The 144,179-nt window shown below is 42.7% G+C and overlaps 1 long non-coding RNA gene and 2 pseudogenes across 4 annotated transcripts; 2 read left to right on the top strand and 1 right to left on the bottom strand.

Annotated features, from left to right (window-relative positions):
* Positions 1-21,892: 21,892 nt before the first annotated feature.
* LOC118670508 lies at positions 21,893-27,274 on the top strand (annotated as a pseudogene).
* Positions 27,275-35,780: 8,506 nt separating this feature from the next.
* On the top strand, positions 35,781-67,117 carry LOC118670468. 4 transcript variants are annotated; one of them, XR_004972343.1, is made up of 4 exons: positions 35,781-35,957; positions 43,481-43,586; positions 60,184-60,705; positions 66,984-67,117. It is a non-coding gene; the product is annotated as an uncharacterized LOC118670468 (long non-coding RNA). The 4 variants fall into 4 exon arrangements; XR_004972342.1 differs by lacking the exon at positions 60,184-60,705; XR_004972341.1 differs by lacking the exons at positions 60,184-60,705; positions 66,984-67,117 and adding an exon at positions 50,162-50,564.
* Positions 67,118-90,879: 23,762 nt separating this feature from the next.
* LOC118670507 lies at positions 90,880-136,097 on the bottom strand (annotated as a pseudogene).
* Positions 136,098-144,179: the final 8,082 nt, after the last annotated feature.

Below are 144,179 nucleotides of genomic sequence, written 5' to 3'. Positions count from 1 at the left end.
GAATATAAGTCACTTTCATTTCTTATCCTTAGTAGCAATGAAATGTGTATATTTTAAATTAATATTTCCTTACTTCTGATCTGCTGTTTCTTTTCAATCATAACGAATTTAGAAAATTAATTAAATTGATGACAAGATAGGAAAACAGGATTAGGCTAAAGGCCCATCTCTAAAACCACATAAGAAAGAAAATGTCATCTGTCATTTTAATTTATTGTCCCTTATCACTTAACTATCAAATGATATAGTTCTGACATTTAGAAGAAAGACGATGGGCATAAGAAATGTCACGGCTTTTTTCCCTCCAAATACCACTTTATTTTCAGAAAGCGTAACAACGGAAATGCAGGTGTTGTGTAATTTGTTTTTCTTTTCACACCATAAGCTTTGCCTGGAAACTTGCAGCAGCCAAACCTGATATCTGTTGCCTAGCAACCATCTGACAATGGTAAGACTTAGGTGACCTGGATATACATCAGACTGTTAACCCTTATACAGCTGAATTAATTAAACACTTACAGACTCTTAGGGTTCCTAGGTTAAAAAATATATTGAAGTGAAATTTAATTTTAACTGTCAACAATTTAATTAAGTTGATTTTCTTATGGTAGGGATTAAAGAATTGTAATAAACACAGTAAAGAGTTTCAAAAGAGCAATAAAATATTTTTTTAGAACATAGAAGAATGGCTTGCATGTTCGTATCTGGTAGGCTTCAGATTAAATGCCCTGAGTGACTCTTCAATGGAAGCCTCAGTTTCCACCTTTATCATCCCACTGATATGCACACACATTTTTCCACAATCTGAATGTCACAAAAAATTCGGAAAAATAAGATCATTGACATTAGCTCAGTTTGTCAATGGCAGACATCGCCAGTGCTTAGAACAAAACCATGAAGCTGAACAAAGAGATGTTAGTTAACCTGCTAAGCATTTGGGCAAACACATTAATCTCTAATGTTAATTTGGAGCAATAAAAATTAATAATTGCATCTGTTAAAAATAGTTACACTTCTAAAAAATACAATTACTGGATATATTATGTAAGTACTCGCAAGTGAAGATAAAGAGACAAAGAAGAGGGAGACTAAGTCCTTGCACAACAGTGACGTTTAAATAAGTACAATTCTTGAGGCTAAAAAAATAATAGAATGCTTTGCTGAACTCTGACAACGCTGTATCCTTAAAATGTTAATATTCACTTGTAGGGCCCAAGTGTTCAGAGTACTTCCAAAAATTTAAGTAATTATAAATAGAATAATTTTCATCATGTTAGTCAAACTATTAAATTGTATATGGGTTGAAAAAGGTAAAAACAAAATGTGTGTGTGCATATCTGTTTGTATAATAATTAAGAACAAAAATAACTGAGCACTCATATATTTAATTTTTTAAATTATGAACATTTATCATTAAGGATATCTTCTTATAATAACTGAATAAATTTATTATAAAAATCCATTTATACCCTACCTGGTGTATTCAGTGGTTACATCGTCGGTCTGAGAACCAAAGGGTTGCAAGTTCCCCGCCCTTGGTGGGGCGAGTGTGGGAGGCAACTGATTGATGTGGTTCTCTCACATCAATGTTTCTGTCTCTCCCTGTCCCTTCCTGCCTTCCACTCTCTCTAAAATAAATGGGAAAAAATATCCTCCAGTGAGGATTAAACAAAAAAAATCAATTTATTAAACCCTGAGTAAAAAAGGAGACTCATTTGTAAATGGGCTATTTGCAATATTGAAAGATGGTCCCTACTAATTTCAGAGAAAAATTTAGATTCTCCAGGGATAAAAGGTAGTACAGTTGATTGCAAATGCTTATTTGAATATATAAAGAATCTATTTTAAAAAAATGAAATCAATTTGTATCATTCAGTTAATTTATAATATTATAAATGTTATTCAATTGATGGTTTCGAATGCAATGAAATATTTTATTAGAGTTCTTTTAACAAAGTTTAAATGGCAGAATTTGAAAGGTAATGGGAGAAAATGCTACCATATGTTCTAAGAAATTTGCCTCAAATGCAAACAGAAAGGATGTAACTAAAAAAACAATCAGAATCCAGTCAGGATGTTTGTTGTTATTTTTATTACAGAGAGAAAAGAAAATATTCCCAAAGATGGAAAGGAAGAATAGGACAGTAATAATAGTGAGGAAAAGACAGAGTTAACAGAATGGGAGGGTGATTATCGTCCCTGCCATGCACCCCTAAACATCACACCCTCTGCGCCTGCACACACCCAGAAGCACAGAGAGGAGTAGAGCACCCATCCTGCAGGACAAGGAGGGGAAGAAAGAACTTTGAAAGGACATTGACCTTACTGCAGGAGTTTTAAACTGACAGGACCACTGAATCCAGTGTAGGCTTTGCAACCACAGAGCTGTGTGAACTTGGGCAAGTGACTGAATCTGTTCAAGACAGGATTTTCCTTGTCAATGGCAAGGAGTCGGACCTTGTTACAATGAAATGACATGATGCCCGTTGGGCTCTTCGCAGAGTGCCTGGCACACAGTAAGTGCACATAAAAGGGGGAGGGATGGAATGGGGAGCTGCAGGATGGAACAGATATTTCGCACTGATAAATACATTCACGGATATTCTGATGCTCTGTCAATAAGAAATGCAAGACACTCTCAGCACTGACTCTACTCAAGTTGAGACTATTAACTCATTTATAGTTTCAAAAACCTTTGTGAAGTAAATCCAATCACTGTTACCTACTCAGTGAGAAACCTGTGACTAAAATAATTTTGGGACTTATTAACGTTGACTCACCCGGCAGTTTTTAGATTGAATCTCGTGCCACGCGGTTTTCCAGGCCCTCAGTCTGCAGAAGTCAATAGCTAAGACAGAGTGAAGGCTGCAGCCCAGCGTGAGTCTTCTCACTGGGCCGCTTTATGCCAAAGCCTCAGAGCCTTCCCGATGCTGCTTTCTAACTGGAAAGAGCAAATTGATTGCCCTTTTCCCTGGTGGTGAGCTACACAGAATTCCAATAAGAGAGCCGGTTTTAATCAGCATAAAGAACCTAAACCACAGATTGAGTGCCTTTAGTGTATAAATCCCCAGGGAAAGTTAATGAAACCAGAATGTTGAGGATTCTTACATATATATTCAGCCATAATTGGCCAGGAGTAAATGTTGGTTTCGTGCAAGCAATCAAGCTAAAATAATTACACTGTTTCAATGCTAGTAAGCATTCAAGTAGAAGGTTAATAGAATAGTACATGCATTCAACGCATGTTCATTGAACACGTCCTAAGTACCAGAGTATAATCCAAACTCCTAAGTTAGGAGTGACAGAGGTGAGGGTGAGCAGGAAGAGGTACAGATGGTCCTGTGTGGGGCGTCAGCAAGCAGACAATGAGGAGGAAGCGGGTGCTGGGGAAGCAGATAAGAATGTAAGAATGCGATGTCATCGGGACGTGGGCGTGGACATTATACTTGAGTGCAGGGCATCCAGAGCGAGACCAGGTGTGATGGTTAACTTAGTCAAACGCACTGTGCTTTGGGCCCAGATATTGTGTTAAACATTATTCTGGTGTGTCTGTGAGGGTGTTTCTGCGGGAGGTTAACACATAAATCCAGACTGAGTTAGCAGACTGTCTCCCAGTGTGGGTGGGCCTCATCCAATCCTGGGAGGGCCTGGATGGAACAAAAAGGCAGAGTAGAAAAGAATTCACTCCCTCTGCCTGCCAGCCTTGCGCTGGGACATCTGTCTTCTGCCTTTGGACTCGGACCGGAATTTACACCATCAACTCTGCTGGGACTTCTCAGCCTCCATAATCATGTGAGCCAGTCCCTTATAATAAACTAGGGGCCCGGTGCACAAAATTTCTTGCACTGGGGCAGGGTCCCTCAGCCCGGCCTGCGCCCTCTCGCAGTCTGGGGACCCCTCCAGGGATGTCTGCCTGCTGGCTTAGGCCCAGGGGGAGTGGGCCTAAGCCGGCAGTCAGACATCCCTTTCACAGTCTGGGACCCCTCGCTCCTGTCACCACCCCTGCACTTGCCATCCATGAGCCCAGCTCTGGCTGAGCGGCACTCCCCTGTGGGAGGTCACTGACCACCAGGGGGCAGTTCCTGTGTTGAGTGTCTTCCCCCTGGTGGTCAGTGTGCATCATAACAACCAGTTGTTCTGCCATTTGGTCGATTTGCATATTAGGGTGTTATTACATAGGATTACATATATACTTTTCTCAATGACCGTACCAGGTGACACTGGGATTCACAGACAGGTGTGTTTGGCCACCAGACCCTCATGCTTTTCTGGACCCTGCTGCTGTTACATGTGTCCCGTAGCCTCATGGGAAGGGAGTGACTCTGGTCCTCAAGTAGCTCAAAATCGTACTGCTGAGAAACTATTGAGACAGGAAAGGCTTTGGAGTGAAAAAAATTGACTTTAAAAAGTGTGACAGACATGTCAGAACTGATGGCTCACTGCATAAAGGAAAACAAAATAAGTGCATGGTCAGTGATAGTCGGTGATGTCCAAAAGAGGAGCCCAGAGGAGTTTGGTCATGACAGTGGTGGGACGCTGCTGTGACTGAAGAAGACATGGAGGACGTGTGCTCACATAACCTGGGATGTGGAAGATCATCTTGTTTGACAAACAAGCGTCTACAGAAGGAAAGCCCCTCAGAGACACATTGCTGACTAGATTCTTTCTGAAAGAATAAAATATCATTAATATTATGAAATACTGGGCCTTTCAAGAAAATTTCCATATATTTTTAAATGATCTGATGGTAGTTTGAAATATGATATCAAAATATGGTTATTTTTAGTTGCATTTAAAGGGTAAATTATTGGAGAACTTGGCTTAAAATAATAAACCTCAGTGAAAGGCCAGGTCTTGTTTACACACAGGCAGAAGCAAGGTGCACAGCTGCACATCCAGGGCTCAGGGCTCAGGGCACAGGCCGAGCCAGAGGTTCCCAGAGCAGCTGAGATCCACTGTGTGGGAGAAGCTTCTAAGGCTCACCATGAGTCTAGTTCTGCTTATTGTCACTGGATTTTAAAGAGATGTCCCATGAAACAACAGTAGAGGCCAAGACCTCTCCCACAGCTGACTTGGACAGGAAAATGGACGGACCCTCGGGCGAGGAGAAGAACAAATCTGTGTCTCCCAGGCGAGTCAGATGCACAAGCCTGGAATCTCTGTCAGGGTGTATTATCCGAAGGCTACCTGGGGAAACACAGGTACTTTAATGCAGGGGTCCTCAAACTTTTTAAACAGGGGGCCAGTTCACTGTCCCTCAGACCGTTGGAGGGCCAAACTATAGTTTAAAAAAAAACTATGAACAAATTCCTATGCACACTGCACATACCTTATTTTGAAGTAAAAAAACAAAACGGGAACAAATACAATATTTGTATTTGCATGGGCCCGTGGGCCGTAGTTTGAGGACCCCTGCTTTAATGTGTCATTATTCCTTCATTTGGGGGAAAATAAAATTGTAACCCTAAATGGCTCATCTCTTATTCTAATTAAAATGGGACAGCTGTTGGGATTTCATTTTAGAGCAGAGGTTCTCAACCTGTGGGTCACAACCCCTTTGGGAGTTGAACGACCCTTTCACAGGGGTCGTCTAAGACCATCGGAAAACACATATATAATTACATATTGTTTTTGTGATTAATCACTATGCTTTAATTATGTTCAATTTGTAACAATGAAATTGGGGGTCACCACAACATGAGGAACTGTATTAAAGGGTCACGACATTAGGAAGGTTGAGAACCACTGTTTTAGAGGGACTAGACCTTCACAGATCATAGGTGAGATAAGATATCTGCTTTGCTCTGAACATGCAATGAGCTGCCCCACAATGTTAACAAAGCACCAACCACAGGACCCAGTAGACTTGCTTCCTCCAGCGACTCATTAGCAAATATAAACATCCCACCAGCTCTGCAATCACGACTTCAGGCCCATCCACTGGAAGATAAGGAGTCAGTAATGGTGACACCATTACATTGCAACATAAGCTTCCATTATTCCATTAATTTTCCTTAACTGTGCAGGAGTGTAATTTAGTTATTCTTAAATTTCTAATCTAAATTAATATTAAAGACTTTTAAATGCAAAAAGAAAATGTCAGTTTTGTCAAGGTTGCACAGGTGTTTGTTTGTTTTTCTTTAAAGAAACACAAAGAAGATTATTTTTAAAAAAGAGAACAGAATTTAAACAGCCATACCTAGAAATATCTAGACGTGCATATATTTTACTAGGGGCCCAGTGCACAAATTTGTGCACCTTGAAAGGAACTGTAGGCCCAGGGGTAGGTCTCGGCCCATCCTCTACACCCCTGCCTGGCCCCCAACCCCCCACTGTGGTCCCTGGTCCCCTCTCTGCCGGCAGCCCCGCTCTTGCTGCCGCTCCCACATGCTGACAGCACCAGCCCACTTGCACCTGCTGACAGCACAGAGCGACTGGGACCAGCACCAGCAGTGGGTGCGAACTGCAACTGCTGCCCCAATTGTCCCTCACGAGCAGGGGGAGGTGGAGAAGCCCTCAGGGGCAATCAGCGCTGGCAGCCATCGCTCACACCTGCTGACAGCGCCGAGTGATCGGGACCAGCACCAGGGGCTGACAGTGGGTGCAATCAGCGGCTCCAGCACCAGCTGTGGGTCAAGAGGGGCCGTCACTGGCAGCGGGTGCAAGAGGCAGCTGCAAGAGGCGGCTGCCAGCCCCGATTTCCCCTCAGGAGCAGGGGGAGGTAGAGAAGCCCTGAGGGGTGAACAGGGCCAGCAGCCACCACTTGCACGCACTGCCAGCACCGAGAGATCAGGGCAGGCGCCACATGCAGGCAGTGGGTATGAGTGGTGGCTCTAGCACTGGCAGCAGGTGAGAGCGCAGGGCAGGACAGTGGTGCACTAGAGCAAAGAAGTTTCAGTAACCACCAGAGGCTCACCCCGATGACAGCGACGGGTGCTCTGCCTTGATCTGGCACCCCAGTTCACCTGCTCCACCATCCCGCCACAGCCAACACCCACCATGTTCCATGCTCTGCCGCCTGCTGCTGATGCCCACCATGTTCTGCGCGCACCCCCTGGTGGTCAGCACATATCATAGTGACCAGTTGTTCGGTTGTTCCGCTGTTCGGTCTATTTGCATAGTAGGTTTTATATATATATAGAAGATAAGGTGAGTTGGTATTCATCCTTGTTTTGCCTCATTTTAATGCATTCAATGTTCCTTTCCCCATCAGTTCAGTCCAATGCCCAGAGTTGTAGTGTTTTTGTAGAAAATCTCTTGACATTGCTACTTTGCCTAAATAACAGGGAGAGCACAAGCCCACCAAAAAAAGAGGTGTGGGGGGGGGGATCAAAGAACATGACATAGTAAAAACAAACACAGTTTACTATCATTTTGATAATTTCACATTTTCAAACTCCATGGAACTTGCTTGCCTCTGACAGTTTGACCTGGTGAACTACAGCATGCTCTTGTTTCTCAGTGGTAGAAAATTTCAAACGTACACAAGTGTGAGAAACAGTACACTGAGCACACGTTTTATCTTCTACTTAACAATTATCAACATTTATCAATCTCAGCATGTCTCACATTCTTTGATACATTATAGTTTAGGTTTAAACTAGATCCCATAAACCCAAGGGTTTAAAATATTTCCCTTTCATTAAATACTTGGGTTTATGGGATCCAGTTTAAACAAAATGTTACATATATAAAACTTTTTTATGAATAAATATTTATGTTACATGCATGAATTATATAGAGATAAATAGCTCTATGCATATACAACTACATATAATGTAATGTATATACTTATATATTACTACTAGAGGCCCAGTGCACAAAAATATGTGCACTCAGGGAAGGGGGGGGTCCCTCTGCCCGGCCTGTGCCCTCTCACAGTCTGGGACCCCTCTGGGGATGTCCACCTGCTGGCTTAGGCCTGCTCCCTGGGAGATCAGGCCTAAGCTGGCAGTCAGACATCCCTCTGGCAACCCAGCAGCCCTTGGGGGATGTCCACTTGCCAGTAGGGAGCAGGCCTAAGCTGCAGTCGGACATCCTTAGCACTGCTGAGGAGGCAGGAGAGGCTCCCACCACCACCACTATGCTGGCAGCCGTCAGCCTGGCTTGTGGCTGAGCAGAGCTCCCCCTGTGGGAGTGCACTGACCACCAGGGAGCAGCTCCTTCATTGAGCGTCTGCCCCCTGGTGGTCAGTGTGTGTCATAGTGACCAGTCATTCCAAGTCATTCTGCTGTTAGGGTCAATTTGCATATTATCCTTTTATTATATAGGATAGTGACCTGAGCACAGGTGGGGGCTGGCTGGTTTGCCCTGAAGGGTGTCCCAGATCAGTGTGGGGGTCCCTGCCTGGCCAGCCTGGGTGAGGGGCTGAAGGCTGTTTTCAGGCTGGTCACAGCCCCTTCAGGGTGGGGGTCCCCACTGGGGTGCCTGGCCAGCCTGGGTGAGGGGCTGATGCCCATCTTCAGGCTGGCCATGCCCCCTGGTGACCCAAGTCCCAGCCTCTCCTTTTTTTCTTTTTATTTCTGGGATTTATTTATCTTCTATAATTGAAACTGTGTAGCCTTGAGCAGAGCCCAGTGCCAGCCAGGAAGCTTGGCTTCCTCCATCACCGGGGGCAACCCAAGTCTCCTGCTCACTGCAGCTCCATGGCCGTTGCCATCTTTGTGATGGAGTGATGGAGTGATGGTTAATTTGCATATTACTCTTTTATTAGATAGGATATATAACTATATGTTAATATATATCTATATACCCCTATATATAACTATATATACTGTACGTATGTATATATGTATAAATATATCTCTACGTATAAATATATAACCTCTACCCTCATGAATTTATATATATATAGCTCTATGTGTATATGTAACTATATATAATGTTAACATATACTTATGTATTACTATATATAAATACTCCTACATATAACTATATATAATGTGTGTGAAAATGTGTATAGAACTCTATGCATAAATATATAACCTCTTCTTCCTTAAAGATGAAATACTTAGTAGATGCCACCTTTAATGGGACAACAGAATATAAGAGTTCTAGTTCAGAGACCAACACAGCACACCACGTGAACCCGTTCACGTCACTTACATTTTACATTTTCTGCCATCACTGTCCTATATTCCAGGGTTAAGAGATTAAAAAGTACTTCCAGGTCAAAGATCTTGTGATTTCAAGAGAATACATTTTAGTTGTACGCATACCTAAATTACCATTATCATTTGAGATCTTGTTCTAATTGCAATGCCTCTGTCACAAAATTTTAATTTTCCTTTTATTAAAATACACAAAGTTAAATTGTTCAAATGTGCATAATATATGTTAAACTAACAGCAAAACTGGTAACCAGGAAGTATGTTGTGCACCCACCATATATAAAATCTATTTTTATTATTTCCCAATGTCATAAGAAGAATTCTTGAAGAATGGGGTATAAATTTCTTCAAACTCTTCCATTAGTAATATGAGACTGCAAAAAAAAAAAAAATGTGTAACAGAGGAAGACTGACAGTCATGGCAGGAAGCAAAACACTGAGTGAGTGTCCCCGAATCCAAGGCCACAGCACTCTCAGACCCAGACGAGCAGAAAAGACTTCAATGTGAAGAAGCCATAACAGCTCAGAACTGGAATTGGTGCTTGTTTTCTGATGGCAGTGACCACAGATTGAGTGGCTCAGAACAACACAAATTTTTACCTTACAGGTTGGAAGACTGACCCGGATCTTCGTTTGAAATCGAGGGGTCAGCGGGCTGCCTTCCTTTCTGCAGGCCCCAGGGCAGCAGCTACTTCCTGCTGCATCTCGTGTGGGCAAGGTTCAGTCCCAGTAGTTGTAGGACTAAAGACTAGGGTCCTATGGTGCTCAACATCCTGGGCCACTCCCAGCTCTAGTCATCTCTGAACCAACAATAAGATGTCCACGCCTCCTCGCATGGCCATCTCTCTCGCACACAGCCAGGAAAGGTTCTCTGAAAAGTACTCGACAAATAACTCATGATAAAGTTGGAAAATCTAGAATATTCTCCCAATCTCCAGGTCCACAGCCTTAATCACATCTGCCATGTAGGTAACACATTCCCAGGCAGTGAGGATTAGGGCACGGACATCTTTGGGGAGCCATTCATTGTTCCATGTACCAAAGAACTGCATCTTCAAAATCAGCAGCAATTGACCCATTCCCCAATTTCCAAACTCAGAAAGGGCACCTCCATTGCATACAAAATTAAATAACCTCCCATAATACTGGGCCTTCGGGGATTGGAAAGAACAAAGTGGGGGAAATTGTGATTTCATGAAGAGATTGCCATTCACTCATCTGTCTTTTATTTGTTCATTTATTCATCATCTAATAAATGTTTATTATGGCAGCACTATCCCAGGTGATAAGGAAACAGCTATCAATAAAGCAGACATCACACCAAACACTGTCGAACTTAGTCTAGAGGTTGGTACGGATATTAGCTAAACACTTGCACTTGGAACGTGTGTCCTGGGGTTTTCTCAGAGCTGTTGCAGAAGGAACTGACAACACTGGCATAGATGTTGTCAAGGAAAATATCCCTGAGCAAGTCACATTAAGTGGAGAAATAAGTAAGAGTTTCCCGCCAAAACCGGTTTGGCTCAGTGGATAGAGCGTCGGCCTGCGGACTGAAAGGTCCCGGGTTCAATTCCGGTCAAGGGCATGTGCCTGGGTTGCGGGCACTTCCCCAGTGGGGGATGTGCAGGAGGCAGCTGATCGATGTTTCTCTCTCATCGATGTTTCTAACTCTCTATCTCTCTCTCTCTTCCTCTCTGTAAAAAATCAATAAAATATATTAAAAAAAAAAAAAAAAAAAGAGTTTCCCTGAAAGGTTGGTGACAGGGGAACTAAGAAACTAAGACACTGAGGACAAAAAGAAGGAGTGAGAGACGAAGAGAACAATGTGTGGACAGGTGATGAGTGAGAAAGAACATGGCCTGTTGCAGGAGTAAGTAAAGGACCAGAGAGATACTACGAAGACCAGGCCGCCCTTCATATCTGCGGAGTCCAGGGAAGACTCCCACTGCTGACCCCTAGCCAACTTTCCTCCCCACCCCAGACCCATCATGCCCTCTGCAGGCTTCACACATGTGTGTACACACTGCAGTCTACATGACTGAGCTCCTGCACCCTCTCCATGTGGCCACCTCTGGACCACTGCTGGGCAAAGGGGGCACACACTGGTGACATGACTGTCAATGGACAGACAGGTTTGGGAAACAGGCCCCTGAAGGCCCTAAGGGTGAGCTGGGCCTGTTTGAACTCTGGGGTCCATGGGGTGCCTCCTCTTAACCTGCAGATTCCTTCCCCCAGGAGGAGGCGGAAGGCTGAAGCTCGGCCCTCACTCACAGTGCACGTGGAAGCTCCTGCACACACAGAGTTAAATTCTGAGCGCTATTAGCAGTTTTGTTTCCATAAAATGACTTCAACAAGCGGAACATCCACTGTCAATACTGAATGCAAAATGTTAATTTGCTAAGTCAGTTTTGGTTTTGCAAGTGAATGCTAGCTTTTCTTTTCTTTTTTGCCAGAGCAGATGCTGACTAAATGGCTATTAATTGATTAGTGAAAATAAAAGAGACATATGTGAGACTGCACACTATTAACTACTAAGGATAACCCGGTATGTGTATCATGACCCATTACCCTTGTTCTGCCACAGGACTGAGTGGGGTCCCCGGCACGTAGTACACAAGTGATTAATGTATGTCAAATGTAACCGGCTTACTATTCAACCAAAGGCAATATTTCCATCTTAGTGCAGTGTTAGTTATTCAAAGAAAACTGCCCCGATGCCAGCTCTGTGCCATCTAATCTGGGTTTGGAGCCAGCGTCTTCCTGCACAGGGGTCCCTCCTGCAGCAGCGCCGGCACTGACTCCCGCGTATCACCGCCTCGCTCTGTCCCGAAACCTCATCATCTGAAGCCGCTTTACCCTGACCCAGCTCCCATACCTTCTCTGTTTGCATGAACCCACACTAATTTCCTACCAATAATTCTAAAAATAACTTACAGAAAATATAAAGATATACAGGAACACTGATTTAATTATTCACATAATTCTTACAATCATTTATCATCCAAACTTTGAACATACATACCCCAGAGTCACTAGCCACTGTTCTAATAATATTTAGGAATTACTAAAAAATCCTAATGTACTGATAAGGATGTTACATTTTTGCAACCATTAAGTACAATTTTTCTCTTTTCAATCACTTTTCAAGGAAATCAACCTATGATACATATCTTTATACTTCTCATTATAAAGAATAACACATCTCTTTGAAAAGTATAGACTATATAAATGTAATAGTGAATATTTCCTATAATCACAGCATTAAAAAGTAAGAGTCAACCTTTGTTAAAATTTCTATTAACTATCCTTTCAGAACTTTGTCTATGCAATTATAAATAAAGGGGTTTATTTTGATAAAAAGCAAAACTACATTAAAGATATTTGCTTTTGATAAAAAGCAAAACTACATTAAAGATATTTGCTTTTGATAAAAAGCAAAACTACATTAAAGATATTCTCTGCTTTATTTCCTGCATTGCTTGTATTAACATATACAGCATGCATTTTTGCAGATACATATATATTTATGCATACATATTTCCATGTCAAATACACATAATTCTATCACACTCAACTTAACAGCTGTGATTCATTATTACAAACAGTACTGTTACAAATAATTTTATACAGTATAGGAAAAGGTTGAGAGCATGAACTCCAAGGCCAAACTCCAGGGATTTAAACCCTGGCTGGGTCAAGTACCAGCTGTGTGACCTTGGACATGTTACTCAACATCTCTCTTCTTCAATGTCATCATATGTAATGTGTAGATATTTATAGTACCAACATCAAAGGGCTGAAGGGAGGGTTACTAAAATAAAAAGTGATTAAATGATGCATGGCATATGCTAATACTTTGCTACAATAATTAAAGTAATAGGGAATAAAAAAATAGAAAATATCATGAAGCCAAAAGTTGGTTCTTTGAAAAGATAAACAAAAGTAAGAACACTTTAAGTAAATTGACCAAAAAAAAAGATAGAAGGCTCAAATTACAACCAATAATGAAAGAAGGGGCAACCTAAGGACCTTACATGAATAAAAGAGATGCTAAGTGGATACTATGCAGCTCTGTATGCCAACAAATCAGATAAAGGTCTCATGAGAAGAGCCTATTACTAGAAAACATACTACCAAACCTGACTCAAGAAAAAATAAAAAATCAGAATATACAATAACAACTAAAGAGATGGAATAAATAATCAAAATCTTCTGATAATTCTAAAACCCATGCCCAGATGGCTTTACCAGTGAATTGTACCAAATACTGAAATAAGAATTATTCTGATACCAAAAATAAAGATACCACAAAAAGTATGCCCCCATATTTCTCATGAATATACATAAAAACATCCTCAACAAGTTACTAGCAAACTGAATCCAGTTTATAAAAACTGTATATGAAAAAAATTACATATTATGACCAAGTGAGATTTATCCCAGAAATCCAAGGTTGATTCAACATCTGAAAATGTTAGTGTAATACACTTTATCAACAGAAAAAAGGACAAAACCACAAGATCATCTCAATAGTCACTGGAAAAGGATTTCACAAAATCTAGCTCTTTCATGATAAAAAAAAAAAAATTTCAACAAACTAAGAAGAGAAGAAAACTTCCTCAACCTGGTAAAGCATGTCTACAAAGGCCACAAGAACATCATACTTAATGGTCTGAGGTATCTACTATGGAGCTGTGTCCAGCAACTTTTCCATACCTTTTGTATATTGTTTGCAGGTTCTCTCTCCATTATTGCTTTTCATTATCTGACTGTTTAAGGGGACCCCGAGACCAAAGGTAAAGGGAAACACTCTTAATAGTCATACTAGTCTCAGTCCTCATTTTAAAGGAAAGTTCCTAACACAGAAGCAAAGCAATTTTAAGTCTTATGTTTGCCATAAATTTTGGGAGAGACCCAGGCCCTTCCTTCCATCTCCATAAAGAACTTTCAGAGGCTAGCCTGGACTACTGTCTTCCTCTGTGAGCACCCTTGGTAGGCATCGTCTGCCTCATGGTTGTAAAGATAAGAACCTTTTGTGTTCTCTAAGCGACCTTTAAAGGCTAAGTCAATGCCCATAGAACTCCCCAGACCATCCCAGCATACACTGGGCTACCTCACCTTGACCTACCCACACCAGTCACTTAGCATGTAGCCCTGAACAGATTTCAAACAGCTTTCGCAGAATTATCAATTATAATTTATGTATCTTTAAGAATTCCTTCTTTTTTACTGCAGCGTAGTATTCCATTGTGTAGATGTACCACAGTTTTTTAATCCACTCATCTGCTGCTGGGCACTTAGGCTGTTTCCAAATCTTAGCTATGGTGAATTGTGCTGCTATGAACATAGGGGTGCATATATCCTTTCTGATTGGTGTTTCTAGTTTCTTGGGATATATTCCTAGAAGTAGGATTACTGGGTCAAATGGGAGTTCCATTTTTAGTTTATGTATCTTTAATAACAGGACCTTGTTTCTCTAATAAGCTCGTGTGGGCATGGCCTGCATTTGTATTTCCACGAAGTTTTCACACAAGCCCTCACTAAATATTGGCCAATATTTAGTCTTTTAAAGGATGTACAATCATTCCATGCGGTGTTTATATCAGTGATGGTGAACCTATGACACGCGCGTCAGAGGTGACACACAAACTCATTTTTTTGGTTGATTTTTCTTTGTTAAATGGTATTTAAATATATAAAATAAATATCAAAAATATAAGTATTTGTTTTACTATGGTTGCAAAGATCAAAAAAATTCTATATGTGACACGGCACCAGAGTTAAGTTAGGGTTTTTCAAAATGTTGACACACCAAGCTCAAAAGGTTCGCCATCACTGGTTTATATGGTACCTATCATCCTTCCATGTCCCGTGTAGGACGTGTTATTTTCAAAGGTGAGGGAGCATGAATTGGGAGCACTGGGTTACCTGTTGAGTGAGCCTGGGAGGGGAGGTTCTGGGTTCTTGTCAGTTAGCACAACGTCAACATTAGCGACCAGATGGTCTTGGAAGTGAGGGCCTGCATGTGCCCGTCCACTGGAATGAGGAGCATCTTGTTTTTCTGATGCGTGCTTTTTGTTTAATTTGTTTATTCCGCTGGAATGGTCAGCTCCTTCACTCCAATGTTGCACAGCCACAGGTCGAAGCAATTCCAAGGCACTATTCTGGAGGTAATTCAGGCTTGTACTGTTCATTTGAACAACGAAAAGGCTGAATCATCCAACTAGTGCTAATAGTACTGATGTTAGTACCAACGTAGAACCTTCCCAATTGTGTGCTATTGATCAGACAACTAAGCCGCGCCCACCTGCTTGGCCATCCTTCTCCAGCTCAAGACTTTCCACGAATGACATGTGTGCAAGACCCAAGTCCCTCTCACTCCTGGGCACTGCTGACTTCAGAACAGCCTGGCGCTATCAGCATGCTTTGTGGGGCTAGAGTCTCAGACTTGTCAGGTCCGCCAGTCTCACCATAAAAATGTGAATGACATCGTTAGATGAAATAGTACATAAAGGAAACTTCAGCAATAAAAATTAATAGTGTATCCACTCTCTGCCCAGGGTCTGCTGCTTATTGAATTAGGCTGGTTGCTGAGGATAAAATCATAAAGCTTACTAAAGGAAAGTGACGTAAAAATATATTTGTTTATGACCGTTCAATACCAGGAGGGGAATCAAATCTGTGATTTGAAAACTATTTTTCAAAAATATACCAGAATTCGGAATAAAAAGCAATTTACCTTCACTCCATAGGGTATGTGCAGACGGCAGGAATGCGGCAAAGCAGCTCTCCACCACTCGCAGTGTTTCAAGGTGAAAGAAAATCCTTGTCGAGTCGCAGCAGTGAAAGGAGACGAGGGACGATGATGAATGCGCTGCTGGCAGGCCAGAATAAAGCTGACACCCAGGCCCTCCCCGTCATAGAAGGCGGGAGAACCTATTACCTCTGCATTCTCATTGCCGACTGCCTGTTTCTAAAGTACTGTGGGCTCATGTTTAAATGTGTGCCACTGTTTCCAGCACCAACGTAGAATTACGGAAATTGTTGGTGAGCCATATCACTCATGGTTCCTATTGCTCTTAAGCACATAAATTCTTTGGTTTCCCCAGTAGTTGCTTAGCAAGTCCTAACTCAATGCTGTTCACACCTGTGTCTCACACAGTTAAGGGGGCGAGGGGGATTGACGTTTCTAGGGACACGAAACATGGCCACATGGAATGCCAGGAGGGTTACTTGGATAACAGTGCCTGTCCTTGAACAAACAACCAAACACAAGCACAACGTCCTTCGCTGAAAGCTATCACCTGACCAACCGACTCTTCAAAGTGATTTCTTTTCTTACCTTTGATCCACAAGTTTGGGGATCACAAACCGTGTCCCCTCTGACACGGAATACTTCTGTGCCACCATGGGATTGCTCAAATGTGAACATTCATTATTTCTAAGAGAAAATTAGAGTAGTGCTAAGAGAGAACTCTCACCCTACTGAACTGTACAAATTAGGGGAACGGTAGCTATTGTGAGAAATGTATCCCCAAATGGCCCAAACGATGTAGACTATTTTGTTCTTCACACTACAGTACTGGACAGCTGAGCCTGTTGGCAGGGCAAGTCTCCCCCATGGACTCATTCAGGGACCCAAGTTCAAGGTCACTTACTGCCTCCATCCCCTCCAGACTTAAGGGGAAGGAAACAAGGAGGACCACACACAGGCCTTGGGGACAGACTGGGCGTGACATGCCATGCTGTCGCTCACAGGCACTGGCTAGAATTCAGCCACTGACACCTCTGGGGTCAGGGGGTGGGGGGTTACAAACTTAGAAAGCAAAGGGAATACTTATTTTGAGGAACAACTAGTTGCTTCTCTGACAGATATATAACTTAAACCTTTGATATGTTTTAACTTGATGAAAAATAATTGTTCATTTTTATTGAATTTATTGGGGTGACATTGGTTAATAAAATCATATAGGTTTCAGGTACACAGTTCTATATACATCATCTGTCTATTGCAGTGGTCAGCAAACTCATTAGTTAACAGAGCCAAATATCAACAGTACAATGATTGAAATTTCTTTTGAGAGCCAAATTTTTTTAAACTTAAACTATATAGGTAGGTACATTGTTATTAACTTAATTAGGGTACTCATAAGCTGGCCTTTGCTAAAAACGTCCTCAATCTGATTGAGGTACGTTCGCTGAGGTCAACCCCTTCCAACTCTCCCATCCACACTCGTCTTGTATACTTGTTTCGTCTATCTCCTTTCGTTCATCCTCTCTATATGTCCAAACCATCTCAACATACCTTTCTCAATCCTCGACACTACATCTTCTTTCACTCCGCAACGTTCCCTAAAATTAACTTAATGAACTTAAAGTTTTAAGTCTTAGTTAAATATAGGTACGTTGAATAAAACTTGATATCATACTTAATAATGATATTTATTGATAAAATTAAATTCCTTACAATATCCATAAAATTAAATCATGACAATGACTGACAAACACTAATGTGAACAATGGCTTTGCATCTCCTTGGAAAGTTTAGGTAAGTCAGGTTTGTATGTTGTTGTTTTTAATTTTAGGCACGATTCTAGGTTCTCATCAATAAGACGACTTCTCAATTTACTCTTGATAAGGTTCATGCTTGAAAATGATTGTTCGCATAAATATGTAGACCCGAATAAGGAAAGAACAGCAAATGCTAGTTTTTTCAGTTGATTATATGAGTCAGGAATACTATTCCAGGTGTTAAAAATCTACATATCTTCCTTCTCCAGGTCTTTCAAAGCAGACCACTTGTGCTGTGAACTAAGTTCACATTTGTTTTTCTCCAATATTCCTATAGCAGCACAAAGACGTTCAAATTCCGAGCTCTACAGTTCTTGGTTTTTTAAATCCAGCAATTGCATTTCAAAGTTGCCAATGTCAATATTAAAGGGAGAAAAATTTAATTCTGTTACAGTAGCATTGAGAGACATTTTTAACAAAGGTTAACGTCGCTTTGCTGTTTCTGAATTCCTGAAACTTACTGAGAAAAGCTTCCCTCATATTTAAAAGTGTTGTTTTGAAATAGCAAATGTCAATATCAGAATTATTTTCTTGGCAATGTTTCAACAGTCTTGGAAAGTGAATCAAAGTTTCTCTTTCAAAATCTTGAGCAAAAAGAGATAATTTGTTTTCGAATGAAATAACTTCTTCTAACATCGAAAAAGCTGTGTTTCCTTTCCCCTGTAGTTTACGATTAAGCTGATTTAGATGAGATGTAACGTCTACCATGAAATAAAATTTTTGGATCCACTGATCGTTGGTTCAGGATAGTGAACACCCTTCTCAGGGAGAAATGCTTTAATTTCTGTTAATAGGGAAGCGAAACGTTTCAAAACGTTTCCTCTTGAAAACCAGCGTACCTTGTTAGGCAGCAGCAGATCTGCATCCTCACTCTCCATTTCACCTAAAAATTCTTTAAATGGGCGATGATTAAGAGCTTTAGCTATAATGGAGTTGATAATCTTAATCACCAATTCCATAACTTTACAAATTTCTTCTGGAAATGTCTGCCCACAAAGCGCTTCTTGATGAATGATGCAATGGTAAGTAAGTATCTCGTGATTAATTTTTTCTTTCAAAATAGCAACAAACCCGTTTCTTATGCTGGTCATACTTTTCAACCCATCTGTTGAAATTGAGACAATTTTATCGAGTGGAATATGATGTTTTTCAATGCACTCAATTACAGCATTTGCTATATCCTCTCCACGTGTTTGACCTTTGAGTGGCAATAATCCTAAAAGTTCTTCTTTAGAACCTGTAGATGAAATAAATCGTACAAAAAGTGAAACTTGTGCTGTATCATTTATGTCATAAGACTCGTCAACTGCTATAGATAAAGCTGAAACCAATTTAAGATCTTCGGCTTGCTGGTTGGTTATATTTGAAGACATTTTGACTGTCCTACCTTCCACTGTTTTAGCAGACAATGGTAACTCTTTAATTTTTTTTAGAATATCTGCTTTGTTCTTAAAATCCTGAAATAGCTCTTCGGATGCATTTATAAAACAACTTGATTTTTCTTGACTCTTCTGAAGTTCCTCAACTGCTTTCTTCCTTGCATCACGGACAGGATATTTAGTACTATATGACACATGTGTAGTTGTAAAGTGACTCTCCAAATTTGATTTCTTGTTATGCGCCAATTTTTCCTGACAAATAAGAGGTCGGAAAGCCATTTAAGTTTTGAATAAACGCAAAAGTCTCGGTCCATTCAACTTTAAATTCACAGTTTTCGTCTTCCGTTTTTCTTTGCTTCTTCTTTGTAGCCATGTCAAACAGGGCATCTAAAAATATGTTTCATTTTATAATAATAAAGCCACCAACACAAAATGATTACAATTCTTAAATTGATGACAAAAATACCTGTAGGATTTGCAGCTGGTTGGAAAAACACAGGTAACTTTATGCTTGGAGTAGGTACTTTTGTCACCTGCGCGCGATTTGCGGACATGACTAGCACTAACCACTGCACATGAGACTGCTGACTGGCTCACTCAACTCGCGCATGAATCGCGCGCGCCTCCCCCGCGCTGCGTATCCCGCTGCCCGCCTGCGCCTCGTCTCCAGTCGCCTGACCAACCAACACCTCCCACTTCTTCTAATGCCACGTCTTCAAAATAGACTCGCCCAGGCCGAAAACCGACTTCTGCGCATGGGCCACGAAGTTTCAATCGCACTGTACATGCATGCCCACACGTGGTATTTTGTGGAAGAGCCACACTCAAGGGGCCAAAGAGCCCCGCATGTGGCTCACGAGCTGCGGTTTGCGGACCACTGATCTATTGTATTCTGTACGCATCACCCTGAAAACCTGACCAATTAGGTAATTTATAAATTAGGCATAAATTCAGAAGACTCTGATGTATTTAATTTTCATAATATAATTTTCAAAATTATATTATGTAGCTCATAATATAATTTTCAAAATTATATCTATTTTTCAGATAAGAAAACTTGGGCTCAAGGGTATCTGTGACTTAATCTAAGGTCCCAACTTCACCTTGTCTTTAACTACAAGTTTAGCTTTTCTACCAGACATTTTCAGAGTTCCCAGTAAAATTTCAAGAATACTGACAAAGCATTGTCTACTTTGCATCAAACCTGCCTATTGATCCTTCCTTCCATCAATACCCCATGCTAACCTAAGCCAAAAATTGCTTCAGAGGTAATAAATATGTTACAGAATATGAGAAAATACATGAGAACTTGACCAAATACTACAGATACATAATAGCTACTCAAGTACATTTTTCAAACATTGTTCTGACATTGTAACAAAGATGGCTTTGATGGCGAATTCTCCCAAATTTAAGAAGGAAAAAGTACCAAGTATAGACAACATCCTTGCCAAAACATAAGCGAAGAGCATACTTCCCTCTTACACTTTTGTTCAGCCAGTATTGCGTCAATGCCAAAGCAGACAGACACATAGATCGGAACACTGCAGACCAATATCCCTCGTGAGCAAAGAAAAATTATCAACAAGACATAACAAAGTAAACATAGCAAGATGTAGGAAGTCTAATATGCTGTAACCAAATGGGTGCATGGAGAGACCCTGGAAAGGCGAGGCTGACCCAACATTCAAAAATCAACCAATACAGTTTATCTATAGACAGACTAAAGAAAAAAGCCTAAGATTTTTCAAAATATGCATAAACAGCATTTTATGAACTTCCACATCTATTCATGTAAAACAAGTAAACATCCTCTTAGCAAACCAGAAATGGATGGGCACTTCAGGTGGTAAAAAATTTTAAAATTACAGCAAACATCTTATTTTATGGTAAGGACTGACTGTTTTCCCGAAACTGTAGGAAAGCAAAGATGTTCACTTGCCCTAATCCAACATCACACCCACAAGGCAAAGGAGAGACGCATATAGGTTAGATGCCAGGAAAAAATAAAACTGTCACTATACATAAATTGCATGAGTATCTACTCAGAAGATCCTATTGAATCAAAAAGCAGGGACAGTCAGTGAGTTTATAAAGCCACAGATTATAGGACCAATACACAAATGTCAATAGTTTTTATGTACTAGCAATAAGAATTGGAAGCTGAAGTTTAAACAGTAACAACACATTGGGAGTTTTGAAAAGATCCAAACTGGCTCCCAGCTTCCACATCCCTCCTCGTTCCCATATCAGAGCCGAAGCCTCTGCTGAGATAGTAATTACCCTGTTCTAGCTGCATTCTCTGGCCTCAGCGTCATCACTGTCCTTGAAATAACTTTCATGCAGCATCTTGGTCCTCATAACTGTGCCAAGCTCTTGCTCCTAAGCATCATGTTAGCTTGCATGTTCCCATGTCTTATGTCTGTCTTAGCATCTTGGTTGCTGTTCTGAAATTCCTCATCTGGGATTCTGCTCCATATACTAATCACCTACTATGATCAGGGCATGTTCCCTAAATGCCAGTTTAGAATTTAAAGAGGCTGCTGGGACAGATTTGGGGGTTCTGGTTGTAAGGACTCCTGGGTATTGTTCTTCCTAGATTTTCATTTCCAAATCTCATCCTCATTCCCAATGAATTATCCTTCTTCTTCGTTTTGCCCCCTTCTCCATTTTCTTTCCAACCCTTCACTCAAATTTAATCGCCACCTTTCTACCTTGTGAGAGGGGAAAACAGGGCAGTGTATCGGCATTGGCTGGGGACCATGGACTTGATGGGCCCAATAAGGTCACATCCAGAATGAGGAGAGGCTCCAGGTGCTGAGTCTGGATGAGATGGTGGCCAAGGTGAACACAGACATGAATGAGGCAGCTCTTTTGCCTCCAGGTAATTTCAGACCTGCAGCTCCCAGGTCCTTAGAAAACGACTCAAAGCATGAGGTCTCACTGCTATAATCTTGGGTAAGTTCCCCTCCCCACTTCTGGAGAAATTAATATAAAACTCCCACTCCTGTCTAAGTCCTCCCAATCTCTCTAAGAACTTTGTCTCTACTGAGACAAGCCCATTTGCTCCACTCTCAAGAAGAGTAACAGAAGCATTGTGGGGTTACAGTTTTCTTCTCTGGTAGATCTGATTTCAGTAGGCAAGCTAGAGGGACTCAGAAAGGGAAAGTGCTCAGTCTGAACCCTGGGATGGGCACAAACTTTGCCTCCTAGGTAGGATAAACTTCACCTCATACCTGCAATTATATCAAAGACAACATAGAAAACAGATGAGCCCTGGCTGGTGTGGCTCAGCTGGTTGGAGCATCATACTGTACACCAAAAGGTTGCAGGTTCAATTACTGGCCAGGGCACATACCTGGGCTGCAGGTTCGATCTGGGGTGCTTTCACTCAGCTGGCGTGGCTCAGTGGTTAAGCATCAACCTATGAACCAGGAGGTCTTGGTTTGATTCCTGGTCAAGGGCCCATACCCAGGTTGCAGGCTCATTCCCCAGTGAGTGGAGGAGGGGGGAGGGAGAGGCAGCTGATCAATGATTATCTCTCCTTATTGATGTTTATATATCTCTCTCCCTCTCCCTTCCTCTCTGAAATCAATAAAAATATTTTTTAGAAACATATTTTAAAGAAAACAGAGGAAAGGTTCTTCATTGATGCCAATCCATGTGATTACTTGGATATGCAAATTTGTGTGTAGGAGATAATAAACCTTGAACACCTCATTAAGCTCTTGGGTATTTTCCACAAAGTAATAATAGTTACAATAGAGTAGTTCTTTATTACAGGATGTTTTACTCAAAATTCACTTATTTAAACCAATCTCAACAACAAGAATTGGCAGATGAACTTCAATATTCCTGCCCTGTATCTTTCTGCATTTAACTGGATGATCCCATGCCATTACATTAATCTACCCTTTATCCTACAGAGCCCAGATGCCAACAAGCACCTTCCCTTGGAAGTCTCTTATTATCGCCCCCATAGTCATTAGAATCTAAGCCTTGGTCTTTCTCTACTGACCATCTGCCTCTCTGGATTTATTATTTCTAGTAGTCCCACCATTATTTAATTAATGACATAAAGAAAGTTATTTAATCCCCTTTCAATTATCTCTTTCTTTTACCTATCCCACCAACAAACACTCTGTCAGCTTGAAAAAATAAACTTTCCCAAACCTTTCCCTCATTTGTATTCCCATTGACACTACCTTGGTCAGGTCCCTTGTACTCATTCTTTGGCTATTGAATTCCCTCCAAACCAGTCTTCCTGGCTTCAGGTTTCACTCCCCATCAATCATCCAGTCTCCACAGCCCTCCCACACAAATGGAAGGGACTTTGTTTCCACCCTGGTAAAAGCTTCCGGTGACTCACAGCAGAAAGCACTCAATGCACATCTGTGGAATGAAAGATTAAATAGTACCCAGGTTGCCCACCATGACGCCCTGCAAAATGAGAGGCACGCAAAAACTGAAGCGCGCCTTCCCTTCAATGTTGGTGTTTAACAGGTCCTGAAAGAGGTCTGAGTGCAGAGAAATCTAACTATTTCCTCATAAAGAAGGAAGAGAATCAGTTCCTAACATATTTCTGAGCAATATTCCAGAGTGCAGTTGCTGTAGAGGATTGTGGGAGCCTCTGCATCCCCGATCACTAGGAGAGAGGTACCTCTCCTTTTCCCTCCCCCTTTCCTTAAGAGCTGTCTGCTGGTTCTCAGCCTGAAGAAGATTCTACAGTCCTTACTGGTCATGTTCTTGGTGTTACCATATTTTGAAGCACCATTAATCTAGTTTTCTGTGTGTGAGCTTTCTTTTTGTCCATCTTAAAAAATTTTTAAAAATTAAAATATGTTTAATCTGTAAACTAGACAAGAGTTAGTTTACAGTGTCCAAGTCATTCCAGCAGTCATCTCTTGTAGGGATGCGCAGGGTCATGGCCAAGACCTGTCTGCAGCAGGAATAGGCCTTCTTTAAGTATGCCAGCATCTCTTGGAAGGATGCGAGTTTAATGAATCTTGGAATGAGTTTTTCATTGAATCAACAAGGAGCTCGTTGTGCACTGTCTTCTGCTGGTACTTCTTCCCATAATTGTCAGACAATAACATTGGAAGTACAGGTTCACTCCCCCTGTCTTCTCAACACCGTGGAGATGCAGGCCAGGCCAGTGACATTTTGTACAGCTTTGGTCTGTTTGCTAGAGACTTAGATGAATTGAGTGATTACCCAGGCGACAAGATAACTCCTGAGAATTTTCCCCAAATCTTTCTACAACTTAAAAGGAGGAGCCTCCTAGCGATGACTAGGAAGAAAAAAAGGCACTTTAGAAAAGACAGTTTTGATGATCATGGTTCTAGTCTCAACCCAGTGCTTGATGATGACCATGGAAGCTGTTCTCAAGTATCTGGTTATTATGACAGAATGGATTATGATGATGACAGATTAAGAGATGGAGAAAGGTGTAGGGATGATTCTTTTTTTGGTGAGACCTTGCATAACTATCATAAAGTTGACAGTGGGTATTAGAGAATGAGACGTGGTTCTGGCCCCTTACAAGAATATTCTCTCTTTGAGAAAATGAGGGCACTCCTCCAAACAGCAATATTGAAGACTTCCATGGACTCTGACCGAAGGGTTATCCCTACCTGTGCTCTGTATGTGATTTGCCAGTTCATTCTAATAAGGCGTAGAGTCAACATATCAATGGAGCAAGTCACAGTCTCCCATGCTAGCTGCTTCCTGAAATGTATCCAGAATAGAACCCTGACAATGATACAGGACACACAGTGGGTTATCCCTTCATGTTGCAACTATCTAAAAACCCAGTACCAGGAATTTTGGGGCCTCTACCTCCCTCATTTCATCTTGGGGGCCCAGCAATTAGACCAAGAGAAAACCTGGGTGCTGGAAATGGGAACCTGCAAGGACCAAGACACATGCAAAAAGGTAGAGTAGAAACTAGCCAAGTTGTTCACATCATGGATTTCCAATGAGGGAAAAACGTGAGATATCAATTATTACAGCTGGTGGACCATTTGGAGTCATTTCAATTCATCTGATTTTAAATAAAATTGATGAGGCGTTTATTGAAATGGCAACCACAGAAGATGCTCAGGTTGCAGCGGATTATTATACAACCACACCAGCATGAGTATTTGGCAAGCCAGTGAAAGTTCATTATCACAAGAGTATAAAAGAATAAAAAAAACCTGAAGGTAAGCCAGGCCAGAAGTTTGATCAGAAGGAGGAGCTTGGATGTGTGATACATCTCAGCAACTTACCTCATTCTGGCTATTCTGACAGTGTTGTCCTTATGCTTGCTGAGTCTTATGGGAAAATACAGAATTATATACTGATGAGGATGAAAAGTCAGGCCTTTATTGAGATGGAGACAAGAGAAGATGCAATGGCAATGGTCAAACACTACTTGAAAAAGGCCCTTTGGTTTCAGAGGAGACGTGTGAAAGTTGGCCTATCTAAAAAATACAAAAAAAAAAAATGGTATAAGGATTCCTAACAGAGGCATTGACTTACTGAAAAAAGATAAATCCTGAAAAAAATCTTATTCTCAGATGACAAAAAAATCTCTGACTGATAAGAAATCCAAAACTGATGGTTCCCACAAGACTAAAAGTACAACTGAAGGTAAAGAACAAGAACAGGCCCGGTTTGGCTAAGTGAATAGAACGTTGATCTTCGTACTGAAGGGTCCCAGATTTGATTCCTGTCAAGGGCACATACCTCAGTTGCAGGCTCCTCCCCTGTCTGGGCCCTGGTCAGGGCGCATGAAGGAGGCAAACAATAGATTTGTTTCTCTCACATCGATGTTTTTCTCTCTGTCTTTCCATCTCTCTTCCAAAATCAATGGAAAAATATCCTCGTGTGAGGATTAAAAAATAATAATAGTAAAATAAAATGAAAGAACAAGAAGAGAAGTCAGGTGAAGATGGTGAAAAAGATACAGAAGATGACCAGGCAGAACAAGAACCTAGCATGTTTCTCCAACCCGAAGATGAGCTACTGGTAGGTGAAGCAGCAGCACTGCTAGAAAGTAGCAGTTCAGTGGGAGATGAGAAGATCTTGCTAACTTAGATGATGTGACTTCTGATGGGAAAAAGGAACCTCAGACAAAGCTATGAAAAAAGATGGAAATGTGAGTGCTTCAGCTGCAAAGAAAAAGCTTAAAAAGCATTGTTTCCTAGGGAACATGGAAGGTTTTGTCACTCTAAATGAGGCTGGTAACGAGGAAGATTCAAAACTTCAGAAACTTCATAAATCAGGCCTAGCATTTAAATCTGGTGACAACTGGTTGAAATTAAAGTGGACAAGATCAAGGAACCTGATCAACAAAATGAAGCAGTGCTAAAAAAAGAAATTAAAAATGAGGAAAAATGCAACCGGTTTGGCTCAGAGAATAGAGCGTTGGCCTGCGGACTGAAAGGTCCCAGGTTCAATTCCGGTCAAGGGCATGTACCTTGGTTGTGGGCACATCCCCAGGGTGGGTGTGCAGGAGGCAACTGATCAATGTTTCTCTCCCATCGATGTTTCTAACTCTCTATCCCTCTCCCTTCCTCTCTGTAAAAAAATCAATAAAATATATTTTTAAAAAATGAGGAAAATACAGAACCAGGCGCTGAATCTGCTGAGAACGCTGATGATCCTAACAAAGACACAAGTCGGGGGGGGCGGGGGGGGGGGGTGTTCAATTGGGGAAAAGAAGACATACGTAAAACTTTAGACAATAAAAAAAATTAAAAATATTTTTAAAAAATCTACTTACAAAAAAACAAAAAACAAAGACACAAGTGAAAATGCAGGCGGCCAAAGTGGTGAAAACCCGGCCGACTGCACAATCCCCGATGAGTAGAGAACTGGACCACATCTACCCAACGCTCCTGTTGGCATGAACTATGTGACTCCTAAAACAGGGCTTCACATGAGCTGCGTTCACTCTTTTACGCAAATGAAGAAGCTGCAAAGGATACTCATTGCAGCAGCCTTCCTCATTACCGGGAATTGAAGAAATTTCTGAACACAGGCAGAAGAAGGAAATTTAAGATGTGCAAGAAGCTTAATGATTTCAAAGAAAATAATAGTTCATTTTTAGTGTTGACCTTTTTTAAATACAACACTAATATAGAGAAGAAAACTACTGTACTCCTTTGTTTTAGTGGAAAAATAGTAGACGTCTATTCTTGTGTTAAGTGTTATATCAAAAGCACATAAGTTAAATTAATGATGAATTTTTATTTTATCAGAATGGTAACAGACAACTACTTTGTAGATACTGACTTCGTAAGCTACTTAACACATTGTGGGCGCATCACAAGCATTCTCGTGTTTTCATATTACACGGTGTTTTACATTAATGCTAAAGGCCCATCCTAAAATTAAACACCCATTGCATTTTGAAGTTATTTATTACATGTTCTTACAAGCTAATATCTTTTTAAAGCATGATACTTGGTAAAACGTTTTTTGTACTAGTTCAATAGAAACTTATCTGGCCACTGGGTAAAGCTAGCAATAAAACTACTGGTGCGCAATGTGTTAAGACAACTTTCACCATTAAAAAAAAAAAAAAAAGATATGTAGAACTATTCAAAGAAATGAAATTTAGTACTTCTAGGCTTCAAAGAAATGTCAAAACTTTTGATTCTATTCAATAAAGAACAAAAACAATTGTATGTTCATTACTTTCATCTTAAACATTCCACGTTTTAATCTGAGCCTTGCAGACTTTTCATTTGGAGTTTGAAGCTTTTTTTATTGCATTTCATTTTTTGATAACTTCATTAACTGACATTAACAATTAAAATACAGGTGCAGGTTTCTTTTAATGTTATACTGTTGTTTAGGTAATAAGAAATATTAAATAACTGGTTTTAGATTTTGTAATTTTTCCCTACATTTCTGCTAGATTTTGTATTCTAGTAGTGTATTTTCAGTGAAATGTAAAAATATTCCTGTTCTTTTTGGCCAGTATTAATTTCTATATACCTTGTTGCTTATCACTTGAATCCTGTAGCTGTCATACATCTGGTATAAGCAACATTTGATTATTGACATGTGTAGATCATCTTTTAATATTTTAAAGATGTTATTTTACATTTCTGCATTTAAAAATAGTTTGGCCATAAGCTAGATGCACGCTTCTAATCCCTATACCTGCATATATGACCTTTGTGAACAGAAATTTGCTTATAGCTGTGGATTCAAGTTTCTGAAGTGAATACCAATAAAAACCTAGGTCGTGTTTATTGGTTATACATGTTTGAAATGTTAACCAAAATATTTGTCAGTTGTGGTTTTTATTTGCTGTTACACTTTTTTGCATGTTTTAACAAATTATTACATTTTAAATCTAAAGTGTTCTAAAGAGTGCTACTAAAGATCTGAGTTTAAAAAAACACACAAAAAACATTTCAGCAATTCTCTTAGATCTTTAAAATGATCTTTTAGTGACTTTTTTCCCCTAATTTTATTGTTTTTCAATGAGTTCATGGTTTGCTTAATTCTACCTAAGGTTTTTCATGAACTTAAATTCCCTTACATTCAAATGTTTCCTCCAAAGTCCTGGCTTTTTCCTGTAATATTCAGGCATGTCACTGCCTTTGTTAAATAAAAATACACACACGTGCATATACATTCATTTAACAAACAAATTAACTTTATAAACATAAAATTGGCATTATGCTTCTAATAGTATTCCATGTAAGATAAGGAATGTAAAATTCAAAACTAGACTAGTTTTTCTAACTTTTAAGGTAAATTAGGACAATAGAAATCCCTCATTAAAATTCTATATACCTAAAACTCAAAACAGATAAAAAATAACACTAAACAATTTAGTCTAGTAGCCAGTTTTATAATTCCCAAAGGAAATTACACAGCCAATTACTTGGGTAATACAAATGCCCCAGAAGCCAGTCTCAAGCAGAAGAATAGCAAAATCAATAATACTATACAGCAAAAGGAGGAAATTTTTAAAAAAAAAAAAATCCCTTTTCTTCAATTTTCATGGTTCAGGTTATACCAGTCATACATGATAGTTATGTCATTTTCTCTCTCTAACCAACAATGACCGTTTTTGCAGCAATGAGTTTTGGATGAGGTCAAAAGCAGTGTGAATGGTTCTGTAAGAAAAGTTTTTTGAACAAAGTTCATTTGAGACCATTTACTCCCACAGAGGCAGAGAACTGTTCCCATTATCCACAGGAGCCTGCCTTGCTGCCGGAAGTGCAAAGCACAGTGGCTGAGAGTGATGCGGGTCATTAACTTCGGACAGATGCCAAGACTGGAAGGCCAGGGCGCTGCGCGCTGTTCCAGTATCTGCAGCCCGCAACGGCCAGGCAATCAAGGGCGGATGAAAAGCTTGAGTCTGCTATTAGGGATGGTTACATGGCACACACTCCATTTCTACTGTCTTCCCTGGGGTCAATCGCATTACCCTGAAATGTGGCGAATTTTATGCGGAATGTGCCACAAGCATCACTGCTTTAGATAAAACCTGAATGGGGTTGCCTACGACATGAATAGCTACCATTGATGCCAACGGACTTCTTTGGCATGACCAGTGATGCCCTATATTTAGTGAAAAGAAACCTGATAATGTCACCAGTCCCAGCCTTCCCATCACCACAGGCTGCCACTGAACAATCAATACGGACACCGAGAATGTCCAGTTGGGACGACACAGCCCCTGGTACTGCCTCCTCATGCCCCATGGGGGATGGCATGTGAAGGCAAGAACCACAGTCTTCCCTTTGCAAACCTCATCCTAGATATGAGCCATGAATATTACATGGGCTTTCAAAAGGAAATACAGTTCGTAAAATGTAAGGAGCGATGACACAGGAAGAGCAGCATACTCAGTAAAATCCATCAAATAATTTAATGGTTTTACAAGATCCTCAGTCTCTCCCTCTATAACTTCTCCCTGTCAAACATGTAAATTGTTATTTCATTTAAAAAAATGTTTTCAACTCATGCTACAGTGGTACTAACTAATATTCCATTTCTAACACTCCACTCCAGCTTCTTGTATGTCTCTGCCTCACTGTTCTCAAAACCCCACGCCCCAGAGGCACCAGACCAGAGAGGAACCCTTTCCCACCGGGACCAGCTCCCTCATTCCTGGACTTGAGAATGCTGCTCTCCACTTGGGAAGTCTTCCATGCTTGCCTTCCTTTCTTAACTAACTCACCATTGCTTCTTCTGCCAGACCATCCAGTTGAGTTGCACTTCCTACCTCCTGTTGTATCTTATTCTTATGTCTGGTTCATCACTTTTCATGCAGTATTCCATTATCACATTATCTGATGCAAGACTACGGAGTACAGGAACTGTGCCAATTATCTCCCTATTTCTGGCCTAAGCACAACCTCAACAGGTACTGAATACTTAATGAATAAATAAGTACAAATAAATAAAATGATGATTTCACTATGCTTTTGATGCAGAAATTCTGCCTCTAGGGATTTACCTGAAGTAGTCAGTTAGATAACTAATGGCGATGTTACAGGGGTCCCAACTCTTATCTTGGTTGGTGGGTATACACATGTCCACTACATTTTCCTTTCTATATTTTTGTATATCTGAAATACAACCTGATTAATTTAAAAAAATAAAATATATAAGACATGAGAAAAGCCACACATGAAAATATTATTTATAATAGTGAACAATTATTAAAACTAAAGTACATTTTAATAAGATATGGGTAAAATTAATTTATGAATGTAAATTAAAGTCATATAAGTATTGAAAATGATGGTTTAGATCCTCTCTCTCATGGAAAAGTGACCACAATACATTACTCAGTGGGAAAAACAAGATTACAGAATATTAATTATATGATGACTCATCTACTTTAAATTGTGTGTTAATACAAAAGATTCCTTAAAGAATTTTTTCTAAAAGGTTCATTGTGATTAATTCTGGAAGGTAAGATTTTAGGATCTACACATAGTTTGCTCTAAGCATGATTTAAATGTTTTTAAAATAGTTTATTCATTTAATACTCAGAAAAAATATTTTCATTTGAAAATCAATTTCTTTAATATATTGTCTTTTTAATACTTCTTTTTAAAATCAAAAGAATTCCAAAGGGTGTTTTGTTACCATTATTGTGGGTTTTATTTTGATTTTTTGTTTCCTTTAAATAACTAATGAACTATAGTGAAATAATAAACTGAAGAACACATAACTTTTAAATAAGTATATAAAATTTTCTCATTCTTTCCTCTTCATGTTATAATCAGAAAGCAACATTCTTCTGTGTTGATATCTCCAGCCCACAGTTCAGAAAGAGGATTAGGAGAATAAGGAGAAAGGAGAAAATGAAGAGTTAATGAGACAAAAAAAAAAAAAAAAAGGCTGACATATAAACATAGAATAAGAATTCTTGCCTAATCGGTTTGACTCAGTGGATAGAGCATCAGCCTGCGGACTCAAAGGTCCCAGGTTTGATTCCGGTCAGGGGCATGTACCTTGGTTGTGGGCACATACCCAGTGGGGAGTGTGCAGGAGGCAGCTGATCGATGTTTCTCTCTCATCAATGTTTCTAACTCTCTATCCCTCTTCCTTCCTCTTTGTAAAAAATCAATAAAATATATTTTTTAAAAAAGAATTCTCAAGTTTACTCAGTCTTATTCCTCTTTAAATACTTCATGAAAAATATGGATTTTCACCAGAAAAAAATGCCTGTATCTATACAAACAACTTTGGTGGGTCCACAGATTCCATGACGCACCTGGGTACCTCAGAACAAGAAAGCCAGACCTAGAGAGACGAAAAAAGTCAAGGACATGCAGCGTCAGAGCCACAAAAAGGGAGCAAAATCTACCTGCTGATGATCTATGTGGCAAGCTGTCCTGTGTCCTCACAAACAAATTTCAACACCGGGGGAGTCTTTACAACTTCAGACAGGAGTCCACACAGACGATCCATCCTATGACCATGGCTAAAGGGCCACACTGCTAGCCGGGTGCTCTCTATTGAGTTCTCCCAGGCACATTTTCAGTGGCGTGGGTCAGCGCGCAAAGTTCAAATGCAACTGCCTCCCAGCCACAAGTAGGGGGTGGAGCAGATCCTCCCCCTCTGTCCTCGGTGATATCCTTATTTATCTGACACTCTACCACACCAGGTGGATGTCTGAAGAATAGAAACTGAGATCCACATGCCTCTTTCATCCTTCTTCCCACAATCCCTCAAGACTGGGAATGAGAGATTTCCCCTATTCTTCTTCCTCTTCTACCCATTAATGTTCCCTGTTTAAGATGGAGTGATCCAGCCTGCCAAAGGAAACTTTTCCCATGCTGAAAGAAAAATAAACATTGAAACATTAATCCAAGTACTGGCCTGGTTTGCAAGGTGAAGTACAGATGTAAAACCCTGTGTAAGAACCTGACGTCTCTTCCTGGGTTCATGGATGCTGAGGGGAACTAGAGTGAAGGCTCCCAAGGTCAAAAAGGGAATCACAGAAAAAACATAAGCTGTGCGCATTGTCTAGGTGCCATGTCAACTCCCCTGTTGCCTCTCCTCACACTCAAATGAATTAAACACCCAGAGCAGTCATCATACCGTGATGCCCTCAGGCTGTCACAAGATGACTGCATGCACAGTGGGTGCGCGCAGGTGGGCAGGGCTGGGCTTGACGCTGCATGCACGGCATGGAGCCTGCCTGGGAGTCCCGCCTTCTCCAGGCTCTGGGCATGGAGCTGGGAGGAGGCGGGTCCCCCGGCTCCACGAGAGGAGGCCTGCCTGGGGGTCTGGCAAGGCCTGTCTGGAGGTCCCCTGGCTCAGCACGTTGAGGCCTGCTTGGGGGTCCTGGGGGTCCCGCCTCCTGGCTCCACGTGACGTGGAGGCGGGACCCCCAGCTCCAGCCTACCTCTTTGGGGCAATCCATTGAGGAGGCCTGGATGGGTGGGCAGGGCCTACCTCTTTGGGGTGATCGATCATGGGGCTCCTGCACTGTGACAGGACACAGGCCAGGCTGGGGGGACCCGCCCCCCCAGTGCACAAATTTCATGCACTGGGCCCCTAGTGAAAAATAATAGAAGTGGCCCCATCATCTGCCCTTCTCTGCCTTCCCACCCCTGGCCTCTGCACGAGGGTGTGGCTGTGCATAGCCCAAGCCAAGTTCCTCCTAAACTAGAGTCCAGCTTGCAACACTCAATTCCAGGGAGTGATTTAGTGCTTCATGTAGAGTCTCTGGGCATCACCTTGATTAGAAGAGGGGATCAATTAACATTATGTGAATTAGTTTCAGTCCATGTACAAAATTATACAGCCCCTCTCCCAGTGTCTGCCTATCAGAGCAGAGCCTATTTTCACAGCTGTGTCTCTCCCAAGGCTCTTCCAGCAGAATTACTTCCTTCTGAGATGCAGGGAGAAGAGACTCGGATTGTCTTTTAGCTTGACCACTTTATCTTCCTTAGAAAGACAAGCTTAATAAATCAGAACATTCTTCTATCTGAATCCTGTCTACCCATACTCCGTTATCTTTCATTCATGAATGTATGTGCTGTCTGAACTCTGAACAGTGGCATGGCCTTGACCTCCTTTTAGTCTCTAGGGGGAAATTCCCACATGCAAATTAAAATCCCAGCTCACCTTCCTCATCCCAACTTACTCTTTAATCACCTTCAGAAGATCTGATGTTCTGTGAAGACTGACATTTGAGAACAGTGACAAAGAAATATCAGTTTGCAGGCATTGGAGATTGGGGTTGGGAGATGCTCCTGTATACAGTTAATAGTGAACGCAGAGAAGAAAAGCTTGTTATTGGTCAGGGTAAGCTTGAAAGGGCGTTCAGGATGTCTTAGTCCCTTTGAATGGCTGTCACAGAATACCACAGATGGGGGGAGGGAGGGAGCTATGATCTCACTAATAAGTGGAATCCAATGAACAAAATAAACCAACAAATAAAATGGAACCAGAAGCATAGATACATGAAACAGACTGGCTGTTACTCAAGGAGAGAGGGTGGGGTTAACTGGATAAAGAAGGTGAAGGGCTTAACTGAAGAATATATATGCGTTCCCCATGGACACGGACAACAATTTGGTGAAGGCCAAGGAAGGGGTAGGCGAGGAAGGATGGAGGTGGACAAATGGAGGTGGGACTCCTGCAATAATGTCAACACTAAAAAATAAAGTTAAAGATAGATAGATAGATAGATAGATAGATAGATAGATAATAGATAGATAGATAGATAGATAGATAGATAGATAGATAGATAGATAGATACAGACATTTGCTCCTCCCAGCTCTGGAGGCTGGGAAGTCCAAGGTCAAGGAGCTACAGAGTCAGTGTCTGTGAGGAACTGCATCCCACAGAGGGTTGCCATCTTCACTGTAGCCTCACATGAGAGAAGGAGTAGGGCTCTCTCTGCCATCTCTTCCAGAGAAGGAATACCACTCAGATCACTGTACTCAGGACCCACTCACCCCCAAAGGCCCCACCTCCAGATACTGTCACGTTGGCGATTAGGTTTCAGTATATTAATTTGTGGGGTGAGGGGGAGTAGCTCCTGAGGACAGGGATCTGAGTTACCCAGCCCATAGCAGCATATTGGAAAAGAGAGACCAACTTGCTGGGACAGGGTCTGCAAATTGGTCATCTTGCCAAGAGGCTGTGCTCCCTAGTAGCGGGCTGTTGAATAGTGAAGCAAGTCGCTTGGCTCTGTCGAAACACCTAAGCTTTTCACCAGCTTTGTCAATAAATCCTTGTGAGAATTATTCAATTTAGCCCGGCAAAGTACCAACTCATACATTTTCTAAAACATGTAACACTTTAATGGCAAATTTTACTTTAAGGACAGGTATCCCACCCCTACCACCCTCCCCACCCCCAAGTAACTGAGCTCCCTTGAAGGCAGGGGGGAGTTTGACCATGACTGGACAACGCTAAGTGGTATACTGGTATACAGGCGTGCCTGAGGGGGGAGAGAGAAAGGAAGGAGGGAAGGAGAGAACAAAGAATGGGGAGAGTTGCCCTGGCTGGGTGGATCAGTTGGTTAGAGCATCATCCCATACACAAATAGGTTGCAGATTCAATTCCCAATCAGGGCACACACCCAGGTTTCCAGTTTGATCCATAGTAGGGGTGACGCATTCGGGAGGCAATCAATCTCTCTCTCTCTCTCTCTCTCTCTCTCTCTCTCTCTCTCTCTCTCCCTGTAAAAATCAATAAAACATATCCTGGGAAGAGGATTTAAAAAAATGGATGCCCTAGCTAGTTTGGCTCAGTGGATAGAGAGTCTACCTGTGGACTGAAGGGTCCCAGGTTCAATTCCAGTCAAGGGCACATGCCTGGGTTGCAGGCTTGATCCCCAGTAGGGGGCATGCAGGAGGCAGCCAATCAACAGTTCTTTCTCATCATTGATGTTTCTATCTCTCTCTCCCTCTCCTTTCCTCTCTGAAAGTCAATAAAAATATATTTTTTAAAAAAAAGAATGGAGAAAGAGAGAGAGAGAGAGAAAGGAAGGAACAAAAGAACAGGGAGGGAGGATGAATAAGTAAATAATTGACAGACATAGCAATGCTGCTCCTTGACTTCCATGAAGTAGTGAATCTTCTATCAATTGCTGACAGAGAACTCCTCAGGGAGTAACTGAAGGAAGAGTGAAAAAACAAATATCCCTGAGGCCTGTCGTGTTCTGAGTATCTGAGGATGGTCAGGTCTGGGCTTGAAGAAAATTCCTGACAGCAGATTTGGCCACACAAACCAAACGCCTTCACCGAGTAGTGGCAAGGGTCTGGACGCCCCGTGTGGTGGGGAGTCGTGCCGAGCATCGTGCAAACATTTCCCATGGGCCGCAGGGGCAAGACCTCTGGAAGCCCATTAATTCCCAGCTGCTGTAAGAGCTGATGCTGCAAAACAAAGAGATCTGTACTCTGGGAGGTGAGTGCATGTGCGTGTGTGTGTGTACGTGTGTGTGTGCATGTGTAAATATAGACTCAATAAATGAATACAAGCAGAAGGAAGGGCCTTACTTTATCACTTTTCTGTATAATATTTGGATAGCTTTTTTCTGATTATAAAATTAAATCAACGATTAAGAAATTTTGGAAAATACAGAAAATGACAAAAAAAAAACAATGTCACAAACAAGAAATAATCACTGTTAATATTTTAACATGTTTCTCTCAAGATTTCTCCACTGGAATCATACTCTGTGTAATGTTTTATAAACTACTGATTCCCATAACATTAGTCGCCCTGAATACTGTTGCCTGCCACAGAGTACCTATTCTTTTGCATTATTAACACCTACAGGTATTCTCATCATATAGATTTAAGATTCCTCAGTAGTATTCTGCAGGTGTAAATGTGGTTTGTTTATATATGTTTTTAAGTTTGCTATTAAATATTAATGCTTTAATTCACATCCATGAGGATTTCCTTAGGGCAAATTTTAGGAGGAAAAATTACTAGATCAAAAGATATTATCATTTAAAGTGTTTTGATATATATTACCGAATTCTTCTGCACACTGTTGTGTACACTAACTCCCCTCTACGAGGTGTGCCAGTTACCAGAACCACTGCCCACACTGGCTATCATTTCTCCTCAATTTTTCATGTTGAACAATGCAAAACATATAGATTTTTACTTTCTTTAGTCAATTGTGAGGTTAAACAATGCCCATTCTTTTTGTCATTTTGTATTGCTTTGTTCATTATCTAGATATTTTATTATTCAGGTATTTATTATTCATTCTTTCATTATTTTCTGTAAGGGCTCTTTATTTAATGAGGATGTTCACTATTTTGAAATAGTATATTAAGCTGTTTTTTATTGTAATAAGAACATTCAATGAGATGTATCTTTTTAACAAGTTTTAAGTGTACAATGCAGTATTGTTAATTATAGGCATATTGGTTAAATATAGCCCATCTCTACAACTTACTCATCTTGCATAACTGAATCTTACATTTTTAAACTTTTATTCATATGTTGAATACAAAGATTGTGAGTTTTTACGTAGGCGAATGTGCCAATTACCATAGTTTTCATGCTATGGATTACGATTTGAGGCAGAGATCTTATATTTTTTCTAGATCATAATGCTTTCAGCACCGCTAGTTAAAGAAACTATTATTTTTCTACTAGTTTGAAATTTTACTTAGTCATAAATCCAGTTCAGCTTATACTGAAAGCCTGTTCCTGGCATTTTGATTCGGCCCCGTTAATCTGACTGTGGGGATTTGGTTCAATCGTGAGCTTGCTGTTTTGATTGCCATGGCCCTGTTTTAATATCATGCTTTTGGGAGTGCCCCTGTACTGAAAACATTCCTGTTTAAACTTGATCTGACTCAGTGAGTTTTCTAAGCCAAGCTGCCGTGGAGGCTGGAAAGCAGGAAGGTATTTAATTCTCCACATATCCAGCAGGCAGAAATATCTATAGCTACATGTAGGTTAAAATCACATTTCTTCTCTTTTGTTTTCTAATGCTTATGAATCTTTGCATCATTTCAGTATCATTGTGTTAGTGATCCAATAGAAACATAGAGGATTTATTAGATGTCAATATGCTCAACATCTTTGTATGTAATTTCTAAATCATATCTCCTTTTAAAAACACAAGATGTCATTCAAAATAGTCGGCCAATGGTGATTAATTGGTTGTAAGTTACGGAACACTTTAAATAAATAAGAAATTTGTGTGCCCTATCCTCTGAAAAAATACATCTATATGAAAAAAATACATCACATACAATTTTAGCATTTTCTTAGATCATCTGATGCAAAATTATGGTCTCATTACTAGTAAAAAAAATACTTAGTGCTTTTCAAATGTATTGTAGCCAACTCATCTGTCCTTAGATAAAAGCTTATGTAAAGAAAAAACAAAACATCTTCTGGAGTTCGTAAAGCTCTTTAAGATGACATGACAGAATTAAAGCACAGAAGAGAGAGGTAGATAATGTGCGGGAGGGAGCCGGGCGTTCTGGCTGAGCGGAGAGCAGGTGTAGACGAGCAGAGACTGGATTCGTCTGAGTAAAGGCAGAGAAGCGCCGTGTAACCACTGTGAACCCAGGCTCATCCCCAGACGCCGTTATCTGCTGCTGTGAACCAAGTCGGAAGGGTGTTGCAATTGTTAATTTTATGTCCCAGTGGGCTGAGCCACCGGGCCCAGATGTTGGTCAGCCGTTATCCTGGGTGTCCTAGGAGGGTTTCAGATGAGATTACATTTAAAGCAGTAGACCTCAGAAAGCAGTTTTCTCCATAATGTGGCTGGGCCTCCTCCGATCAGTTAGGTCAAAATAGAGCAAAAGGCTGACCCTGAAGTGGGAGAGACCTTTCCAGCCAGACGACCTTCGAACCCGACATCAGCTCTTCTGGGTTCAACAGCGGCTCCCAGCCTTGGGGCTGACGCTGGGACACGGGCTCTACAGAATTTGGATTTGCCCGTCTCCATAATCACACGAGCCAGTTCCTCGTAATAACTGTCTTTATGTATATGAAGCCTATAAAGAATGCTGACCAACAACCTTCTATCCCAGTGGCCCAGGACAGACCAGGTTCATGCCTGTGTCTGCTGCACATATTACTGGCATCCTTCTGGTTCACACAGGCACCTGGCGTTTGGTGTTTGTTTATGTTTTACAAAGCAGAGGGGGGTCCTGTTTGTCTGAAACGCACCGCCAAAGGGTCTGCGACGCCCCGTGTGAGGGGGAGTCGTGCCGAGCATCGTGCAAACATTTCCCGTGGGCCGCAGGGGAGGACTTCTGGAAGCCCATCAATTCCCAGCTGCTGTAAGAGCTGATGCTGGAGTTTGCATAGCTCTTTAAGATGCCATGACAAAGTTAAAGCACAGAAGGGAGAGGTAGATGAACATGCCGGGGGGAGCCAGGGCGTTCTGACCTGAGCTGAGAGCAGGTGTAGATGAGCAGAGACTGGATTCATCCAAGTAAAGGCAGAGAAACGCCGTGTGAGCCACTGTGAACCCAGGCTCATCACGAGACACACATTATCTGCTGCTGTGAACCAAGCGGGAGGGTTGAAAATAGAAACATGTTCAGTCCAGGGCACTTCCCAAAGCTTGATATCAACCAGGGGAGACCCACAGTGGCCCCAGCTTGGGGGAGGAGTCATCTGTTTGTTGAGAACAGCCCTGAGCAAGGCAACTGCAGGCCCCTGGGGACAGGCGGAGTGGAAACACCAGGGTGGCCACGGCTGTGCCCCCTGCCCAGGCTTCTCCTCCCAGGGCCAGAGCAGGCTGGTGGTGGCAGGTGGCACCGTGGCCGGATTTACCGCCCCCTCAGCGTGCTCCCCACCCACCTTGTACCTGTGAGGATCAATGACTTGCTCCCCGGCACGAGGCCCTGAGGGTTGTTCTGATGGCCGGCTCCTCCTGAGGTCACTGCCTTTCATCGTCACTAGTCCCCGCAGCCCCTGCAGCCCGAGGGAGCAGCACCTGGGCAGCACCAGAACAAGAAAAGTCTGGGAGCAAGAGAGGCGTTCTCTTAAACTCACGCAATTCTCAAGACGCCTCTTGCCAGAGCTCTTACTCCTTGACCCTGCTCCCTGCGCCCGCCAACGTGGGAGCAAGTTCCTCCTGGATCCTGCTCGACTACACCAACTGTGGGCCAGTGTTAGATGGAGAAGACATGGGCGGTCACAGGCGTAGAGGAGAGGCTTTACTGCAGGCCAAGTAGCCGTTGCTAAGGAGGAGCCAGCAGTCAAAACAGTTCTTCAAAGGAGCCCCACCAAGCAGCCTCGCACAGGCTGGTCAGCAACACGTCTTTACACCAATTCTCACAAAAGAGGCTTCGTGCCAAAGAGTGACATCACTATCTGGGTTGTAGAAAGGCACGCCTGGCAGTGCGTACAGTACAACTGCTGTCATTGCCTTTGCACCCGCATATGGTGGCTTGGCCTTGAGCATCTGGCGGACTCTGATTCGGGTTCCCACACCTCTTTCTCTAAGTCATGTTACTACGATTCAGTGCAAACACTTCCCCTGAGAGGAGGGATGAATGACCCAGGTTTGCATTCACCTTTTCCTCCATCCAGTGAATCAGAGTTTTAAAGCCTTAACATCCATCGCCATTGTAAGTTCCACGCTTAGGGTTATATCTTCGCACTTTAGTTCTTGTTCCAATCAGCGGTGCACTTGCGGAGAGCACGTGCAGTTTCCAGTTCTGTTCCGTCACAGAGCCTTCCCGCTGACAGGCTTGTTCCCCGGGGTCTGATACAAATGCAGTCATTAAGCACACCTATAAAATAACTAATAAATAAATTCTGAACATTTAAAAGAGGTGATAAAGCACAATTTAACTTCCTAAATATAATTTCATCTTTTGCGGCTGTTTTAAAGATTTGAAATAGGGAGGAAATTCTTTACAAGTGGCTTTTATATATAACTAGAGGCCCGGTGCACAAAAATTTGTGCTCTGGCGGGGGGGGGGGGGTGTCCCTCAGCCCCATTTGTGCCCTCTCACAGTCTGGGACCCCTCGGGAGATAATGACCTGCTGGCTTAGGCCCACTCCCGGGTGGCAGAGGGCAGGCCCAATCCCTAGGTGCCTGCCCCACAGCCCCTGGTCGGGCTCAGAGCAGGGCCATTTGGGGAGTTGGGGCACGGCCCCCTGTCATGCACAGAGCAGGGCAGATCAGGAGGTTGCGATGCCACCCTCAGTCACGCTCAGGGTAGGGCCGACTGGGGGGTTGGGGTGCCACCCCCTGTCACACTCAAGGCAGGGTCAATGGGGAGGTTGCAGCGCCACCTCATCACACACAGAGCAGGGCAGAATAGGGGGTTGTGGTGCCACCCCTGTCACATACAGAGCCGGCCGATCAGGGGGTTGGGGCGCTGCCCCCTGTCACGCACAGAGCAGGGCCGATCAGGGGGTTGGGGAGCTCCCCCCTGTCACACTCAGGGCAGGGCCGATGGGGAGGTTGCGGCTCCACCCCGTCACACACAGAGCAGGGCGGAATAGGGGGTTGTGGTGCCACCCCTGTCACATACAGAGCAGGTTTCTGGCTTTGTTTACTTTCTGTATTTGAAACACTGTTTCAACTCCAGCTCTGAGATCCCGGCTGCCTGAAAGCAGGTTTCTGGGGTTTTGTTTAGCTTCTATATTTGTAACAATGTTTCTTAGCAGCTCAGAGCCCAGCAGCGGCAGGTGGGGAACCTGGCTTCCTCCGTCACTGGAGCAAGCAAGCCTCCTATTCGTGTAAGTAGCCTGGCTGCTGGCCGCCATCTTGGCTGGCAGTTAATTTGCATATAGCCAATGGGAAGGGTAGTGGAGGTATGGCTAATTACCATGTTTCTCTTTTATTAGATAGGATAACTCAGAACCTGATCCTCATTCACATGTGCACGTTCATGCCTAATGCATATCAGAGTAGCTCCTGTGGGAGGGACCGAGGGTCAGACTGTGCAGGGTGAAAAAGTAAGAATAAACACAGAAACCAGCAGCAGGGGTGGAACTGCATCCCATTCACCCTGCCCGGAGCGATGTCCCAGTTGGCAAGAAGCCATGGTCCCACTTAAATAATATTGGGATAATGTTGGCCGCGTAAGAAGAGCTTGGAAACCTTCCCTCCTCTGGAACTTTTTGGAATAGTTTGAGGAGGACATGTGTTAGTTCTTCTTTGAATGTTTGGTAAAATTCACCTGTGAAACCATCTGATCCAGGACTTTTGTTTGCTGGGAGTTTTGGGGTTTTTTTAATTATTATTACTCCTTAGATTTCATTTGTTTTTACTGGTCTATTCAGGTTTTCTACTTCTTCCTGACTCAGACTTGGAAGATGGTATGTTTCTAGGAATTTGTCCATTTCGCCAGGTTGTCCAGTTTGTTGCCATATGGTTGTTCATCTGCCTAAATCGTAGAGCTGAGCATGATTTAGTCGGACTTGTGGCAAAAAGCCTACGTCCATGTTGCTCATGCTATTCCGCTCAATGACTTTTGCTTTTACTTTCCCATTGTTTCCAGGAGGGGCAGCACCTTCCTGACTAGAGTGACTTCCTCAGCAAAAGTCTCCTCCCTCAGACATGTGCAGTTTTATACTGAGAAACAAAAGCCTACAGCTTGTATTGGCAAGAAAAATTTGATGTTTTCCCTCCTCTACTGACCTAGGAAATTAAGTTATTAACAGGAAAACACTGAATAAAAAGTTTACCCCCAGATAAATCTACAAGAGTGAATTGTATAACTTATACTAAAAACAAGGCTAAGCACGTTGTTAACTGGCAAGTGGTGAGCCTGCTCGTTTAAGCAGCTTCTCTCTCACTTACAAGTAGATGATGTCACCGCGCACCGGGACCGAGAGATGCCCGCGGCCCTAGGCCAGGACCTGATTCCCAAGAAGGTGTTGTGTGTACCGCAGGTTCCCCCAAAGTCACACCCGTGCTGTTAGGTCAAGCTCCATTCATCGGGTCTCACAGCCGCACTGAACTGACACTCAAGCCACACAGACAATGTCCACAGTGCTGGCACTAGTGGGCACCGCCAATCAACTTCTGCAGAAAGCACCGCTCTCACCTTCTCTCTTACTGTTTATTGCTACCGAGCTAAGAATTGTACCTTTAAACGAGTCCTTCCATATCGATGCTCAGTGTTTCCTTGTTGTTGATCCTTCCCCACTTCATGTCCTTGAAAGAGAGACATGAGACATGGGTGGAAAAGTAGCTAGTGATATGAGCAGTTCTATGCAGGGGATAAAATAGCACGGGGCCATTGTAAATTGAGATGAATAAGCATTTCATCTCTTCTGCGTGCCTGCTCTAGGCATTGCAAAAAATAATTACTATATTATTCTTAGCCAAATAGTATGATGGTTTTATATACCTGTCGTAATAAAATACCAAAACATACTAAGAATTCTATGATTTTTATAAAATATACATCCAAACAAGCTTCCAAAGGTCTGAAGGAGACTGTAAGTCGCAGGAACAGGTTCTCAGAGGCTGCATTTGAAATTGTTCAGGTGGGATTAGCTGCCTCTTTAATTGACAGGATGGTGATTAAAGTCAGTCTAGACCAGTGGTCAGCAAACTCATTAGTAAACAGAGCCAAATATCAACAGTACAACAATTGAAATTTCTTTTGAGAGCCAAATTTTTAATACTTAAACTATATAGGTAGGTACATTGTTATTAACTTAATTAGGGTACTCCTAAGGCTTAGGAAGAGCCACACTCAAGGGGCCAAAGAGCCGCATGTGGCTCGCGAGCTGCAGTTTGCTGACCACGGGTCTGGGCAGCAGCTAAGTCGGCCTCTCAGACCATTCTCAGACTTCTGAATCCACATGTGTGTCACGTCCTCCCTCTATCTTACCAGCCCTCTCTCCAGCTGTTACAGCCAGGCACCCGCCTGTCATCAATAAACCATGCTCCTAGCAATGCGTTGCACAGCGCTTGCACGGAAGCACAGTTATCTGATAGTTAAGAGATGTACACTCTGTCCTGGCAGGAGGTTGGCTCATGGATGCGAGAGTCAATGTCACTTGGTGAAGAGGGTCCTCCCATCCGCCAACCAGGCACATGGATGCAGTGCAGAATGAGGCCTTGGCTTAAAGGTAAGGATGACACACACTAACTTGGGATTTTCCTGTAGAAATAGGAAGAGATTGACCAAGTGGGGGGGGGGGGTACAAAACAAAGGGAAAAATTAAAAGAAAAGAAATACAATGAAGAACTTGGCTTTGGAGTTGACCAAACAGAATTCCTCCTATGGCGCTATTTCCTATAAGTTGTGTAACCTCTCAAAGCTTCATTTTCCTACAAAATTACCCTCCAAGATAGTTGAACTTATCCCGTTGTTAGTATTAAGTGAAGTGATACGGTATAACATGGCTGTATGTAAGTCTCAAAGCGATTCAGTTCAAGGCTCCCAAGTGCAGGGATGTAGCAGGAAGCACAGTCTTCAACCCTGATTCTTTACTTACAAACACCCTGGGGATCGGGTGGAAGGAAGCTACAGGTGGTGGGGAGTTTGCAACAATGTAATGATCAGACAGGAATAAAGCAAGTCACATGGCAAGGTCCAGTGTCTTCCCTTCTGAGCCAAAATTATCATGGGAGGCTGCATTATGAGGAAGTGAGGCCCTCACAAGGCCCCGGGAGGGGGAAGTGCTGGGGCAGATCCTAGTCTACATTCCTAACACCATTTCTGTGTCTCCCTGGGGAAGACAGGTCACTTACTGAACCTACTGACTATGCTTCTGGAGCCTAAGGTTCCTCTTCTTCCTGTGGCCCTCAGAGCCCTCCCCATCCCCATCCCCATTCCCATCCAATCCCCATCCCCAGCATAATCCATCCCCATTCCCATCCACATCCCCATCCCCAGCACATTCCATCCCCATCCCCATCCCCATCGCCAGCACATTCCATCCCCATCCCCATCCCCATCCCCAGCACATTCCATCCCCATCCCCAGCACATTCCATCCCCATCCCCATCCCCATCCCCAGCACATTCCATCCCCATCCCCATCCCCATCACCAGCACATTCCATCCCCATCCCCATCCCCAGCACATTCCATCCCCATCCCCATCCCCATCACCAGCACATTCCATCCCCATCCCCATCCCCATCCCCAGCACATTCCATCCCCATCCCCATCACCATCACCAGCACATTCCATCCCCATCCCCATCCCCATCCCCAGCACATTCCATCCCCATCCCCAGCATATTCCATCCCCATCCCCATCCCCATCCCCAGCATATTCCATCCCCATCCCCATCCCCATCCCCAGCACATTCCATCCCCATCCCCAGCACATTCCATCCCCATCCCCATCCCCATCCCCAGCACATTCCATCTCCATTCCCAGCACATTCCATCCCCATCCCCTCCCCATCATCAGCACATTCCATCCCCATCCCCATCCCCATCACCAGCACATTCCATCCCCATCCCCATCCCCAGCACATTCCATCCCCATCCCCAGCACATTCCATCCCCATCCCCATCCCCATCCCCAGCACATTCCATCCCCATCCCCAGCACATTCCATCCCCATCCCCATCCCCAGCATATTCCATCCCCATCCCCATCCCCAGCACATTCCATCCCCATCCCCATCCCCATCCCCAGCACATTCCATCCCCATCCCCATCACCATCACCAGCATATTCCATCCCCATCCCCAGCACATTCCATCCCCATCCCCATCCCCATCCCCAGCACATTCCATCCCCGTCCCCATCCCCATCCCCAGCACATTCCATCCCCATCCCCATCCCCAGCATATTCCATCCCCATCCCCATCCCCATCACCAGCACATTCCATCCCCATCCCCATCCCCATCCCCAGCATATTCCATCCCCATCCCCATCACCATCACCAGCACATTCCATCCCCATCCCCATCCCCAGCACATTCCATCCCCATCCCCAGCACATTCCATCCCCATCCCCATCCCCATCCCCAGCACATTCCATCCCCATCCCCAGCACATTCCATCCCCATCCCCATCCCCATCGCCAGCACATTCCATCCCCATCCCCATCCCCATCCCCAGCACATTCCATCCCCATCCCCAGCACATTCCATCCCCATCCCCATCCCCATCCCCAGCACATTCCATCCCCATCCCCATCCCCATCCCCAGCACATTCCATCCCCATCCCCATCCCCATCGCCAGCACATTCCATCCCCATCCCCATCCCCATCCCCAGCACATTCCATCCCCATCCCCAGCACATTCCATCCCATCCCATCCCCATCCCCAGCACATTCCATCCCCATCCCCATCCCCATCCCCAGCACATTCCATCCCCATCCCCAGCACATTCCATCCCCATCCCCATCCCCATCCCCAGCATATTCCATCCCCATCCCCAGCACATTCCATCCCCATTCCCAGCACATTCCATCCCCAACCCCAGCACATCCCATCCCCATCCCCAGCACATTCTATCCCCATCCCCAAGCACATTTCATCCCCACCACCAAAGATTAGTTTTCCTAAAGGTAAAGCTCCATCCTCTGGCAAAGCTGTACTGCTCTCCTTCCCACCCACTGTCCTCCCCTAGGGTCTCAACATCCACTAGAAAAAGACTGGACTTGAAAACTCCCTGCCTGCGCTTGATCTAAGAAAACTCTCCCCTGCAGGCAGCGCGTTCTACTTCACTCTGTCCCTCAGGAGCAGTTTTATAGCTTTCTGCTCACTCTCTGTCCTCATCGGCCTGCATTTGTTTACAGCATGAGAGCCTGTCCTGACACAAATGTCTCACAAAGAAAGAAGATGTGACAGAAGCTGCCACTTATTCGGTCTCTATTTGTACATTCAACCCCCTAGTGGCTTAGTCATCTCTCAAAATTCTTCCCGACATCTGAAACCACACAGTCCGAGTGCCTTGGACATGTGAACAAACATTAAACTAAAATCCAAAATACAGGAATGAGAGAGATTAGCCCTTAGCTCGTTTTCTGTACCAGCATATTATAAACTTTTCTTTATCAACTCGTTTTCCTTTGCCAACTAGTTAATAAAAATGTTCCCTCTTTTGTTCACCACCAATCCCAACTTGATAGCAAGCCCTCCCCTCAGGTTACCATAGATACCTTGGCTGGAGGACCCTGTGGCCTTGTGTCTCTTTGCCAGATTAAGCCCTCAACAAATATTTCTTGTGTGCTGACATAAAGCTCTATGCTGTTACTATTCTAAGTGGAGAGTGAGACATAGATAATCAATAATAAAAATAATTATAGATAGTGACATGTTTTCTAAAGAAAACTAACAAGACTAACAGAATAGACTAGAAAGCCACAGTGGATCAAGAAAGGTGGGATGGGCACATGTTAGCCTGCATGGTGAGGGGAGATCTCTCCTAGGAGCTAACATTGAACAGGAGCTAACATTGTCTCAGTGTGAGGACAGCCATGCAAATATGCACATCAATTATCAAGGTCCAGGGGAGGGCTCGGGAGGCATGAGTGAGTCCTCTTCCAGGACGCTGAGGCACTGTGGGTGAGAAGGAAGGCAAGAGACACTGGGTGGACAGGGAGGCAGTTAGGGGATTGTAGGGACACTGGGTGGACAGGGAGGCAGGGGAGAGTTAGGAGATTACTAAAATATTCCAGGACAAAGGATGATGGTGGGATTCAAGCCATACCTGTAGAGATGGCAGGAAGTAACCAGACTCGGAGACTCTTCTAGAGGAAGAGCTGAGAGCAGTCCCAGGGGATTAAATTTAAAGGCCTCAAAAATCATCAGATTTTAGTCCAAATAGGCAGATAGATGGTAGAGGCATTGGCTGACATGAGGAAAAGCACGTTGGGGGATGGAGCAAAATCAACTGTTCTGTTTTAGACGTATTACACTAGAGATGGCTAGAGCTGTTGGGAGAACAACTCTGAGCTAAGAAGAAAGTCAAGAATGAAGAAGAGCTTTCTATCTACCTGCTGTCTCTGCTCTAAGACCACCTTTCTATAATATAATTTTCTGTAAATTACATTTCCCATGCCCCTCGATCTGCGGCTTCCTATTCAGGTTTTGTTTTAAGAGAAATATAAAGAAGGAGAGAGACAAACTTGGTGTTTTCTAGTTGCTGCCAGTCATTGTTCTAGCAGATGGCAGCCTCCAGCCTCGAGCTTCTTCAGCAAGGGAACCATCACCCTGCTTCGCACTCTCAGAGGGACCAGAAGCAGTCAGGCCTCTTCCTCTAAGAGCCAGAGTACTGGCAACCCATCTAGCCAACTATCCATTCTCCAGCCAGCCAGCCAGCCAGCCATTCATCCACCCATCCATCTACCCATCCATCCATCCATCCATCCATCTCTGGCAACTAAGTACTGGCTTGGCCATACCATCTCAGCGCTCTGAGAAGCTGCTAGGCTCGGGTTCTCAGCTCCAAGCACACACTGGGCCATGCCTCTTCCTCAAAGGCCAGAGCACCAGCCCTGCAGGGACCTGCCCCCAGGCTCTGGGTCTCTTATTTTCTAAGAGTGATTGTTCCTTCCTATATTTACAAATTTCTGGGATACTTCAGCTTCTCCTTTTCACTCTTTAAGTCTTATGTTTATGCACAATTCCCTGAATTAAGTCCTATCTCTGAAATTCAAAATGTGGTTTCTGCTTTACTGACTAGACCCTGACTGACAGATAGATACATAGATAGACACATAGATAGATGAAGGATGGATAGATAGATAGATAGATAGATAGATTGAAAGAAAGAAAGAAATACGGTGGGTAAATAAACATTTTTTCCTTTTCTTAACAATGGTGGTCTGCTATCTCTGAATTGACAACTTAAATTAATCAGAAGGTCTTAGATTGCTCCTCTATGATTACTAACTAGTAAAAAATACTAACAACAAATTATCAGTATTACTTATCCACATCTCCTTGCTCTATTTTTCTTGTTTCTCAATGAGTATATATCAAAATAGTTTACCACTTAGACCAAAGTTTCTCTACCATTTTGCCTGCATACTACTGGATACTAAGTAGAAGAGGTGGGGCTCCTTTGGGGAATTAATTAAAAGTGTCTTAAGTGATATCGTTTAGCCATAGAAAAAATAAAATATATGTTTATGACTTCCAGAAGTTTCCTGTATTATCACTGGAAAATCAGAGGAATGACAGATCTGGGAGGAAATAATATTTGGCACATTTATGTATCCTTCAAATTCCAATTAAAAGACCGATACAATCATCATGAGTATACACAAAATTTAGAAGCTACGTAAACACACAGCACATGCCCAAGCAGATGGTGCAAAGAACACACAATTAAAATATGAACAATAAGTTTAAACTAGGTTTTTTCAGGATATAATTATTGAAGTAATCCTACACAGGATTTTTACTTAGGTTTTGTTTGTTTGTTTGTTTTTTACAACTGATTTATATACACACTTCGACACATAAAATGGGAGTAAATATTCTTATATGACACTGCTTTTCATTACTCACATTCTCTGTCCGACAAAATTTGGCTCAAATAACAGAACCATCATATGCTCAAGTTTTCAAAAATTATCACCACTCCTCTCCATTTTTGACGAGGGATTGAGTGGAAGGTCTTGCAATTTGCAAGCTACATACAATTAGGGGAGAAACAGGTGTTGCCAAACATTAGTGCTGCAAAATACATCTTCAACAGTATCACCTGCAGCCCCGTGAGTGATGTTATTTTCCAGTAAGCAAACATTTTTCAATTAGTCCCACATTGGCTCTCACCTCTGTCAGAGTTTGTAATGAAGATGAGCGGTTTGCTTTGGGCCCAGTGCATTCTGTTAGAAATGAAATGTGCAACCTCCCCTGTGCCTGGGCAACCTCCCCTGTGCCTGGACAACCTCCTCTGTGCCTGAACAACCTCCCCTGTGCCTGGACAAACTCCCCTGTGCCTGGACAACCTCCTCTGTGCCTGGACAACCTCCCCTGTGCCTGGACAACCTCCACTGTGCCTGGAAAACCTTCCCTGTGCCTGGACAACCTCCACTGTGCCTGGAAAACCTCCCCTGTGCCTGGAAAACCTCCCCTGTGCCTGGAAAACCTCCCCTGTGCCTGGACAACCTCCCCTGTGCCTGGACAACCTCCCCTGTGCCTGGAAAACCTCCCCTGTGCCTGGAAAACCTCCCCTGTGCCTGGGCAACCTCCCCTGTGTCTGGACAACCTCCCCTGTGCCTGGGCAACCTCCCCTGTGCCTGGGCAACCTCCCCTGTGCCTGGACAACCTCCCCTGTGCCTGGGCAACCTCCCCTGTGCCTGGGCAACCTCCCCTGTTCCTGGGGAAACACTTAGACATCTCCATGTTTCGAATGGTCTTTCCTGTGTGGCCATGGACAGAGCCATCTTTCTTCTGCTTTGGCAGCTCTGGGGTAATACACGGAGCTGGTTCTGAATTACAGAATGCCGGTGGAGACCCCTCAAAGTGTTCTCAAATATAATTCATTTTCTTTGGAGATAGGGATTATCAGTTCTTCTAAAGCATGATTTAATTATGCTCTTACATAAAATGTCATCATCCTAGTACACTTGACATTTTTAATACACATTCTATTCCTGTCATCTATATCAATGACAAATGACAGAATAAAGGCCTAGTTAAAAATTATATCATCCGAGACATTTTCTATAATTATGGGCAATTAGAATTTGTAAAACATTTAAATGAATCTAGCTTTTTTAAAAGCCCAGGAAGCTCCTAAAGAAACGCAAGCAAGCGCTGAATACCCGATCTATCAATCAAGAGGCCTGGTGAGGAGAACCAGGCACTGGACGGAGTCGTGGCACCATCACTGCCTGGCCTTTGACTTTGGACAAGCATCTCATCCTCTTCAGGCTGTTTCCTCATCATAAGACTAGAGGGCTACATTAACGGCCTTCTAAGATGCTTTTAAGCAACAAACTCATAAAATCTTAATATTCTGCGGGTAACCATATGTCCAGAACTTGCTGGATGCTAAGTGAGATCTAGACATGGTGCTTATCTTGAGTTGTTTATAGTCTAGTTTGGTAAGAAGTAGGAAAAACAGCCTAGCTGGTGTTGCTCAGTGGTTGAGTGTCGACCCATAAACCAGGAGGTCACGGTTTGGCTCCCTGTCAGGGCACATACCCAGGCTGTGGCCTCAATCCCCAGTAGGGGGCGTGCAAGAGGCAGCTTATCAATGATGCTCTCTCATCATTGATGTTTCTATCTCTCCCTTCCTCTCTGAAATCAATAAAGACATTTAAAAAAAAAAAAAATTGGAAAAACATAGAGTGCAAGAGGCAACTAATAAACAAGTATCAGTGTGTTTACTTTGAGAACTTGTGTCCATTAAACAGTATTGCAAGTCTCTTCACCTTAACCACAGCCTGCTTATTTTTAGAAAACCTACCACCAGATTAAATTACATCCAACTCAATATATAGTTGCTGGACACATTCTACAAAACTAGTCAACAGCTTTTCAACACATGATGTTCCATTCTAGCTTCATTTCGTCACTGTCGGTTCTGCGACTAAACTTCGGATCCCCAAGCTCTTGCAACGGTTTGCAGTCCTGGCCCCTCCGTCCAGGAAGTAGGTCAGTGCTGCTGCCAGCAGCCGAAGAGCGGTGCAGGGAGGGCTCCTGCGCCTGGCTCCGAGTTTAACGCTCCCTGCCCATGGGCCTCTATCCCAACACAGGGGTTCACGCCCTCCCGAGGTGCTTCCTGCACCACACCTCTGTCCCTCCTGCCCCCCAGCCATGGGACTGAGGGACCCTGGCGGGGAGAAGGCCTGGAAATCGCCCCTCCTGCTACCCTTCACCACCCACAGACCTGGAGCAGCTACTGATGCAAGACCCAGGGGGTAGGTGATGGCTCAGTGCACTGACACTTGAGAGATTTCATCCCAAACAGAGACTTTTCCACAATCAAATAGCATATGTTTCCTCACTTATAAAATCCAAACTGAATTCCTACCTTCAGGGTTGTCATGAGAAATAAATGAGATGAAGTCTGTGCCCTGTATATAATAAATGCTCAACATTGTGTGAGCCAGGCCTGTTTATTTTCTGTGCCTTGATGCTTTGGCACCTGAGGCTGGGCTGGCCTGGGGGTGAGCTAATTCCTAGTGATAGCAAACAACTACCAGAGAGTTCATCTTTCATAGCAGATCAATCATAGCAGGGGCCACACACCGACCCTTTCCTGTCAGCCTCTCTAGTTTCAGGCCTCCATCCACCAGCCCTAATCACCCCGCCAGGTATTACACAACAGGAAAGGGCCCCTCCACCCTGAGCTGCTGAAATCTCTCCAGGTGGCCAATCCTAATGCTGCTTATCCCGCCCTTTCCTGCCCCTGAAACCACAGGAAAGGCTCCTGCCCATATCCCCCTCCCTCCCTCCCTCTGCCTCCCCACCCACCCACTGCTTCCCTGGGGCCCTGTCCTGGGGCCACGCCTCCTTTCCTCTTCCTTTCTGGGGATCTGGGAGCATAATAAACTCCCTCCTCTGTGACCATCACCTCCCTGTCTGCAGGTCTGGCCTCCTAGCAAAGAAAAACAAATCCCAGCTGCCTGTAAAGTGTCTCTTTTCTGACCCTCCCCAAGTGATGCGCTCCCAGCCCTAGACTCCAACACCCACAACCCTGACTCCTGGATTCTCTCCTGCCTAGTGAACTGACAGTGGGTTCTCTTCACCTGTGGCCTGGCTAGCTCCCTGGTCCTCTTTCATGACATGCCTTCTTTTTTGTTCTTTTCTTTTTTTTTTCTTTTTAAATCTTTATTGTTCAGATTATTACAGTTGTTCCTCTTTTTTCCCCCCATAGCTCCCCTCCACCCGGTTCCCACCCCACCCTCTGCCCTTTCCCCCCTCCCCCACTGTCCTCATCCATAGGTGTACGATTTTTGTCCAGTCTCTTCCCGCACCCCCCACACCCCTTTCCCCCCAAAAATTGTCAGTCCACTTCCTTTCTATGCCCCTGATCTATTATATTCACCAGTTTATTCTGTTCATCAGATTTTTTATTCACTTGATTTTTAGATTCACTTGTTGATAGATATATATTTGTTGTTCATAATTTTTATCTTTACCTTTTTCTTCTTCTTTCTCTTCTTAAAGAATACCTTTCAGCATTTCATGTAATACTGGTTTGGTGGTGATGAACTCCTTTAGCTTTTTCTTATCTGTGAAGCTCTTTATCGGACCTTCAATTCTGAATGATAGCTTTGCTGGATAAAGTAATCTAGGTTGTAGGTTCTTGCTATTCATCATTTTGAATATTTCTTGCCACTCCCTTCTGGCCTGCATAGTTTCTGTTGAGAAGTCAGCTGACAATCGTATGGGTACTCCCTTGTAGGAAACTGTTTTTCTCTTGCTGCTTTTAAGATTCTCTCTTTGTCTTTTGCTCTTGGCATTTTAATTATGATGTGTCTTGGTGTGGTCCTCTTTGGATTCCTTTTGTTTGGGGTTCTCTGCGCTTCCTGGACTTGTAAGTCTATTTCTTTCACCAGGTAGGGGAAGTTTTCTGTCATTATTTCTTCAAATAGGTTTTCAATATCTTGCTCTCTCTCTTCTTCTGGCACCCCCATAATTCAGGTGTTGGTATGTTTGAAGTTGTCCCAGAGGCTCCTTACACTATCTTTATATTTTTGGATTCTTTTTGCTTTTTGCTTTTCCAGTTGGGTGTTTTTTACTTCTTTGTATTTCAAATCTTTGACTTGAATCTTGCGATCTTCTAGTCTGGTGTTGGAACTCTGTATAATAATCTTTATTTTAGTCAGTGTATGCTTAATTTCTAGTTGTTCCTTTTTCATATCCTCGAGGGTCTCACTAGATTTATCAAGGGTCTCACTAAATTTATCGGCGGTTTCTAGAAAATTCTTGAAAAACCTTATAACCATGGTTTTGAACACTATATCCAGTAGTTTGTTTTCCTCCATTTCTGTCATTTGTGACCTGTCTCTTTGTCTCCTCATTTTGGCTGCTTCCGTGTGTTGATAGAGTGGCTTTGTGTGCTAGGTGTCCTATAGGGCCCAGTGGCTCAGCCTCCCCAATTACCTGAGGTGGACACTCTTGATGTACCCCTTTGTGGGCTGTGTGCACAGTCTTGTTGTAGTTAAGCCTTGATTGAAATTGGTATCACTGGGAGGAATTGACCTCCAGGCCAATTGGCTGTGAGAATCAGCTGTGTTTATGGTGGGAGGACTTCAGTGCTGGAGACACCCTTCTGGGGCAATACTTACTTCAGTGGGGCTTTGGTGCTCACTGAGTCTGCCCCCTGGGTGTGTCTCTTATGGATCTGAGGAGTTGTAATCTAGATGGTCCCACTCTGACCACTGGGTACACTGGAACTTGGATCTCTAAGAAGGTGCTAATTTAGCCTCTGCCTGAGGCTACCCAGCAGGAGCTATGGATAGATCTGCAGACTCCTCCTCTTTGTTTGGGATTTAGAGGTGTCCAGATGAGGCCCAGCTGTGAAGCAATGCAAGCTGCTGTGGGGCCTTGGGCCTTCTTTTGGATTTTCTGGGTCTTTTGGATGAGGGATCTGAAGTACCTATGCCGAGGAAGTTTCTAGACTGAAGACCAAGATCAAGTTTCCAGCTTGGGTAGATTTCCCCATTTCCTTTCCCTCCTTGATCTGATTCCGGCCTACCTTCTAGCATTTTTCCTATGTTGTTTTCATTTCTTAGAAGAAATGAAACTTGATCTTGGTCTCCAGTCTAGAAACTTCCTCTGCGTAGGTACTGCAGATCCCTCATCTTATCAGCTCGAAACCTCTCCACACCCCCAAAAAGGAAAAGGCAGAATTGTGTTAAGAGTGAGAACAAGGGATTCAGAAATATTTGATTTTTAAAATGAGCTCACAGTATCTGCAATTCTCTCCAAGACTCAATTTTTCACTTGGAAAGTGGAGACAATAATAGTTCCTACATCATGCAGTGGTTATCAAGATTCTGTGAGATAATATATGTAAATTGCCTAATATGGATATGGCCTAAAAATGGTAGCAATTATTGCTGCAATTTTAACTGTGGTTGTTATTATGGTAATGTCAGTAGCTGTGGTTAATGCAGAGATTATGTTATAATCTCTAAAAATAAACTTTGCGAGCACCTTTAAAATACCCATATCTGTCACCCTTGAAAAGTATGGCTCAAAAATTGGTTTTAAAATAATGCATTTTCTTATATCTACACGTGTTTTTAAAGACAAATCCAACTATTTAAATATTTATGATATAGAGGTCATTGTTACTGGATCAAACTTATTTTTTTTAAGAAATAAGCATCCATTCATTAGGTGTATGTGTTGAGTGTGCATTTGCTTAAAACATGTTTACCTACAAATATATAAAGATAAATAACTAAATATTAAGTGTGCATTTGTGTGGCTCTGCACAGGTTCATTTTTCTCTTGCACTACCCTTGGATACTTACAAAACTCCAGTGATATGAACGTAAAAAGAATGACATGGGCATAAGCGTCATTATCACCATTTTACACATGAAGAAACTGAGGAAGGGAAAAGTAATTAAAATGAGTCGCAGGCCTAACTTCCTATGTACATGATTTTCACAGTAACCCTGAGTACTCCACTGACATGAGTCATCAAGACACCCAATCCTTCCGAATTATCAACTTCATTGGTCAACCCTTTGTCTTTGTGTTACTAAAACAGTTGACAAAGTCAGTCACTTCCCCCTTCTTGAAATATATTCTTCCCTTAGCTTCTTGGACACTGGCTTATGTGGGTTTTGTCCCCACTTAACCACTGGTTCTTAGTCTTTATGGCCTGGATGTACCTTCTATTCTGGACTTTAAAACTAAAGAGTAGCTCAGGTCTTCTTTTCTCTTTCTGTAATGACCTCCTAAATGACCTCCTGCTGTCCTAGCCTGAAATACCATGTAGCTGTTAGTGATGGTAGCCCCAGCCCTGAACCCCACGAGCTCAACTTGGATATTTACCACTTCTCGCACGTTCCCATGAATGTCTACAGACACCTCAAGACTTAGCTTACCCAAAGCAAATACATTCATTTGTGACCCACACTCTAGTACAATCCCCTGGCCCAGTGTTCACACATCTAACATGTCTCCTACCACCCAGCCAAAGTCCAAAATAGTTTCCCCATTTTTCCTTAACTTCACAGAGCCAATCCTTCTGAAAAATCTTTCCTGCTCAAGCCACAAAATAGATCTCCAACCTACAACTTCTTTATTCCACAGCAGCCTCTCCAGTTCAAGGTTCACTCCCTCTTACTTGGATACGGAAACAGCTTTCTAACTGTCCTATTTTTGTTCTCCTATATTCCCTTCCCTGGGAAATACCTATAGTAACTGTTTTCAAACATCCATAAATTGTATCACTTATCTGTTTAAACTCCAGAAAAGCTTCCTGTTATTGGCAGAATAAAACTGAGCACATTAGCATGGCCCCCACAAAATCTGTTTCTTGTCTTTCTGATCATTTCTGAAACCCTCATTTATGACATTCCGATCACACTGCACACCTTTCTCTGCTCCTCAATCTTGTCAAGATTCTTCCTACCTCAGGACTGGTTTTTTACAGTCTCTCCTTACCTGGAATGCTACCCTCTCCCCCCCCCCGCCCCCCCGTATTTTCAAATGATTGGGGCCCTGTTATCATTCAGGTTTTTGATCAAATAGATACCAAGACCTAGTAAGAGCTTGATGAATGTGGCTGAGTCAATGGAATGGATGAGTGAATGAAATGTTGCCTCCTCAGAGAGAACGTCCCAGCACTGGAAGTATACCCACCAAAGCGCCCATCTCCATCACTCTCAGCAGCACCTTGTTCCATGTTTGCTCACAGGACTTGTCACTCTCTGGAACCATGCATTTTCAGCCTGTTCACTACTTGTATATGCCGCAAGAACGTGCAATGGCTGGAATCTCACATGCGTTACACCCCATGAATCTCCAAGGCCTGGACAAGGCTCATTTAGAGTAAGGTCGCAATGACAGACATTTTGTTGAAAGAATGGTGAATGAATAAAGCAATTAACCCAGTTTACAGATAAAGAAAATGAGGCTCAGAGAAAGTTAAATTTTCCAAGGTTATACAGATTAGCAGCTAAACAAGGATTCCAAGCTGACACTGCTGTTCCCAAATTTCTTTCTTCTTCCAACCTGTCATGGTAGGTGGTTGTCTGACATTGCGGCAACATAAGTAGACTCATTTCTCCCTGCTCCTCCCCACAAAGTAGAACTATAAATTCTGGAAATAACACAAAGACAAGCCAAGAAAAACTCTGAAAGGTGGCAAGAGGAAGGCAAACTGGTTTGGGATCCCAGGACTAGAAAAATAAGCCAAGAAGAAGGCAACTTATATGCTCTCTCTTCCCAGCCCAGCAATGGCAGACAATGAGGGAGGCTCGTTCCTTCCCTGGGCGGATGGGAGTCCCTCTGGCACGCCCAGGGGACGTGGATGGGAAACCCCACTAAAAATAAGCTGCCAGGGAAGTGTTCTCCTTCCACACAGGGCCTGAGACTCCCATCCTTCACCCAGAGACACAGGGCAGCTGAGCAACACTGGTGAGAGGGATCCCACACACCCGCCTGGTCTTGTGGGCCCCATGGGCTGAGGCTCCTCCCCTCCACCCCCAGACACCAGCTTCTCAGCCTCAGGAAACCCTTGTGCCACCTTGAGCAGCACCAGCAGGGACCAATCACATCAGCTTCTGATATATTGAGTCGGCCAAAATAACACTGCAAATGAGCTGAAAACTAGACTCCTCCTGGGACCACAGACCAAAACAATATGCCAGGGCTTCTGTGCCAAACAACAGGGTAACGCCTACTCGTTATAAAATGTAAATAGATGCAGACATTCCAATCATCACAGAGGAAATGTCAGGCACAATCTACAGCTACTCATGCTAAGGATGAAGAGATCACAATTCCAATGAAAGAAGCCAATCAACTGATAAGTCAGATATTGGAATTATCTGACCGGGATTTGAAAACAGCCATCACAAAAATGCTTTAACAATAAATTACAGATCCTCTTCAAACAAACGGAAAAAAAAACAGAAAATCTCAGCAAAAGAAATGGAAACAATGAAAATTAACTAAATAAGTATAAGAATGATAGGCCTGAAATATATGAGAAAAGGAATCATAAACTTGATGGTCTCAACAGTGGAGGTGACCGCTGTCTTTGCACCTAAGGAAAAAGCAACGAAATTCAGTCCCTGTGAAAACAGAGAAAGCAGACTAGAAAGAAAAATGAGCAGAGCCTTGGCGATCTGTGGGACAAAAAGATCTGACACTCCCACCATCAGAGCCCCAGGGGGCCAGGAGGAAGAGTGTGAAATAGGGCTCACGTGACCTGATTTTTGGCAAAATACACAAACCTAGAGATCCAAGAAGCTGTGTGCCTTACACAGGCTAAACCCAACGACATTCTTCACAGGACTCATCATAATTAAACGTCTGAATACTCAAAGAAATAAGCCTTGAGAGCAGGCAGAGAGCAGTGTGCGCTACTGTTAGAACACTCATCTAAGGACCGCGGGTTTCCTATGGGAAACTGTAGAGGCCAGAGGAGGTAACTAAATTTCAATATTATGTTGAGGTTTTCAAAAAAAAAAAAAAAAAATGCAGCAAGAATTTTAAGCTATCACTAAATGTTTACATAGATAAGTCTTACCTAGAAGCAAACTAGATCAAGTTTCGGCGTGAGAAGCCGCTCTGGGCAAATCGGTGCCTGTGGCTCCACGGGGGGCAACTCTGAGCTCTCCTGGCTCTTGCCTGCGCCTGCATGACTTTCTTATTTAAGGCACAGCATACATATTAAGTGGGAAGAAGGCTTTCTCAATTTGAGAAAAATCTATCCAACCATTTCCTATCAGAGAGAAACCGAATTGTATTTATATGGATTAGTCAGAATAACAATCTCTTGCTTGGCATTTCACACATTTTGTAGACATGTGCTCAATGTTTAATGTTGGACAGAAATCTTAATCTCCGTCTTATTATGCATTGCCTTTTTTTAAAAAAGGACAGTCATCCTGGAAATGTGCAGTGTTCATTTTTGTGGATATACATCGAATATAGTTTCCAAAATATTTTATGATTAGAAACCCCACTGAAAAACTGAAAATACTCAGGATTTAAGTGGTAGAAAACTAGTTGGAAAGCCAGAGGAAAAAAATAAGATTGCTGATTTTAGCTTCTTTAAAACTTACTGTAAATATTTGATCTCGGCTTTTCATTTTATTTAAACTATGTTTGCTTTATACATACAAATAGTCTTCTGGAATGATTACTAGGCAGTGAATATGTTTTTTAAAGACTAAACACAGTTTTTTAAATGTGTAACTTACTCCAGCTTTGCCTGATAGGATACCTCCGATGAAATGTAACTTGAAAATGGATTTTCTTATCATCCATGAAAACCCATACAGTTAATCTAGTTTCAGTTTCTTTATCTCTACACCCTTTTAATTGACACTTCCCCTCACCTAATGAAAAGGCACCCACTCCGCAACCACAGCCACTGGAGTCATCTTTTGGCCTTGTCAGGAGTAGCTGGCAGCAAGCTGCAGCTTAGCACTGATAGCTGAAAATCTTCTAATCCAAAGCCAGTCAGGATCTTCAGTACTCTGACTGAATATAGTAAGTCTATTATGCTTCATACCTAACTTCAAGAGGATTTAGAATGACAGATAACAAGATTCAAGAGAGCCTAATGCACTTTAATTCTAGCTTTAAAAGTACTAGATACTGTGATTTTTTTTTCCCTCTGAAATATATTTAAATATAGAAAAGGAGCTTAAGGTAAGTTATACAGACTTATTTTAAAGCCTTCTTTATTTTTTCTTTATTTAAATAATTTTTATTTTTCAATCACAGTTCACACCAATATTCCATTATTTTCAGATATACACCCCAATGATTAGACATTTATACAACTTACTAAGAGATTACCCTGATAAATCTTATACTCATCAGACACTATATATAATTATTAGAATAGTATTGACTGTATTACTCATGACTATTCTGTAACAATCAATTGGTACTTAATTCCTTCACCTTTTTCACCCATTCCCCCAACCCCCTACACAGACTTCTTAAAGCATGTCGTTTACCCATTTACTGTTTATTTAAAGATAATTCAATTTGTCCAACTATTCCAGACAAAATGATGAGCCCAAAGCTCCGATATCAGAATCCTAGGCCTTGAAAGAGTATATACTCAAAATGCAGAACATACCCACTGGGATAGAACTGATCATGGCTCTACGGCAGCTAAATGCAAAGTAAATCCACAAAGAGGTGAGGCAACATGTTTCTGAAATGCCCAATCCTACTTCATTCAATAGCATAAAATTGTGATCCTAACAAAATCAGAGTTTAACTGTGATTAGAAAATGTATTACATAACACAGGACTCATCTAGATAATGCAGCCTCAGACATACAATATCATACATATATTGAAAATTAGGTCCTCACAGTATACCCAATGGTGGGAAAATGCTTACCCTATATTGATAAGGAAAAACAGCATATAAAATTATATTGCTAACAGCATCCAGATTTTTCAGACAGGTCTCTTGCTCTTGTTTATTGCTCTGTGCTCACATATGATCCAAATACATGTATGTAAATAGACATGGCAAACACTGATCATGCGTCACAGCTAAGATTTATCAGTTTTCCCTACTGACCACCTGTCTTATTTTCATTGAGCTTATCTAATACTACTCCTGCCTCTAGGAATTTGATCTACTTCTAGTCAACTAAGAAGACACACAAGTTACAAGTGACATCACCAAAATTGAGGAGACCCCAGCCTCCATCCCTCCACAAAGATAAAATATTAAGCAGCTATCCACAAACAAAAATAGTGCTTGGAAAGCTCTGGAATCCATTTATGAAATATCAGTAACTCGGTGGAACAATAACAAAAACAACAAAAACCACAAAACACACAGAGAATAACAGCACAAAATGGGAAGGAAGACAATTACATTTTGCTTATGTCATCCCATCCCTCATCCAGCACTTCTCAGCACCAAGAGGGATTACAACCCTACCACCTCCACAAGTGACACACTCAAGAGGCAGACTCAGTGAGCACCAAAACCCCACCAAAGCAACTCTTGGCTGGGAGTGAGGCTTAGAGTCTATATTTTTAACAACCATCCCATGCTGCTCTGAGTTAGTCCTACAACTTAAATTTCATGGATGAGGAAGCAACCATCCACAAAAGTTCTTGATATCCAACCCAATACCCAGGTGAGTGAAATGGGCTCGCGGTGAGATTAATAAGGATGCCTGAGTCCCATGAACATATTCCCCAAAGAGTATATTTCACTGTATGGCAATGCCTCATATCAAGCAAGTGCCATTCTATAGTTTAAATTTTTGTTTCTTTTATTTAGATTCAAAATTTAAAAATCAAGTAGGAGAAATCCATAGGGAGCTATTGCAGAAAGTATGTAAGAAGAAGTGGCCCTACCTTGGTTCATGGGACCTCTGGGTGGGGGTCACAAGGTTGAGCAGAGGACAACTTCAGGAGGCTCCAGTCACATGGACCGCAGCATGAATGGTGCACTGAAATGGAACAATGAAACAAACCTGTGGGCAATCCAGAGCTAGAGAGAGAAACAGAGAGAGACAGGGACAGAGAGAGAGAGGTATATATCCGAAAGTAAAATATATTTAGGTCATAAAATACATATAATTTAAATATACAAATAAATCATGAGTTTATGTGAATTTGTAGCTGCATATCTGCCATATCTAACATTACACATTCTTAGGATTATATTCTTTACCTTTTCACTTAAATTTTTATTATCCTTTACACAAATCCTATCTTACATACTTGACCCAGATAGTGGGAATAAATAAGGAAGAGAACTTCTACTCATTAAAATGATTTATGCTTCTTTTTGAATAAATTTGCTACACATTTTCTAGTGATTCCTATAACAAAAAGACATTCTACCATCTGAAATTCTAAAATAGCTAAACAAGAAATGAGGTTAATACTGATGAAATAAATCAGTGGTTAAGCAACATAAAATAATAAAATATTTGAGAAAAGAATCCTTAAAGATTTTTCAAAATAGTAGTATTTGCTATTTAATCTCTTTGCCAAATTCCAAGTATTTTTCTACTTCACTTGATTTGACAAAGGAGCTAAAGATATGAATAGCAGTCTCCTTTGGAAGAGAATACTTGAGGATCTCAGGCAGTGTTCAGAAAGTCAGAAAAACAAGAGAAAAAGTTTGTTGCCCTGAGTCTATCAGCTAAATTAATTTTGCTTATGACTTTTATGTTGAAAGAGGAGCTCCAAATTTAGTACGCACCATGCAGTCTCTGCAGTCCCTAATTTCGTATTTGCAGAAAAAACAATTGGGTTTGCATGCATTGATTTTTTTTTTCACTAGAATCTCGCATAGTTTATTGTTCATGACTTAATTATTCACAGTTCTAAAACTTTAACAAAACCGAACTCAATTAAGGAAGTTTAAATTTATTCCAAATCTGCTTGCGACACTTGCAAATAAAAAAAAAGAATTTAGCAGACAAAAGCTAACAAGGGCAAAAGTTATCCTGTGCGAAGCCTCATTTACAAGTAAAATGAAGTCTGGTTGCTGGAAGAGAGCTCTCTCAGTCACATCACTCAATGCCTCCCACCGGTCAGACAGGTAGAGACACACCAGCGTTTCCCACAGGACTGATGCTACTACCTCAGCTGGAGGAAGGCATAAAAAGGCACCTTCCTGCCCAGTAACAGCTCAGCCAATGGGAGGCTGCCATCGCTCAGCCAATGAGCAGTCACTGTACATGGAACTTTCCATTTCCTCCAATGGGCTCTTCCTTTACAACACTCCCTCCTGAGTCCATAACAGGGTGTTCCTATCCTTTGTTTCTGTGGACTTGCATGTGTTTCGACTTCAGACCACATGTCCCAAGTTGCAATTCTTTGTTGTTCCCAAATAAACCCATTTTACTGGGAAAATATCTGGCTATTTGTTTAAGGTCAACAGGTTGTTAATTTAAATTTTTTCAAAAGCAAATGAAAGGTCATTTATGAAATAAGTAACCGAGCAAAATGTGTTGATGCTCCGGACAATGAGCAAGCGTCCTGAACAGCTGGCTGGTGAGGCCTTCTGGTGAAAGAAGGAATTAAGCCCATGCTTTATACTAGCAGCCACGCACTCTCAGATTGGCCTGTGGGGTCCCTGTCCGGCTGTATCTTCATCGGCGGGTGGGTAGCCTTGTTACAGAATTTACCAGGCAACTGAAAAACACGCAGGAGTACTGGAGACAGGAAAAAAAACATTTATTTTCACACGTACTGGCACAGAACTCAGGGGAGACTGCTTCTCACCAAATCCTGAGCAAAAACATGGAGGAAGCTTTCCCTTTTTATACCTTTCTGGTCTCTTTGTCTCCCAAATTTGGAATGAGACTTCCAGACCTTTCATAGGCTTTTTTTTTTTTTAATAAAAGAAGCCCTGTGTGCTGGGATGGGGGGAGGGGGGGGAGTGCGCCTAGTAACTATCTTGTAGAGAGCTTATGGCCTTGAGCACAGCACAACTTAGATAACTGACAAATACTTGGCATGGGAGTAGCTAGAAGCGGCAGCAGAGCGACTTGCAAGGTCAGATAAGAAGAGAAAGGGTCTGTGAGGTTACTGGTTACTGGCACACAGATTCAGATTGCTAGCCCTCCCCCCCCCCAAAAGAATTCTCATTTTCCCAATCAGCTTCGGACCCAAGCACCCTCAGGACCCGGCTGGACACCGGTCAGGACGGCAGCGTGAGCGGACCCGTGCCCTCCCTGTACCCCACACCTGCAGCTGCACACGCAGCCTTTCCCCAGGGAAGTCCAGACACTAGCTGGGGGGCTCCTGCGCCTGGGGCTTGGTTTAAGAAGCAGATTGAAAGGGAAGGTGAGGCCACCTCTGCTGTCACCATATGCACAGACCCCACTCTCAGCTTCTCCTGAGGAGAAGGGTTGGGCAGCGCAGGGAGTGTCCCAACTCAACTGCCCTCCCAGGGGTCTCTCCACCACCCAGCTCTGAAGCCGAGGGAGCTTGCTTGCACTCCCAGTCCACCCCCCGCCCCACCTCCCCCGGACAACAGCAAATAAAGAAACAGGTTTTTATTTTTTTAAAGCATCAACTTTTTATTTATTTATTTTTATTTTAAAGTATATTTTTATTGATTTCAGAGAGGAAGGGAGAGTTAGAGACAGAAACATCAGTGTTGAGAGAGACTCATCAATCAGCTGCCTCCTGCACGCCCCCAATGGGGATAGAGCCTGCAACCCAGGCATGTGCCCTTGACTAGAATCGAACCTGTGACCCTTCAGTCCACAGGCCAATGCTCTATCCACCAAGCCAAACCTGCTAGGGCAAAGAAGAGTTCTTAAGGGGCCTACAAGCCCCAGGGCTCAGCACCTACCAGCAGGCAAAAGTCTGAGTCTTCCAGTTTCTCCCGGAAGTGGTCTGGCTCAGCCATGAAAGCTGCTGCCTGAGGGTCTGGCTTCTGATCAGCAAGGAGGCTGAAGGCAGTCTCCAGATCCTGGGAGGCAGGGGGCACTGCCTGGAACCGCCTTCTCCCCCCAACAATAAAGGCCAGTCCCGGGGTCCCCTGGAAGGAGCTTGTCCTCACAGCTGGGCCCCATGGTAAAGCTGCTGCCTGGGGGAGAGGCCCCCAAATCACCTGGCACCCATGACCAAGAGTGCTGGCATCCATGAGTCCCACAAGACAACAGGAGACAAAGAAGCAAGCAGGCAAAACCACCTCCGGGTTTCTTGGAAGGGGGCCAACCACTCCAGTTCCTTCACAGGGCAGACCCTCCTGGACTTCTGTGTCCTAATCTCTTCTTCTGACAACGACTCAGCTCCGATTGGGTTACAGCCCACCTCAATGACGTCAGTTCATCTTAATCACCTCTTTAACCACCCTTTCTCCCAGTAGCCACCTTCGGAGATAGCTGGGTTTAGCACTTCAATGCATGAATTACGCAAGAGCCACTCAGCCCAGGCCAGCATCTGACCCTTCCCACATGCCTACACCACAGTCCTAGCATTTCAACCCATCTCACTGCCTCCACTCTGTCCTCCACACATACCCATTCTTGCTTGATCTCTATGAGGATTTTATAATAGACTAAATCGGAGCCCTTAGAACAGTGGTTCTCAACCTTCTGGCCCTTTAAATACAGTTCCTCATGTGGTGACCCCCAACCATAAAATTATTTTCATTGCTACTTCATAACTGTAATGTTGCAACTGTTATGAATCATAATGTAAATATCTGATATGCAGGATGGTCTTAGGCGACCCCTGTGAAAGGGTCGTTCGACCGCCAAAGGGGTCGCGACCCACAGGTTGAGAACCGCTGCCTTAGAATATGTTGCCCAAAGGTCAGCTTCTGTCTGGGAAATAAATAAGTTGATAAAGTATGCTCTAAAAGTTGATACAGGTCTATCAACCAAAACAAAACAAAATCATTAGTCCTCGAGTAGAGTTCAGGAAAATATAAATAGTTTACTTGTATCAATGCTGGTTGAGACACTAGGAAAACTTCATGTATACGGAAAGGCCAGGCCTATACCTGCCGGTGCTGACCTAATGCTTTATCCTCAGGAGGCACTTCATTTCTTACCTATCAAATGCGTAAAAATTTAAACCAATTATTTCGCCCACCGCAGCTAAGGAGGCACCTCTTCTGTGTGGCTTGTCGCTGTATCCCACAGCCCAGAATGGGCATAAAATTATCATACTCTTATACATTCCTGATAAGGTGGTAATGGAACAGCCCTTTGGAAAGTAATTTCCTCAGATAAATTCAAAGCTTTAAACATGTTTATTGAGCCAGTAATTCCAACTTAAGGAGATTATTCTAAATATGTAAATATTTTGCAAAAGGTACTTATTGCTGCACAAAAGCGTTACCCTGAATAGAAAGTTTACATGTAGTTCTTTTCATGAAAATGTTATGTATATTAACATGTCACAGCCCTTTATAATATTTTTAAATTTCTCTTTTTAACTTTTACTACAGTAATATCAATAGATATAACTCACACAAACTAGCGCTCTCTGGGGTCCCCAGTCATTTTCAAAGGCATACGTGTCCTGCGCCATAAAAGCTTGGGAATCACTGACATAGAAAGTTATTTAGCAACAATGAAGTCCCTACTAGTGGCGCCAGACCAGCAAAGAACACACTTGGGAGGACGTGACTTTTCCAGCAACTTCAGTCTGTTCCGCGGACATGGGCAGCTACTCGGCTTGTTTGCTTTGTAGTTCTCATCACTCTTTCAAGATCGTTAAAAGAAGCAAACCATGCCGCCTACATCCAACCCCAGTTCTCAGGGACTAGCAATTCATGCGTCTTTAACTGAATAAACATTCATGCATTGGGTACCTTCGTGAATCAAGTATTTAATGCAATCAATGTTTGGCAGTGCTGAGTTGTAAACCTACGTTTTCTTTTTATATATATATTTTTTTATTTCAGAGAGGAAGGGAGAGGGAGAGAGAGAATAGAAACATCAACAATGAGAGAGAATCATTGACCAGCTGCCTCCTGCACACCCTACACCAGGGATCTAGTCCACAACCCGGGCATGTGCCCTGACCAGGAATCAAACCTTGACCTCTGGTTCACAGGTCGACGCTCAACCACTGAGCCACGCTGGCTGGGCTAAACCTACATTTTCTTATTATATTGCTCTTTCCCCTACATTGCCACTAAATATTTTAAATTAAGCAGTTTAAGTACACCCAAAAAAGGACATCACCACAAAATATAAGCCAGTATCTCTCTCTCTCTCTCTCTCTCTCTCTCACACACACACACACACACACACACACACACACACACACACACTTTCTTCCCTGAAATAAAAAGAAAAATCACTGTATAACTTTTGCTCTCTTGTGGCAAAACACTGCCTTGTTACAACAGTGACATAAAAGGTTCTTGCTTCATTTCCATCGATGGTGGCATCAGCGAGCCGCTGAGCTGCCCCCTGCACCTCCTCCTGCTCCTGAACTTCTGCATTCAGTGTCTCTGTCCCCCCAGTGACCGGGTGTCAGGTGTCATCACCCCCACTTACAAAGAGGAGAGTAAATAACTTGCCCGGGTCACACAGCTGTCAGGTCCCAGGTCTGGGACTCAGCCACATTTCTGAATGTGCAGACTCTCACCGGCTCTCTCCTCCTTTGCAGTTCTTAGTGTCATTAATTCTCTGGGTGCTATGTGGAATGGCATCACCTGCTTAGCTGTCACACGGTTTGATAGCCCACAGCAAAGGTGGCGGCTGGATCTGGTGCACAGCAGCATAGGGAAAATCAAGTTTTATTCCCTTTACCCACCAGCTGATTTTTCTTTTGAGAGAGTTTTAGTTCTTATTGTGTTATGGTTCCTTAAAAGTTTAAACAACAGGTCATGAAAAAAATGAAATGATTAGTAGCAGTATTTATGCGCCCAGCTCTTCTCTAAGTTCAGTAAAAAATAATCAACTGACTCTCTTTTTTTCAGTGTTAACTGAGGCACTAGAGACTTCATGCAGTCTAGCGCACGTGGAAAGAAATACCGACAGAGGCAAGTATAATTGAGCATTTTATAGAACTCTAAGAGAGTTCAGGAAAAGTGCATTTCCCACTTTTTATCTTCCCAGGTTTAATGAAAATCCAACCTATTATGACTGCATAGAAAAAGAAGAAATAAAAGAGAATTATCATTTTTATTTCTACTTAGAAGCTCATCCAAGCATTTGAGATGAAAGTGGGTTGAAAGAGACGGGAGAGAGCACCATTGGCTGCTTCCAACCTCCCTCTCCCACATTAAACCTGCCCTCACTGGCTGCACAATCTCGCCCTTAAAGTAAATTTTGAAACAGGAAGATTTCCTTCAATTCCCAGGATTCCTGTTTTCTGCTTTATCTCTTCTATATTTCCCATTGGGAGCCCCACTCCCTTCTCCCTTCAGTGTCTAGTGCCCACACCAGGGGTCCTCAAACTATGGCCCGCGGACCATATGCAAATACAAATACTGTATTTTTTCCCGTTTTGTTTTTTTACTTCAAAATAAGATATGTGCAGTGTGCATAGGAATTTGTTCATAGTTTTTTTTTTAAACTATAGTCCGGCCCTCTAACAGTCTGAGGGACAGTGAACTGGCCCCCTGTTTAAAAAGTTTAAGGACCCCTGGCCCAGATGAACAAAAAAAAGGGACTTAATCATCTTTGGTGGAATATAGTATCAGTGTCTGAAATCACCTATATTTCATTGGTTATAAAAAAAAATCAATAGATTAGAGGAATGAAGTCATAAGGCTGAAAATTTGGGAAAAGTGACTAGTGATTAGCAGCTGGGCTTTTGAAATACAAGTCCAGTTTTAGTTGCTACCTTTTTAATGGAATAGCTATATTTTTAAACCAAATTTTCTGTAGCAAAGTATGCATAAATACTATTCTGACTTCATATTTTTGCACATTCACTTGCAGACAAATACTTCTCCCATAAAATGTTATAGAGAACATTTTATTTAATGTATTCATAGCTTATACATATTAGACCCTAAGGGCATATTAGCAAGAGAAAAGGACAGGACGGGGGAGCCGAGGAGTCCCAGGGAAGGAGGAGAGAACAACTGAGTGTTTAATGGTGAGCGATGCTGTGAAGAGATGTCAGCCTTCCCCCTGGGGGCCCCAGGTCCTCACGGAAGACCAGGGGAAACCCACTGGGCAGAGCTCTCATTGGCTAGAATAACTTTCTGATGTCAGATCACAACGCAGAGGCATACGGATAACACCACAGAAAAGACCTGTGTTACTGACAGAACTCTGGCAGCCAACATGCAGGAAAAGTTGAACACAAAAGTAACCTCAGAGAGCATCCTGCCTAAGGAAGGATGGAAGGAGGAAGGAGAGGGAGGAAAGGAAAGAAGGGAGGGAGGAAGGGAGAGAGGAGGGAGGGAGGGAGGGCTTATGCTTAAAATGTTAAGATTTGTTCAAGCACAAATATCTAGGTGCTGAGTTAATTCTAGATTCTAGAATCTCCATGTCATTCCCAGTCCAGAATCTCCCACAGCTCCAGTAGGACTCACTCTGCTTCAGTGTCCTGGACCCAAACCCACTTGTTTTCTAGCTGCACCTCTGGAGTGTTTGGCGGGCCCCCATCCCCTAACCAGGCATCGGCACCTCTGGGAGGTTTGACCGCCACACAGAAATGAAATGTCAGTGCCACACGTACTGGTCACTGCTCTGCCCTCTGAGGTGCTTTCTGCCTGTCTGTTGCTCCGCCCTGTACATCGAAGGACTTAGCCCCATAAGTGACCCAGACTCCCTCGCCAGCTGGTTTTCATCTAGGTTTGGCTAATGATGGAAAGGGCAGGTTTTCCATGATGCCCTCCTGCCCCAGCCTGGGGTGGCATCTCTGACTCCCTGTTCCCTGAACATCAACCCACTCACATCAGCTCCTGCCTTCACAGACCGGCCTCCACAAGACAGCCCTCACCACACTTCAGCTCCTACCTAGGTCTGGGGTGGGAGCTCTGGGACCCACCGCTCCATGCTGCCCCCCAGGCATAGTGGGTCACGGTGTGTTCCTGTTCCTAATATCTTGGCTGACTCCTCATTTCTGTTTGGCGCCTCAGATGTCCATCATCCGTGTGTCCATTTCAGTTGGAAATGCATCTCAGTTGCCGGGCTTTCTTCCTTTGAAAGACACCCCTTCTAGAGGAGGAAATGGAGCCTGAATAGGCAGCCCTGCCAGGCACCTTGTCCCAGGCCCAGGCTGGAATGCAGCTCCATCAGGGAGCATTCACCTGGAATTTCCAACTGCGGCCTAGCTGAGGAGGTGGCATAACAAGGAAGAACAGAGGCACCTGGAGACGGGGAGAAAGGGCAAGACTGCGAGAGGGGCTGCCAGGAGAGGAGAGTGCTGAGCTACGGGGAGAACGGTGCAGAGCACACGCCCTGCGCACAGCTACGAAAGGGAGCAGACGGCTGGAACAGCAGAGGCTAGACCCGACCCGGCAGGCCAGAGCCAGTGGGTGAGAGCTGCCTTTTTTTTTAATCTCTAAACTCAGGGCACGGGAGTTTTCATTTGCAACTACATACCCGAGGCATTGGCGCAGGGAGGGAGGCACGGACTTGAGGTGCCTGAGGATAGGCAGGGCTGGGAAGCAGGGCAGGGAGACTTGGAAAAGCAGCAGCCAGGAGTCCTGCATTGTGTCGTTCATATGATTCCAAACCAAATGGTTATTTTCCCTGGGAGGAGCTACCTGGGGGATGGGAGGCGGGGGGGGGGGGGGGGGGGGGGCGGGGGGGAGGACGGAGGGGGAGGGGGGAAGGGGAAACCTGCCCTAGGCAATACAGCCTGCCACACCCTGCATTCTTCAAAGTGGACATACAGATGGCCAAGAGACATATGAAAAGAACGCTCAATGTCACTAATCATCCGAGAGATGCAAATCAAAACCACAATGAGATATCATCTCACACTTGTCAGAATGGCTATCATCAACAAATCAACAAACAACAAGTGCTGGCCAGGATGTATAGAAAAGGGAACCCTAGTACACTACTGGTGGGAATGAAGACTGGTGCAGCCATTTTGGAAAACAGTATGGAATTTCCTCAAAAAATTAAAAATGGTTCTCTCATTTGACCCAGTGACCCCACTTCCAGGAATATATAAGAAGAAACCTGAAACACTCATTAGAAAGGATATATTCACCCCTATGTTCATAGCAGTGCAATTTACAATAGCTAAGATCTGGAAACAGCCTAAGTGCCCATCAGCAGATGAATGGATTAGAAAACTGTGATACATTTACACAATGGAATATTATGTGACAATAAAAAAGGAAGAACTATTTGCAACAGCATGGATCAACCTGGAGAGTATTATGTTGAGGAAATAAGCCAGTCAGAGAAAGTAAGTGTCACATGATCTCACTCATATGTGAAATATAATGAACCAAATAAACTGATGAATAAAAATAGACCCAGAGACATAGAAGCATAAACAGACTGTTGAACCTCAGAGGGAAGGCAGGGGAAGGTGGGTAGGAAGAAATCAACCAATGAACTTGTATGTACATATGCATCACTCGTGGACACAGACAATGGGGGTGGTGAAGGCCTGGGGGGGTGGGGTACAGGATAGGGCTGTAATAAATTAATGGAGGAAAGGGAGGATCTATGTAATACTTTCAACAATAAAGATTTATAAATAAATAAATGCATCTATACTAATAAAAGGGTAATATGCTAATTAGACCAGATAGACCAGACATCTTCCGAACGTCCTTCCAGACAAAGCCATGGTGGTGGGGGCTAAGGCAGAGGCCCGCAGGGGAGAGCAGTTAAGGGTGATCAGGCCGGCAGGGGAGAACAGCTAGGGGTGATCAGGCAGGCAGGCAGAGTGGTTAGGGGTGATCAGGCAGGCAGGCAGGTGAGCAGTTAGGAGCCAGTAGTCCCAGACTGTGAGAGGGATTTCTGACTAAACCAGCAGTCGGACATCCCCCAAGGGGTCCCGGATTGGAGAGGAAGCAGGCCGGGCTGAGGGACTCCCCCACACTCCCCATGCACAAATTTCGTGCACCAGGCCTCTAGTAAATAAATAAATAAATAAGATAAGATAAGATAACGGGGGAAGAAGGGGGGGAAAGACACCCCTTCCTTAGCCACTGATGTATCCTCTCACCCTTACACTCTTCCCTAGCCCCTCAGACCCCAAAGCCAGAGCCTTACACAAGGTGAGGTTTGCAGAGAAGAAAGAGGATACTGGACCTAAGATGCATTTGGGATACCTTGTAAGTGATGTGTGCAGCCCAAGACCTCAATTTAATGAGAATAGTTGATGAAAATTAATATTTAGTCTATTAGTGTCTCCAATGCTCCCCTACACACACACACACACACCACACACCACACACACACACACACACACACTCCCATATCCATTTAGAATAGTTGCTATTTCACAAAATTGGAAATATCTCTGACATCTGGATTGTCATTGATATTGTATTTGAAACTGGCACAATATACCTAGCGTTGGACCAACTACAAGCCAGGAAATTGTATACATACACATGCCAAATTTAAGATGATGAATGTAAACTAAAACTATACAGGGAAATTGATTACTAATTGACTATTTGTCATACAAAATGATTCAATATATTATTCCTTCAAGTATCAAACATCTCTGGCATATTTACAATGTGATTTGATTTACCAACACTCGCATTATGCTAGCAAACATTTCTTACCATGAGAAAAAATAGCAACATATGAAATATCACTAGATTTCAGTGGGTTAGAGTCCAGTTTTCTCGAGGCCACAGTGTCAGCATCTACCTCGGAGGCTGTTGTTATTCAATTTGCACACAAGGCCCAGCACCTAAGCACCAGCCTGTCCACCTGGAGCCTAGATAAACCCAGGCTCCCCTGCGCGCGTTTTCTAGCATCTTTCTCTAGTGCAGGGAGTGGAGGGAAACAGAGCAAGTCAAGCAATTTAGAGTATTTTAGGCCTAAGAGAAAATAACAGATAAGCAAGAATATTGTTTGTGTTCAAATGCTATAATCTTTTCTTTTTGTTACTAAAAATGCAACACTGCCGAAATTTTCTCTGCGATAATGATTTAAGTACCCTTCCTGCCTGAAAACCCAACTCCCCCCCCCCCCCCCTCCAGGGCACGTGCTGTTTCACGGGATAATGATCTGTTTGGCTCTGGCTCCCAGGTCTACTCCTCCTAACTCAGGTCTCACGTTAAACCTGGACACCACGAGTCGTCCTGCAGAAACAGAATCCAGGCGCAATGGCAGCCTCAGCACTTGCCTCTCTGCAACCACAGCCACTTTCAGCTTGCAGCTTTTATTTAAAAGGCTTAATTGGAAGGTTTTATTACTCCCAATTAGGCTTTTTAATTAAAAGGAAAAGTTTAAAGAGGCTGCAGGCAAATACTGCTGAAACCCATATCAGCATAAAATCAAAGGAAATAAAAACAAAATTACGCTACTGTCAAACACCAGTAACAGCGCAGCTTTTGAGGCTGTTTACCTCTGGTCCCAGTTAACTTGATGGGCACATTGACAGTGATGGAGTGGACAGGGCTGGGAAAACCAGCCTGTCTCCGGTGCAACAATAAAATTCATCAAAATGATGCTTAAAAGACTACATTAGCATTCAAGGCAAAAATCTGCCAAAATGCACAGTTGACAATTCAAGTAGTTAGCAATTCTAATTCTCCAACATGGTTCTAGCTCTGCACACTAATGCAGACTCTTAACATCTCTTTAACAAGCACGAGACTCCACATAAACAATGTAGGCAAGTGCTTATTGTTGTCGGATGATTCGCTTTTTAATTCCTTAAAGGATTTTGTCTTCTATGTAAAGCCTTAGCTTGTCAAGTTGTGCACTAGTGAGGTTTTTTAAATTCTGAATGAAATTAGAAGTCGCATCCGCTTATACTTTGGGCATCTTTTAAATTCCACATAATGTCTTCAGAGCAAAATAGAGCTTCTTCTAGAAGGGTGAGTTTATCATCAGAGGTAGCAGGAATACATGTGGGTATTAGATCCATACCAGACCCAATTTCATACCTAATAAACTTGGCTATTTATCCCGAGTTTTATAAATTATTCTGAGTCAGAAATGAAAGGTAAAATGGCTCTCATATAAACTGGGATATTGAAGAAGTTATTTCTTCGATTGTTAAACCCCCACTCACAGATTAGAATGATACCTGCTCCCAACACACACCAACAAATCTGGGGTAAAAAATATACATATGTCCACGCAGAGGGGAGGTGTTAGTATGCCATCGAGGCTAGCAGAATCGTCATGGCTTTTGTCCTGTCAGTGAAGCGTTCATGGCTCGGCTGAAATCTTGGCTGACAGATAACAGGTGAATGCAGCCCCTCTGCTTCTCCTAGAGACAATGACGTGTGCAATCTCGTCAATGAAAAGACATTCACCAAATTGGCACGGACTGCAGGGGAGGAGTGGGCATCCCTACCGTGCCATTACAGTCCTCTCCCTCCTTCCACTCTTGTCCTCTACAGTCCTGGGTATATCAGGGTTTTGTAAGGCATCAATCAATGTATGTCATTGCCTTGCTTTACAAACACTTTATGGCTTCTTACTGTGGCTCGAACAAAATCCCCACTCATATGGGCCTATCATATCCTATCAACGCCCTCGCTGACCAGGCTCAGGATTTCAACCTCCTCTTGACTCTCTCTAGCATTCAAGGCAAAAATCTGCCAAAATGCACAGTTAACAATTCAAGTAGTTAGCAATTCTAATCCCCCAACATGGTTCTAGCTCTGCACACTAATGCAGACTCAATATCTCCACTAGCCGCTACGGCCTTTTTCAGTTCTAAGAGCACACACCAGCTCTCTCCGTGCTGAGGACATTAGCATGGGCCCTAGTCTATGCCTAACATTCATTCCTCTTTCCCAGGGGCTGATCTTTCCTGTGCCGCTCATTTACACACAGTATCCATGTGACACCTCTTCAAAGAAGGCTTCCCTACCCGACTAAAGGCAGCCCGTCCCAGTTACCACCACATCTATCACAAGTCACACATTTATATGCCCAGGACCCTATCACAGCTATAATTACGGTATTTCCATGTCCATGTGTTCCTTTTTTTTTTTTAATGTGTTTCAAGAATGCAAGAACCATGAATGTCTTATGTATCAAAACATCATACCACCTACCCAGCACCTAACCCATGCCTGGCCTGTACTAGCCAATCAATGTTCTTTCCTTTGTTACTATTTACTCAACAAACCTTATTCCCAGTTTTATTGAGATATAGTTGGCATATAAAATTTTTTTAGTTTAAGGCAGTGATTTTCAACCTTTTACATCTCACAGCACACATATACAAATTACTGAAATTTACCAGTTTGACAAAGAATAGGTATAATTTTGATTCATGGACACTGGACAGCTATTGTTGTGTTGACTGTTGTCATTTTTTTATTTGACAATCTAAGGGAAAGTCCCTAACTAAATAGTCAGGTATCGCATGTTTTATTTAATTTTTTAATATATTTTTTTATTTTAGAGAAGAAGGGAGAGAGATAGAAACATCAATGATGAGAGAGAATCATTGATTGGCTGCTTCCTACATTTCCCTACTGGGGATCAACTCCACAACCCAGGCATGTGCCCTGACCTAGTATTGAACCATGACCTCCTGGTTCATGGGTCGACACCTCAACCACTGAGCCATGCCAGCTGGGCCAATTATTGCATGTTTTAAAAATTATTGAGGCATACAGTTGAAAAGCACTGGTTTAAGATGTTCATGTGATGATTTCATACACATATGTTGCAAAATGTTACCATATAGGGCTGGTTTGCACTCCATGACCTCACAATTGCTATTTAATGGGGGTTGGTGCTCAGAATATTAAGATCTACACTCTTAGAAAATTTCAAGAATATAACAGAGTATTGTTAACTAGAGTCATCATGCTGTCCATCAGATTCCCAGAATTACTCCTCTTAAAACTAGAAGTTTGAACCCTTTGACCAACATCTCCCCATTGCTCCCACCCCTCGGGCCCTGGCCATCACCATTCTACTCTGTTTCTGTGAGAGAGGCCTTTTTTGGTTCCTCATATAAGTGAGATCATGCAGAACTTCTTTCTTGTCTGGCCTATTTCAATTACCATTGTGCACACAAGTTCCATGAATGTTTCACAAACGGCAAGAATTGCTCCTCCTCACATGGCTGAGTAATATCACAGGCATTGCTAGATGAACACCTAGGCCGTGGTCGGCAAACTGCGGCTCACGAGCCACATGCGGCTCTTTGGCCCCTTGAGTGTGGCTCTTCTTAAGCCTTAGGAATACCCTAATTAAGTTAATAACAATGTACCTACCTATATAGTTTAAGTTTAAAATATTTGGCTCTCAAAAGAAATTTCAGTTGTTGTACTGTTGATATTTGGCTCTGTTGACCAATGAGTTTGCCGACCACTGACCTAGGCTATTTCCATGTCTTCGCTGTGGGGAATTATACTGCAATGGACATGAGGGTGCAGATATCTCTTCAAGGTCCTGTCTCATTTCCTTTGGGTATAAACCAATAAATGAGGTTGCTGGAACGTGTGGTAGTTCTATTTATATGGGTTATATGAGAAACCCATAGTGTTTCCACAGTGCCTATACCAATTCACATTCCCAAAACAGTGTCTGATGTCAACAGTTCTCCACGTCGATGCCAACATTCATTACCTGCCTTTTTCAAAATAGTCATTCTAACAGACAGGAAGTGACATCTCATTGTGCTTTGATTTGCCTTTTGCTGGTCATGGTGATGTTGAGCATCTTTTCATGGACTTGTTGGCCTTTTGTATGTCTTCCGTAGAAAATGACTGTTCAGGTACTCTGAAAATGTTTTAATCTGCATGGGGTTTTGTTTTCTTACTATTGAGTTATTAGAGTCCCTTATATATTTTGGATATTAATCCCTCATTAGATAAATGGTTTGCAAACCCCCAGGGACCCTTCTCATATTTTTTATTATTTCTTTTGCTGTACAGAAGCTTTTTAGTTTGTGTAGTCCCAATAATTAATTTTAGCCTTTGTTGCTTGTGCTTTTGATGCCATATCCAGAAATTACTGCTAAGACCAATGTAAAGAAGACATAAGGAACCTAATCTAAGGTACCAGTATTTAGATTTCAGCTCTAACATTTAAGTACTTAATCCATTTTGAGTTAATTTTTAATGTAATCATGATTTCATCTTTACTAATGCTTCCCATTAAGTGGTAACATACAAAATAAGCCTAATTAGTCTAATATTTCCATTTTATACAAAAAAAGAGAAAGATCCTTTGAAATGTTCTATGGACCCTGGGAAATTTCAAAGTTAGTTTTACTTAAAATTTGACTTTTGAGACATTATAATAAAAAATTTTTTAAATGTTAAGCAATTGGTCAAATAGGTCACAGTTCAATCTAAAACAATGCTTGCTTAGCTCTCTATTTAATTATGACAATTAAAGACTCCATAGGCAAGTACAGAAAGTTAAACAGTTGTAAGCAAACTTTAGCTCTTTCAATACTGAGAAGATTAAGAAATCAAAGGGCTGCTAAGAAATAGGACAGAAGTAACTTGAATAAAATATAAAATCTTTGCTTTTATTTTATGATCTCTTATTAGGAACATACCTATAGTATATGAAAACTGCTAGAATTTTTAACCCATAGAAGCCTTAATTTCTAGTGAAAACTGGAAAGAAATGTTTATAGACAGCCTATGAAATTAACATTTTTATGAATTTATTTAATAATTTTAGAAACATGTGCTTCTTCATAGTATAATTTTTCAATAAGGCACAAAACATGTTTATTAAGTAACCTAAATTTATTTCGACTTTCTCTGTAATAGATAACCAAAAATAGATAAACTTATGCTCAGTAATTAATGTTTCATTATTTTATCTTATTTGGAAATAATGGTCGTGTTTAATAATTTTTATTATTCAACTTAATTTAGCAAAACACTAAGGTGTTGAGTTACTAAAAAAAATTGGAAAATATTTTTAAACATACATCCCATAACATGTAATGGTTGTTAAAAATTTTCTCTGAAAACCTTTTATTCTACTTGGATTTATTTAATGTATTAGTTCTTAACAATTATGTTTAGGTTACCCATTAAACTTTTATGAGAGATATCAGACAAAGTTAATTATTATCCCAAACTATTTTTTCCTGCTGACAAATTTTGTAACAGATATAACATAACTAATACAACATAACTTAGGGTGTTCACCAACCCAAATCAAGTCTTCATCCATCACCAGAGTTACTTTGTAACTTAGGGGTCTAATTTCATTCTTCTGCATGTGACTAACCAGTTTTCACAATACCAATTATTGAAGAGACTAACCTTTTTCCATTGAGCATTTTTGACTTCCTTGTCAAATATCAGTTGACTATATACATGTGAGGGTTTATTTCTGGGCTATTAATTCTGTCCTATTGTTCTAAATGTGTATTTTATACTAGTTTCATACTGTTTTTGATTTCTATAGCTTTGTAATCCAGTTTGAAATCTTCATATGTATGCCTCTAGCTTTGTTTTTTTTAGATATATTTTTATTGACTTTTAGAGAGAGAGAGGAAAGGAGTGGGAGAGAGAACGTGAGAGAGAAATATCAATGTGAGAGAAAAACATTTATCGGTTACCTCCCAATGAACCCCCACTGTGGTTCAAACCCACAATCTCAGTACCTGCCCTGACTGAGAATCAAACCCGCAACATTTTTTTGCATGGAATTATGCTCTAACCACTGAGAAACGCCGGCCAGGACTCCAGCTTTGTTCTCCCACACTGGGAACCAAGCCCACAACCTGGGCATGTGCCCTGACCTGGCATCAAACCATGATCTCCTGGTTCAGAGGTCAGGCTATTCTTTATTCTTAAAATTTCCCTGGTTATTTGGGGTCTTTTCTGATTCTGTATAAATTTAGGATTGTTTTTTTCTATTTTTGTGTAAAATGTCCCTGGAATTTTCATAGGGAATGCATTGAATCTGTAAACCACTTTGGGCAATCTGAACATTTTAACAATATTAATTCTTCCAATCCATGAATTTGGGATATCTTTTCACTTATTTGTATCTTCTGCAATTTCTTTCATCAATGGCTTATAAAGGGTGTCCCAAAATTCACACAAGATTTGAATTTTACGCCATTTGTGCCGTAAAGTGTTGCCAAATGAAAAAAAAGAGATAGCATGACAGCTGACAGTTCAGGGTTATTAAAAATGGAGCGCTACACAAAAGAACAATGCTTTTTCATTGTTGAGCAATATTTTAAAAATAATGGAGGTTTGGCAGCTACAGTTCACAATTTTCGTGCAAAATATGGTCGGAATAGCGATTTACCTTCATCAACTGTGAAGAGATTAATTAAAAAATTTAGGGAGACTGGATCATTAGTGATCTTACACACCCTGGCCGTCCTTCAGCAAGTCGTTCAACACAAAACATCGAAGCAGCTCGTGAGAGTGTTGCTGAGAGTCCAGGGACATCAATTCGGCACCGTGGTCAAGAATTGGACATTTCGAGAAGCTCTCTACAGCGTATTCTCGCGAAAGATTTGCATCTTCATGCTTACAAAGTTCAATTGACTCAAGAACTGACGCCTACTGACCACGCACAGCGAAGAGAGTTCGTTGAATGGATTATGGAACAACAACAAGTGGATGCTGGTTTTTCTAACAAAATCATCTTCAGCGCTGAGGCTCATTTTCATCTTGATGGCTTGGTTAATCAACAAAATTGTCCCATTTGGGGTTCAGAAAATCCACAAGTGATTGTTGAAAGACAAATGCATCCACAGCGTGTCACTGTTTGGTGCAGATTTGGGGCTGGAGGCGTCATCGGACCATTCTTCTTTGAAAATGCGGCTGCTCAGGCAATAACGGTTAATGGTGCTCGCTATCGCGACACGATAATCCAGTTTTTTGTGCCTAAATTGCAAGATCTGGATGTGGACGACATGTGGTTTCAACAAGACGGTGCCACATGTCATACAGCCCGAGAGACAATTCAATTACTGGTCGTGTGATTTCCCGTTTTGGTGATCCGAATTAGCCGCCCAGATCATGCGATTTAACGCCGTTGGACTTTTTTCTTTGGGGTATCTTGAAGTTTAAGGTTTATGCTAATAAGCCCATGACCACCCATGCCTTGAAGGAAATTGAGCGCTGTATCAACGAAATTCAGCCACATTTATGCAAAACGGTCATGGGAAATTTCAACAAAAGAGTGCGTATGTGCCAGCAAAGCCATGGAGGCTATTTACTCAATATGCTATTCCATACATAACCGTATACTGTATACTTTATGAATCAATAAAAAATTTACAATTTTTAATTATAAACCTGTGTTTTCTATCAAAATTACTTCTTGCATGAATTTTGGAACACCCTGTCTTCAGTGGACAGATATTTCATCTCATGTTTTATTGCTTTTAATGTAATTGTAAATGGGTTTGCTTAATTTTCTTTTTCAGTTCATTAGTGTAAAGAAATGTATATTGATTTTCTATCCTACCACTCTAGTGAACTGATTTACTAGTTCTAACAGTTTTTGGGTCGAGTCTTTAGGTTTTCCTGAATATAAGATCATGCCATCTGCCAGCAGAAACAATTTTCCTTATCACTTTCTGACTTGGATGTCTGTATTGCTTTTTCTTGCTAGAACATCTGGCTGGGACATCCAGTGCCATGTGAAATTGGAGTAGTGATAGTGGGCACTCCGCTCTTGCTTCAAATCTTAGAGGAAACACTTTCAACCTTTCACCATTGAGCATGATGCTAGTGGTGGGATTGTCATAGATAATGTTTTTTATGTTTAGTTATGCTTCTTTTATACCCAATTTGTTGGGAGATTTTATCATGAGAGACTGTTGTATTTTGTGAAATGCTTATTGAGATAATCATACCATTTTGGGGTTTTATTCTATTAGTGAGGTGTACCATATTTATTGATTTGCATATGTTGACCCATCCTTGTATTCCAGGGATAAAACCCGTTTTGTCGTAGTGTGTGATCCTTTTAATGTGCTGTTAAATCTAGTTCGCTAGGATTTTGTTGAGAGTGTTTGCCTCTATCAGGAGTATGGCCTGTAGTTTTTTTCAAGGGTCCTTTCTGGCCTCGGTACCAGGGCAATGTTGGCCTCACTGAGTAAGTTAGCAATGTTTTCTCTTCAGTTTTTGGAAAGAGCTTGAGAAGGTTTGGCACTAATTCTTCTTTAAGAGTTAAGCTGAATTCACCTATGAAGCCATCAGGTCTGAATATTTTCTTTATTGGGAAGTTTTTGATTACTACTTCAATCTCCTTACTCAATATTGGTCTCTTCAGATTTTCTATTGCGTCATGATTCAGTATTAGTAGCTTGTATGTTTTGGAATTTACTTATTTCTTCTAGGTTATCCAATTTGTTGGTATATAATTGTTCATAGTAGCCTCATGATCCTTGTATTAGTTGTAATGTCTCTCTTCATTCCTAATTTTATTTATTTGAATCTTCTCTCTATTTAGTCTAGTTAAATATTTGTCAATTTTATTTATTTTTAAAAAAATCAGCTCTTAGTTTCTTTGAGCTTTTTAATTGTTTTTCCAGTCTTTATTTTTATATTTATACTCTGATCTGTATTATTTCCTTTATTCAGCTAATTTTTAGCTTAATTTGTTGTTGTTTTTCTAGTTCATTGAGGTGTAATGTTAGATAGTTTATTTGAGATATTTCTTTTTCATTAATGTAGGTGTTCAATGCTACATTAGAATTGCTTTTAATGAATCTCATAAGTTTTATGATATTGTTTTTCCATTTTTATTTATTTCAATATATTTTTACATTTTCATCTTTGTTCCATTTTTTTGGTGGTTGTTGTTCAGGAGTATGCTGTTTAACTTCCAATTTTTGTGAATTGTACAGCTTTCCTCCTATTATGGATTTCTAGTTTCATATCTTTGGGGTCAGTTACTGGATAATCATTGTGAGCCTTTGGGAGTGTCACATTTCCTTGATTTTTCATGTTCCTGCTGGTCTGAATCGCTGTCTTCACATTTGAAATAGAAGTCATCTCTTCCAGACTTTATCACTGACTTCAAGAGATAAATACCTCTGGCATCTCCGCGGGAGATTCTGAGACTTTCTCAGACCTTCTGTAGGTACAAATGCCGTTATTGTCTTAACTTTCTATACTTGCAACAAATAACCATAAATGTAGTGACTTAAAACAACACAAATTTATTATCTTACAGTTCCTGGGGGTCAGAAGTCTGACATGGGTATCACTTGGCTAAACTTAAGAGGTTTGCAATACTCAGTTCCTTTCTGTTATGGTCTGAATATTTGTGTCCTCCCAAAATTCACATATTGAAATCCTAACACCCAATTTGATGCAATTAGAAGATGGGGCCTTTGGAAGATGCGTAAGTCATACAGGTGGAGCCCTCATAAATAGGATTAGTGTTTCTACAAAAGTTCCTTACACACGTCTGCCTTATGAAGATACAACAAGAAATCTGTCACATGAAGGAGGGCCCTCACCCAACCATGCTGACATCTGCTCTTGGACTTCCCGCCTCCAGAACTGTAAGAAATAAATCCCTGTCATTTACAAACCACACAAAGTGCAGCCTTTTATTATAATACCCTGGTCAGACTAAGACACTCTCTGAAGGCTCGAGAGAAAAATCTATTTCCTCGTCTTTTCCAGTTCTAGAGTGTGCCTGCATTCCTTGGTTCATGGCCTCCTATTCCGTCTTCAAAGCCATAATGTTCATTTCTCTGACTCTTCCTCCATCATCACAACTGTATCTTTGACCACCCAGGAAATATGTTCCCCTTTTAAGGAGTCATGTGATGAGCATGGGCCCACCTAGATAAGCCAGGATAATTTATCCTTATCTCAAGGTCCTTAACAGTAATCGCACCTGAAAAATCCCATTTTCCAAGTAAGATAACATATTCACAAGAGTCAGGGAGTAGGAAGTGAGCATAATTGGGGAAGCCATTATTCTACATCTCAATTCTACCAGCGATATAACAGGAGAAATAGTAGTTCCTACTTTATAGGGTTATAAGGATAAAATGTGATTCTACAAACAAAGCAGTTGGTCCAGCATCTGGCCCTAAAACTGTTAGTTGTCTCATAAATAACAACCAGTTCCTGCTGTGCCTAGTCACTTCTAACAAAGCCCACTTTCTACTTCCACAAAATGGTTAGAGTCATTGATGTTGAACCCTCCCCTATCACAGATTCTTCTCTATACCTCAGAGGACAAAATATTCTGTTTCTACAGCTTAACCTTAAATCTTTCACAAGCATTTGTCTCCCCTTCATATAAGCAGGTGAGATGGTATAGACAACATTTTTGAAACTGCCACTCACTAGTGGATCCTAAGCCCCCTCAAAACTTCTGACCATTTGTGGCTACATGTCGTCTAAATGAAACCCACACTTAATTTCATCATAAACATTCACTCATCGCTTTCCACTAGGCCCAGAGCAGGAGGTGGGGAGGCAGCCAGCCTCCCACCTGCTGCATTCAGAGGGCTGGTGGGCAGTCTACCCTACCATCAAGGATTACCTGCTGTCACTCAAGACTTTAAAGAAAACAGTCAGGAGTTACCCAAGAGGAAACAACACACTTCTCTCCTGATGCTCCACCAACTGTATTAAGTTTTCCGTAACCAAATGTACTGCGGGACTGAGACCAAGCATGGGGTATTTTTGCTGGAAGTTTTTGATATTTAAAACTGCCTTTTATAAAGAAACTTAAGACATAGGTGCAATTCCCTATCACTCTGGCAAAACTCAATTTTTTTTTTCCATTTGGGAAAATTGTTTTGTCATCTAATTATGCCAGAGTACAAAGTCAAAATAAGCTCAAAACATGGGACCTAAATTAGACTAGATACTGCTTTTCATTTTCGAGATTGTTTAAACAGTGTATTTCATATCATGAAATCGTCAAGAGTTCTTTTAGCACCAATTTCTGTGACACTTCTAAATCAATAAAACAACAGCACTCAAACTAGTGGAGAAAAAAAGGAATGGAAGATGGCATAAAACTTCCTTACTTTGTAGACTAAATCCACACTTGCATATAGCGATTGTTGAGCCAAACTGGTAATGAACTCTTGAAGACCGTTAGTCACTCGTTTCCAACACTCGTTAGTCACTGCATTAGGTGTACAGCATAGGAATCAGCAGATAGATTTGTTGTAGTCAAAGTCAGAGATGCTAAAATGTAAGCGTGTTTCATTTGAAAAGGGCACCTCAATTCCCATCCCTGCCCATCAAGCGAAAAGGAAAATATCTGAGGACATCAACTGTGAAATGTCAGCACACTAAGTAGGGTGTAGAGCTCATGTGTGCTGATATGACAGGGACAGGCCCCAGTGAGTGCTACTTGAAAGCCCATCTGCTGCAGCGCTACCCTGAGCTTCCCCAGGTTCTAGAAAGCTGCTCGGGGTGCTGAGTGTGGAAGGATTACCTCAATGCCTCGCCCATCACGCCCACAGCTGTGCTCCGGAGTGCCGGAGAGAAACGGATGTACTAAGGAAAATGAATCTAGAAATAAAAAAGAAGAGCTTCAGTATTTAAACACGAAAAGGAAAAAAGCTGAAGCAAATGATATGCTTACCTTATCCCATGAGACAAGCATGCAGGAATGACTAATATTGGGAGATTTTTCACTACAGCCTAAGCATAACTACAAAATAGAAAAGGCATCCAGTGCCTTTGTTGTCACTATCAAAGAGGGGAAATGAGCTCGTCCCGAGTGACGGTGCTGGCGGCAGATAATGAAAGCTCGAAATTGAAATGGTGATAAACTGTGTTGTGAGGCCCATAGATTAGATGAATATTTATTGCAGTTACATTTCAGGTTCCACTAAAGAACATGTAGCATCTTAAAGAATAATTTTAAAAGCCCGCATCCTTTCATTTCAAAAGAAGAAGGGAAGAAAGGGATGTAATCTACATGGATGAATCTGATTCATGACTGTCAATAGTCACAACATCTTACCACGTTTCTCCAGCCCAAGAAGCCCCTGATCACTTCCCAGATTTAACAAGATGACATCCAACGACAAACAGGACGATTTCACACAAAACACTGTCACAGCCACCTCTGAGGAGAAAGCAGAGCAACACGACAGAGTTGAAAAGCATATGAAAAGGACAAGTACACCCAAACCACCGGAGTGTGCGCGTGAGTATCGCCCGATGATAGCGTGCCAACTGCAGCCAGAACCCTGCCGCCCCAGCACGTGCTCCGGCTTTGCGCAGGATGCCAAGGTGGCTGGGAGCCTTGCAGGCAGGAGGCTGTGGTTGGAGATGGATTTGCTTTCAAAGATGATGTTGATGAATCACTGCACAGCTCCCAGAGCAAGCAGCACCAAGTGCAACAGGGTCTCAGGACGACACACTTTCAGCACTGACCTGGCCAAGTGTGCGACTGTGGGAAATACATGGAGGTTCAGCTTGATGGAGAGAGAGAGAGAAAGAGAGAGAGAGAGAGAGAGAGAGAGAGAGAGACAGAGAGAGAGAGACAGAGAGACAGAGAGACAGAGAGACAGGAAGGAAACAAAAATCAATCCTCTCTTGTATCGAGGACATGATGGTGGCATTTGTTTTTGCATAATTAATGAAGTGATTACTTGTACTATAGCATATACTAGTATATATCATTAATTAGTCTTATTAGACCGATGATAATGTGAACTAACATTTACAGTCCCCAAAGTATAGTGGTTTGAGACTATGTAAAAAAAATACCTACTTAATGAAATCCAAAACTTCTACTTGCTTACCCTTAATCATCTGGATAATTGGTCTAAAAATATTATCCTTTTCCACTGCATCTTTTAAAATAAATCTGATTAAATAAATCTGATTTGTTTTTCAGGGGTGTCTCCCTCACAATGTCATGCTAATCTGCCACCCTATTCTTCACAACAGAGATATCAAAAACACACTCCATATTTTAATGATATAAACTAATGGCAGAAAAACAGCAGAAGGCAAATTTCTTTTTCTTTCTTCCTCTCAACCAGTTTATGGGGGGGGAAACCCTGCCTTGCTTGAGTTTTTAATTAGTTAATCTCCCAAACAGGTAAGTCAGTGCTGTGAAGTGCTATTCTAGTTTCAAATAACCATCTGGAAATGGGTGCCAGGGCTGGATTAGCCAGAGCCTCCTCAGCATGCATCACTGTTGCTGTAGCACGGAATGAAAGGGAAGTAACACAATGAGGAGAGGAGATAAAACTATAAAAACAAAATGCATGCAACTTGTTTTTAAATCCGGCATTGACCATCTTCTCCCCACTGTTTTACTGCTGACCTTGTGATGGTCACACAAGAACCGCATTCTTGAAACATACTTTCCACACAGAGAGACCCACTTTCATGGATGCCAGAAACACCTGAGAGCTTATGAAAAGTAAGATTCCCAGGCCGCAACAGGTTCTGAGATAGTGTGGATAGTTTGGGACCCAGAAAATTCCCACCACCCAGGTTGATTCTCATTTAAGGGGTCTATGGATCCTATATGGAGAAATGCATATATCCTATATCTCAGTAAGGTGGACATTCAGCCAGTTTTACCTCACTGCCTACTGTACAAGTGATGCCACCACCCATAGCTTCACCCACTGGCAATGGGACCTCAGGACCTTCTGGAGTAACTCATCCCTCTTTGAGCAACTCCCACTGTCCCCTCCTTCCTATTGTGCATCTAGTTCTTTGCTCTAACCTTGGAACTGAGGCAGGAATTTTAGGGGGAACATAGGCAGGCTTAGGGATTTCTTAGAATTGGGGTCCATGGAAAAGCTAGGGGCTGCAGACTGGGAGAAGGTACATTTCCGTAACAAGGAAGCCAGGTGCACTTACATCTCCATAAGACAAGGGAGCAGCAACAGTTGCATTTACATAAGACAAGGGAACTGGAAGTAGCCAAGAAAGGTCTATATTTACAAAATAAAGAGAAGGAAACACTTCAGATGGAAAAGAAGAAAGCACAGAGGAATGGAAGGACTACAAGGGAGGAGGGCCTTAGGAATCACTATAGTAACCAATTCTAAGGGGAATATTGACCAATCAGAGGGGATATCAGGACACAGGAACTACAGCCTTTATAAACCATAGGGAGAAGGAACCCAGTGGGACTCTTCCCCCTCCCTACATGGGAGTCAGTTCTGTGGACTCTTTCCCTCACCCCATGTGGGAGTCTGTACTTGTTCTTCAATGAATTTCTACCTTTGCTATACCACTTTCTGTCTGTGGATTCATTCTTCGATTCCAGCGGACAAAGAATCCGGTTTCCAGTCCAAAAATTCGGTATCAGAACCATATTCTGTAACAGCTATTTTGCTCCAACAGCCCTCAAATGACAGTGTAGGCACAGTGCTGAGAGTCCCACCCAGAGGACCAGCAGGGTCACAAACCCAATGAAAATGCTTTGGAGATCAGATGAGCTGGCGCATTCTTAGAGAGAGATGCGGGAACTAAGCAATTGGCCATTTAGATAGAACTGCATCTACTTATATAAAAACCCTGGGTGGAACATCACGGTCAGAACCATGACCAACCAGAGGGAAGTCAGTCCTGCAGGGGTTGTCTTGGAAACAGCTGCACCCTCCCCCGAGCTGTTTCCCAGAGCTGTTTCTGGTAAGAGCGGGGTTTGAGGCAGGAACCCGCCCTAGGAGCATGGAGGCATATCTTTATAAAGTGTGCCACGCCAGCACAGCCAATGGTGAACCTGAGTGGGGGTGGCTGAAAGGCTTAGAAGAGACAGACAAGAGAATGAAATCTGAGTCTCGGTGGGATGCTGCTTCTCTGAGAGACAGTGACCATGACCACAGCCATGTCTTAATTTTATAGCAGATGCCACAAGGCAAAGTAAGGGTGTCACCAAGATGTTTACAACATTCTCCTGGGTTTCAATCCTACATGAACCTGAACTCTATGCCTACATCACTCAGGCATGCAGGGCCAAGTGTTTGGACCATAGGTTCAAGCTTACAACTATAGTTGTTGGCTATAATTGTGCTGGGAAGGCCCTGTCCTCCAAGCTGGGACTTGCACGTGGCAATGAGAGGACTGTGCCCTCTCATCAGTCCAAGCCTTGAAGCTGTCCAAAACACTGTAGTGGCTCCCCACAATAAAGTTTTAATACATTATATTAGAGGTTGTTGTGGTACTATTTTACCTACAGCATCTACAGGAATTGCTGCAAATTTACTTCTCGGTGGAAGAACCTTTCATTCCCAATATAAATGACCAATTCCATTAAATGAAACTTCAATTTCTAGACTCAATATAAACAGTGAAGTTGCTAAGCCTATTAAAAAGGCCCAACTTCTCATTATTGATGAATGCATCATGGCATCCAGTCATGCTGTAAACCAGTGGTTCTCAACCTACTGGCCCTTTAGATACAGTTCCTCATGTTGTGACCCAACCATAAAATTATATTCGTTGCTACTTCATAACTGTAATGTTGCTACGGTTATGAATTGTAATGTAAATATCTGATATGCAGGATGGTCTTAGGCAACCCATGTGAAAGGGTTGTTCGACCACCAAAGGCAGGGGTCCTCAAACTTTTTAAACAGGGGGCCAGTTCACTGTCCCTCAGGCCGTTGGAGGGCCAGACTATAGTTTTAAAAAAAAAACTGTGAACAAATTCCTATGCACACTGCACATATCTAATTTTGAAGTAAAAAAACAAAACAGGAACAAATACAATATTTGTATTGGCATGTGGTCCATGGGCCATAGTTTGAGGACCCCTGGCCAAAGGGGTCGTGACCCACAGGTTGAGAACCACAGCTATAAATGCCATAGACAGAATACTAAGAGAAATTATGAATTTGAATGTTGTATTTGGTGGGAAAGTTCTCCTTCTTGGAAAGGATTTTCGACAATGTCTCAGTATTGTACCACATGCTATGGGATCAGCCATAGCACAAATGAGTTTAAACTACTGTAATGTTTGGGGATGTTTCAATAAATTGTCTCTTAAAACAAATATGAGATCACAGGATTCTGCTTATAGTGAATAGTTAGTAAAATTTGGAGATGGCAAACTTGATAGCAGTTTTCATTTAAGAATGGATATTATTGAAATCCCCTGTGAAATGATTTGTAATGGATCTATTATTGAAGCTACCTTTGGAAATAGTCTATCTATAGATAATATTAAAAATATATCTAAACATGAAATTCTTTGTCCAAAAAATGAGCACGTTCAAAAATTAAATGAACAAGTTTTGGATATACTCGATGGAGATTTTCACACATATTTGAGTGATGATTCCATTGATTCCACAGATGATGCTGAAAAGGAAAATTTTGCCATCGAATTTCTTAATAGTATTACTCCTTTGGGAATGCTGTGTCATAAATTAAAATTGAAAGTAAGTGCAATCATCATGCTATTGAGAAATCTTAATAGTAAATGGGGTCTTTGTAATGGTACCAGATTTATTAGCAAAAGATTATGACCTAACATTATCGAAGCTGAAGTATTAACAGGATCTACAGAGGGAGAGGTTGTTCTGATTCCAAGAATTGATTTGTCCCCGTCTGACACTGGCCTCCCATTTAAATTAATTCGACAACAGTTTCCCATGATGCCAACATTTGCAATGATTATTAATAAATCACAAGACAAACTCTAGACAGAGTAGGAACCTGTTTTCACACATGGTCAGTTATATGTTGCTTTCTCTCGAGTTTAAAGAGCATGTGACATTAAAGTTCTAAATACTTCATCACAAGGGAAATTAGTCAAGCACTCTGAAAGTGTTTTCACTCTTAATGTGGTGTACAGGGAGATATTAGAATAAGTTTAATCACTTTATCAGTCATTGTTTGCATCACTGTTGTTTTTATATCATGTCTTTGTTGTTTTCATATCATGTTTTTGTTGTTTTCATATCATGTTTTTGTCGTTTTTATATCATGCCTCTGTTCTTGTTATAGCCTTTTGTTACTGTTTATTTACTAATAAATTTATATATTATTTTCATATATATTTTACTAATTTCCTTTCATCTCTCACACTTCTATTATAGAGAAAAGGCAAATAACAATATTAAAATATCTCCACTAATTAATTCCCTTTTTAAAAAAATATATATTTTATTGATTTTTTATAGAGAGGAGGGAGAGGGATAGAGAGTTAGAAACACTGATGAGAGAGAAACATCGAACAGCTGCCTCCTGCACACTCCCCACTGGGGATGTGCCTGCAACCAAGTTTCATGCCCTTGACCGGAATCAAACCTGGGACCCTTGAGTCCACAGGCCGATTCTCTATCCACTGAACCAAACCGGTTAGGGCAATTTATTCCCTTTTAATGTGCATGAATTTCATGCACCAGGCTACTAGTATGATTATAAAGGTATAGACAATGGGACTAGATTGTGGAAATATCAAAGAAGAGTATCTTCTTGAAGATAAAAAAATTCAAATGAAAAAGTAAGATCAAATGACATGGAATTCAAGAATGAGAATCCTAGCCCTGCTCTCCTAAAACAAATATTTCAATATTCTTTTTTTTTTACTGATGTTATTGGTGACCATCACCACAGTACATTTATCTCTGTTTACTCATAAATGTCTGATAGCTTCCTTGATTCCTCACGGTGACAAATGAAGAGTTTGGGCACCACCTTGTTCTCCTCTTCTATCTTCAATTCTACCCTATCGTATTCATGTGAGTTACCAGTGGTTGCCTGTAAACTGACTTTAAATTACGCACTTAAGTTTCTTTTTTGAGATTTTAAAAACACCTTATTTAATAGCAGTTAAACATGCAAAAACTGAAATTAACACAACCTGAAAATCATTAACTTTCACTAACAGGAGGATGCTTTTCTATGCATATATTTGGCTTAAACTCAACTTGGGATAAATGTGATGTTCACTTACACCAGCAACTGCTGACAACTTGATCTAGTTAACAAAAATTACCAACAGCTACATGAACATAATATATAGGGGAATTATGCTTGGGTTAATGCACAAGAAATACAGTCATTTTTAATGATGAAACATTCAGTACTCTTGTTCATTAATTCCGCCTTGGTTATTTTTTTATTTTTTTACAAAAATAGTATCTACACTGTATACAGGGCTATCCATCAGCTTTTTGTTTTCTTATGTAAACATTTCACATCCAAAGAAATGGTACCATTACCATAAGTGAAAAACATTAGAAAAGGTAGCTGGTCCTAAAACATGGTTTTTTACATAAAACTAAAACTCAATGAAAAGAATAAAAGAGCTGGATACATTTTAGAGATGACCTAAAAGGCTTAGAAAACAAGTTATTGAAGGAAAAACCCCAAAACAGACATAGACTTTTACAAGTTAACTTTATTTTTAGGTTTATTTGGTCAAGAGTTAAGTTTAAGTTGTAAACGAGAAAAGAAATGAAAAGATCTCTGTATAAGTTTGGTGTTTTGCCTTGATGTTCCAGTGAATTGCAAAAATTTGTGGCAAGTTCTAAGGTTCTGGAAGTTCCAGGCTAGGACTTTACAGAAAGTATGGGGCCTGATTTCAGGATGATCAACAGTTCATCTAAGTGCTTTATTAAGCAGCATCTTTCTAGAAAAGTTGCATTACCCAACAAACTTTGAGAAAACTGTGATAATAGTAGTGAAAACAAGTTAAGTGAATAGTAGTTATCAAATGTGATTTCTTCAAGTTTCATTCTATTGAAGTTAAACAATGATGCCAATGGTATCTTCCTTACTCTTTTAACAAACAATTTACCTTTAGAAAAATATAAGGATAAAAAAGGTAATTGTAAAGCCCTGCAGAGACGAAATCCAATAGTTTTCCTGATTATTGAGGCATCAAATGCCTGACATTGTATTTAGAGGCATCTTGATACTGTGTTATATCAGCAATTCCACAAATTCCTACTCCAACTTGGCCAGTTACACTCTCGGGTGAAGCAAAAACACAACACTCCTCTTTAGTTTGACATGGGTTTGCTGCCACTGTCCTCCTTTGCCTTCCTTCCTTCTTCTACGGGCTTCAGGTTAAATAGTGGAGCACGTCAGCATCACCACAGCCAGCAAAGGTAATTGCAGCGGCACTGTTTTCCTCATCTGCCTCAATTCATAACACTGTCCATCTTCACTCCAGAATGCCATACATCTGCCCCCTACTTTTCATGAATGAGTGGGCTGAGCAGAAGCAAAACAGTCTGAACTTGCAAGAGTTTCTGAAAGTTGAATTGACAGAAGGTCTTTGGTTAGTTCTATAACTTCTTGTAAGTCTTTTATTTTAGCAAATCTTCATTTTCTCCATTTCCAGACAGGGCAGCTTCAACTTGTTGGAGTTGAGCTGTGTAGCTTGCTAGCTCCTCTGACATGTTACCTTGTGTCAGTACTTAAATTTCTATCCATCTTGGCATCTTGGACAGCTTTTAAAGATGCTGTGACACTGTACAAATGATGAAATTAGCATAAATCCTTCCTAAAGGTAAGAGGAAAAAATATCTTCTCAGCCACTATGAGCTAGGTGACTGACCTGAGGCAAAGCTACTGAATGAAATCTCTCTTCTATTCATAGGCAGTAGTTCTACTGATATGTGTGCTGTGGAGGATGGTTGTAAAATTTCTAAATCCTTATATTTGACATGAATGTAAATTTGTAAAACACGTGTACATTAGACTGACTGTCCCATAAATTTTCATGCAACAGATACTCCTACCTCCCTGTAACTTTGATGCCACACATGATTAACTCACTCATGGGCGACTCTGCTCTATCTTGAGGCTCCCTGGGCAACACATTCTATTAGCCCCACAGAAGCTCTTCTTTATCTGACAAGGTCCGTGATGTCTAACCAAACTTCATCAAATCATCCAAGGGTCATAAAGCATTTATTACAACAACAAAAAGTCACCAACTGACATCCGAAAACAAAGCCAAGCTATCAGTTCTGAACTGGTTCCAAACAACCTCCCCAGGTTAGTCTTGGCTGGAGAATGAGTGACAGAAATTCACTCAAAAGTTAACATATTATGAAAGAAATGGTAGAGCCATAAGCAGGTACGTACTGAATCACAACAGAAGAGATGGCATTGTTATAACATGCTAATAAACCACAATGGCAGGTTCCCTTGTCAATCACACATATTATGTCATTTGGGAATATGATTGTTTTCATTGTGAGTTGTTGTTTTTTAGCAGTAATATAGACAGTGAATCAAAGAGACAGAGAAACAACACTATGATTCCCAACCAAAGGACAATTTCTACAAGAATGCTGTGTCAAATTCAACCAGAGATGCAACTGTCTTTTCCCACCACACTTGTGCACACAGAGCAGCCACTTTCAGAAGCAGCACCAGGCTAACTGATGTAGGACAATCTCTGATTTTCCTGGAATTGGCTCTTTAACTTTCCCAGCAGGAAGTTACTGTCTCTAAAAAATCATACAGCATTAGCTAATTGTACAGTGCCCCCAAAGAATTTATGACAAGGCTTTTTGGGAAAGTGTAAACCTTTATACATGTTTATAAAGTCATGCACTATTATGATATATACCCATAATGAAATCATAAATAATACTTCCTGTAGGAGTTGGCTGTTCAATGCCAAAGTGCTTATTAAGAAATTAGTAAGATTATAACATGTCATACTATCATAACATAAAACTTTAAATAGATGTCTTTATTATCTACAGAAAATTAGTCAACAGAAAATAAAAAGTGCAAAATTTTAAAAATCCAATGAAATCGAGTTCAAATTTTTCATAGGGGACCATGCAGTGATGCAGACAGGAAAAGTCATATTAGCAACAAACAATAAACCAAACATATGGGGTGTAAAAGACTAAGGGTAAATGTGTGTTTAATTTTAAAATCACAATTAGACCCAAAATATATTATAAGGCAAAGGAAACACTTCTTATATACAAATAAGATACTGTTCAATAATAAGCCAGGCAGAAATGATGAAATGGTTTTAACAGGTCTTATAAATTGTTGGCTGTGTAGGCAAAAGATAGGATTATAATAATTGCATTTTTGAAGTTAAATAATAGTGACTTAAATGTTAAAAAAAAAAAAGCATAACCTACACCCTGATGATTTGGACTAGCTATTATGTAAAAAAAATGTCCCGATTTTGTGAGAAAGTTGTCAAATTCTAGCTTTATCTCGGGTTCTAAATTTTCCCAAGAGGGAACAAAATTCAAAACCCTAATCCCGACTGAATCTTTCACCTCTCTCTGCTGCAGTAGAAAAAGCTTCCCTGATCCAAGGACTATTTACTACAACGGCTTTTCATTACTCATAGCACAGCAGGTATCAAATGGTAAAGAATCCCACAGTTGTACATATGGTGATCAAAAGTACAAAAAAATCCCAGTTCATCACTATAGACGACTATGATTGATTTGACATTTTATCAGACCAATTACTAGAAATGTGCAAGTGCAGTGGGCCCCCCTTGTGTATCACAGACTTTTTATAGCTCTTAGCAAACAACATTTTAACCCATTGTACGCCATAAGCATCTGTAGACACAAGCCGGACCTTCCCCACATGCCACGTGTGTCTATTAAAAAAAAAAAAAATGTTTCCCTAAGTGGCAGCCCTGACCAACTTTAAAGTCATTTTTCGTGAGAATTTTCAGCTGAAAATATTGAAGAATGCCTGAATTGTAATATATTTATTTTTATAATATTCATTGCAAATTGATTTTTTTTAAATTAAATTCAAAATATCGTGGCTTGTGGGGATGGTTTCCGTTTTGGACACATGGCAGTTTTAAATGCTAATTCTTAGATGCTAATACTCTTGGTTTCAGCAGTTTTCACTGCATCCTCTATATATTATTTACTCGCACAAACAACCTGGCAACTGTAGCTACTTACTGTGTAATGTAAGCCTAAAGATTAGGCCAGCGTTACCACTTAGCAGTTACCACAAATATGTTCAAGTGAACATGAATTAAGGGTTATTCATAATGGCTTCATAAGATTTGAAGTAAAATTCCTGCAGAGGTAACTCTTTTAATTGCCAGTATGATTCAGATTCAATTTTCCAATTCTTACCATTTTCAGTATTTATCAAAAAGATCAAGAAAACACTGAAGGTCAAAAGAACAGAGGGAGCATTTGGCCCAGTAATCCCTCTTCTAGGAATATATCCCAAGAAACTAGAAACAACAGTGAGAAAGGATATATGCGCCCCTAGTTCATAGCAGCACAATTCACCATAGCTAAGGCTTGGAAACAGCCTAAGTGCCCATCAGCTGATGAGTGGATTAAAAAACTGTGGTACATCTACACAATGGAGTACTATGCTGTAAAAAAGAAGGAACTCTTACCATTTGCAATAGCATGGATGGACCTGGAGAGCATTATGCTAAACAAAAGAAGCCAGTAAGAGAAAGATAAATATCACTTAATCTCACTCATTTGTGGAATATAGTGAACTAGTAGCCCGGTGCACGAAATTCGTGCACATTAAAAGGGAATTAATTGCCCTAACTGGTTTGGCTCAGTGGATAGAGCATCGGCCTACTGACTCAAGGGTCCCGGGTTCGATTCTGGTCAAGGGCATGTACCTTGGTTGCAGGCACATCCCCAGTGGGGAGTGTGCAGGAGGCAGCTGTTCGATGTTTCTCTCTCATCGGTGTTTCTAACTCTCTATCCCTCTCCCTGCCTCTCTGTAAAAAATCAATTTTTTTTTAAAAAAGGGAATTAATTAGCAGAGATATTTTAATATTGTTATTTGCCCTTTCACTATAATAGAAGTGTGAGAGATGAAAGGAAATTAGTAAAATGTATATGAAAATAATATATAAATTTATTGGTAAATAAACAGTAACAAAAGGCTATAACAAGAACAGAGGCACGATATAAAAACGACAAAAACATGATATGAAAACAACAAAAACATGATATGAAAACAACAAAGACATGATATAAAAACAACAGTGATGCAAACAATGACTGATAAAGTGATTAAACTTATTCTAATATCTCCCTGTACACCACATTAAGAGTGAAAACACTTTCAGAGTGCTTGACTAATTTCCCTTGTGATGAAGTATTTAGAACTTTAACTCTAATGTCACATGCTCTTCAAACTCGAGAGAAAGCAACATATAACTGACCATGTGTGAAAACAGGTTCCTACTCTGTCTAGAGTTTGTCCTTGTGATTTATTAATAATCATTGCAAATGTTGGCATCATGGGAAACTGTTGTCGAATTAATTTAAATGGGAGGCCAGTGTCAGATGGAGACAAATCAATTCTTGGAATCAGAACAACCTCTCCCTCTGTAGATCCTGTTAATACTTCAGCTTCGATAATGTTAGGTCATAATCTTTTGCTAATAAATCTGGTACCATTACAAAGACCCCATTTACTATTAAGATTTCTCAATAGCATGATGATTGCACTTACTTTCAATTTTAATTTATGACACAGCATTCCCAAAGGAGTAATACTATTAAGAAATTCGATGGCAAAATTTTCCTTTTCAGCATCATCTGTGGAATCAATGGAATCATCACTCAAATATGTGTGAAAATCTCCATCGAGTATATCCAAAACTTGTTCATTTAATTTTTGAACGTGCTCATTTTTTGGACAAAGAATTTCATGTTTAGATATATTTTTAATATTATCTATAGATAGACTATTTCCAAAGGTAGCTTCAATAATAGATCCATTACAAATCATTTCACAGGGGATTTCAATAATATCCATTCTTAAATGAAAGGTTCTTCCACCGAGAAGTAAATTTGCAGCAATTCCTGTAGATGCTGTAGGTAAAATAGTACCACAACAACCTCTAATATAATGTATTAAAACTTTATTGTGGGGAGCCACTACAGTGTTTTGGACAGCTTCAAGGCTTGGACTGATGAGAGGGCACAGTCCTCTCATTGCCACGTGCAAGTCCCAGCTTGGAGGACAGGGCCTTCCCAGCACAATTATAGCCAACAACTATAGTTGTAAGCTTGAATCTATGGTCCAAACACTTGGCCCTGCATGCCTGAGTGATGTAGGCATAGAGTTCAGGTTCATGTAGGATTGAAACCCAGGAGAATGTTGTAAACATCTTGGTGACACCCTTACTTTGCCTTGTGGCATCTGCTATAAAATTAAGACACGGCTGTGGGCATGGGCGCTGTCTCTCCGAGAAGCAGCATCCCACCGAGACCCAGATTTCATTCTCTTGTCTTTCTTTTCTAAGCCTTTCAGCTTCCCCCACTCAGGTTCACGTTTGGCCGTTCTGGTTTGGCACACTTTATAAAGATATGTCTTCATGTTCCTAGGGCAGGTTCCTGCCTCAAACCCCGCCCTTACAGGAAACAGCTCCAGGAAACAGCTGGTGGGTGGGGAGGGTGCAACCATTTCCAAGACAACCCCTGCAGAACTGACTTCCTTCTGCTTGGTCGTGCTTCTTCCTATAATGTTACACCCAGGATTTTTATATAAGTAGATAGCATAAACTCATGAACAAAAATAGATCCGAAGACATAGTACCGAACAGACCGTCCAACCTCAGAGGTAAGGGGAGGGGGAGTATGAGATCAACCAAAGAACTTGTATGATGCATATAAGCATAACCCATATACAGAGACAGTAGGGGTGGGTGAGAACATGTTCTAAGAGATAGGAACAGCCGAGGAGTGGTCAATGGGGGAAAAAGGAGACATATTAATATTTTAAACAATAAAGGATTTAAATTAAAAAATAAAAAAAGAACAGAGGGAGAATAGCCAAGTTATTGTAATGATGAAGGTACTGAATGGATTCTCTTAGACAGTGCTAAATGTTCAACATATACTTTCCAGGCCCCTTTAAGTAGAACACCAAGAGAAACCAAGATGGTGGCATAGGTAAACACTGGAGTTTGCTGCCTCGCACAACCACTTCAAAAATAAAACTAAAAGACGGAATGGACATCATCCAGAACCACAGGAAGGCTGGCTGAGTGGAAATTCTACAACTAGAAGGAAAGAGAAAAGCATACTGAGACTCAGAGGAGGTGCGGTGCGGAAGTAAAATACTAAGGTACAGAGGTGCACGCAGAGCGGGCTGAGGGCGCGGTTGTCTTTTTCAATAGGGAGGGAGTCTCAGGCTCTGAGCTCCAGTTACGGGCGAGTCTCTGGGGACCCAGACTCATATGGGAGAAGCAGGACTGTCTGGCATCGGTCAGAACTCAAGGGCAGCTTTCTCTCGGAGGTGCTTGCGGCAATTGCCAGGCCACTGAGAAAGCGGGGCCTCTGAGGGCAGCCATAACTGCTAGCCCTGCCCTGTTGATCCCGTGGGACCTGCCCCACCCAAGCCCTGCACAGAGGCTTTTGCTGGATAGCCTCAGGCAGAGGCTAGATTAGCACCTCCCTAGAGATCCAGGAGCCATTGTGCCCAGTGGTCAGAGTGGGACCATCCAGTTTGCAGCTCCTTGGATCCATAAAGGACACACTCAGGGGGCAGACTCAGTGAGCACCAAAGCCCCATTGAAGCAAGTCTTGCCCCGGAGGGGTGTCTCCAGCACATAAGTTCTCCCACTGCAGACACAGCTGATTCTCACAACCAATTGGCCTGGAGGTCAATCCCTCCCACTGTTACTTACAATCAAGGCTTAACTACAACAAGACTGTGCACAAAGACCATAAGAGGGTGCACCAAGAGTGCACTCCTCAGATAATTGGGGAGGCTGAACCACTGGGCCCTAGAGGACACTTAGCACAGAAAACCACTTTATCAACACAGGGAAGCATAAAAAATGTGGAGACAAAGAAACAGGACACAAATGACAGAAATGGAGGAAAGCAAACTACTGGATATAGAGTTCACAACCACACTTTTAAGGTTTTTCAAGAACTTTCTAGAAGCTGCCGATAAATTTAGTAAGACCCTCCAAAAGACTGGTGAGACTGCCGATAAATGTAGTGAGATCCTCAAGAAATCTAGTCAGACTCTCGAGTTTATGATAAAGGACCAACTGGAAATTAAGCATACACTGACTGAAATAGAAGATATCATACAGACTCCCAACAGCAGACTAGAGGATCGCAAGGATCAAGTCAAAGATTTGAAATACAAACAAGCAAAAACTCCCAACTGGAAAAGCAAAATGAAAAAAGAATCCAAAAATACGAAGATAGTGTAAGGAGCCTCTGGGATAGCTTCAAGCGTACCAACATCTGAATTATAGGGGTGCCAGAAGAAGAGAGAGACTCTGCAAGATATTGAAAACCTATTTGAAGAAATAATGACAGAAAACTTCCCCTACCTGGTGAAAGAAATGGACTTACAGGTCCAGGAAGCACAGAGAACCCCAAACAAAAGGAATCCAAAGAGGACCACACCAAGACACATCATAATTAAAATGCCAAGAGCAAAAGACAAAGAGAGAATCTTAAAAACAGCAAGAGAAAGAAAGTCAGTTACCTACAAGGGAGCACCCATATGACTGTCAGCTGATTTCTCAACAGAAACTTTGCAGGCCAGAAGGGAGTGGCAAGAAATATTCAAAGTGATGAATACCAAGAACCTACAACCAAGATTACTTTATCCAGCAAAGCTATCATTCAGAATTGAAGGTCAGATAAAGAGCTTCACAGATAAGGAAAAGCTAAAGGAGTTCATCACTACCAAACCAGTATTATGTGAAATGCTGAAAGGTAACCTTTAAGAAGAGGAAGAAGAAGAAAAAGGTAAAGATACAAATTATGAACAACAAATACACATCTATCAACAAGTGAATCTAAAAATCAAGTGAATAAGTAATCTGATGAACAGAATGAACTGGTGATTATAATAGAATCATGGGCATAGAAAGGGAATGGACTGACTATTCTTGGGGGGGAAAGGGGTGAGGGGGATGCGGGAAGAGACTGGACAAAAATCGTGCACCTATAGATGAGGACAGTGGGTGGGGAGTGAGGGCGAGGGTGGGGTGGGAACTGGGTGGAGGGGAGCTATGGGGGGGGGGAAAGAGGAACAAATGTAATAATCTGAACACTAAAGATTTAATTTAAAAAAAAAGAAGAAGAACATCAAGGATGGGACTAATGTTCTATTCTGAGATGTGCCCCCGTCTCTGCAAAGGAAACCTAACATTGTTTGGGGGGTCAAACAATGTCCAACTTCCTCTATTAAACACTTTTTGATTATTTAAGTCAATATTGATGTATTTCTACTTTGAGTTTGGAGTCTATTTTAGACTGCTGACTTTACAGCCTATATAAATATAGTTGTAAGATCCAATTTAGCACAGAATTATATATTTCTCCATATTGTTTTTTAATAGATTTAGAGTAATTTTAAGGACACAGCAAAATTGAGCAGAGGATCCAGAGATTTCCCATATAACCCTGCCCATGCAAACATTGCCTCTGCCAATGTAGACATCCTATACCAGAGTGGTACATTTGTAACAATTAATGTACCTAAATTGACACAGCATCACCCAGACCCCACAGTGGCACCTGGGGTACATTCTATGGCTGTGGACAAATGTATAACATGTATCCTGATTACAGAACCACACTCAGTAATTTCCCTGCTCTCAATATCCTTTGTGCTCTTCCTACGTATCCCTCTCTCCTCCCCAACCCCTAGAAACCACTGATAGCTTTTACTATCTCTGTAGTTTGTCTTTTCCTGAATGTCATAGAGTTGGAGTCATGCAGCAGAGCCAGATTGACTTCTTTCACTTATGAATATGCATTTAAGATTCCTCTACATGACCTGATAGCACCTTTCTTCTTAGCACTAAATAACATTCCATTGTCTGAATGGAGCACAGGTTTACTCATCTGACATCTTAGTTGCTTCCAAAATTTCACAATTATGAATAAAGCTGCTATAAACATATAGATGCAAGTTTTTAGGTCGATATATAAGTTTTCAACTCCTTTGGGTAAATACCAAGGAGTGTTATTCATTTGAGTTATGGGTCATATGGTAAGCATGTACTTAGAATTGTAAGAAACCACCCAATGCTCTTCCCCTTGGCTGCACCATTTTGCCTTCCTACCAGCACTGAATGAGAGTTCCTATTGCTCCACACCCTCGCCAGTGTTTGATGTTGGCGGTGTTCTGGATTTTGGTCATTTTAATCGGTATGAAGTGATTGATATCTCATTTTAATTTTTCATTTCCCTGATTGCATGTGATGTGGAACATCTTTTCATATGCTTATTTGCTGTCTATACATCTTCATTGATGAGAGTTCTGTTAGCGTCTTTGGCCCATTTTTTAATCGAGCTGTTTGTTTTCTTAGTGTTGAGTTTTAAGTGTTCTTTGTATATTTGGATAACAGTTCTTTATCAGCTATATATTCTGCAAATTGTTTTCCCAGTCTGTGACCTGTATTTTCATTCTCTTGACAATGTTTTTGCAAAGCAGACATTTTTAATTTTAATGTCAACTTACCAATTTTTTCTTTCATGGATCCTGCCCTTGGTGCTATACCTGAAACGTCATTGCCAAATCCAAGGTCAATTAGATTTTTCTCCTAGGTTAACCTCTAGAAGTTTTTACATTTTACATTTAGGTCTGTGATCCATTTTGAGTTAATTTTTGTGAAGTGAAAAGGTCTGTGTCTATATTCATTTTTTTGCAAGTGGATGTCCAGTTGTTCCAGCACCATTTGTTGAAAGGACTAGCTTTGTTCCATTGTATTGCCTTTGCTCCTTTGTCAATGATCAGTTGATTGTGCATATATGATCTATTTCTGAATTTAATGTTAATAATTTATTGCTAAACCCTGTTAGTAATAAACATATTGTGCTTCCATAGTTCCTTGGGGTTTTTTCTTCTAACATTTTAGATGTGTGCAAGAGTTCATCCATGGTTTCCTAGAGGTTACACGCCGCTTGGATCCTTTTCCCCAAGCCCTTTCATTTAAATGCAAGTCCAGTGAGTGAATGTAGAATCTAGTTAAATGGAGGGGCGGATGCAGAATGTAAGTCAACAGGCATTGTGTGACCCTGTCGATGAGAAATACTTCTCCACACTTGGTATGTCCTTCCAGTGAAGGCACACTGATTGGAAATGCAGGTTCCTCTCGGATCTGTGAGGTGGAAAATGCAGGGGAAAATGACTGAGCGTTCTCCGTTCGCCCCGTCCCCTCCACTTACAAGGACACAGTTCTCTCTTCCACACTGTACGGTGGGCCTGGGCAGGCTTCCTGCGTGGGCAAGCTCCAGTTTCCAGCGACCTGGGACTGCATGAGGCTGTCTGCGTGCCCCGGAGTTTCCTAATTCCAGCCTACTTGGCTATTAACGGAAGTCCACTGGCCTTGCCTAACCCCTGTTCGTAATAAACACTATTTTTGTCTCTATATTTCTTTGTGTTTTTTCTCTAACATTTCAGACGTGGAAAACGGGGGCTATTTACTGGGTTCCCTTGAGAGACCCACAAACCCATGTTTGTAAAATTCTCTATGTCTGCTTAAAAACCTGGAAAATAATTAAACCAAAGTGATAGAAGTACAGACAAATTGGCTTTGCACCTTTGCATGTCCTAAACTTTTACCTTATTGTACTCAGAAAAAGGGTTAAATAGGTATGTTTCTAACCAAAATGCTGACCTCCTCAGAAACACAAAATTGGATATCCATATTCCTTATAATAGGTGTTGTCTGAAAATGCTTAATATTCTTATTTTAGGCATTTACCAGTATTTCAATAATGAGCCCCAAAATGGATTGCCCAGTTAGGAGGAATCCGCAGGAAGTCTCAAGCCTCCTCTGTTATTAAGAACCCTTTCTAATCAGTGAACAGCTCTTAGAGTTATCAAAGGAAATTGCCTCTCTCGCTCCCTTTTTCCTTTTAGCACAGAGCCACATGAGTTTTTAAAAACACATCACCGCCTCGCATCCCGACAGTGGACACAGAATCCCTCTGGTGCAGTGGAAGCCACCGTACACTTTAATGGTGACATTTTTCTCCAAATATCACTAACTTTCACAGAAGCCAGCAGCTTCCGAGTCCTGGAGGCAGCAAGCTTGGCCTGGGCAGGCACCAATTCCCTCCTCTGTCACTATATTTCTGCTCACTTAGCTCGCTTCATCTTGCCCATCCACAAAATGAGAAAAATAACTCCTGCTTGTTTCTTAGCAGTGGCAGGAAGAAAAACAGGAGTCTACATGTGAACGCTATAATTTGAGATTCTCACAAATACAAAGCTACACATACACACAGAAACGTTCAGAATGCTATTGCTGTCATTTTAGCAGAGTATCCATTCAGGCTATCTAATTTTTCTTTTTGTTTTTTAACTCAAGGGGAGCTTGAGTATGTGACATTTTTCTCCAAACACTAACTTCCACAGAAGCCAGTGGCTTCGAGGAGCTGGAGGCTGGATGGGTGGGGGGGCGGAGGGGCAAGCTCTTGCTCCGGCAGGAGAGCGGGCACTGTCCAGTTCAGCAAGAGCAGCAGCACTCGGGCGTGTCTGTCCTCACCGAGAAATGAAAACCTCTTGCCCGCAGCAGCAAGCTACCGGGCACCCGCGGACGGAGGCCAGGCCTGGCGAGAGACATCTGATCGACCTGAGCGATGGAGGCGGTGCTGCGTTAGGCAACAGCAGCCGGTCTGTCTCCCCGACAAGAGCAAGTTGGGGGGGGGGGGGCGGTTAAAGGACACAGACCCACAACCAGCCCCGGAAGTTTGGAAAGACAGAAGCCCCAAGTCCATGCAGCATGAAGAGCATAAAACAAGTGGCATCTGACAGGGCGGAAGGGGCATTACCGCTGAAGATGGAAAGCAGCACCTTAGGGTCAAGGAACAAGCTTGTTTTAATGAATTTGAAGAGAAAAACAAATTGAAAAACCCAGGGAGACAGAAAAACTCCCTGGCAACTCAGCAGGACTTACGACATCACATAGGGAGGAAAGGTTATCTTAAATAGTTCCTTTGGAACTGTTTTGCTTTGTTGGTGTTTGTTTGTTTGTTTTTTAATAAAGTGCACTAATAAGCTGGAATGTGGTCATCTTTTAAAAAGCAGACGAAGGAATAAGCTACTGTAGACAAAGCCACAGTTAAGCCTGCCGCCTGCAACTGAGCCCAGCCTTTGACTGGGAGCACAGCTGTGGGAAGGGGAGGGTTACCAGCACCAAGTCCAGGGCTGGGTTGTTTTGCGGCTTCCTCTCTTTGTGAAGTGATGGCTTTGCCCGATTACATCAGAGGCTTAAAGGGCTCTAACTCCAGATGCTGTGAGCTGCTTTGTTGGAAAGGCTTCTAAATGCATCAGACATGCACAGAATAAAATTACATAAAAAGTAATAAAGTCTCTGACCAAGATTGGGAACGGCAGCGTCTGCCCTGCTCTGATCCCTTCACTGTCCCCTTCACAAAAGACACTAGTGATTAGAAACACGATTATTTCCCAAAATCCAAGAACTCCTGCTTAGTCTGGAAGAAAATAGGATCAGGGAAAATTCTCAGGGATTTTTTCCATATCTATGTCTTTGATTTGAACATCATACTCACATAAGAACGTGGGGATAGCCTGGAGATATGGCTGTCATGTAAACAAGGTGAAGATGGCCCTGGCCGGTGGCTCCGCTGGTGGGAGCATCATCCTGTGCACCAGAAGGTTGCAGGTTTGATTCCTGGTCAGGGCATCTGCAGGAGGCAACCATCAATGTTCTTTCTCACATCCATGTTTCTCTCTCCCTTCCTTTCTTCCTTCCTTTCTCAAAAAATTAATAAAAAGCATGTCCTCAGGCCCAGCGGGGTGTAGCTCAGCAGTTGAGTGTGACCAAGGAACCGAGAGGTTCGATTCCCGGTCGGGGCATATGCCCCGGTTGCAGGCTTGATCCCCAATGGGGAGTGTGCAGGAGTTCAGCCGATCAGTGATTCTCTCTCATCACTGATGTTTCTATCTCTCTCTCCCTCTCCCTTCCTCTCTGAAATCAATAAAAATATATTTTTTTTAAAAAAAAGCATGTCCTCTGATGAGGATTCAAAAAATATTTTTCAATATAAAGATGGCTTCGTGTTTGAATTTATGACAAAGCATTTGAGCAGATCTGGCAAAGCCTAAACCCAAACAAAACCAGACGGACAGCCCAGTGGCGTGGCTCAGGAGGTCGAGGTTCGATTCCCGGTCAGGGCACATGCCCGGGTTGTAGGCTCCATCCCCAGTCGGTGGCGTGCAGGAGGCAGCCGATCAATGATTCTCTCTCATCATTGATGTTTCTATCTCTCTCTCTCCCTCTCCCTTCCTCTCTGAATTAATAAACATATATTTTTTTAAAAAAAAAAATAAAAACCAGATGGACAGACTGAAGAGAGAGAAACCCACAGGAGTTTTGCTCTCGGATTGAAAAGCAAGCCCCGATTTCCGGGTGCGTGGGACAGTCTGCCTGCATATCCCAGCTCGGCCCACACTCTCCAGGTCACTTCCGGGCTCCAATTTTGAAAAACATAAAATGACAGAGCAGTTGAGTCAGGCAAAAATATTCCTAACACCCACAGGGCTCATCGCGCCACCGTGGGTGCCTGGGGTGCGAATAAAAGCAGACATGGGTTTTGAACCTAAGAAAAAGCAGGCAATCGTCTCAGTGAATCGGGGCAGGTACGTTCAGAGAGACAGCCCGGAGGCCGGCGTCAGGAAAGACAGCAAATGCAGGAGATGCAAGACGACATTTCTGACAAGAGACTGATTTTTTCTCTCCACGTTTTGCTGTGTGGAGATGCTCGCGGGGCCGGGCGGGAGGGCTCTCCTGGCTACACACTGCCACCTGCCGGTCAGCGGCGGCCGCAGGGACGGCTCAGCTCCCGGCGCCCGGCTGTCATGACGCTGAGCGCAGTGGGCTGATGTGCAGTGGGCTGATGCACAGTGGGCTGATGTGCAGTGGGCTGAGGCACAGTGGGCTGATGTGCAGTGGGCTGATGTGCAGTGGGCTGATGCACAGTGGGCTGATGTGCAGTGGGCTGATGTGCAGTGGACTGATGCACAGTGGGCTGGTGTGCAGTGGGCTGATGCACAGTGGGCTGATGTGCAGTGGGCTGATGCACAGTGGGCTGATGCACAGTGGGCTGATGCACAGTGGGCTGATGTGCAGTGGGCTGATGCACAGTGGGCTGGTGTGCAGTGGGCTGATGCACAGTGGGCTGATGCGCAGTGGGCTGATGCACAGTGGGCTGATGCACAGTGGGCTGATGTGCAGTGGGCTGATGTGCAGTGGGCTGATGCGCAGTGGGCTGATGTGCAGTGGGCTGATGCGCAGTGGGCTGATGCCCGCCCCAGGCCGTGTCCGTGGTAAATGGAACCTGCCCAGGGCCTGGGGCCCTTGGGGAATGGAAGAAGCCTCCCCACACACACACCCCGCTCGGAGCGTCTCTTAGCGAGGCTCGCTCTCACTCCGGCCCCTGGCGTCTCAGCAGAGATCGGGACCCGGTCAAACCCCAGCAAGGACCTCAGCCCGCCCCTGGCGACAAGCTCACTCCGGGCAGCGCTGACCTGCTTCGGTGCCGGCCTGACCCAGAGGTTCACTTACTCCAACGCAGTTACACGGTTTCCCGGGGAGATGCCGCCAACATGTACATGAAGATTATCTTGTTGGTAAACATAGAAAAAAGAATTAGAAGTAAAATGACTTTTAGTGACACACTTTTAAAAAGGTATAAACGTAAATCATAATATCTGCGGAATCTACCTAAAATGGCCAAAATGTGACGGTTATGAGGAGGAGACCATTCAGTATAAAAAGAAACAATTTGGTCCTTTCAGTTTAGTAACAAGGACATTATGACATTTTCACTTCAGAAAGAATTATGAAATTACTTGCTTTTAAAAAAAATTGATCAAATCAGGCCGGAAGAGCAGCTTCCATGGCAACTAGATGTTCCACGTCCTCAGGTACCGTCTTGCCCGACATCATTCGGAGTCCGCGAGGCCGAGTGGCCGAAGCTAAACGTGACCACGCAGATTAGTGGCCTTACCATCAGGTCACCGGTGGAAAACACCAAGATTCCCAAAGAGGGACTGAGGTTCTTGTTATTTGGTTTCAACTCACCCTAAAAACAAAGTAGTCAGAAACAGCCCCCTATGGGAAAAACCTCTTTGTTTTTGTTCCACAGCAAGTGTGTGACGGGAGTTCTGCACGTACCCCGTTTCTCTCCTCAGACTCGCGTTCTTCACCGCCCGGACAAGCTGCCACTCACAGGGATCACCCAGCGCCACGCGTTGTAAATCAGCATCTTTCTACAGTACAAAAAGGACAATTTTTGTACTCCGTGTATTTGGTAAATAATGTTCTTCAGATATTGAATTTTCTTAAAATAGTACAGCCATAATTTGCAAATAACAAAATGCCAGGAGACACTTTCAGAAATTACTTCTTGAGAGTTCAGAATTCAAAGATATTGCACTTCGAGAAGGAATTTTTAAAAGCTGATTACCTCTTATTTCCCTGCATTATAAAAAGGAAGCATTTGTGAATTAACCAGGCCTGCTGTTCAACAGCAAGGAGCCTGCAGCCAGGGCTTGGGTTGAGTTTAGCATAGCAGGAATCATTGCCGGGCTATGCCTTGTACCCCCGGGGGGCGGGGGGAATACGATATCAACTTTTTTCTCAGTTAATAAGCTTTATTGTAGCTAAAGTTAATTTAATTTCCCTTTGATGCTAATTCAAACCTGCGATATGTTGTCTCATTTGGGTGAGTGTGTAAATGTACTTTTGTGTGGCTTTTTATCTAACCATAGATTGTGTGAAAAGAAATGAAGATCTAATTTTTAAAACTACAGATGAGAGTCCATTTTGGAGTAAGGCTTTCTCTCCATATAATTTCAAGGTTGGGTTTTAAAGTAGACATTTTAGTAGGGATACAATGTAGTGCAAAACACTAACCTGGATTTTTTATTTTTACAGTATTACTTTGTGAACTTAAAGGCTTTTAATCTCTGTTGTATTTCTCAAAAGAGTAGTGGCATTTTACTCCAGATTATTTTAAACATTATTAAATGTTTTATATAAGGCTCTGCCAGCCAAAAATCACTTTTCCCTGAAATAATGATTCCCCTAAAAGAAACCTGAAATTATTCTATTTGCCAAATAACTGGGGAAAGGTCTTGACTCTGGTTTGCACTAATTAGCAAATTACTTCCATTTTGCCACTTCTATTCCCATTTGTAAGAAAAGCCTCTAAAGCGGTGCTTGCATTAGAAAATGTATACCTCTGCTGGGGGAGGGGTCAGCGTTTTGTGTAATGAAATCGGATCATTGCAGTGCCCACGGCAGGCTCACCGCATCTCACCGGGCATTTGTAGGACACACTGGCTTAGAATGGATCATAGCACCTGTTTTCACAGCCTCCCTAACTACACACAGGATGGCCACCGGCGGCGTGCAGGTAAGGGAAACGCTGCAGCTCAAGTCTGCTCTGAAACTACTAAGACGATCAGCTCCTTGGGGGTAAGCATAGTATCTTACCACCTCGTCCCCCTGCTGGGGACATTCCTTTGCACAGTTTGGAAAAGTAAAATATTTTCATGGCCTTTGCACCGCCACACCCCATATATCTTCACACAACTACCCACTTCCACTTCCACAATATTCCATTATTTCATTATTACCTATTTGCATATAGTTAAATTTCTGGACTGGAATTCAAGGGGTGAAGACCATATTTGAGAATTAATCTTCCAGGTGTCTCTTCTCTATGTTTAACAAGCATAATCACTCTCCTTCTTTGGAAACTATGGTAAGCAGTTTAGATCATCTCCTGAAACATGATAAAGCTAATCAGAGTATCTAATTCAGTAGTAATTTATCTAAAATTAACTGGAAGACCTACAAAGGCTCATATTCCAGTCTATTATCACAGCTTAACTGATTTCCACAAGAATTGCTAATTCCTTCAGAGGAACCCAGAATGCTTCCGTTTGAAAGCTTGGCTGGGAACTGAAAGACGTTGTAACTAATCTTCAAGATGGCCTATATATCCGCACCTCCTGCCTCTCGCACCTGTGTGTCCCCCCCTCCTATACCAGGGATGGTCTGCGTGGCCAGCAGGATATAGTAGAAATAAGAGTATGTCACTTCTGAGATTAGGTTAGATGACTGCTTCTTCTCTCTCTCTCTCTCTCTCTCTCTCTCTCTCTCTTCCTCTCTCCCTCTCTCCCTCTCTCTTTCTTTTCTCCAACTGAAGCCCAGCCAGGAGCCAAGGCTTCCCAGCAACCACGTGAGTGAATTTCACAATGACTGAGCAGCCCCAGCAAAGTCTGAGATAAGTGTGGTCCAGCCTCCAGCTTGGCTGCAGCCTCGAGAGAGACCTTGACCCTCAGGAACCGGGAGATGATAAGGCTTGTTGTGTTAAGCTGCTATGCTCCGGGGTAACGCGTTACACAGAAATAGATAACCAGTGCAGGGGAAGGGGCATTGCTAGGAATTTTATGGTATTTTTTTTACCAGTTGAAAAGTATGAATTAAAAATTTTTAAGAAGTAAAAATTTTTTTTAAAAATCACAGCAAGTGAAAATCTAACTACATAAAAGGGGGTGATGAGATTTTGGTTTTAAAGACTAAAATTGGTGACTCCTAAATCATGGACTCTTGGGAATCTAAGATAACACAGATTCCACTGAGAAGGATCAAAGTAGGATCACATGCAAAGAAAGAAATATTTATAGAGAAATCCATGGACCTAAGAGCACAAGCATGATTAGATTAGGTAAGCTTAGCAAGAAAGAGTAAGAGAAACGTTGTTAGGGCATCAGCGGTCATTTGGTCTATAGTTCATATAAATCCCTCTCCTGCAAGTTTCAGACCCCGACCTACCTACCCAACCCCATTGTGCATTACCAGCCAGAATATGGAGGCAAGAGGGCTATTATTAGCAATACTAGAGGCCCAGTGCACAAATTTGTGCAAGGGTGGGGTCTGGCAGATCGGGGCTGGGCCTGTTGGGAGGAGGAGATGGCGGGAGGTTGGCAGGCTGGCCCGCCCCAATTGGGGCCCAATCAGGGCTGGATCAGCTGGGGAAGGGGCCGCGGGCAATTGGACGGTGGGCTCTGTCCCTGATGGAGTTCAGGGGCCAATTGGGGGCAGGACCAGCCATGGGAAGGGGCTGTGGGCTGTGGGTTGTGGGCCGGCCAGCCCCATCCCTAAATGGGGTGGAGGGTGCCAATTGGGGGCCAGTGGCCTGGGGGAGGGGGCATGAGTGGTTGGCCAGTTGGTTTTGCCCCTGATCGGGGTGGGGGAGCCAATTTGAGGTGGGGTCAGGTGGGGGGAGGGGCTGCGGGAGGTTGGCCAGCTAGCCCCACCCCCTATTGGGGTGAGGGGGTGCGATCAGGGGTGGGCCAGCTCGGGGGGAAGGCTGCAGGCCTATCGTGGTGGTGCTGGCTGATTGGGGGTGGGGCTGACGGGGGTTGGGGAGGAACAGAGGGGGCATTTGGCCGGCTGCCCTGCTCTTGACCAGGGTGGGAGAGTCTGATCAGGCGCAGGTCAGCAGGGGGCAGGGCCTGCGAGGTTGACCAGCCGGCCCCACCCCTGATCAGGCCAGTTTGCTGGCCACAGGGGCATCATAGCAACTGGTCATTATGGCCATTACAGTCACTGGCTTTTTATATATAGAGATAGTCACAATACAGTTATTGGACCAAGTATTTTTTCTGTATTTATGCTCTCAACATAAAGTAGAAACAAATGTCATGAGCTTTGTAAACCCAGAAATGTCTCCATAAGGACGGGCACTTCAGGAAGGACTGAATATGTGGCAAGGTTGTCAGGAATGTGACGTACAGAGTGCCTGGCCTTACCCAAGTGACAGATTTCAAATCTGCATAGGTGACAAAGTAAGGAATACATAAAGAACTTCAAGTATCATGGCATCTGGTAAAGTTATTCTTTGTAAATGCATAACATCTGGTAAATTCTAGACTTTCCTTGTTCACAATCCCATGTTTCACAACACCCAGACCACTGGCGAGGTTTAGAAATGTCTCTGCACTGGAATGCTTGGGGGAGGGGAAATCCTGGCTTCTGTACGAGAGTCCACGCCTTAAAGACACATATTGCCAGTGATTTTTCAAAAAGGAGGGGGAAATTATCCAATTAATATACAAGTGACATGGGTCCCTAGAGATATTCTAGAATAGTCTACAGATACTCAGGAAGTATCTGTCTTCAGAAACTACCCTAAGCCACCAAGAAACGCTCCTGTTATGACACCCTGATCTCCTTTTCTTTGCACAGAATTATAAGAGAAATAATTTGGAATATCACTTTTTAGACCAGTATACCCTGATTTAAGATATCTTTCAACAAAGCCTTCCCTGAGATACCCATGGAGAAACAAAAGAACTATCTGGTTAGTAGCATAGCATAATTTCTGGTTAGGTGTAATGATCATTATAACTAAAACAAGAGGCCAGGTGAAAATAATTCATGCACTCGGGGGGTCCCTCAGCCCAGCCTGTGCCCTCTTGCATTCCAAGACCCCTTGGGGGATGTCCAACTGAAGGCTTATATATATAGATAGTCACAATACAGTTATTGGACTAAGTATTTTTTCTATATTTATGCTCTCAACTTAAAGTAGAAACAAATGTCATGAGCTTTGTAAACCCAGAAATGTCTTCCTAAGGATGGACACTTTGGGCAGGACTGAATATGTGGCAAGGTTGTCAGGAATGTGACAGGGAGTGGACCTAAGCTGGCAATCAGACATCCCTCTGGCAGCCCACGAGCCCTCCCCACCAAGAGCGGGCCTAAGCCGTTAGTCGGACATCCTTAGCACTGCCGCAGAGGCAGGAGAGGCTCCTGCCACTGACGCTGTGCTGGCCAGCCATGAGCCAGCTTCTGGCTGAGCAGCACTGCCACTGTGGGAGCTCCCACTGTGGGACCACCAGGGGGCAGCTCCTGCATTGAACATCTGCCCCCTAGTGGTCAGTGGACATCATAGCAACCAGTCATTCCTGGTCGTTCTGCCTTTAGGATCAATTTGCATCTTACCCTTTTATTATATAGGACTAGTGGCCCCATGCACATTAAAAGGGAATTAATTAGAGGAAATATTTTAATATTGCTATTTGCCCTTTCTCTATAATACAAGTGTCAGAGATGAAAGAAAATTAGTAAAATGTATATGAAAATCTTCCTCCAGTCAGAGTCTGGGGCGCGCCAAGCCCCACCAGGCAGGGGGCATGGCCTGAGATCCCCCATCAAGCCCCACTGGACAGGGTGTGTGGCCTGAGGTCCCCCGGCCCGGTGCCAGGGCAGGAGTCACAGCCTGAGGTCCCCTGGCCTGGGCCAGGGTGGGGATGAACCTTGAGGTTCTCTGGTAAGCCCCGCTGGGCTGGGGGCACAGCTTGAGTTCCCCCAGTCTGGGCCGGAGTGGGAGGAGCGCCTTGACATCCCCTGTCAAGACCCTCCAGATGGGGAGCACAGCCTGAGGTCCCCAGCCTGGGCCAGAGAGTCTGGGAGGCGGGGGGCGGGGAAGCACACCTTGACATCCCCCATCAAGCCCCGCCAGGCAAGGGGCACAGCCTGAGGTCCCCCGGCTTGGCACTGGAGTGGGGGTGTGGCCTAAGGTCCCCCGTCAAGCCCCACCAAGTGGGGGGCATGGCCTCAGGTCCCCCCTGCCTGGGCCAGTGCTACGCAGCCTCAGGTCCCTGCTGATCACTCATTACGGAAACCCTACCTCCGCTGTGGGCACAGCCATCTTTTGACGGCTCTAAGGTGTGAGGGCCAATTTGCATATTACCTCTTTATTATATAGGATATGTTCATTAATAGATTGATAAAAACATTTTAACAAGATTCTAGTGATCTACTGTCCATTAATTTGAGAAGATGTGTTAAAGGCAAATTTGTCACATTTATTCATAATGCAGAATCAAGAAAATAAATTGGATGGCTCAACTAATTTTTTTTTAGTAAAAAATTAAATTTAATAGGAAATACCTGAGGTCCTAGATTTAGATTAAATTAATTGCATACATACAGATTTGAAAATAGTGGCTATTAAAAAGCCCATTTTAAAAACTCCTAGTGAGTTAACACTCTACAATCTCAAAATTAGCCCATAGAGTAATATACCAATATTGTTTAAAATGTGAATTATCCAGTCCTAAAATGTAATAATCACTCTGCATTCTGCATTGATCAGATCATCTTAGGGGTATCACATTTAGTTTTAGAAACTACTTTTAAGGGAACTATTGAAAATCCTTAGAAAGTTCAGTGGTGACTGATTCTTTTAATAAGACGTCTAGAGATATCAGTTTTTAATTGTCTAATTTATTCGTGACATTCTGCTGGAACTGGAGATAGAAAGATAAAAATGGCCCTGTCCCTGTCTACAATGAGCAAATGACCCAATAAGAGAAAAGCACATGCACAAGACAGTGTGAATCTGCAAACTCTGTGACGTAAATATTGGAGATAATGGGAAGGCTCGGCCTAAAGGAAGGTCCTGTGGTAGCATGAGAAATGTCTTCACACAAGTGAGCATGTGGCTTTAGGTGCATGTCTGTACTTGTGTCATCCCAAAGGGCAAGGAAGAACATGACAGGAAGGCAGAACATGGCCTATTAGTTTTCAACAGTTAGAAATGCATAACAAGAGAGTGAACTTACTCATAAAGTAGTGAGACTTTATCTTGAAAACCCTCTAATCCAATTGGAAATAAAACTGGGAAGAAATATTGTAAGAAAGATTTCTGCCTTGAGGCATGGTGATGGTGGTTTTAAAGAAGCTGGTATTGGTAGTGGTGGTGATGGTGGTGGTGGTGGTGATGGTGATGGTAGTGGTGGTGGTGATGGTGATGTTGGTGGTGCTGGTGGTAGTGCTGGTGGTGATGGTTGTGGTAGTGGTGATGGTGATGTTGGTGGTGGTGGTGATGGTCATGTTGGTGGTGGTAGTGGTGGTGGTGATGGTAGTGGTGGTGATTGTGGTAGTGGTGGTGGTGATGGTGATGGTGATGGTGATGGTGGTGGTAGTAGTGGTGGTGATGGTGGTAGTGGTGGTGGTGATGGTGATATGATGGTGGTGGTGGTGGTAGTGCTGGTGGTGATGGTGGTGGTAGTAGTGCTGGTGATGGTGGTGGTGGTGGTGGTGGTGGTGATGGTGATGGTGATGGTGGTGGTGATGGTGATGGTGGTGGTGGTGGTAGTGGTGGTGGTGATGGTGGTAGTGGTGGTGGTGATGGTAGTGGTGGTGATTGTGGTAGTGGTGGTGGTGATGGTGATGGTGATGGTGGTGGTAGTGGTGGTGGTGGTGGTGGTGGTGGTGATGGTGGTGGTGGTGGTGGTGATGGTGGTAGTGGTGGTGGTGATGGTGGTGATGGTGATGTGATGGTGGTGGTGGTGGTAGTGGTGATGGTGATGGTGATGGTGGTGGTAGTGGTGGTGGTGGTGGTGGTGGTGGTGATGGTGGTGGTGGTGGTGGTGATGGTGGTAGTGGTGGTGGTGATGGTGGTGATGGTGATGTGATGGTGGTGGTGGTGGTAGTGGTGGTGGTGATGGTGGTAGTGGTGGTGGTGATGGTGGTGATGGTGATGGTGATGTGATGGTGGTGGTGGTGGTAGTGGTAGTGGTGGTGGTGGTGGTGGTGGTAGTGGTGGTGGTGATGGTGGTGGTAGTAGTGGTGGTGGTGGTGGTGGTAGTGGTGGTGGTGATGGTTGTGGTAGTAGTGGTGGTGATAGTGGTGGTAGTGGTGATGGTGATGTTGGTGGGTAATGGTGGTGGTGATGGTGATGGTGGTGATGTAGTGGTGGTGGTGATGGTAGTGGTGGTGGTGGTGATGGTGGTGGTGGTAGTGGTGGTGGTGGTGGTGGTAGTGCTGGTGGTGATGGTTGTGGTAGTAGTGGTGATAGTGGTGGTAGTGGTGGTGGTGATGGTAGTGGTGGTAGTGATGGTTGTAGTGGTGATGGTGATGGGGGTGGGGGTGATGGTGGTGGTGATGGTGATGGCAGTAGTGATGGTGATGGTGATGGTGATGGAAGTGGTGATGGTGATGGTTATGGTAGTGGTGGTAGTGATGGTCATGGTGGTGGTGATAGTGATGGTGGTGGTGGTAGTGGTGATGGTGGTGGTGGTAGTGGTGATGGTGGTGGTGGTGGTGGTGGTGGTGGTGGTGGTGATGGTGGTGGTGGTGATGGTGGTGGATTGTGTTTAAATGTGTTGAACAAGAAACAGAGGGGAGTGGTTAAGATATTTGCTCTGATTCTAAGTTTCTTTCATTCCATGTACAAAAACAGTCAATCTCTATCATCATAAAACAAGATTTTCATTTTGGGTTTCATGTAAAAAAGGTGTGGTGCTTCAACAATCACCACAATTTAGGCAGCACATGTATGTAAGGAAAAAGACTGTTACAAGAGGTTGATTGTAGTATACTGTGCCTAGTGTGTTTCATTAAATAGAGCAGCTTTCAGAAAAGATACAGTTGTAGACTCACATGCAGGAAACTAAAAAAAACTTAAATTAATTTGGATTTAGTATTATATGATTTCATATATATATATCCTATCTAATAAAAGAGAAACATGGTAATTGGCGTACGACCGCTACCCTTCCCATTGGCTAATCAGCAAGATATGCAAATTAACTGCCAGCCAAGATGGCGGCCAGCAGCCAGGCAGCTTGAAACTAACATGAGGCTTGCTTGCTTCAGTGACAGAGGACTCCAACATTCCCCGCCTGCCTTGCCGGCCTCTGAGCCTGAAGTTTAAGAAACATTGTAACGAATATGGAAGCTAAACAAAACCCCAGAAACATGCTTTCAGCAAGCCCAGGATCTCAGAGCTGGCGTTGATACAGAGTTTTGATTATAGAACCGAAACAAACCAGATACCTGCTTTCAGGAGCGGAGGCCTAAGAGCTGGAGCCTCAGAGCTAAAACTGCCCCAGAATTAAAAAAATAAAATAAAAAAAGGAGTGGTTGGGAGCTTCCGTCACCCGCCAGCCTGAAAACAGCCCTCAGCCCCTCACCCAGACTGTCCAGGCACCCCAGTGGGGACCCCCAACCTGAAGGGTGTGTGACCAGCTGCAAACAGTCATCATCCCCTCACCTAGGCTGGCCAGGCACCCCAGTGGGGACCCCCACCTTGATCCAGGACACCCTTCAGGGCAAACCAGCCAGCCCCCAACCTTGCACCAGGCCTCTACCCTATATAGTAAAAGGGTAATATGCCTCCCAGCACCGGGATCAGTGTGACAGGGGGCAGCGCCCAAACCCCCTGATCGCCCTGCGGCTCTGTGTGTGACAGGGGGCAGGGCCACAACCTCCCTATCTGCCCTGCTCTGTTCCTGACAGGGGAAGGGGCCCCAACCTCCTGATCAGCCCTGCTCTGTGCCTGATACGGGGGAGCTCCCCAACCCCCTGATCGCCCTGCAGCTCTGTGTGTGACAGGGTGCGGCACCCCAACCCCCTGATTGGCCCTGCTCTGTGCGTGACAGGGTAGAGCCATAACCTCCCCATCGGCTCTGCCCTGAGTGTGAGAGTGGCGGTGCCCCAACCCCCGGATTGGCCGTGCTCTGTGGGTGATAGAGGGCAGCGCCCCAACCCCCCGCTCCACGGGCCCTGCTCTGTGTGTGATGGGGTAGAGCCATAACCTCCCCATCGGCCCTGCCCTGAGTGTGACAGTGGCAGTGCCCCAACCCCCTGATCGGCCCTGCTCTGTGGGTGATAGAGGGCAGCGCCCCAGCCCCCTGATCCGCCCTGCTCTGTGAGTGACAGGGGGCAGCGCCCCAACCCCCTGACTGGCCCTGCTCTGTGCGTGACAGGGGGTGGCGCCGCAACCTCCCCATCAACCCTGCTTTCAGTGTGACAGGGGGTGGTGCCCCAACCCCCCAATCAGCCATACCCTGAGCGTGACTGGGGGTGGCATCGCAACCTCCCGATCCGCCCTGCTCTGTGCATGACAGGGGGTGGCGCCCCAATACCCCAGTCGGCCCTGCTCTGAGCCCGACCAGGGGCTGCACCTAGGGATTGGGCCTGCCCTCTGCCACCCGGGAGCAGGCCTAAGCCAGCAGGGCATTATCTCCCGAGGGGTCCCAGACTGTGAGAGGGCACAGGCCGGGCTGAGGGACTCCCCCTTCCCCCCCCCCCCTGAGTGCACAAATTTTTGTGCACCGGGCCTCTAGTATATTATATATATATATATAAAATTGAAAGAAATTATGCTAGCTAAGAATCCTTTTTTATATAACTTTTCAGAATTTCTTTCAAAAGCTTTTCTTTTGCACAATGCATACTCTTTTCATCTTATTCTATGATCTCACCACTGCCTGGGTTGTAGAAAGGTGACTGACATTTTCTTTTGAGATTAGATGGAACATCCTCTCAGGGGATCAATAACACAGATCCTGAGAAATTTAGTACCTACCCCTTGCCATGTACTGCCAGATTGGCTAAAAGACCTAAAATCTTCAAAACACATGACTTATTTTTCTATTATCAAACACATTACTTTGAACTACAGTTTTAAAAAGACACTAGCCCATTCACTCCTTGTGCAATATAACCATGTTACAGAATAAATAAAAGATGACCCTACCCAAAATCAGCCAAACTTAAAACTAATTACTATATTAATTTGTAAATGTTTACAGAGTAGGCACTTGTCAATTTGACCTTTAAGATAAGAAAATAATTTAAATAATCCTTCCATTATCCATGAGACTCCTTGGGCAATCCTCATATCAATTTTTCATGGGAATTTTTCTGTGGAAGCAATCTTAATATCATAAGAATCCTATATTTAGAATATGTATTGATTGAAAAAGCCAAGGGAAATCATTGGATGGCAAAACTATTTGTTTTTATTTTGAAGTGCACTTAGCAGGAAGCATTCAGGTCAAATTTTAATGACTTCATCTTGAATTAGCAAGATTTCATTTCCATAATCTAGTCCCTGGATTACATACACCAGCCATTCTTATCTAAGGCTCAACTGTGATGAATCACCTATGTGGAAAACTGCCACCTACTCCTCTAGGTCAATGTTTCTCAAACTGTGATCTCTGGAGCATGGGCATCAAAATCAACTGAGGTGCTTTCTAATAACACAGACTCCTGAACCCACTTGTGATCCGCTGAGTCAGAATCTCCCAGATAATCCTGCAATCTAAAACCAACAACCTACTTTTGGATGCGCTTCATTCCATTTGGATCAAGCCAGATGACCAAGTTGCTACAGCAAGAAAATGATATACAAAGTCAACACTGGATTTATTTCACATATTACTTGGTGGACACTGACCACTGTATCACACAACATCTTTCTATGAGAACACAGAAAGTACGACTTCCAGGGAAAAGTTTTGTTTTTTTAAAAAAAGCTTTACTTTCATCTTACCTCAGAAACAAATTTCAGATCTATTTTTAAAAAAATATATTTTATTGACTTTTTACAGAGAGGAAGGGAGAGGGATAGCGAGTTAGAAACATCGATGAGAGAGAAACATCGATCAGCTGCCTCCTGCACACCCCCTAACTGAGGATGTGCCTGCAACCAAGGTACATGCCCTTGACCAGAATCAAACCTGGGACCCCGAGTCTGCAGGCCGACGCTCTATCCACTGAGCCAAACCGGTTAAGGCTCAGACCTATTTATACTAAGAAAAGGGTAATATGCTAATTAGACCAGATAGACCAGAAGTCTTCCAGACGTCATTCTGGACATCCTTCCTGACAAAACCAGGGGCAGGGCCAGACTGCAAAGTCCCAGCGGCCCCTCGCCCAGGCCGGCCCTGCCCCCAGCGGGGACCCTCCACCCCGATCCTGTGCCCCCCTCATGGAAGGCCAGCAAGCCCCCACCTGTGCACCAGGCCTCTATCCTATATAATAAAATGGTAATATGCAAATTGACCCTAACAGCAGAACAATTGCTGGACCAGTCACTATGAGGCACACTGACCACCTCTTGGTCCCTTTCCCTGGCCGGCAGGCTTTGATTGCCTGATGACCACCATTGGCAGGGGCTGGGCCAGCAAGTGGGCAGGAACAGCTGACCCCTTGGTCCTTTCCCCCAGCCATCAGGCACTGATCACCTACTGGCGAACAAGGAACCGGGGGTGGGTGGCGGTGGGGTCGGGGCTGGCTGCGGGTAGCTGGGGAAGATGGTCCTGATAGTAGGCCAGGCCTAGGGACCGTACCTGCACACGAATTTCATGCGCCGGGCCTCTATTTTCTTATAATACCACAGTATCTAATAAAATGCACTGTGAACCTACTTCAACAGTGTTTATCACTTTTAAAGATATATAGATAGGAAACTGACTCAAGCCAGTTTGGTAGAAAAGTGGAATATAAAGCAATAGATAGGCCAATAATACAATCTCCTAATAATACAATCTAAGATTACTTACATTTCCATAGCCAAATTTCACAATTAACTTTGCCAATTGAAATACATCTGCTTCTGCCCTAGCTGGTTTGGCTCAATGGACAGAGTGTCGGCTTGCGGACTGAAGGGTCCCAGGTTCGATTCTAGTCAAGGGCACATGCCTAGGTTGCGGGCTTGATGCCCAATAGGTGGCGTGCAGGAGGCAGCCAATCAATGATTCTCTCTCATCATTGATGTTTCTATCTCTCTCTCTTCCTCTCTGAAATCAATAAAAATGTTTTAAAAAAACAAGAAATACATCTGCTGTATTACATGAGCGGTACATAAGTCTCCCACCTTTTCCTTTATGTTGTTAAAAATTATGTTATTTGATTTTCCCAATCTCCACATCTCAGACCTAGTACAAAGGTTCCACTGAAAAGCCAGGAATTACAGACGCAGGGAGGTCCTGGAACAGGGCCACCAAAGGTGACATAGAGGGTCCAGGAACAGTATGTGTAGGAGGGAGGGGAATGGAGAGATTGACACTGACACACAAACCAATTCCTTATATGTGATCCTTTAACTGAAAACCTAATTAACAAAGCCAGTCCCTAGCCCATATTTCAGCATCTTTTCCAAAAAGGTGATTGTGATGGTGATGGTAGTGGTGGTGATGGTGGTGGTGGTGATGATGGTGATGGTGGTGGTGATGGTGATGGTAGTGGTGGTGATGGTGATGGTGGTGGTGATGGTGATGGTGATGGTGGTGGTGATGGTGATGGTAGTGGTGGTGATGGTGATGGTAGTGGTGATGGTGGTGGTGGTGATGATGGTGATGGTGGTGGTGATGGTGATGGTAGTGGTGATGGTGATGGTGGTGATTGTGATGGTGATGGTGGTGATGATGGTGATGGTGGTGGTGATGGTGATGGTAGTGGTGGTGATGGTGATGGTGGTGGTGATGGTGATGGTAGTGGTGATGGTGATGGTGGTGGTGATGGTGATGGTGGTGGTGATGGTGATGGTGGTGGTGGTGATGGTGGTGGTGATGGTGATGGTGGTGGTGATGGTGATGGTAGTGGTGGTGATGGTGGTGCTGGTACATTTCTCTGATATTATTGGATTAGTCAGTCAATAAAAAGGGAAATATATGTAGCCTAATAATGGTTGTTATCTTAGCGTATCAACACACACTCATTTCTGGTGGTCACACTCCTTCATTGCCTTTGATCAGCACTCAAATCAGTGCTTCACAAACCACCTGTAGGAAGGAACCAGGCTGGTTCTTCTTAAATTTCCAACACTTCATGGACTGAAATTTTCATAAAATACAATATAAATTATTCACTAGAAAAAAATAAAATAAGATAAAAACACAAAATGCAATGCATTTTTAATTATTTTTATTTTTAAAAACTATTTTTAAATTATTATTAGATCCAATAGATGTAAATTTCTCTGAAAACTGTCTAGAAGGTTTCTAAATGCTTGGTCTCTATTTCTGTTCTATTGCATGGAGCACTGACAGTCTGAGAACAAGCATCGGGTTGTGAGCCACACTTTCTGTAACTTTCCATAAACCTCCATCAGCACTCCACCAGTTACAGTTTAGACTCTCTGTTTCCCTGTAAAGGGGGAAAAAAAGGGATTAAGCCTGTCCCTCTCAATTTTCCTCAACCTCTTCACCTCCACAATTACTCCATAAGCACTGGAAATGAATTAACAGTCCCGAGGCAAATTCTTATAGCATGTTTGGTACATTTGGACCTAAGCTAATTAGAAGAGCTAAAAGCTCTTTCTCAGCTGTAGCTCTAATTTGGGACATCATTCCCTCTTCACCATTGTTTCTTCTATGGTTTTCTATTCAACGGTGACACATTCATTCATAAATGTCAGGTTATTCTCCCTTCAGGGCATGAGCAACCTCACATTTCCCAGTCCCATTCCACTGGCGCAGGACTGTGTGAGTAATCTAGCCAACGGACAGTGAGAAGCCCTTGAGAGATTTTCCCATTTCTTCCCTCAGATCAAGTAAACAAAACAAAACTAAGCTAAACAAACAAACAAAAACGAAACAAAGGACACCTTGGTCTAGGAGGTGCATCTGCAATCTACGGGGAGACCCCTCAATCGTCCCAACTCTGACAACAGTGCAAGGCTGAACCCACTGCAGACCTGCTCTGAAAACAAAGCATGAGCTAAAAACAGACCATCGTTGCAGCAAGTACCCGACGTTTCAGAGTTGTTCCTGTGGCGTAACTTAGCCTACGCCGGATAATACAGTCTTTGTAGAAAGAAGAATGAAGCGAGAAAAATAGACGCCTGCCAAATATTTGGAAATGGGATCATTGGAATACATGTGAAAAGAAAACAAAAGTAAAGAGCCAGCCCCATTTAATATTATAAAAATAAAGGGTCAGTCCCAATAAATTAATATCAAAGGACTTAATTTATTCTAGGCTAGACTAGAAGTCTCCTTGAAATGATGAAACTCAAGTTGCGATCTTAAGCATGATATGGAGTAATTTGGGAAAAGAGAAAGAATGATTACTTCAGGCAGAAGAAACTGTGTACGGCGGCCTGGAAACTAGAAAATGTGATGACTGGAGTTTCGGGAAAGACCACACTTCCAGACGTGAGCTCCACGCCCGTCAGATGCCTGCCTGGATACAGTGGCTCCACCTCTCGCTTCCGGCCACATTATCAGTTTCCATTCCGCACAACACCGGGCCCTGTCTGGAGAGCACACATCTGCCGTGGCCCTGCACGCACCCATCAGGTGAAGAACCTCACGCTGACTGCACGCCGGGCACCTAGGAGTGCCTGGTAAAGAGCGCATAACTGATGGGATGAACAAAGGCGGAGGACTAATGAAAAGAACTGGTTTGTATGGGTCCACAACATCTGTTCTCAAGCAAAAATCGTGTGAGAGCTATTCTCAAGGCCATGATTTTCTCAATTGTGTTCGTTCTGCTTCTCTCCCAAAGATGGAAGAAGATAAAATTGGTTCTAATCAAATATGAAGAAAACCAAGAAGAATTATTAGGGGTGTAGGAATCAGTTTTAAAGAGTAAAAGAAATGCCATTTACTACTGCCCAATGTAATAACACAAATTAATGGAGAATAGCAATGTAAGGAGGCATTCTATTAGTTCCTATGCTCTGTGCCTAGTCTTAGAGGCACAGTAAATAGTTTATAGAGTCTCTGGTACAAATCTTGAAAAACCACAAAATCATTAAAAAATAGCTGTCCACAAAAATGCTTAGCTGAATAGACTAGAAGTTACTAGAGATACTACTGAGTCAAAACAGTGTGTATTGATAAATGTTCATATATTTGTATTAGCATACTCGTTTATTTTATTGAAATATCTATAGCAGAATTAATTTTTAAAAACTCATTCTCTAAAATTTGTACATTTTATTCCCAAATATTTTTCTGTCATTTTATATAAGAAAATTCCCTTTTGTAAAAGGTCATAAATAAAATTGACTTAAATTTGGACATATGTATGTCAAGGACAGAAAAGTCTGGAAAACAAATAAACAAAGAAGACAGGCTCTTTCTCCCAGAAGTGTTTTAAAGTTTCTGTTTTTCACAAACCAGTCTCTATGATCTTTCAAATTCTCTGTTTTCATTGAACAGTAGCATTTAGGAAACAACTATCTTAACAACCCACTTACCTCTGATTCAAGAACTATCTCCATTGATGGGCATTTGGTTTTTTTCGTATCTTGGATATTGTGAATAATGCTGCAATAATCATGGTAGTAGAAATATTTTGTTAAAATCCTGTTTTAATTTCCTTTGCATATATACCCAGAAATGAAATTGCTGGTTATATGGTAGATCTGTTTTAATTTTTGAGGACCTTCCATAGTTTTGCATTCCACCAACTGTAGAGAGCACCTGGGAAGGCACATGGGCATTTTTTAAATAAATTGTCAGCTGAATCCAGGGCGGTAGGCAAAGCCATGTCCTGGAAACACATTTTGCCAAAAGGCAGAAGTGTTCTCAGCTTGACCTTCATTTCTGCCCAGGTGCCTCCAAGCGGGTTTTATTATGTAAATCCAGCCAAGCACCAGGAATGAATACAACTCGGGCCCACCCAGAACTGACATTACAAGAATGCACATAATCTCCTTTGTCTTTACCTTTAGTGAAACTTCCTGGTATTTGGGGTATAAAATAAACACGCTGTATCGGTGCTGGGTCTCTGTCTCTCCATCAGAAGAGGGCAGCGGTCCCACCTGGCCCCAGCTTTTTTCTTCCATCTCTGTGTCTGTCTCTTTCTTTCATTTTCTCAATCCCCAGCCGCCCCTACTCAAAGAACCAGACCACTCTCTAGCCGTGCTGGACGTGGAAAAGAGAGAACCCTCCATAACTAACACTGTATAAGGGTTTCCTTTTCACCACATCCTCCTGTGTTTATTGCAGCATTATCCTCAACAATCAAGATACGAAAACAACCCAAATGCCCCTCAGTGGATGACTGGATAGAAAAGATGTGGTACATATACACAATGGAATATTATTTAGTTTTGAGAAAGGAGAATATCCTCCCATTTGCAACAACATAGATGGACCTTGAGCACATTATGCTACATGAGAGAAGTCAGAAAGAGAAAGATAAGTACTGTATGATCTCACTTAGATGTAGAATCTATAGAAGTTAAACCTTTAGAAAACAGAAAGTAAAATTGTGGTTACCGCGGGAGAGGGTGTTAAGGGTACAAAATTTTAACTAGTAAATAAGCCATAGAAATCTAATACACAGTATAATTGATATAGACAATAATACTGTGGTACTATCTATAATAATAAGGCTTCCCTTTCAGCCCAGCTTCATCCAGAAGAACATCCGGTCTAATTAGTATATTATGCTTTTATTATTATAGATTGCAACATCGACAATCATATTGTAAAACATAAATGTACACCTTAAACTTACACAATGTTACATGTTAAATTTATTCAAGGATAAAAAAGAGAGCTCTCTCCAGTTTAAGGAAGGTCCTAGTATAATGATAATGTACTGTAGATAGAGCACCAAGATGACACAGGGGGTGACTCTTACACTGAGCACGCCAAGAGATAGAAAGATGAATGGACAGGACCTGAATGCTCCAAAAGCCAGCAAGATAATTGGATAGAAAACAGCCCCTCTCCTCCCTGTCCCTATAAGAAAGGTGGGCTTGAGCAGGAAGGGGATATGGTCTTTGAGACAGAAGTCTACCATTCTCCCAGGTCGCATGGCACCTGAATAAACCTCTTTCCTTAGCATTGGTACAGGCACCCAAACCTGTGTTTTTCAGTTACAATAACAGAAAAGATCTCGGCCACTCCTTTTTATAACACTATCACATGTGCTCTGCCAAGAAACTCTCTTTTTTAAATTTTGCTCTCTGTGTTACTTTGTATATGGATAACCAATAATGCAATATGCTTTCAGTTTTTAAAAGGTAAACCATTCCATTTGAGATTTGTCCTGGGTATTATTTTGTGATCCTCTTTGCTAATAGTCAGAGAGAGAGTTTCCATGATTACATTTTATCTTGTTCAAGTTTACCTTTCAACTAATGAAAAGCCATCATCACTACGTGATGCAACTCCTTTATGAGTCAGTGTCAGAGTAATCACTTATGCATCTTCAAAATCATGCCAATGCACCTACTGGTTGCAACATCTACTCTACCACATACATGTTGGGACCAAAATCACTTGGAATAATTTTAATTACTATTATCTGTTTTCATCGAAACCAATGAATTTGACCTAGTTCATAGCTGCAGTGATGCTGAATCATATTCTGACTAATTAATCTCAACCTGTATACTTTGTCCTGTATGTATTTATTCTTCAATATGAAATTCATCAGGAGCTCTAGGAGGAAGACACTGGGTCCAGTACCACCTAAAGACATGTCACTGATTAGCTGTACAGGCTGAGGTACCAAACACATCCCTTACACCTCGGGCTGTCAACTGCTCTTTTTCTTCTCTTCTACCTCTGAATTACCCACGTCAGTGAATCATCTCATGAAAAATTGCCAAGAACATGGTCAGAATTCCTTCTCTAAAACTCTGCCATGTCTGCAGCATGGCTGTCATTTGTTCCAATAATGGAGATTCCAATCCTGATCTGTATTCAGGAAACAATATTTAAAAGCAGCTGATAAATGTGGATTATTAGAGTTAATACTCAGTTTTATAAAATTCTACTCCTTCTAAGAGAAGGATCCTTAGTAGAGGTAGGGAACAGAATTAATAAAAAATCATAAGAAAAGACTGTGTGAGAAGATGGCTTCTACTCCACCAAGTCCTCAAGGGCTTTCCATCTTCCACACAGATTGCAGTTCAGGCTGATAAATAGACAGGCTCTTTCTCAGCTCGAAAGCCTATCATTTACTCCTGTGCAGGGACGTTCAATGAATTTTTCTTTAACTTAAACAACAACATCTTTCATCACCTTTTTTCCTCACCATATTCACTCATCAATAACACAACTGAGGAAAGTGGAAAGATAACTCCTGCATTTGACAATGAGGAGGATATTATTTCTCTTAGGAGTGGGTCATCAGTATCTTTCCACAGTGTAGTGAGTGGTCAGCAGTGACCTTATATGGGAATTTTTACCTTAAGTAATATAGTTGGAGGTCACATTCATCCAGAACTTTAAGGCCCAGGGATCAAGTCATGCATCTCACACAAGACGGATTCAAAACACTCGCTAGCACACATGCACACTTAGAATTTCAACAAACATAGTACCTGTCATCTCTTTTTAAACCAACATATATCACTAATTGAATGCAAAAAGTAGAAATGAAAACTTATGTCTTCACCATAAGCTTATATCACACAGACACTAAACATAAAGGAGTAGTAAAGCCAGACAAAACGTTAATTCCTTCTAGTAGTTCTGGATCCACTGTCAGGAATACCAAAGAACGGTGAAGGCCAAAGGGCTGAATATGTGGAATTGTTTCTCACATTTTTTTTTATCAAGCCTGGGGGAGGCTGAGCATGACCTAATTTGACAGCATTTTATGGGAAAAGCCTTAATGATATTAGCTGAGCAGAATTTCGCTGAGTCAGTAGGATAACGCAAATACCAAACATGCTGATGTGGTCAGGCCTACATTAAGAAGAACATTTCAAAAGAAGAACAGTGTGCTCATTTTTGAAAGAGAAAGTCTGAACTCAGCGTGGATAAGGTGACATTTGGAATGTCACTTTCTTTTCTCTATGCCTGACATTTAAAGAGGGATTCAGCAACACACAACAGTACCCAGAATGTGTGCAATGGAATATTAATAATACAAAAAAAAAATAAGACTACTGTGATCAAATAAGTTTGAAAAATGCCAGAGGAAACAGGCCGTTTTAAAGATAGTTTTCTCAAACTCAGGTTCCATCAGAAGATGCAAATGCTACTGTGTGTTGTGAAGCTCAGAAGGTAAGGTTTCAGCTTGGCTCAGATGATTACGCCCCGGAGCCCCTTTTTAAAGATGCAACTCTCAGAACTAGCATTACAAAGGGCACGCTTTGGGGACTATTGATCTAAAAGATGTTCAAAGGGGCATGTACCAAGTGATAAGAAATTTGAAAACCATGCTCTTTGGGGTTTATTTGGAAAAGCTAGGCATTTTAGATCACAAAAGAAGACTAAGGAGAATAGAAGAATACATGATTTCCTTCAAGATTGTTTAAGGATCTATACATAACAATCACCGCGTGGAAATGCAGGGGCCTGTTTTGGCTTGGCATAAGAAAGATATTCCTATCATTATCTGAGTATCAGGGTCTTTTACAAGTAGCAATGAGTTTTCTTAAAATAATTCAGATTTTCATTGAAAAGACATCAGTTAGGAAATTTGTAGAAGAAATCTTGTATCCATACAAGCTTAGAATGATGTCCAAATTTATTCCAATTCAGTGACTTGAAGTAGGCATGGCTTTCTCGCTGATCCACCTGTGCAACTTTGTCGTGTTATTGATAATCTTAAAACATATCACTCCTGCCCAAACTGGTTTGGGATAGAGTGTCGGCCTGCGGACTGAAAGGTCCCATGTTCAATTCCGGTCAAGGGCATGTACCTTGGTGGCGGGCACATCCCCAGTGTGAGGTGTGCAGGAGGCAGCTGATCAATGTTTCTCTCTCCTTGATGTTTCTAACTCTCTATCCTTCTCCCTTCCTCTCTGTAAAAAATCAATGAAATATATTAAAACAAACAAACATATCACTCCCTAGTGTATATCAGTCATTAATTAAACTTTCAGTGGCTTTGATATTGGTTATTGAATAAACTCCTCTTTTGTTAGACCATCCATTAGTCATGCTCTGAGCACACACATAGCAAAAGTCTAATGTTGTGTGAGAAAGACACAATTGTCAACGGTGCGATCCTGAAACACTGTCTTGGGAAACAAATATTGTATCAAAATGGTTGATTAGGAGGAATAATCGGGGTGGGGGAAAGGATTTTAAAAATCTAAAGATTTCGGGAATCTTTGCCTCCAAATTCTGAACCAGGTCTGGGGACGAGCCCAGGAGTGCAGGTTTTTAGAAGCCTGCCGTCGATGCTGGCGTTCTACCTGGCTGTGGAGCCGCTCTTCTGGACTCAGGCACCGTTTGCTGCAGCGCGCCTCTCCAGACCTATGTCACTGTGTTGGTCGCTTCTCTGAGGTGTCAAGAGGTGACAGACAGGCAAGATCAAGGATCCAAAATCTGATGAGCTGAGCTGGCTCACTTTTAAATTGCAAGGATGGCTTTACCCACACTAGACCAATTTAAGGGGCCAGATGCTTCCTGTACACTGGGTTAGACTTTGGTCTGACATGGATGTTCCTTCTTCGGAAACCCTCCAATATTAGCAGGCAGTCCAGGCCTATCTTCCATACCTACTGCGTGACATTCCATAAATGCATAATCCCAGACTTAATGGGGTCCGGAGATGAGGGAATACAACTCTTGTTCTCTTGTTGTGAGCAGAAAGCTCCCCTTTGGAAATATACTCACACAGAGTGGCAGAAACAGTCCCAGGAGTGAGCTGTGTCCCCGTAGGGAGTTGAAAGAGCATCAGCAACATTGAAAACTGCCTACGGTTCTGGGTCAAACTGCCTTCCTGTCTCTCTGCCTCTGATTCCTTGGTGAAGCCTTCGCTCTACCCATCGTGAGCTCCTTGCTGCTCTTGAATATCGAAACTCTGTGCTAACCCCGTGTCCGCTCATGTCCCCAAGCCCCTAGACATGCTTTTTCTAACCTTCCTCCGGAAAATCATCATTTTTGAGACCAGACTCAGCAAACTCTTTCTATCAGGACCAGAGAGGGAGCATGTTCAGCCTTGACACCCTACTGTCCCTGCCAAGTGATTGGATGATCACTGATGAAATATACATCAGGATAGATGGCCCTGAACAGAGCCCATTGGACTGAATAATAAACAATACAAATGAAAAAATTCATAGTTAAGGAAGACTAAGCGTCCTTAAAGTGGGTGTAAAGACACAGAGGGCTAGTGTGTTGGGGCTCGGCCATGCTCTCTCCGTGTGCTGCTAAGGACAGCCACGTGTGCGGTGCTGCGAAGCTCTCATTAGGATGCCATCTTCAGTAACCCGCATCAGTAAATTCCTGGTGCTAAGCAGGAAGTAGGCCCGCCCGGGGTTGACAGACAGACTCGCCCACTCTAGTCTGCAGGCACAGCCCCCAGGTCCGGCTCAGAAGTCACCTTCTCTGCCTCCTCTCATGAAAAGTCCTTCCCTCTCAGCCCCTTCAAGCAGAGACAGAATTTCTGCTTTTACACTCACCTGGAATTTGTCCATATTTTTACAGCAATTCTCTCGTGTGCTGTGCACATTATTTACATGTTCAGTTTCCTTTCCAAACAGTGACTCCATCGAGGATAAAGACCAAGTTTTATTAACTAGCATCAAACAAAACAACTGGCACCCAATAGGCAGTCAGTAAATGACAAGTTGAAGGAATAAAAAAAATTGTGAATGAACAGATGATAAACATGAACGTTGGTTTGAGGTGAATCTTGAAGAACTGAGTAGGATTTACAGATGACTCGAGCTATAAGTGCAAGTACGTTTAAATCGCAGGGGACACAGCCTGTTCTGTGAACACGGACTAAGAGCGCCCGCTAAGGCAGCTCTGGGGAATTAACGTTCTGCGAGGGGGCTCCTCGGAGTTGGTCTGTGAAGTACCCAAAGTCACTGTAGCCACTAAATGGGCCTATTATTGTCTGTGCATGAACATCCTTTTAAAAGTTAATGGGGCCCTAACCGGTTTGGCTCAGTGGATAGAGCATTGGCCTGCGGACTGAAGGGTCCCAGGTTTGATTCCAGTCAAGGGCATGTACCTTGGTTGTGGGCACATCCCCAGTAGGGGGTGTGCAAGAGGCAGCTGATCGATGTTTCTCTCTCATCGATGTTTCTAACTCTCTATCCCTCTCCCTTCCTCTCTGTAAAAAAATCAATAAAATAAAAAAAGAATAAATGACTCATTTCTAAACTTGCAAAAAATAAAATAAAATAAAGTAAAATAAAATAAAATAAAAGTTAATGGGATCCAAATGCACACAGCAGAATAAAAGAGAGGACTACCCAGACCAGAATACACAGAAGTTATGACACTCCGTCTGGTATGTTACATCGAGGGATGCGGGTTACTGAAGATGGCATCCTAATGAGAGCTTCGCAGCACCTGCACAGGTCGCTGTCCTTAGCAGCACACGGAGAGAGCATGGCCAAGCCCCAGCACACTAGCCCTCTGTGTCTACACCCACTTTAAGGGCACTTAGTCTTCTTTAACTATGAATTTTTTCATTTGTATTGTTTATTATTCAGTCCAATGGGCTCTGTTCAGGGCCATCTGTCCTGATGTATATTTCATCAGTGATCCTCATAAATTTTAGATGCCACGCTATACTAGGCAACTGTTCACGCAATTGTCGCTAAAAGGACTGAGCATCCATGTCCACTGGCTGAGAACTTCCCATTTAAATGATGGAAACAAATGTAAAAATCTTCCCCAAACACCTGAATGTCTGTTGCTAAGCTTTGAACAAACGTGCCCGGTTGCGTTAAATTCACGGCTCGGGGTTTTGGCCAGTGGGCTTTGTGTGCACATTAGGAGCCTGAGTTTCTGAACGTTCCCATGAAGTCTGAGTCAGTGTAGGAACCGACATTTCACTGGCTCTGAGACACATGCCAAGGCTGACCCTCAGCCCCTCCCAAAGGTCCCCCCCCCCCCCCCCCCCCCGGCCACCCTCGAGTATTTGAGGGGCTCCCAGGAGACGTTGTCTACATTCGCATGAGGAAATCCATTCCCCCGGTGCTGACCCTGTTCTGCCATTCTTGCCCCGAAGCTTCTAAGTCTAGAGCTGTGGCAGCACCGGGAGGGAGGGAGGCCCCTCTTGGTTGTATTCATTGGTGGTGGCAAGTTGGGGGGTCGATGCCCCAACAGTTTAGATATTTTAGTGAAACCAGGCATTTTCACTGCAGTGCTTTTTATTCTTAACACACAGACGTCCGTCCCTGGATCGGGAATGGTTTCAGTGGATATTTGCAAATTGCCTTCAGAACAATCTCTCTCTCTGATGCCGAAAGTTTGGTTTCCAGGAAAAGTTTATTTTCCTGATGCTCCTCCTCAGTGCCAGTTCTTTCCAAGGGATCCTCTCACATGCTCAGTTGATACAATCAGCTAATACGTCCCCCACATGGGTGCCCACCCCCACTGCCATTGCCATACAGAAATGACAGCTCGAGTTCCAGATAGAATCCTCGAGACATTCATACTGCCTTGATCCTGAATGCCTTCTTTAATTTAGTGAAGACTGTTCATCAAAGTTATCAAAAAACAGTTAATCCTCTTCTTTCTGAATGAAACATGACAAAAATCTAGGTACATATATCAACATTACTAATAATAGCCTGTTGGAAAGAGCGCATCACGTGGGAAAGCAGTCATGACTTTGTCTCCACATTTCAGAGGTGGGGAAGGTTTTGGATTGCGCCTTCAGTGGCAATGCTCTACAAATGAGAACATTTAGGTCCAGAAAAATCAAAGGAAGTTAAAAAGTCACGCAGTTGGATATTTATTATCGCAGCCACTTGGAAAGAGGCCAGGAAAAGTTCATCCTGAGCTTCCGTGCCCAGCGAGACCAGGCCCTGGGAGACAGCAGCTCCAAGCAGAAAGGCGGCGAGCGTCTGGCGGGCCACGGCCAACCTAATGCTATCACAGTTCATATTTCTTCTCCAGGGAAGGCCTGTCATGAAGAAACATTGCCACCAAAAATTATGCTGAGTCCCCCATTATTTCAGGCCCTGCACCAAAGTTCATTGAATTTATTGGGGTAACATTGGTTAATACAATTATACAAGTTTCCGGTGTACAATGTGTATATCATGTGTATACTGTAGTGTGTGTTCACCACCCCAAGTCAGGTCACCTTCCATTGCCAGCCATCCCCCCTTTACCCTCTCCTACCTCCCCTCCCGGGCGTCCCCCTCCATCCCCTTCACTCTGTCAGTCACCATACTGTTATCTGTGGCCTTGAGTCCTACTTTTTTTCTGTGCTTAATCCCTTCCTCCTTCTCACCCAGCCCCCAACCTAAAAGCTCTAAGACAGCAGTTATTACCCAGTTCCGTGTGCCTAAAACGGGGTCTTAAAGATGTGCTGGGCATTTTTCTACATTGATTGCACGGGGCCAAAACACAGGTCAAAGGGCATCTTTGAAATCCTTGTAGGTGATGGAAAGAGACCATATTTCGGTGTCTTCTACAACCAAAGGGCTCTGGCAATGGCAACGGTGCCTCTGGCCCCTGGCAGCTCCCTGCTTGTTATGGTTATGATTACCGGCCTCACTGCCACCTCGCAGTGTAAACTGTACCCTCAGACTGTTCTGCGTGTGACCTCTATCTCACACCTGACAGCAAACAAATGGAAACGAGCCAATACCTTCAGGTGGGATGATTTACTTTTAAAGCACCAGGTTTTTGTTTAATATAAATGTAAAAACATAACTTTCCCTTGCAGCCAGCCAGGTAGTGTGGGCAGTTCATCAAACCCAAAGCAGCGAAGCTGTGCGGTAAGAAAGGAAGAAAATGCATTTGTGTCCAAGTAACTGTCTCTCTTCCTAAAATCTTGGAAGATAGATTCAGGGCAGAGGTGACTGCAAATAATGATCACAGTCAAACAAAGCAACTCCTTCAGGCAATTAGTCTCGTTTCACTTCACCTTCAGTTCTTAGAGGTGCTGGCACCGAACATGACAGATGTTGAGTATCCCTTTTGCTCTTTGCACTGTTCTGTGAGTTTTTATTTCTTCCAGAACACTCTTGTCAGCTCCTCATTCAAATAATAAATGTAGGTTTTTTAAACCATTTTTCTTCTATCGCCTCTTTTGGTGAAAGATGTTTAAAACTTATGCACAGATCCCACCCCAGTGCAGAGCTGGTTCCTGCAGCCACTAAACGATAAGTTGTGTTGTGACTACTCAACCATTCATCCACTCAGGTGTTCACTGAGCATTAACTACTATATGCCAGGGCGGATTCTAGAAGCCAGAAATACAAGGATTAACGTACAGGATAAGATTCCTGATCTCATGGAATTTAACATAGTGGGAGAGAAGAGAAGCAAGGGGAATACGTAAGCAAGATGATTTTAAATGGGAGAAGTGGCCTCGGGTTTGAATGGCAGCTCCTCTAAAGAGAATGGAGAGATAACACCTCTCTACCTGGTGGTGTGTGAATGCCCAGATGTGTTTAGCGGTGACTGAACCTGAACAGAGGGAGAACCGGGAAAAGGAACCTGGATCCCAGGAACGGGAAGAGTCAGTACACGTGTTACAAAGCTGAGGTCAGGAACCAAACTCCAGGACAGTATCTGCTGTAAGCTGCCTTCCCTTTACACACTCTCAATGGAAAGAAAAGTCAAATGCGATTACTGTTTTATTTGAATTAAAATTTTAACATGCTTCAAAATCAGAAATGGCTATAATGGTAAGACATTTCAAAGCACAAAAAGGAAATAGAACCAACATTAAATCCTTCCATCTATTAAGTTACACACCATTTTCCACATATTCTCAGAATGATGGGGAAGAATACACAGGAAATTATTTCCAGCATTAGATCAGAAAAATTAAAGACCATTTTCTGTGCAATTTACGTATGAAAAACAAAGTTTTTAATGCCATTGAAAGCCTCTACGAAACTTTGAGCTGCATTTTCTGAAGACGAGGGCTAATCGCTACGCAGAGAGACAGCTGATCTGATGCACATTTTGAACGTCAACTATGTCAAAGGAGTTGGAGGGGATAGAAGAACTGAACAAATGCTGTGTAAGATATCTTTGCAAGTACATGATGGGAGATGTCTTTAAACAGAGCTTAGCTGATTCGCCTTGGAAAGCCTCCATATCCTGTTTGCATGCAGAATATCCCACCATTTTCTTTTCCTTTCATCCTGTTCAACTTTAAGACCCAAACACCTTGGAAATTCAGATGAGACCTGGCCACATCGTTGTCACTGGTGCGTTCGAGCATGGCAGAGACTGCTCCTGAGGAGTCTGTCCTCCCACCGCCACTCTGTCCCACCTTTGTACCTGAAAGATCATGTACTCTGAGAAACAGGCAAACACCAACCACAGGCAATGCTGTTACCACAGCTCCACCATTAGTTCAAGTCAAGACTAACTAAATTTGAATTGAATTTACATTCTTATTGAAGACCTACTATAAAGTATATATACTAGTCACGTAATACAGATATAGAAGAAGCAAAATCCTAAAGATACTTTAAATATTTGTTTCTGTTTCAAAACTTACCCACAGTGTTTCTCTGATTAGTCCTATTATCCTTCTTGAGAAATGGAAACTGGCATAAATTGATCTATTTTGTAGACAGAACTAGAAAGAGTAAGCAGCCAGTCAATTAGGAAGAAGCAGGAGAGCGTAGATGTTTAGCAGGTGGACAGTGGAGGCAGGTGGCCCGGGCCTGACTCTGGCTCTTCTGCTTAGTAGTCAGTCACCTCCACTGCCGCCGTTCCCTCTTTTATACGGTGAAGATAACAACAGTACCTACACCATGGGACTTGGCAGATAGCTAAAGGATAGGGTATGCATGAAGTGTTGAAAACTGTTCCTGGCATGAGTGAAAACCATTATTTTTAAAGAAGTAACAGTTTACAAATGACCAGAAGTTGTTCCAGATAATTCAGTGACAATCCTGGGATCCATAACTCATGAAGTGTGGGTGAATTATAAGTGATGTGGTTTTTTAAAAAAAAAAATAGTTATAAAACAGTATTAGGTGAGAAAATTTAATTTTTTAATTCTAACTATCGTAGGGGGAACAATGCAAATAATAAATTTTAAAAAGGTCTATTAACACATTGATTGATGATAAATAGCTAAGAAAAAAGGAATACATTCCTAGCAAAATGATAACATGAAAAATCATGAATGGGCTTAAAGCAGCTGATTTCAAATCTAGGCTCCATCACTGCTCGTTAGGGGATCTCTCTGGTATTCAGGGTTTTGGGGTCTTGGTGGGGTTTTTTTTATGATAAGTAGGAATATTAAGAAAAACTCTCATGAGCTTGAAATAGGATTAAGAAAATGTGTATAAATAGTACTCAGTATCTGGCACATAGTAGATATTCAACAAATGTTTTCCATTCGTGCCTTTTAAGAGTGATGCTATGAGGTCAGCCCAACCTTCCCACAGCAGCAGCCTGTGGTGCCACACACAGTCAGGGGCAGAGGTGGAGGCTGAGTGACAACGGGTCTACCTAGGAAAGCAAAGACTGTCCCAACATGTATTTCTCATCAGGCGAAGGCAACTGAAATAAACTTGCGCTCCAAAAATAAAAGATAGAGGAAGATTCTCCCCTCTGGAGCCTCGGAATCTTTCTTACCAAGATGAGGAGATCAGCGCACCGTCCCAAGCTTCCCTGAATGTAGAGAAAGGTCATGGCCCTTAGTGACTGGCTCGCCCTCAAGGACAGCCACAGACCTCGGACACACTGACCGGAGACAGGTCGGCATGACAGAACGAGCACACGCCCGTTAGAAATGAGCCAGTGGGTCTTTTCGGAAAGTGGGAGCAGCTGCCTCTCCTTCTATGCGTGTTCTGTTTGGTGTTCACACAAGTGCCTATCTGTCCTTATACCTAATAATATGAGGTTTCTGGAATAGGATTGTGGGAAGATGGATGGGGACCCCAATAAATGTGGCATTTTACTGTGAACAAGGCCAAAGGAAATTTGGCAAATAAAATTTTCATAGACATATTCATCTGTGCACCTCTTGACTGTTTAGAGAGTTGTGGTCATGTAAAAATATGTGAGATTCATGCTCTAGATTTTCCAGCAGCTACATAAAAATGAAATCAATGAAATAATTTTAATAACATTTTATTTAACCCAATATTTCAAAATATTTCAAGGTGTAATCAATACAATTATTAATAAGATATTTTACCTTTTTTGTTTTGTATTAATCTCCAAAATCCAGTGTGTACCAGTATTATGTTAAACAATTTTATAGAGAGATGATAGGTAGGTAACTGGGTAGGTAGGTATACAGATGATTACTATGGGTTATCTAAAACTCCTCTTTCAAGTAAAAGTATTTAATTACAGAAACCTAAAATTACTTCTAAATCTTTCAGTTAAGGTAGGAACTGTGTCACTGAGCAGACAAAGGCATGGCATAAAGAAATCTAGAATAGATAATGAAAGATGAAAATCAGTAGAACCTTAAACTCATTATTTAAATTTTCTCAAGACCCTCTAAATCTGTATGCTTTCAAATTGTTCAAAAATTGGGAAAAATATTATTTTTACCTTCGATCATATTCTATTGAAGCAGAGAAATCTTTAAAAATAATCATTAAAATCTCCCTTTCGCCTGTCCATACCATGTTGACTTGTGCTTCCTGTTTTTTCCCATGTTAGCTCATCCAGGCTACATCGAGGGCTTGGTGAGACGCGGGTTTCACTGCGTGGCTCCTGTACTCAGGGACACGCTCTCTGCCGTCAGATCAGCTCCAGGCTCCTTGGCATCCTCGGTCTCCCACCTGATGCCCACACTTAATCATGTCTCCTGACTCACTGTCTCCCCAGCCACTCCTCTTTATATTCCTTCCCATTCTGCTCCTGACAGATTATTTGTGCCCAGAGTCTGTGGGAAATGGTGGAGACATGCCAAGGGCTCCGCGAATTTCGCGTGTCCTTTCTGAGGCCAGCCAGCGCGCCGGTAAATCAGCTGCAACAGACAGATACCAACCGGCCAGGAACCAGCTATAAACATGAGAAAGGAAATGGTGGGATCAAAGACACGGGTCTGGGCAATCTGATTTTATGAGATCAAAAACACAGAATGGAAACTGTCCAGCTGACATGTTAGAAACGCTTGCCAAAAAACTGAATAAGTAGCTAAATCCTGACTTGTTGAAGAGCTGCCCGGGGCTCAGGATGCTCAGTGGTATTTGATGGTCTAGGTCTGGGATATGTGCCCAGTAATGACCTGCCCAGCACTCGAAGCCTTGGGAATTTTAAGAAAAGATGTGGTTTTTTGGTTTACACAAAAACTTTTCAGATATATTTTTCACATGAGCTCAGACCTCAGTAGTACGAAGGCAACTCACAGTTGTAACGTGGATAACTTGCATCCCAGGGTGCTTAGCTACCTGTATTCAGAGAGAAGCGGTGATGTCCGTTCCGCAGGGAATCGGGGGAGATCTGAGAGCGAATCTGCTGCACAGACATTGCGGTAAGAGGGCGCTGTCCAGCATCCTGGTCCCTGGACGGCTGCCTGGACGTGCAGGCTGATCAACGTGCAGTGGCCCTGAGTGTGTACACAGAGCACTGAGTGCAGGAGGCACAGTTTTCAAATTCTCCCAAACAAGTTTCCTCCTCGGCTCTCCAGTTCTGCTTCCACAGGGTGGCTGTGCACACACCGTTCTCTTGCAGTCACACACATTGCGATTATTTTATCTGTTTCACACGTCTTATCGTCAAGCTTCACATCGCTGGCCCAGTGCCGTCTCTCCTGGGACCGAAGAGGCACAGCTGATAGACAAATGGAAACTAGTCCAAGTGGGGACATCATGAGCTAGTTTTTAGTATCAGAAAAAATTCACATCCAGCTCATCTAAAAGTGATGCAGGTGAGATGATATGGAGAGAAAATGGAAGACACTTTCAAACAAATAAAATGAAAGTTACAGATAAGAATAATAAACAGGTTTGACTTACATTCATTCTAAAAGAGCAAATGCTTCCTCAGGCTCACAAACATGTCAAAAACAAAAAGCTTCTCTCCCCAAACTTTCTCCAGAAAAATGGCACCAACATCCACCCAGTTACTCCCCTATCTTCCACGTGTTCTAAACCCCGGGAGCTGAGTTCTGTCAGCTCCACTCCATACATGTGCCTCAAACCACACTCGTCCCATGTTGTGGGGATGTGCCTCCATCATCACACTCAGCCACCAGCCCTGCCTTCACCCAGGAACATGCGCCTGGGTGGGTGTGCTCCTCAGGTCCTGCCTTTCTGCGCCCCACCCCCACCCCCACCCCCAAAGCACATCTCATCTTGCCCATCTATTTTTCGGAAACCCTTCAGGGATTTCCCTCTGCCTCAGGGTCAAGTTTTTTTAAAATCTTAACACGGTCCCCCAAGAAACCTTTTATATCTTAACACTGCCAGCCTCTTAAGATTCCAGGAAAGGAAAAATTCTATGTTTAAACACAAAGTACCCAGGAGAGCACTTGAAGAGGGGTGACTTAGGCTAGCTTTCCCCAGAAGCAAGACGTGAGACTCAGGTCTGAGAGCAGTGGGTGCTACTGGAGGAGGCGTGGCGAGCTCCAGAGAAGGCCCCGCCGGAGCCGCAGGCGCTGCCGCAGGACACCTGCTGTGCACGGGCCCACAGGTGCCTACAGACCCACAGGTGCCTACGGACCCACAGGTGCCTACAGATATGGGGGGCACCTGTGCATCTGCTAAAGGGCTACAACCCACAGGAGTCTTCCTCCAAGAAAACTAACCAGGGCAAGAAAGGACCCTGAAACTATATCACATGAATACAGGTTGAAAAAAATGAAGGAATGTTCCACCTAGAAAAATACCTATATAACAACTCAGAAAGTTAATTCTCCAGTTAAGAACATAGTTAACCTTGACTGGAGGGAAACTGGAAAGCAAATCCATTAGATGTAAATGTTCTTTTGTTTCCTCAGTTTCTGTATGGTAATAATTCTCTTCCCTTCTGCTCATAAAAGGAAATATGGGATCCAGAATAGTCATGACCCAGGAAGCCATACGAGGGACATACTGGCTACCTGACCAGGTCAGACTACAGCCTAATTACATATGGATATGATCTGTGCTCTGTATTTAATGACAAATGTACCTGCTGCATTTGCCTGCCAATTAGTATAAAGATAACTCTTATGATTAAGATATTTTACTATGTATCTGAAATCTAAACTTGTAATTTTTAATAATTATGGTTCATGTTTTAATTAATTATGAAATACTAGAGGCCTGGTGCATGAAATTCGTGCACAGGGGGAGGGAGTGGGGAGGTCCCCCCAGTCCAGCCTGCACTCTCTCCAATCTGGGACCCTTTGGGGGATGTCCCGGGGATCGGGCCTAAACCGGCAGTTAGACATCCCTCTCATTATCCTGGACCACTGTCTCCTAATTGCTCACCTGCCTGCCTGGTCACCCCTAACTGCCCACTCACCAGCCTAGTCACCCCTTACTGCCCCCCTGCCGGCCTGGTTACCCCCAAATGCCCCCCCTGCCAGCCTAATCACCCCCAACTGCCCCCCCTCTGGCTGGGTCTCCCACAACTGCCGACATGGTCACCCCACACAGCCTGCTATTCAGTCGTTTGGTCATCCCTCACTAACTGCCCTGCCGGCCTGGTCACCCCAGGCAGATTGCTTGTTCAGTCGTTTGATCATCCCTCACTAAACTCCCTGCCGGCCTGGTCATAGGCAGCCATCTTGTGAAGATGTGAGGGTCAATTTGCATATTACCTCTTTATTATATAGGATAATAAAATATGACTAGAGGAGATAAATTATGTTTCTTAAATTATACTTTCAAATCACTTCAAACATATATGAATTCATAATGCATGATTTTAAGTGCCTGGCCTTAGAGTTCTGCCTTTTTCTCAAGGAAGGAGGGAAGGAAGGAAGGAAGGGAGGGAGGGAGGAAGGAAGGAATTGACACAGCCAGGATGTCTCTGGGTTTAGAGATGGTGCTCACATTTTTATTTTCTTTCTGCAGGGGTTGCAATAAGCATGATTAAAATGAATATGCCACGGTGGCTTCTACGCTCCAACACCATGGAGAGAGGCTTCATACTGTGACCCAGAGTAACTACCTACGGGTCTGAAATCCTGACCTGGGTAGAGGATTGGGCTTTCTCTATGGCCACAGGGACAGACTTCAGACAAAAGTGGGAGGATTTCAGCTCAAATGAAGACCACGGATGAGGAGGAAAAGAAGGAGGGGGTGGGGGGCGGTGAGAGGAGAGAAAAGATACCTTAAAATAGCTAGGTTCTTTTCACCTTTGCAGAGAGCTTCTGTGACTGTCATCTGAGCCACATACTAGGTGATAAAAAAGGTTGATAATCATTCTTTATGCATCAAATCTTCTCTCAAGAAATCCAAGAAGTGTTTGTGTGTTTATTTGTTTGGGGGTAATTTATTTGGCACCAAATATTAAGCATTTACTATATGCCAAAGCTGTAGCACAGCCTTGCAAGCTGGGCCTTACAGAATCCACTCTGTAGTGAAGAAACAGGCTCAGGGACACTCGGTGACTGGACAGTCACACAGTTGATGAGCAGGAGAACTGGGGATCCACCAGGATCACCTCCCTCTACAGCTCATGCTCTCTTCACACGAATAATGACATCATGGCATCAAGATATATTTCAAAATCCTCCGGAATCCCTGTGACAGTGCTAGGCTCTCCAACTCGTCCTAAACAAGACAAACTCACAGTCAGGTCAGCCAAGCCAGGAATCTGTTAAAATGTTGAAAAAGAAAGAAGGAAAGGAGGGAGGGAGGGAGAAGGAGGAGAATGGGAAAAGGAGAGGATGGAAGGGGCTCAGAAGACCAACAATTTCTCCCCCTCCCTTCCCCATCTACCCTGGGTGCACTTCAACTTCAAAACAACTCCATGCGGCAGCAATTACATGCTCACAAATGAGGCAGGTGTGTTCTTTTCTGTAAGTGCATAGGTGGGAGCCAACCTAATCGTTCAATTTCTCCCTTCCGCTTCCTCCGTGCTGTGCACATCACAGTTCTTCAGGAAAAACCCATCAGAAAAGAAAAATTAGTCTTGAACATTGAAACTTGCAACTGTGTATATTTTACCAAATGTCAATTGCTGTTTGCTGGGTGATTTGAGTTAGTCTGATTCATTATGCAATTCTAAGTCTGAGAACATTATTTCAAATGAGAAAAAAAGGGGCTTGTCCCACATCCATGCAGTTTTGAACGGTACAATGTAAGCCCTTTCTATCACTCGGTTATAATTTTGCTTTCTACTCCCTGCATCCAGCTGGTTATAACCTCCTGACCGTAAGAAAAATTGCCTCAAGTCTTACCTTAATTCTTCCATTTTTCAGATAATTTCAGGTGACAGCACATATTTGTTCGAGAGTCTACCGTACCATTCCCCTTTCTCTTGTTAAATGCTAAGACTTTTTATTTCAAGTTTCTCTTCAAACTTGTATCACTCTTCATTATAATGGTCAAGTGCAACATTATTTACAATCCTATAAAGGATCTTTCTCTATTCAAAAAAGTCTCAGGATGTCTAGTTTTTATCATGATTGTCAAATTATTTCCCAAGACCTGTTTTAAAATAATATAATGCAGTGAATCAAGTTAAATCTTTGTTATTCTCTGTACCACGCTATTCTAAATGCTACTGGAAGTGTCTTTTGATTATGCTTAATGGCCCATATGTGTGCCAATAATAATAATAGCAGTCACTTTGTGCTTATATGTGCCAGGACATATACGTGTTCCAAATGAATTATCTCAACCAAGCATCAAACGGCCCATTCTATATTTTAGATTATTTGTTTGGCTAAAATTCCAATATAAGAGATTCCCGGGTCATTGAATGTGGTCAATTTGCAAGCTCAATACATACAATTGCATCCACAAAGATTTTATTAATTTATGCTCCCACCAGCAAAGTATGAAAATTCCTTTTACTCCATACTTTTGTTAGCTCCGGCTAGTCTGATTATAATTCTTGTTCAAATGTTTCCTGATTTGACAAACAAAAACTAAGACCTCGCTGTCCTTTTAATTTGCATACTGATAAGTTTATTGACCTATTTTATCTCCTAATTATCTATTAGTGTCACACTGTTATCTGTAAGGATCGTCTCACTGCTGTTGTTCCCAATTTGAATGAATCTTTAAATACTGAAACGATTAACCTTTGTCACATTTATTATAAATAGTTGTCCCCGTTTAACTTGCTTCTTAGTCTTTTTTATTTTGGACCCGCAGCTTTTTCATGTTGAAATAATTAAATGTATTGATCTTAGTCCTCATAAATTCTTCCATTATAATGCCATCTGAATGAGACACAAATTGTCCATGCCACTGCCCTATTTCTTTGACCTTAAAATGCCACACTCCTCAGCATAACAAGCAAGACTTTTCTTGATTTAGTTCATGCTTATCTCTTACAAGTCATCTTTCCTCACTTTCACCCTCCAAGGGTAACCTTGCCGGAACCCTTCTGTAAAAGCCACCTGCGATCTTTCCCGCATCTCCCATCCTCTCCTTTCCCCTCTTCCCATTCCTGCCATCCCCTCTCCCCAATTCAGGCCTCCTTGTCACTTCAAGACTTACATCACCTGTTCTCTTCCAGGATGCCTTCCTGCACATGCACCCTGTAGACCTGGGTGATTTTCCCAGGGATTCCACAGCGTTCCAAGCTCACCTCCTCTGTAACACTTAAAGCACTACATTGCACTGTCCCCTTCCCAACTAGATTCCAGATGTTCTCACTGCAGGCCAAGATCTGCATATTTGCATCTCATTTTATTTGACATATAGTACCGTGTTTTTCCGTGTATAAGATGCCCTCCACTTTTCCAACCCAAAATTAAGAAATCAATATTTTAAACATAAAACAAAACACGTTTTTATTTAGTAATTACCGCAGGTCATGTTTACATACAGCACTATGATATTATGTAGCATATCACTTTATTCAGCCTTTGTTGCATCTCTGCTCTCTTCTTCATCACTATTAGTTCCAGACATATCAATTTCTTCAACTTCTATTGTATCGCTGCTGTCTTCTGAGTCACTGTCTATATATGTGAGACAATCCTCATAAACTGGTGGCATTTTCTGAGCTAACTCTGTTCGTATTCTCATGGCCAACCCTTCTCTCCTCATGAAATTGAAGCACCACTTTGCCTTTCCTGTAAAATCAACAATGTTCATTTCACTTCCAAACATTCTTGCCCGACACTGAATAAGCTTGGTGGACACACATAAGCCACTCTGATGCTGCTCCATAATCTAAGTTTTAAGCCTCTCACCAAGTTTGCCCATTTTGCTGGTTTTCCTCTGGAGGCCTTATTTTTTTTGGCATCTTAAGGAGTTGTTCTTTCTGTTTTCTCCACTCTTTGATCATACACTCAGTGGAGGAGGTCAAAATTGTCTCTCTGCCGTTCTTTTTCCATGCTGTGTTGCATAGCTGATTAAAATTCACTGAATGTAAGACAATCGCTTACCAGATTTATCTTTTTTTTTTTTTTTTGACATCTTCATGGGCTCAGAACACTCTGGTCTCTGTTGCATCTGAGCACTCTCCACCACCACCTCCAATTACGGCATCAGCTGACGTCAGTAACAATAAGGCTCATGACTGGAGGACAGCCGTTTGACAAGGTATGCGCAGCTAAGCACCGGCTCAGCTCCCTCCTGGGCTGACTTCCATGTATAAGATGCCCCTTGATTTCCAGCCTAATGATTTTAGAAAAAGTTAGCGTCTTAAACATGGAAAAATATGGTATGTGTCAGTCATTATCTGTTAAATTAATGAATCAATGACAATAGTTGAGGGTGAGGTTACTGAAACACATGGCTATATTTTACTTGAAAATAAATACTATTTCTAATACATGATGTGAAGTAATTTGAGAAAAACTAAATGACTTTCAAATCATTTAACTACTTGAAACATTTCCTGGGAAGTACCAAATGAAAGGGTAAGGCCATGTCAAGAAGTACAAAAATGTATCTGAAACCACGGGCCATCTAACTGGTTGCTATGACATCTAGTTAAAAGTAACAGTGAAGGGGGGAGAAACTAAGATGGCGGCATAGGTAAACACTGGGAAATTGCCGCCTCACACAACAATTGAAAATTACCGCAAAGGACAGAGCAAACATCATCCAGAACAACAGGAAGGCTGGCTGAGTGTAAATTCTACAACTAGAAGGAAAGAAAAGCACGCTGAGAGCCAGAGGAGCTGCAGAGGTGAAGTGCAGAGGTACAAGTGCAGAGGTACGGCCGGCGCGCACGCGAGGACGCGGCTGTCTTTTTGAATCACAAACTCCCGACTGCTCTGAACTCCGGTTCCAGGAAGTCTCTGGGGACCCAGGACTCATACGGGGAGAAGCTGGTCTGTCCGGCAGCGGGCGAACTTGAAGGCGGCTTTTCCTCAGAGGTGCTTGCAGCAATTAGCGGGTCACTGAGACCCGCGACTCCGGGCGGAGAATCGGCCATAGCTGCTTTCTCCGCCCTTTGATTCCCTGAGACCCCGCCCCACCCAGGCTGCGGCAGAGGCTTTTGCATGTGAATGTACCTAACTGCAGCTGAGCCAGGCAGACCTGGAACTTCCAAGAGAAGGCCCAAGGCCCCGCAGCGGCTTGCATTGATTCACAGCTGAGCCTCTTCGTGGCTCCTGCTGTGTGGCCTCAGGCAGAGGCTGAATTAGCACCTCCTTAGATCCAGGAGCCACTGTACCCAGTGGTCAGAGGGGGACCATCCAGATTGCAACTCCTCAGATCCATAAGGGACACACTCAGGGAGCAGACTCAGTGAGCACCAAAGCCCCACTGAAGCAAGTCTTGCCCCAGAAGGGTGTCTTCAGCACAGAAGTTCTCCCACTTTAGACACAGCTGATTCTCACAGCCAATTGGCCTGGAGGTCAATTCCTCCCAGTGATCCTACAACAACCAAGGCACCAAGAGTGCACCAAGAGTGTCCACCCCAGGTAACTGGGGAGGCTGAGCTACTGGGCCCTACAGGACACCTGGCGCGCAGGGCCACTCTATCAACACAGGGAAGCTGCCAAAATGCGGAGACAAAGAAACAGGTCACAAATGGCAGAAATGGAGGAAAGCAAACGATTGGATATAGAGTTCAAGGCCACGTTTATAAGGTTTTTCAAGAATTTTATGGAAACCGCCGATAAATTTAATGAATCCCTCAATAAGTATAGTGAGACCATGGAGGACATGAAAAAGGACCAACTAGAAATTAAGCATACACTGACTGAAATAAAGAATAATTTACAGAGATCCAGCAGCAGACAAGAGGATCCCAAGAATCAAGTCAAAGATTTGAAATACAAAGAAACAAAAAATACCCAACCGAAAAAGAAAAAAGAAAAGAGATTCCAAAAATATGAAGATAGTGTAAGGAACCTCTGGGACAACTTCAAGCGTACCAACATCAGAATTATAGGGGTACCAGAAGGAGAGAGAGGGCAAGATATTGAAAACCTTTTTGAAGAAATAATGACAGAAAACTTCCCCTACCTGGTGAAAGAAATGG

This window comes from Myotis myotis, unplaced genomic scaffold (assembly GCF_014108235.1).
Source record: "Myotis myotis isolate mMyoMyo1 unplaced genomic scaffold, mMyoMyo1.p scaffold_m19_p_16, whole genome shotgun sequence".
In the NCBI taxonomy this organism is placed as follows: Eukaryota; Metazoa; Chordata; class Mammalia; order Chiroptera; family Vespertilionidae; genus Myotis; species Myotis myotis.
Note: the sequence above shows the minus strand (reverse complement) of the source record. Positions and strands in the feature narration are given on the sequence as shown.